The sequence below is a fragment of the Hibiscus syriacus genome, unplaced genomic scaffold (assembly GCF_006381635.1).
Source record: "Hibiscus syriacus cultivar Baekdansim isolate YM2019G1 unplaced genomic scaffold, ASM638163v2 tig00111129_pilon, whole genome shotgun sequence".
Lineage (NCBI taxonomy): Eukaryota > Viridiplantae > Streptophyta > Magnoliopsida > Malvales > Malvaceae > Hibiscus > Hibiscus syriacus.
The window spans coordinates 612,555-756,733 of NW_024062990.1; the positions used below are offsets into that span (position 1 = coordinate 612,555).

Sequence of the window (144,179 nt, forward strand, 5' to 3'; positions counted from 1 at the left end):
TGAGAGGGATATCAACATAACGTGGCCAAAGTAGCAGTCACAAACAAGGTAGATCGAAGTCGAGGAGCAAGAAGAATTTAAAGTGTTTCAACTGTGGAAAGAAGGGTCAATTGAAGAAGGATTATTGGAGTCTAAATAAAAACTCCAATCCACAAGGCAATACCGCAAACACTTCAGATAATGGAGATGCTCTATGTTGTGAAGCGTCAACCACCGTGGAAGACAGAAAGAGATATGCAGATATATGGCTCATTGATTCGGGAGCAACATATCACATGACCTCAAGAAGAGAATGGTTCCATCATTATGAACCTGTCTCAGGAGGATCTGTGTATAGTTGCAATGATCATGCCTTAGAGATCGCTGGTGTTGGAACCATCAAATTGAAGATGTATGATGGAATAATTAAAGTTGTTCGAGATGTGCGGCACGTGAAAGACCAGAAGAAAAATTTATTATCCTACGGATTGTTGGATAATAATGCAAGCAAGATTGAAACACAGAATGGAATCATGAAGGTGTTTCGTGGAGCGCTTGTGGTGCTGAAAGGCGAAAAGATAGCAATAAACTTGTATATGCTGAAGGGAGAGACTTTGCTAGAAGCAGAAGCCTCTGTTGCCTCATGTAGTTCAGATTCTGCAATTCTATGGATCAGAAACTTGGACACATGTCTGAACAAGGAATGAAAGTCCTTGTGGAGCAAAACCTACTTCCAAGCTTAATAAAGGTAACACTTCCTTTGTGTGACCATTGAATAATAAGTAAGCAGCACCGGTTGAAATTCAACAAATCAAATTCTAGAGGCAAAAGTGTTCTAGAATTGGTTCACTCTGACGTATGGCAAGCACCAGTTACATCCCTAGGTGGAGAAAAATACTTTGTCTCATTTATTGATGACTACTCCAGGAGATGTTGGGTGTACCCTATTAAGAAGAAGTCAGACGTGTTTTCAAGTTTCAAAAACTTCAAGGGGCGGGTGGAACTTGATTCTGGAAATAAGATCAAGTGTTTCAAAACAGATAATGGAGGAGAAAACACAAGCGAAAAATTTGATGACTTTTGTAGGAAAGAAGGCATCAAAAGATAGTTCACAGTGGCGAACACTCCTCAACAAAATAGAGTGGAAGAGCGGATGAACAGAACCTTGTTAGAAAAAAACAAGAGCAATGTTAAGGGATGCAGGCCTAGAAAAATCATTATGGGCAAAAGCAGTCAATACCGCCTGTTATTTGGTGAATCGAACTCCATCAACTGCAATAGAGCTGAAGACACCAATTGAGATGTGGACTGGTAAACCAGCTTATTATTCAAACATCCATATATTTGGAAGTATTGTGTACGTGATGTACAACTCCCAAGAAATCTCAAAGCTGTATCCAAAATCCAGGAAATGTAAATTCTTGGGGTATGCTGATGGAGTCAAGGGGTATCGCTTGTGGGATCCCACTGCCACAAAGTAGTTATCAGTAGGGATGTTATCTTTGTAGAAGATAAGCTACAAAGAAAAGAAGATGATGATAGCGTTGAAAAGTCAGAGACTATACAAATACATGTGGAAAAAGAGGTTGAACAAGGAGATTCTTCTGAAGAAGAACCAACACATGATGAACAAGAACCAGAGAGTTCTGAAGCTCCAACAACTCGTCAATCAGATCATGTAAGAAGACGTCTCAATTGGCACTCAGATTATGTTATAAAAGGAAATGTTGCATACTGCATTTTAACAGAGGACGGTGAGCCATCAACATACCAGGAGGCAATAAACAACTCAGATGCTTCACTGTGGATGATGACGATGCAAGAAGAAATCGAAGCCCTTCATAAAAATAATACATGGGACCTTGTGCCACTGCCACAAGGAAGGAAGCCAATTGGTAACAAATGGGTCTTCAAAATCAAGCGAAATGGTGACGATCAAGTGGAGATGTATCGTGCAAGACTGGTGGTCAAAGGATATGCTCAAAAAGAAGGTATTGATTTCAATGAAATTTTTGGTTCGACTAACAACAGTTCGAGTAGTCTTGGCAATATGTGCTATATTAAACTTACACCTAGAGTAGCTAGATGTTAAAACAGCTTTTCTTCATGGAAATCTTGAAGAAGAGATTTACATGCTCCAACCTGAAGGTTTGAAGAAAAAGAAAAGAAGAACTTGGTTTGCAGGTTGAACAAATCTCTGTACGGTCTAAAGCAGGCACCGAGGTATTGGTATAAGAGATTTGATTCCTTCATTATGTGCCTTGGATACAACAGACTTAATGAAGACCCTTGTGCTTATTTCAAGAGGTCTGGTGATAACGATTTTGTTATATTGGTGTTGTATGTGGATGACATGTTGGTTGCAGGACCCAACAAAGATCATGTTGAAAAATTGAAGGCACAACTGGCTAGGGAATTTGAAATGAAGGACTTGGGATCAGAAAACAAGATTCTAGGGATGCAAATTCATCGAGACAGAAGTAATAGGAAGATTTGGCTTTCACAAAAGAATTACTTGAAGAAGATCTTGTCAAGATTCAACATGCAAGATTGTAAGCCAATTTCTACCCCTCTTCCTATTAACTTTAAATTATCCTCCAGTATGAGTCATAGCAATGAAGAAGAGAGGATGGAGATGTCTCGAGTATGTATGCATCAGCAGTGGAAAGTTTAATGTTCGCTATGATATGCACAAGACCAGACATTGCACAAGCAGTGGGAGTGGTTAGTCGGTACATGGCGAATACATGCAAAGAGAATTGAAATACAGTGAAGAGGATCCTGAGATACATCAAAGGGACCTCAAATATTGCATTATGTTACGGAGGATCAAACTTACTTATCAATGGGTATGTCGATTCTGACTATACAGAGGATTTGGATCAAAGCAATTCTACAACAGGATATGTGTTCAAAGTTGCTGGTGGAGCTATAAGCTGGGTTTCAAAATTGCAGTCAGTTGTGGCTACATCCACAACAGAAGCAGAATATGTAGCAGCTACACAAGCCAGTAAAGAAGCAATTTGGTTGAAGATGCTATTGGAGGAGCTTGGGCACAATCAAGAGTATGTATCTCTGTTTTATGACAGTCAAAGCGCCTTGCATCTAGCAAGGTATCCAGCATTTCATTTAAGGACAAAGCACATACGAGTTCAATACCATTTCATTCGTGAAAAGGTGGAAGAAGGAACTGTAGATATGCAGAAGATCCATACCAAAGACAACATAGCAGATTTCATGACGAAGGCAATCAATTCTAATAAATTTACTTGGTGTCGATCCTCTTGTGGCCTGTCAGAAACATAAGCAACATGATGGTACAAGGTAGAAAGAATGGTGTGAAGATATGATTGTTCCAATCAAATCTTCAAGTGGGAGATTGTTGAAAATCAGCAGCACATGCATCGAAAGTGCATGAAATGAAGCAAAAAAAGGAGCATTAAATACACCGAAAGGTGCACAACATTTTTGACATATATGAATGGTAAAATCTCACATTTAGCCATTGTAATTTAGGGTATTTACAAATTAGTCCTTAAAGCTTCAACTATAAATACCCTAGCTCATCTAGCTTCAAAACCATCCCAAAGCATTCTAGCTTTCTTCCAATACTAGAGAATTTAGAGAGTTTCTTGAGAGTTGTTTTATCTTTTTATCAAGAGAGAATTATCATTGTTTTCTCCTTGGTAGATCGAGAGAGGTTGTAATTCCTATTTTCTCATAGTGAAATTCTTCTACCGTTGCCCGTGGTTTTTACCCTATATTATTTAGGAGTTTTCCACGTAAATTTTGTGTCTTCTTTATCTTCATTTTTATTTTCTCAAATTATCAGTTGTTATTTTGCTCTATCCGATAGACGTCTTCCGCAACAGAATTCGTAGTCATCTCAGTGTACTTAATAGTAAAGTGATTATGATGATTCATCATTTCTAATTCAGACGATAAGTCAAGAAAATTAATACAATTCTTTTATCCCATGGTTAGGGTTCTTATCACTTTCTAGTTGAGACATCTCATATAGAGGCATCCAAAAAAAATTTAGCACCAATCTAGTGGTGAGAGATATGTGGACCTCTCAATGACTTAAACGAAGATCTTTAAACGAATGGATTTATAAAACTATGATCAATAATTCTTCTTCGAAGAGATCACATAGTTTACTCTTTCAGATTTAGACGAAGAGCTATCAATTTTAAAGTGATTTATAATGTTGTCTCCAATAATTTATCTTATTAATGTTGTTCATTTTTTTTATTCGAGCGGAGAGTGAAAATTAATAAATATATTTTCTAAATAACAAAGTTTTATGGATGAGTTTTCCTTGTATATTAATCTGGTTAAGTCACACATATAAGATTTTAATATCAGAGCATTATTTGCGTTGTATGTTCGAAAAGTTTATCGCATCCGCAGAAACATACATGCATGAGTGTGTCTCTGGTTAATCTATAAAATTTATTTAAAAGAAATGGATTCTAACAGTTTAGAATTTAATAGCTTAATTATAAGTTCTCACATTATATTTTAATTATAGTATTGAATCTTATTTAATATATTTAGTTTATTTTAAATACATTATAAAAAAATTATATTTAATGTAAATTATGTTCGTAGTTCAATTTTAGTAATTTTTACATATATGATAAATATACTACCTATTACACCTATAGGTCAAATGTTATCTAGCGAAGAAGAAATCTCCATTTACTAGGTTTCTCCTCCTTTTTAATGTTTCAACTGGGTTCAATCAATTTCACATTATCTACAAAGGAGACCCCCAGGGGGGGGGGGAAGCAGCCACAGAATAATGGTATCGAGAGATTGACCTACGGTTTACCATTTAATCGCTTTGTTAACCTGTTTTGATAGGCTAATAGGTCAAAAGGGAATGTGGAGTTTGTGATTTAAAGCTTCTTCTACTGGGTGAGAGACCTAGGATTCCATTCCACCACGCTTAGTGCTGTAGTTTTGTTGGACCAATGAATTTGAAACTTGAAAAGTTGGACCAATGTAATAATGTTCGATTTTATCACATAAATACTTGATAATGAAAGAGACTCGCAACTCGAAAATATGCACTGGTTTTTCTAGGTGTCATCTTCTCAAAGAAACGATTGTGAGTACTTAGTTTGTGGATTTGACCCATTATCGGGGAGCTTTCGCTTTTCCATAACATAATCCGCAGTGAAGTGAATACAACTATAAAAATGGAGACATCAAAGTGTCATGTCATTAACCTACTAATTTTTATGCTTATAGTTTCAATTTCAATCTCCCAGAGGTGAAAAAAGGTACTTGCCTGGTCACTGATCAGCTTCTCCGGGGTCCTGCATCTAAAAGATGAAATGGTTATGATCGTAAAGTTGTAGGCAAACAAAGCCGGTCTATTTTTGTCATCATTTGATCAGACAGTAGTGTATAACCATGAAGTCTCTTGAGCTTAAGTACACATTTTACTCCAGTTCCACAGAGAGAGAGAGAGAGAGAGAGAGCCTTGTTGGTTTAAACCAGGCTGTGTTTCTTCAGAAAAAGACTGAAGGGACGGGGTGGGGTTTTTCACCAGTAACGAGGGAAGAGAAGAAGAGAAAGAAAAACCATGATGACCATCCTTCTAAATATGCTTCTGTCTCTCATCCTGAACCATCCAATCTCATTACTGTTACTTTTCTTTTTATCTTTTTTCTGTCTCAAAACCTCCCCACTCTCCTCTTTAAATAGAACCTATCAACCCTAAACCAACTCTCCTGCTTCCATTTTCCTCCTAGAGGTTTAATTCCTTTGCTTTCATGGGGGGTTTGGCAAAGGGCTTCTTACAGAGTTCATTGGCATTCTGTCCACCTCGCATCATAGAATAAGCCCTTTCTTTTTCCTTCTATGATCGTTCATGGAGGTGGGCATGCTGCCAACTGGGCTCTGTTGGCTTCTCTTGTAAAAGCCTTGTGATGCATTTCTTCCCTTGGAAAAGGATCCAGTTTAACTTGCCATGCATGAACTTTGATTGCATACCTTCATCCATATATAGTTTTTAAGTCTTGTACTCTTTTTGTACGCTATTTTTCCAGTATTGAATGATCCGTGCTGTGCTTACAAAAAAGATTGTAGAGAAAATAATAATAATGTTTGTTTGGTACTTTGATCATTCTTCTGGCGTTTGCAGGGTTTGATTGCAGCAGTTGTGTTATGTACCCACTCCTGAGGTCTAAGGGGGTGAGCAACATGCACAAACCTTGTATCTCTGTCTTTTTTAGATCCCCTTTGAGGCCTTGACTATTATTTCAGTTCTGTTTAACAGATTAATTTTATCCTCTTTCTCTTATGCTTTACCAGCCATAGAATAAATTTTGAAACGCTTTCTTTAGTTCTTGCTTTGCGGTTAAGCTATCTAGGGTTTTATCATCCTCTTCTGTTTGTATGTATCCGAGACGGTAAGATCCATGATTAGAATACAGAACCATGACTTGATATAAAAAAGTTCCAGTAAACCTAGAGTAATTATCGTCAAAATCCGAAGGACAGAAATAAGAAGATTTTGTCAGAGTTTCATCAGGGGCATATTAGGCCTAGGCCAACCTAGGCCATGTCCACCCTATGCGTAAATTACTCATTAAGTCTTCCATTTATTATTTAATTTCTGTTTTAGTTATTCGATTATTATTTATTTTAAATCACACTTAATGATATATTTTTATTTTGTTTTGGTCTCTCTTCTTTAAGAAATTAGCGGTGATAAGTGATCAAAATAGAATCAAATCAAAAGGTTAGCTACGATTTTGAAAAAAAAAATTGGTGACCAAAACATAAATTAAGTAATAGGTGGATGCTCATATAGTTAGTTTACCCTCAATAAAAAATATATATGAATTATGTTAAGAAAATTATATTGGTTCAATTAATATATTTTTTTCTAGATTTAATTTTTTTTCTATATTGGTTCATATATTAATTTTTTTAATAAATTTTTTATTATATTTATATTGACTTAGCTTATAAAATTTTTCTTGATTCGTATTGAGTTTCATGATGCTTTTGAACTTTAACTTTCTCCGTTTTATAAAATAGCTGTCTGATACTGTTCATATCAAATGTTTAATTTTCAGATTAAGAAAATAAGATTATTTATGTCCATAACCTAATTCATGATTGCCAGTTTGCCACCGATTAAAACAATGTATTTACTTCACATATATATATATACATACATACGATTCGCTGTTGAGTATCAGTAGCCCTGGTGCTGGATATGCTTTCTACGTACTGTCATCGAGCCTTTTAGATAGCCTCATTGTTGAAACATTGGCAGTCATATTTTTTAAAACGTGAACACAATTAAAAATGATCCCACGCACAGGCCTTTGCAGTGCGTATAGGAAAACATCCACTCACCCAATTCAAACATTGGTCAATGGATGTCCATACTTTCCGTCCTCTTAATCATCAGTGTTCTTTTTGGATCTGTGGAGGGAAGAATGCATAAATAAGAAAGCATTATGGGCGATGCATCTTAAGTGACGGAACGGGATTTTGACAATAAGAAAAGCAAATACGAAATGTGCTTTACCACTGTCTCGTGTGTGGTGGTCTTGGCCTTTTTTTTATTTAAATATTTATATTTAATTTATTGATTAATTAATTTGGATGAAATACTACATTAACTCATATTATTTTGTCTAAACAATATAAAGAACCAGAAAAGAAAGGCAAGTCTGACTAATATATTGTTGTTCTCTTTTATTATGTTATTTATTTATTTTTTGGTTTCAGAGTTTTGTATTGATTAATTTAAATAAATTCAAGTAGTGAATTTGATTTTGATTGATGAGTTTTCTAGCGAGGATTTCTTATATACACAAAACCTCAAACTCGAGATTAGTTTAATCGTTATCAAGTTAATTACACTTGAACCAAATACTTTTATTTTCTTTTATTTTTAATGAATAAAAATAAAGATAATAGTTTGAAGATTAAATTAAAATAATAATAATTTAAAATGTAAAATGAGAAAAAGAACATACTCTTAGAGAGGGTAACATGAATTACATCTATAAATGCGTAATGATAATTACAAAAGGGTAACTTACAAATTTTAGTATTTAACTTTATCCTTTATCCTATTTTTTCACTGAATTTTAAAAGTTTTCAATTTCCTCATTGAATTTGATACATTTAATTTTTTGTTATTGAATTTTATTTTCTCTCATATTTTTGTCACTTTTCCGATAAATAATTAATAGCGTTAAAAACGATGTTTAAAAAGAATAAAATTTTTACCAAAACAATATCGTTTTACATCCATATAACAGTCAATTTTAACGTCGTTAACTACTTAACGATGGAGTGACAAAAATACCGAATGTATTAAGTTTAGTGAGAAATTTAAAAAAAAGTACAATGAATGAAATAGAAGAGAGTAAAATTCATCTAAAAGAATGACAAAGTCAAATAAACATTACAACTAATAATCATATAACTTTACAAAAAAACTAACTGACAAAGATAACACACCACCAAGCATAGCTCAAACTAAAGACCCCGTTTAGCAGCCAAAACCGAATTACAATTGGAAACACTTTTTATTACCCATTAACCTCCAGCGAGTATCCTCTTTAATCTGGAAAAAATAACAGTAGTCTGGCGTACTCCTTTTCCTTGTTGTCTATATATTATTCCTTTCTTGCCAACTATAGTAATTAAAAGAGCACCAAGCTTTTCAAATAATAAGAGCTTTCAAAGACTTTCCCTTACCAAATTTTGCAACCAATTCATCAAATCTATCCCGTCACTAGGAAAATCAACATGCCTGCAAGATCAACTGCCATAATGGACCAACATAATCATATTCAATAAATAAGTGATCGCGTGTCTCTAATGCATCACCACATAACAAACATCGAGGATGCACTTGGCAGCCTCACTTTAGCATCCTACTCTTTGTTGGTAGCCTATCCAAAACCACCAACCAAGAAATGAACGAGTGACACGGAATGGGCAACTCTCCCCAAATAATTCTAGACCAGGGCATTATATTCTGTTTGTGCCTAAACAATTCCCAAACATGCCTCACATTATACTTCTCCTGCAAATTACCAACAATAACCAAATCATTCCTAAGCTTCATTACCTTTTCCAAGCCCGATTATGATTTGTTTTAACCTGAAACTACCAAATAGAGCAACCTTTAACATATATTTATCCACCCAAGCTACCCAAAGCGGTCTAAATTGAGCTAAGATTAGTTACAAACATTTCATCATACAAGCTTTATTCCAAACTAAAATGTTTTTTAGTCCCAACCCTTATTCACACTTCGGATAACAAATCGTCTTCCAACTTACTCTATTCCCACGAGCAGAAACGTCATTCCCTTTCCAAAGAAATGCAAAGCAAACTTTAATAACATGTTTTACAACCTTAGAAGGCAACAAAAACATCATGCTCTAAAAATTTTTATGCTAAAAAACACAGTCTGGATAAGTTGTAACCTACCAGAAAATGATAGGCATTTGGAATACTAATTTTAAATTCATTTCACAATTTTTCCTACCAAACTCTCACAATCAGCATAGGAAAAATTCTTAGTTACAAGGTGCACACCCAAATATCTCAAAGGCAATGAACTAATTCAAAACTCTGAAACCCTTATTATCCCAGAATAGAATAACTCACTCTTTGAAGTGTTCATTTGCAACCCAGACATTCTAGCGAAAAATTCTCAACACTCACTGAATAGCCAAAACAGAAGAGAGATTACCTTCGGTAAACACCAAAAGGTTATCAATAAAACAAATGTGGGTTAAACCAATTCTTCTACATTTATGGTGGAAATAAAAAACATCATGTTTCCCTACCAAATTCAACAAGAAAGAGAGAACATTCATAACCATAATAAACATATAAGAAGAAAATGGATCTCCTTGCTTGACTCCCTTTGTACCGGAAAAATAACCAACCAATCCTCTATTTAAACATACTCTTAGAGAGGGTAACATGAATTAAATCTATAAATGCGTAATGACAATAACAAAAGGGTAAATTACAAATTTTAGTATTTACCTTTACTGTCTCTCTGAATTTTCTCACTGAACTTTAAAGGTCCTCAATTTCCTCATTAAATTTGATGTATTTGATTTTTTATTATTGAATTTTACTCTCTTCTATTTTGGCCACTTCACCGTTAAATAGTTAACGACGTTAATAATAATGTTGTTTAAAAAAATAAAATTTTCACCAAAACGATATCATTTTACATTCGTATAACAATCAATTTTAATGTCGTTAACTACTTGAAGATGGAGTAACAAAAAATACCCAATGCATTAAGTTTAATGAGAAAGTTAAAAAAATAAAGTACAATGAATGAAATAGAAGAGAGAGTAAAATTCATTCAAAAGAACCACAAAGTCAAATAAACATTACAACTAACAATACGCTAACCTTACAAACAAACAAAAAACTAACAACTGACAAAGATAACTACACCACCAAGTACAACTCAAACTAAAGACCCTATTCAGCAGCCAAAACTGAATTACAATTGAAAACCTTTTTATTACCTATTAACCTCTAGCGAGTATCCTCCTTAATCTTGAAAAAAATAATAGCAGTCTAGTGCACCCCTTTTCCATGTTGTCTATCATTCCTTTTTGGCCAAATGTAGTAATTAAAGGCACACCAAGCTATTCGAGTAATAACAACTTTCAACGACTTCCCCTTGCCAAATTTTGCAACCAATTCATCAAATCCATCCCGTCACTAAGAAGACCACATGCCTACTAGCATGCAAATCAACTGCCACACTTGACCAGAATAATCACATTCAACAAATAAGTGATCGTGCGTCTCTAACACATCACCATATAACAAACATCGAGGATCCACTTTGTAACCCCATTTTTTTTGTCTTATTCTTTGTTGGTAGCCTATCAAAAACCACCAACCAAGAAATGAACAAGTGACACAAAATGGTCATGCCTCCCCAAACAATTCTAGACCAAGGCATTATATTCTATTTGTGCCTAAACAACTCCCAAACATGCCTCACATTATACTTCTGCAAATTACCAACAAGATCCAAATCATTCCTAAGCTTCATTAGCTTTTCTAAGCCCAACTATGATTGGATTTAACCTGAAATTGCCAAATAGAGAAACCCTTTAACATATTTTTTCCACCCAAGCTACCCAAAGCAATCTAGATTGAGCTAAGATTAGCCACAAACATTTCATCATACAAGCTTTATTCCAAACTAAAATGTTCTTTAGTCCCAACCCCTATTCACACTTCAAATAACAAATCATCTCCCAACTTACTCTTGTCCCACGAGCAGAAACATCATTCCCTTTCTAAAGAAATACAAAGCAAACTTTTATAACATGTTTTACAACATGCCTTTCTTGTTGTCTATTATTCCTTTCTTTCCAAATGTAGTAATTAAAAGTACACCAAGCTATTCGAGCAATAACAACTTTCAACGACTTTCCCTTACCAAATTTTGCAACCAATTCATCAAATCAATCCCGTCACTAAGAAGACCATCATGCTTGCAAGCCTGCAAGATCAACTGCCACACTTGAACAACACAATCACATTCAACAAATAAGTGATTGTGCGTCTCTAACACATCACCACATAACAAACATTGAGGATCCATTAGCAGCCCGAGTTTATTATCCTTCTCTTTGTTGATAGCCTATCCAAAACCACCAACCAAGAAATGAACGAGTGACATGGAACGGCCAGTCCTCCCCTACAAATTACCAACAAGAACCAAATCATTCATAAGCTTCATTAGTTTTTCCAAGCCCAACTATGATTGGCTTTAACTTGAAATTGTCAAATAGAGGAACCCTTTAACATATATTTCTCCACCCAAGCTACCCAAAACAATCCAGATTAAGCTAAGATTAGACACAAACATTTCATCATACAAGTTTTATTCCAAACTAAAATGTTCTTTAGTCCCCCTTATTCACAGTTCGGATGACAAATCATCTCCCAACTTACTCTAGTCCCACGAGCAAAAATGTTATTCCTTTTCAAAAGAAACGCAAAGAAAACTTTTATAACAAGTTTTACAACCTTAGAAGGCAACAAAAATATACTGCTCCAAGAATTTTGTATGCTAAAAACCACAGTCTGGATAAGTTGTAACCTACTAGCAAATAATAGGCATTTGGAAGACTAATTTTTATTTTTATTTTCACAATTTTCCCTACCAAACTATCACAATCAGCATATAATAGATTCTTGGTTACAAGGGAACATCCAAATAGCTCACATGCAATGAACCAATTTGAAACCCTGACACCCGTATTATCCTCTGAACATCAGACTCCATCATATCAGAAAAAAATAACTCACTCTTTGAAGTGTTCATTTGCAACCTAGACATCCTGCGAAAACTCTCAACACTCTCTGAATAGCCAAAACAGAAAAGATATTACCTTTGGTAAACACCAAAAGGTCATCAGCAAAATAAATATGGATTAAACCAATTCTACATTTAGGGTGGAAATAAAAAACATCATGTTTCCCTACGAAATTCAACGAGAAAGAGAGAACATTCATAACCATGATAAAAAAAATAAGAAGAAAGTAGATATCCTTTCCTGACTCCCTTTGTACCGAAAAAATAACCAACCAATCCTCCATGTAAACTCACCGAGAACTTAGGTCTAGTTATACAAGAACTAACCCACCCTATAAACTGTTTTGGGATACCCAACACCCTAATAATCTGTATAATAAAACCTCAACTAATAGAATCAAAGGACTTCCTTAAATCAATTTTTAACACACACCAAGGTGACAAACATTTCCTTCCATAGCCATACACAATTTCTTGAGCCAACAGAACATTGTCCACAATATCTATTCGAGTAATAAAAAACACTCTGATTTGAAAGAATAATAAATGGCAACCACTTCTTCAATCTATTTGCCATAATCTTAGTAATGCATTTATACAGTGTTACAACATGAAATAGGCCTAAAATTAGTAGCTCGAACTAGAGCAGAAACTTTAGGAACAAAAGTAATAATAGTCGAATTAAACGAGTCAGGAAGATAACTATTCATGAAGAAATATTGCACTGCTCTCAGGAAATTCTCACCAACAATTCTCCACGCTACTTGGAAGAACTTAGTGGGGGTATCCATCCAGTCGAGAGGCCTTATTCTCATTCATAGCGAACAAAACATCCTTGATTTCCTTTAAGTAAAATTCAATTACCATATTTGTAATCTAAATAATAAAAAAGATAAAATTAATAAATATTATATTTTTATTGTACTCGTGATATAATTGAAAATATTTTATATAAAAATATATTAATAAAAAAATATTCAGTGGGTGATAACGACTGATAAAAGAATTTGTATATAAATCTATTAGTCTTGGTTTATCATTAAATGATTTCGAATTGTTTTTATTGAAAGATGAGATTCATCTGTAAATTGAGAGTGAAAAAAGTCATAATAGTAAAAATCCTTCAACGATTGTTGTTTTAATTGTGTCCTTGATGTTGTCATATCAAGTTAATAAAAAAGTTGATTTTTAGTTGATGGTTTTAAAAAAAGATTTATTTTAAAAAAAATAAAACATCATTTAGAGGCTCTAAAGAAAAACTTTAAAAATACAATTGAAAAAAATGATTTGTCATTATAACGAAAGTTTGAATGATCAAATTATTAAATGTACTTAATAATTCATTTTCTAGATGACCAAAATGTTAGCGCTCTAAAATTGAGTGAGTAAATTAAAAAGAATTTTTAGGTAATCAAAACATTAGCACCCAAAATTAAGTGATCATTTAGACCATTTACTCTAATAATAATAATAATAATAAATCAAATAGCATGTGTGATTACACTGATTCTCGCTCCATCCTTCCATAAGAATTATATAACAAATATACTAAATTTCATAGGACCTACAAATAACAATGGTCGACAAACACATATAATTAAATACAATTATATTTAAATCTACTTATCAAGTACATTTTGAAACATAACCTAATTATGTGGTACATATATCATTTGTTCCATCTCAATCTATTTCTTGATCTCTTAATGCAACATAACATTTTATGGTTTATGTTTTTATTAAACTTCATCCAAATCCATCTTATTTGGTAATATTTTAAAGCAAAGTTTGAGAGTTGCTTAGTTGAGTGAGTATACATGGGCCAATGACCTCCTTTGCCCAAAACCTGTTTATGAAGATTTCGTCAATAAAAAAGAACAATTCTTTTATTTGAAGTTAATATAATAAATATATATTTTTTAAGTTAATAAAAAATAAAGTATATTTTATATCTTAACTTTTAAAAATATATTTTATTTTTATTTAACTTATTAAATATATTTTACTTTTATACTCTATTAATTTAATCCTAATTAAATTTAATTTCATTGCAACTGGTTTTATTAGCCCATGTAATAATAGAAAAGTTAAAGAACAGTCCATAGAAACTATTCCAAGGAGCCTGGTCATTCGTCCCGCTGAGAACTGGCCTTCAAGAACTTGTATAGAGAAATCTATACCTTTGAAGGATGCATCCACTTCAGTGCTTAAGAATAGTAAGATACTTTTAAGTTCATCCGTTCTCCTTTTGTGGACCAAGTGAATCACAAACTAGATCTAAAGCTTATATGGATGGACAAAATTTGATTGCCTTCAAGTTTTTAACTTATTGCAGGCTTTGAATAGCCTTGAAGTATTTAATTTATTGCAGGTTGTTTATTCTTTCCGTGTGCATTTGAAAGTATAAAGTTCTCGTCTATTGACTCAAAATACCATTGATACTCAAGTCCTTGATAAAGGCATTGAATCTTCAAACTAACAATCTAACGAAGTAAAAATCAATTAGCAAAAATATGGTAATGCCATCTGTTGCGAGAAGTCTCTTTTCTGGTGCCACTACAATATTCTTATCGACTCCAATTCTTCATTTTCCTTGAAGTACCTGTATCCATCACCTATTTCTAACACATTGGAGACAAATATTGTGATCTTATCCTACGATGGATCTTTCAAATACATAGAGAAACATGGGGAAAAATATGCATACTCTCATCGGTTAGATACTATCATCCAATACTAACCCATATTCGAGTAACATAGCTTATTGTATTCAATAAATGCTCTGATTAGGTCTTCAAGTGTGTGGATTTGCGTTTATATGATTACATTTATTTTTTTTATTGTTCATGACTGACTCTTTAGATCATCCTCTTCATTTAGGTAAAATTTCGGATGATAGCTCCAATGCTAATGATAAAGATAGTAAGCAACATTTTTTTTACATGTAGTTTACCTTCAATTCACTAGTGTCATTTTATTAATTTATGTCATCGAGGATATTTCTTTGATGTTGAATGATGTGAAAAATGCATGATCTAGGATCTGTGGCTCCTTAGAATAGTTTTCATGAACCGTACTTTAACGGTTAAAAAATCAGTTATAATGAAATTGAATGGGTTAATTTATAAAATTAAGGCTAAATTAATAGAATATATAAGTATCCAATATCAAACATGTAATTATATAATTTTTTGTTTTCACATCACCCCCTTCGTTAGATTTTAACGGCAGGTGACTTAAATGATACCACTTAAATAGTTATGTGATCATATTGATACAATTTTAAAAATGATAATCATATCGACAACAATCTTATCTAGGTGGTCATTGAAGTAGTTTAGCCTTTATTATTTAATCCAAATTACTCTCTCAACAAACCAGCTTGCTTTCCAGATTCAAACTCTAGAATATATACATCAGATTCATTTGACCCCTTTAATTGCATTGACCCTGCACCATCATCACCTTAGCCCCTTGCAACCCAATCCGTTAGCTATCAAATAATCATCTTTGAGAAGCTCCCATGGCGCATAATTCTGCTTGCAATCCGGATCTCGTTCTTGCTCATAAGTTCAGCGAGGTATCTCTCTTTCTTCAATGGAATCACTACTTCTAGATTTATTTCTGTTGTCTGACCTTTACCTAATTTTATTTGCAGGGAACATTTACTTATACTGAGAGGTACCGCGTTCCCTCCCCCAAAACTTAATATATGGTAGCTTCTTTTTTATCTGATATGTATCATTTTACACAGAGATGTAGCTGTTTATGCTTTGGGTGTTGGAGCATGTGGTCGCGACGCGGTTGATACCGATGAACTTAAATATGTTTACCATGAAAACGGACAGCAGTTTATCAAGGTTATCTATCATGTTAAGATTGATGAAAACTAAAGAATAAAGATTATTGTCCCGCCATGATTCTTGATTTGCAAATATGTGCTTTGTTTCTTGTTGTGATCTAGCTTAACTTGTTATATTAAGGATGAATTGGAATTGCATATTTGGATTACTTAAAACTAATTTGAACTGGAAATGGGGTGCCCAATCTGCCCAGAATTGGGTAAAAAAAGAAACCCTTTTTTGATCATCGCTTGGGAGGCAGTGGAATTGTCTTAGTCTGCTTGTAACAAGTCATTGGCGCTTTTCTCTTGCAAGTTTACTTATAATATAATACCTTTCCTAGTTTCTGCTTCTCAGGTTTTGCCAACATTTTCTACTTTATTTTTTATTGGAGTTCTGCCACAAATTACTTCTATTCCTGGCTTACAGTAAGTTTTAGCACATATCATAAACCTGCTCTTTTCTTTCTCAAAATTAATCTCGTCTCTCATTCTCTCTTCTATTGATAAAAAGACTTTAACAGTCTGTTAAGGCTTCAAAATATAAACTACTGGACTTTTCTACTTTTTCTTCTTAACAGATTCAATGTACGTCTTCTGTTGCATGGACAACAATACATAGAGATAAACAAGCCACTTCCTGCAAATGCCTCTGTAAGTCTATAATACTGCCAACTGTTATATTGTCTATAATATGCCTGAGGTTAACTCAATTTTATATATCTGGTTCAATGTCAAAATTAAGTTTCTGAGTGCACGTATATCCAACTATCCTAGGTTGAGAACTTCATCTCGGTTCGTTTAAAAGCAGTGCACATAAACTTCATGCTGCATACCGTTTTAGACATTTGGTGTGAAGTAGTCTTCTTGTGAAAATTGTTTTGAAATTGCTGTATACTACCAGAGTTCCATGGTTAACTATTGTTATTATTAATTTTTTTGCAGATACACAACAAAGTAACTGTAGCAGGATTGCATGATAAAGGTTTGTACTCATTACCACAACTGAGCTAATGTAAAGATCAAGTTGTTTTATGGAAGTATAAATCTGTTCCTCTCTCAATCTTTTGCTTTTATCGATGTTTCCGTATTAAAAAATTAATTGCAAGGATAATAAGCACAGAGAAATCACATGTTGCTTTCTTCCTAATTTTGATGGCTTTTTCCCTTCCCTTGAAACATCAGGTAAAGCCTCTGTGCTTGAGATTGAAACCAGAAGTTATGAGAAAGAGTCCGGTGAACTATTAAGCTTGAACCGGTAAGTTCACTTTCTCCACTGTCTGATTTAACAATTTCATGCTGCAGTTTGTTAATATATAAATGATTCCTCAGGACAAGTGTTTTCCTACGTGGTGCTGGCGGCTTCTCAGATCCATCTAAGCCCTTTACATACTCGAACTATCCGGTCAATCAGACTTCTATGAAAATCCCAAAAACTCAACCTTTTGCGGTATTTGAGGATTGTACTCAACCATCTCAGGCATGTAGCAACAATATTATAATTTAATCCCTAAGATTTTTTATATTGCTTTCAAAATAACATGACATGTTCTCCAATTATAATCACTTTTTTTATATATGATTTATAGTTTGTGGACTTGTTTGATCTTACATCAACTTCTGCTTCAAGGCTTTTACTGTGAGATGCATTTTTATGACGCTAGCTTCTCCAGAAGTTTTGAACTTCTCTTCTGCTTTGGCAGGCATTATTGTACAGGTTATCTGGTGACTACAATCCTCTGCATTCAGACCCTAAGATTGGGAAGGCTGCAGGGTTAGTTATGCTTATTCTTATATTGAAGCTAAGTCTGCATTTAATGCAAAAAAATTTGTATTCCTTCACTTGTGTCAAGCTCATTTACATCCTAAGCTTCAATGTTGATTTATGCTTAGTTATCCCATGTTCATAGATTCTCGAGGCCGATTTTGCATGGATTGTGCACCCTTGGGTTTGCCGTACGGGCTATCATCAAATGTATTTGCAGGGGAGACCCAGACATGATCAAAAGCATCTTCGCACGGTTCCTTTTACACGTTTATCCTGGTGAAGCATTGATAACTGAGATGTGGATCGAAGACTTGAGGTAAACATTTTAAGTTTGTTATCTTTTTCTGTTATATATTCAAATGAATGGAGATCTGATGCTGGTTTATTTGCAGGGTCATATATCAGGTCAAGGTGAAAGAAAGGAATCGAGCGGTGCTGTCAGGATATGTTCAACTCCATCGATTAGCAGCTTCACTATAAATGAACTTTACGCATTACTTGAATAAACATAGTTGAAACCTTCCACGCTTTGGACGCCATAAGTTTGTTATTATAATTGGAGGGTGAAATGTTGTGTACAACTTAGTGTTATTACTGCTGCTTCAAAGTGCAAACCTCAAACAGGTGAGTTGCCGCCTGGGAAATAAAAGGAGCTTATGGAACTATTGCTAAACTGAGAAAGCAAATGCAACTTCTCTGTGTTTGTTTTACTACTCACTTATAGTTGGCATGATATTATTACCATCTTTTCCACATAAATGAAAAATACACAAAGGAGACTGAACCAGCTTCAGTTTTTAAGGAAATAAAAGAGTGACCATTACTTCGTTTTTTCAGACAACCGAGTCAAGCCATGCAAAACTCAATTCTGTAATTCAGCCATACAAACGATTTCCAAGATAGTTACCAACTACGTATGAAAAACAAGGTGCCCTCCGAAATTGACATTGGAATCAAAGATTGTCATCCTCACATTCTGTCCTCTCTCTTCCTTGGAGCACATGTAATGATTTCGTCCACTCTAAGAATCATCTCAGCAGCCTCAGTTGCAGACAGCAACACGGCTTGCTTGACTTTAAAGGATTCAGAGATTGCTAGCTCAGCCATATCTCCTACCTGTTTATATACATCGATGGTCAAAACATGCAATCGGTCACAGCAACAAGAGAAATTATACGGATCCGATGTCATCAATGGAATACAGTAATAACCCATAAAGCACATCAGTATCTGAATCTATACCATTAAGACAGATATTCCCGAGTACTTTCACTCTTTATACAACGAGGTTCACGTACAGACAGTAAATATGTGATTATGTGGACACCAGCCAAAGACAAACTAGCCATGTTCAAACAAACTATAGGCAATAAAATTCATTAGATTCAATTTTGATTTTTAAAATAATTAAATTCCAGCACTTACGGATCCAGTTATGACATCAATCCCTGCATTGCATTCCTTCTTATGGTGCTCTGCACGAAGCTGAGCTACCAAATCTGCACTGTCCAGACCAGCATTGTCAGCAATAATTGTTGGGATGGCTATGAGAGCCCGCGAGAAAGCTTCAATTGCATGAGACTTCTTCCCGGGAGTCTGGCGTGCTAGCTCATCCACTGCCTTTGTCATTACCATTTCAGGCCACCCAGCTCCAAGAACTACCCTAGTGTCATTGACTGTCTGAGACAGCACACAGAGGGCATCATGCAAAGACCTTTCAGCTTCATCCAGCACATGATGGCTGCCATAAACAGTAGCATGTCACAGACAAAGCAAACATATCAAGCAAGGATAACAACTACGGGAGACAATTCAACACTATACCTTGCACCTCTCAACACAATAGTACAAGCCTGACCAATTTCAACACCGGAAAAGTGAATTAACTTGTCCTCCCCAATCATAATTTCTTCAATAAGCTTGCAATGTCCAAGCTTAACTGACTCTGGGTTGTCAAAGGTTGAAGCAATTTCACCACCTGTTACCAAAGCCAGACGCTCTATCCCATCAAAATCCGCATGCTCAATTGCAAGTATGCCTGCATCTGCAAAGAGTTCTTCAGGGAAATTGTAAATCAACTGCCTATTAACAAAGCAGTTGATCCCATGTGCTATGATCTTTTGTACTTTTTCTCTCATCTTTTCCTTTTCAGCCTCTTCAATCTCAGCAACCTTTGACATTGAATCGACACGAACACGTGCACCATATATCTTCACTTTATCAGTATCCATTGCGGTATTTGCAACCAAAATTTTCGCATTTTCTATCCGTTTTGGCTGTCCAAGCCCAATTTTCTTGTCAAGAATGAATCTGGAATCATAAAATTTAAGTTTAAATCAATAAATCAGATAAGGGAAAGGTTGACATACTGGAGCACCCGACAGTCCCAATAGAATACTATAACAGTAAATGAAGGCAATAAGAAGCTCATAATAATTCACCCTTCATCTAAGAAAGAATCGCTCAAAGATCCCCCAGGCTTTTTGATAATTTGGATGGCCTCTAAATTTGTGCTCCCCTGCAGTTGCAAGTCAAATTCATACAAACATGATAAGGAAAAAAGAAAAAGAAAAAGAAATTCAATAAAAGTAAAAGATCAGGTGAAGGGGCATTCTAAACACAGTTCTGAATCAAGCAGCATTAAAACACTTATATTTTAATCTTAAAATGTTAGATACTGAAGAAGTATCACCTTTAACCTCATAACAGCATCCACAGCTAGTTGTGCAAAATACACCTTATCCTGAGAAAGAATTTTGGAACTCAAAGTGGTCATTGCAATTTTCATCAAGTCCATCTTGAATTTCACTGCAAATTTCAGAATCGCCATGAGAGATAAGAAGCAAATACAATAAAGACAAATTCTAATGGCAAGAATCAGTCAATTACAGATTTTATCAAGTCAAACACATTAATAGCATATAGTTCAAACAGGAATCAACAAAGCCTAAAATGTTGGGCAAAAAAATACAAAGTACAGACATATCATGCAATACATGCACACAAAAAATTGAGTGTATTAATATCCAACAATCTTCACCTGCATTGTCTTTGTTATCCACAACCCTCTGCAACAAAGCATTACAAGCACATTCGGCTGCCATTCGGTAACCTATAAAACCAGTAAACATTCTTATAAACTCTGAAACTTAATTTATTTGACAATTGTCACATTAACAAAATAAAAGATAAGGCTTAAGGGAGATAACCAAATATCTGTCCTAATTAAATTATCACGGTGGAATTTTTGGGCCAATCTTTTTAAATTTTATACTATAGAAGCATATTAGAAAAAAAAGAATCACACTGCTAACATCCCTGATTCTTTGTCAAAGCTATATAGATTTGAAAACTAGATAACAAGTAAAAACTCACAGCAATTAATGCCTTTTCTACAATACCACATACAAGCCACAAAATGCACATGCAACATTTAGCAGAAAGAAAAATTATATAGGAGTGAACCATGATGCAAGGTGTTGTACAGAAGCAGAAGAATAGGAAGCCAAGTACTAAACAAGGCCAAAGAAACCTGATATTATAGTCATGGGATGGATCTTGGCAGCCACTAGCTTTTCTGCCTCCCTTAAAAGTTCTCCAGCCAAAACAACAACAGATGTTGTCCCATCACCAACCTCATCATCTTGAACTTTGGAGATATCTGAATTTCAAATTAAGGTTGTAACCTAGTAAAAAAAATCTCTTTCCAAATAAAACCAATGATCTGTTAGCATGGTTTATTGGACCGTTTACAGTTCTTCATGAAATCTTGTGTACCAAAATAAATTCATCAAACTCCTGCTAGTTTTAAAATGTTGGGGAAAAAAACAACAACGACCAATTTACTCATAAAGAGTAGTCAAGACAATGAAAATGAGCAAGGATACCAATTAAAACTTTTGCAGCAGGGTTGTCGATATGCAGGGACTTTAAGATGGTAGCTCCATCATTAGTAACAGTGACTTCTTGTCCTCTGCCTGTTGACTGTAAAATCTTATCCTGCCAGAAAGTTTTACCAACAAAAGAAATCAAGGATTTAAAGTAGAAAACAAAATTTGTTACTCACTTATTAATTCACATACACAATGTGGAAAACTTACCATTCCTTTTGGCCCTAGGGTTGTCTTAACCAAGTCAGTAATTGCAATTGCCCCAACAAACGATGCCTGAATGTAATAAAGCTCATGAATATCACAAGTTTCTGAAAATAAGATGCCCAAAATAACAACAATGGAGAACCAATACAATTCCAAACAATCAGTACAAATTTGTTTTTATTTGAACCATTTTATCAGCGTTCAATAACATAAAAAGAATATATAAAAAGTACAATAACTCACCATTCTGGCACGCTCCCCCTTCTCTTCATTAGCGTCATCTTTAAGAATTCTTTCAATCTATCACATTCACCAAATAACAAGAAAAATCTAAACGAAAACCATATAAAATAATCTACCCAACTTAAAATGAGTGTAACCAGGCAAATAACGCACCGCCATGGGATATAATGCGGTCGAGAGTAGCTCAAGTTCTGGTGCTCGAATAAAACCCTGAATCAGAGGGAGGAACAAAAACAAAGCAGCATCTTTAATCTAACAATGAACAAAACAAAGCACATCCAAATGCTGCTTAACAAACCAAAATTTTGTATAGCGAGCCGGTAAAAGTGTTATGTTCACCACTTCCCGTATACATTCATTTCATCATTTAACAACTAACGAAACCAAAGTAAAACCATAATCCGGATAAAAGAAGTGAAAAAAAGAAACAAATGCTTAAGTTTGAGAGACCCCAGAAATGTTTGAAATGAGTATAGCTTTTACCAGATCTTAAAGCGCGATAATGGAAAATTTGAGATCGAAATACGACAAAGAGAGAATAGAAAGCAAGGTATGGGTTTTGCTTGCCTCTGTACTTTCGTTGTTCCACTACAAAAAGAGTGGGTTATTCAATTTGCATCTGAACTTTGAAAGAACTCAGGAATTGTTGAGAGGCCAGCTATCTACTCTTAATTAATGGGTTTTAGATCCCAACTTTAGTCCTATAAGGCCCATGAAGTTTATGCATTGATTTTTTACTTAAATGCATCATTATATTTTAAAAATAAAATAAATTATATTTTAATTATTAAAAAAAGTATTCGATCAATGCTGGCAAACCCAGTAAGAAATCGAAGACGACATTAGCCGAAACCGTCGCTTCAATTCCGCCTCCTAGATCACCTTCACCATCGAAACTTCAGCTGTCGCACCACCACAACCAGTAGAAACCTACAAAATCTTTGGCTCCCCTTCCTCTCCTTCGAAGCAAAAAAAAAAAAAAATTCAAGTACTCCAAACTCTCAAACCATCCAGCGTTGGAGATTTATTGTTCTTTAACAGAGTTCATTAGCAAGAATGCTTCGGAGGTTTGCATGTTGAAATCTATGACAGCAACAATTGTTCCAGATTTAGATTTTTTTGTGTGTGTACAAAATACCTCTTTAGAAGTACATACATCTAATCCAACCCAAATCTTCAAAATTTCCAATGGGTAGTCAATAATTATAGATTTCTATGCTTGAAGAGCAGTGTTAACATCGCTTCTTCTGCTTAGGTGTAACCCATTCTTCTATCAAGTCAAACACCAATAACAATGCTACTGCCCATTGTCGATACAAATACCAAAACCACCACCCAAAATAATGGTTGGTTCATTTGGAACTATCTGCTAAAGGATTAAAAAAAACCCAGTAGCAAGAGCCAACTTTTTCCCATGCTTCAATGTTGAAGACACACATATATATGGTTTATTGTGATGCAATTAGTTTTACTCGTAGGGTTGTTAAATGAACAAATAATATATGTGTCTCGTTTGGTGTGACTCTCTAAACACACTTTTAATTAAAAAAAAGTCTATTTTGATCGTAAAATTAATAATAAACGGGTAAAATATAAAAAAAAAATTACGGTGAAAACGGTGGTTTCAAACCAACTACAAAAACTAAGATTTGTAATTTTTTCATTTTCAACTTTACATTTAGAATCAAATGATAATTTTACTCTTGCTAATGTATGAGCTCCACTTAATTATGTATTTACATTTTATTTTAATAATTTAATATTAACATCCTTAAAAATAATTTATTACTTAATAATTTATTTTAATTACTTAAAATAAAATAAAATATATGGTTTATATATTAAAAATCACTTTAATTGATAAGCACTAATGTATTATTTTGTAATATTCTTTTTGTCAAAACAAGTATTCAATTTATTATTTCGTAATAATTTTATATCTACCTATTAAAAAGTGTTGGATAATATATTTTTTCTTAATAAAATATTTCATGACTAAAAATATTATTAATGAGTTATCTTAAAATATTTTTATACTTTTATTATAGATTAAATTGATATATTTTATATATCATAGTATTAATAAGTGTAAATATAATTTAAATTCTATATTATTAATTTATAACATAATGCTTATAATGAATATTTTATCTTTTCAAACTCACTTTTTAATAATAATTTTAAACAATTAAATTTTAATATGTAATTTTAAATAACACTTTTAAAAATTGTTTTAAAAGTCACTTTCAAAAGTATTGCGAAATTTACCTGTAATACTTTGGAATCGGCAACAAGCCCCGAATGAAGAGTAGAATATAACGCCAGATAAAGATGGGCGGCGACGGAGGAGACCAAGAGGCGTAGGCAATGGGTAAGGGAGAGGTGAGGGAATTAACTTTTGATATTGTATTAAATGATTAAAATATTTTTTATTTTATTTTTAATTTATTTAAATTTAAAAAAATAAAATTAAATGATGACGCAACCCATTTTAATTATTTATTTTAACATAGTTAAAAAATAAGAAAAATAAAATAATGATTTAAATTTTTATTAAATAACTCGATAAAAATGATATACTTTAAGGATTAAAAAAATTCACAACTTATACCAAAATCCGATTGGTTCAAGCTTAATTAAGGTTAGGGTCAGTTGTAACATCCTCAATACCGGGTTAGTGACCAAATTGAAATATTTTGGAATTTGGTGATTAAAGTAGAATAATTGAATAGTTTAATGATTTATCTGGAAATATTTCCTGGAAGTTGTTAGTAATTATTAAAGGAATTAAAGGGTAAAATGGTCATTTGACAAGGAAAATTTTATATTCCTTTTATAAGATAAGGGAACCACGTGGGAAATGAGAGAATTCTCCAGAGATTCCTTTCTTCTTCTTCCTCCTCCCGTATCTCCAAGCTCAAAGGTGAGTTTCTTTGTTTGTTGATTAATTGTTGATTTTAAGGTTAGGTTATGATCATTAGATGATAATTAAGCTTAAGGAAATCTTAATTTGTTCTAAAATAATAAGATGAAAGATATAGAAGAGATTAAGGAAAATGAGTTTTTAGATGAATTTCTGGGAAAGAGTTAATAAGTGAAATTTGAGAAGGAATTTGACTTGTCATCACTAAGAATAAGAGATTTATGAAGTTAGAAAGGATTAATAACAAAGTTGAAAGTTTAGTAAGATTCTTAATTTTAAGAATCAGGATGAGATATAGAAGATAGAGATGGTTTATATGAATACAAGTTGGTTTAAGTAATGGTAGTTGAGTTTAATGACATGATAGGGGCTTAAAATAGAAGAATTGAATGAAGAGTTGATGATTTTCGGGCGTAAAGTACAAATTATGGGCAAAGTGTATCGATGCACATTCAATGTGTATCGATGCACTTTTTAAAGAAGAAACATCGAATGCCTTGAGTGTACCGATGCACAGTTAGTGCATCGATGCACCCCCTTAAAATGAAAACATCGAAGGTGATTTGTGTATCGATGCATGGGTAGTGCATCGATGCACATGTTAAAGAATGCATCGATACACTGTAGAATGTATCGATGCACTTCAAGGGAAAATAGAATTATACCTTTTTTTTGGTCTAAGAAATGATATATTAGGATATATCAACTGGATACTGATATGTATCATGTATGATTATATAGATATCGAGCACGAACAAGTTCCAGAACGATTATCAAGTTAAGTTTCGATCAAAAAAGAGGAAAGTATAAAAGTGGATTGGAACTTAGTGAGGCCAAGGTGAGTGCATATTAGATAGTGTATTATATTTAATGGAAATAAGACTTGTGACAAGTCTATTTCTTATAGTAAAATACATAAATTCATTAATATGAGCATATGGTTGATATGTTACATGTGTGTTATTGATTGTTGCATGTGTTAATGATAGGTATGAATACATGTTTATATGATACATGTCAAGTATCCATGATATATGTACACATGATAATACGATATAAGTTAAATTATGTAATATGATACATAACTATAAGATAAGTGAAGAAATGTATATATGATAGAGATTATGTATGAGATATATGAGAAGAGGTAGATGTGATTAGGTGAAAAAGAATACAAACATATATTAAGCCATGCTATATGTGTAAATGAATGATATGAAAAATGACATGAACTACGTGAAAAGAAGCTACATGATTATATGTAAATGTGAAAGAAGTTAAGAGCTTATATGAACATGTGATATGAATGTGTATATGTGATACAAGTTATGCGACATAAGCTACGTGATATGTGACAGTGAATTAAATGTTGATATGACATAGGTACATGAACAAATAAGAAATAATATAGAGTTTTACACATACATGTGGTATGTGACAGAAGAGAAAGAACAAGTGATATGAAATGTTATAAATGATAATGCCCATGTTATGTGATATGAGAGCTAGGGGTATAGTTGGCATGCCAAGAGTCAAGGGTTTACCTATGTTCTACGGAACATATGGAAAGTTTTACCTATGTCTTTCGAGACATATGAACAGTATACCTATGTTCTAAGGAACATATGAACAGTTTACCTAGGTTCTTCGGGACCTAACAATTGTCGAGGTTCTTTATGACCTCTGGATAAGTCCTTCGGGACATTTATACGAGCTGTGCTGACAGCATAGTGGTGCACAACCTCAATGTACTCACATACCTTAAGTTTTCAAAAGTATACATGGGCTAATACATAGACTTTAAAGAGAGTAAATAAATCAATTGATATGATATGATGTGTGTTCGATTGTGAAGTGATATATGTGTACCATGATGTGTATAAAAATGTTTAGTATATGTTTATACGATAAAAAGAATTAGTGACAGGTGTACACGTGATAATAAGAGATAACATTGAATACAATGTATGTGATATATATATGTGTTTTGATATGAATTATATGATATGATATATGTGTGTTAGTGATCATTGTATATGTTATAAGATATATGATATGAACATAATGGATCATATAAACAAGAGAATAGAAATATGAATGGTAATAATATGATAAGGATAGGAAATAAGATAAGTATATGCATGTGCGAATTTGATATATGAATGGATATTTGTTTGGGTATGATGTGATAACAATAATTGTTCATGCATGATTACAAGTTATAGTTTACAGTATATGTTTATTGCCTCACTAAGTCATAGACTTAGCGTGTGATTGTTTCACTCGTAGGTTACAGAAATGAGAAGAGTAAAGAGCAATGTGGAGCAAGACATGTCAATTCTCCTTACCAAAGGTCAAATCAAAAGAGAGGTGAATAATATGTATTTTAATATATAAAGTTCTAGTTGGCATGTACTCAAAAGAATATAGTGTATAAGCTCTAAATAGTTTTGTAAACGTTTTGAATAAGTTATATGTTATAAAAATGTTAAATTACTCACTATTTTATTCTAGTAAATGTTTTGAAAAGTCAATGTGACACATCGGATTCGGATCCGGGTTGGATACGGGTTGGGGGGTGTTACATTTAATAGTATCAGAGCTATGGTTTAGCCAATTCTAGGCTTAAACCGAAGTCAAATGAGGTTTAAAAATGTGTACATGCCAACTCAAAGTGAAAATTTATGATCTGATAGTGTAAGGAGTATGATGTCTTGCTAATAGAATAAGATTTGTATGATATAGTAGAAATTGATTATAGAAATTATGGAAGTGAATCGATAGGGGACAAATCTGATGGTGATAGCAATTCACCTGCCCTGGCCAGGCAGGGAGAAGAGCGAAAACCTCAGGGAATGCATGTAAAAGATTAGAGAATGTTTCATGATGTTGAATGAATGTATAGAAATAGTTAAAAGAGTTAAGAGCACCCGAGTTCAAGGGTGAATTTGAGAAAGGTTCTATTGTTACAGACATTTGAATAAATGATATGAAGATGATGTTAGATGGTTTTTATTCCTCCAAAGTGGAGAAGTTAAATTGAGAAGTTTCGTTATTATGAGAGAAAACTAGAGTTTGGTGGATAAATGTCACAATAAGAACGTTAAAAGATCAAATGATGTGATTAGAATTGTAAAAGAGTTCAACAATAAGTGCATCATGATATGTTTATAAAATGAATGAAATCAGAGTTAAGGATTTGAAACAAAGAAATAGTATGGTGTATAAGCAAGAGTGTGGATATGATAAGGGTTTGTACTATAGAAGGAAAGAGTTAGCGTGGGCTAACAAGATTTCGTGATGAAATTATATTGGATACAATTGTATATTTTGATCATAGTAATATGATATCGTGAAGAAAGTGAGGATTTATATAGTTGAGGAAAGCCGGGGATTGATAAGTAGAGTTTAAGAATGAGTATATTGGTGAACAATTTATAAGATAAAGAAAGCTACAAGGTTTGGCTCTCAAACAGAGGAATAGTACAGTGTACGAGTAAAAGTATGAGTTTGAAAAGTTGAGTACGATACCGTGGAGGGAAATTTTGATGGAAAAGAAGATATATGATTGGATGATTAGGGCTTGTTCCATAGATTGAACAGTTGATGTTTATTAACTGTAATAGTAACGATGACGGAGTTGTAAGATTTGGAAAAGATATAAGGCTAAGTTAATTAAGTATGATGAATCTAGATTTGGTTGTGTATTCTGATCATATAGATATGATGTAGACAAAGAAAAAAGTAGTTGTATAAGATTAATGAAGAAATTATCAGTACAAGAGATGGTCAAGGAAGAGGATATATATAAATGAAAGGAATTATCAAAGTTACAAAGATGTGATAAATATCAGTATTCAGAGATAAGTCTAAGTGATATGAAAAGCGTATGAGAGACTGAAGAAAAGATATGATCTATGTTACAAGGATATTTTGAATTGTGAAGGAGTAAAAGGATAAAGAAATTAAAGGGTTAAGTATGATAAAGGTTATATGAAAGTGTGGATGATAAATTTGATATAGAAATATGAAAAGTGTGCAAAGTAATGTGGAAATATGGTTTGATTCTGTAAAGTATGTGTTTAATCGCAATTAAAGAAGATTTAAAGTAGTGTTTTGGTCAAATGATGATGGAATAAAAGTTTGGTATTGTGATAAGATAATTAGAGATTAATGAAGAAATAGATGGATTTATGATGTTGAGTGATGAAAATGGATGTTACTGTTTATGTAATGAGTAACATTATATGGATTTTAGAAATATCAAAGGAAATACAGAATTAAAGGAGAAAAAAAGACATGAATGGATTGAGGTTACTGGTTACTGTGTATATGATAAGTGACAGTAGATGAATGTATAAAGGAAAAAGGAATTTGAAGAACTAAAGGAAATAAATGTTAAGTAAAGAAAACAACATGAGAATATTAGAAGATATGTTCTTATCAAGATGTGTAGTGAAAATTCGAGGACGAATTTTCTTTAAAGGATGGGAGATTTGTAACATCCTCAATACCGGGTTAGTGACCAAATTGAAATATTTCGGAATTTGGTGATTAAAGTAGAATAATTGAATAGTTTAATGATTTATCTGGAAATATTTCCTAGAAGTTGTTAGTAATTATTAAAGGAATTAAAGGGCAAAATGGTCATTTGACAAGGAAAATTTTATATTTATTTTATAAGATAAGGGAACCACGTGGGAAAGTAAAGAATTCTCCAGAGTTTTATTTCTTTCTTCTTCTTCATCCTCCCGTATCTTCAAGCTTAAAGGTGAGTTTCTTTGTTTGTTGCTTAATTGTTGATTTTTTAAGGTAGTGTTATGATCATTAGATGATAATTAAGCTTAAGGAAAGCTTAATTTGTTCTAAAACAACAAGATGAAAGATATAGAAGAGATTAAAGAAAATGAGTTTTTAGATGAATTTCTGGGAAAAAGTTAATAAGTGAAATTTGAGGAGGAATTTGACTTGTCATCACTAAGAATAAGATATTTATGAAGTTAGAAAGGATTAATAACAAAGTTGAAAGTTTAGTAAGATTTTTAATTTTAAGAATCATGATGATATATATGGAAGATAGAGATGATTTATATGAATAAAAGTTGGTTAAAGTAATGGTAGTTGAGTTTAATGACATGATAGGGGCTTAAAATAGAAGAATTGAATGAAGAGTTGATAATTTTCGGGCGTAAAGTACAAATTCTGGGCAAAGTGTATCGATGCACATTCAATGTGTACCGATGCACTCTTTAAAGAAGAAACATCGAATGCCTTGAGTGTACCGATGCACAGTTAGTGCATTGACGCACCCCCTGTAACATCCTCAATACCGGGTTAGTGATCAAATTGTAAAGTTTCAGAATTTGATAAATAAAGAAGAACAATGGATTAGTTCAATGATTTATTTGGAAATAAATCCTAAAAGTTGTTAGTAATTATTATATGAATTAGAGGGCAAAGTAGTCATTTGAATTGGAAATGATAAGATAATGATTTATATGGGATAAGCTTGAGAGATTTCTCCAGAAACTCTCTTTTCTTCTTCTTCTTTCTTTCCTCCCGTGTCTCCATAGCAAAGGTAAGTTTTACGATTAGTTGATTATTTGTTGATTTTAAGTATGGGTTGTGATCATTAGAGGATAACTAAGTTTAAGGAAAGCTTAAGTTATCTTAAAATCAAAAGATAAAGGAGTTAGAGAATATTAAAGATTTGGAGTTCTTGAGTGAAATCTTGAAATAGAGTTTATAATAAGAATTAAAAGTTAAATTTGACTTGTCATCAATCTAGTTAAGACATACGAAGTGTTAGAAGTGGAATTAACACATGTTGTGAAATTAAGGTAATTCTTGAATTTCATATGAAGGATAGGATTTTGAGGTTTAAGATGAAATAAATGAGTACAGATTGGTTTAAGTGTGTGTACCAGAGTTAAGAATGAAAAAGGGGATGAAACATGAAGGATTTAAGCAAAAATGGATGAATTTTCGGGTTTAAAAAGAGGATTCTGGGTAGAGTGCATCGATGCTCATTCAATGTGTATCGATGCATCAAGGTTAAATCCCAGAATTTGTTGAAGGTGCATCGATGCATAAGGAGTGCATCGATGCACTCATTTAAATTAAATGAACATCGAATGCCATGGATGCATCGATGCATAAGGAATGCATCGATGCACCTGCTTAAAATACAAACATCGAATAGGATTTATGCACCAATGCATGGGTAGTGCATCGATGCACCCGTAAAGGGATGTATCGATACATGGTGTAGTGTATCGATGCATACCTTCAATAAGAGATGGAAATAGCTTTCTTTTAGCCTAAGGATTTATAGTTTGAAATATATCAATTCGTATGCTGATAAGTATCAATGTATTACTATGTAGATTTAGAGCGTAATCTCATTCCAGAACAATAGAAGGATTATAATCGAATCAAAGCAAGGATAAGGTAAGTGCAATTTAAATTATACTTATGTATCAAATAGACATTGGCTTGCGATGAGCCAGTGATGAAGTTACTATAGTAAGAAGGGACTTCTAAAATGTTATTTGAATTGTGATTCTTATGTTTACATGAGTACATGAAAATGGGTACATATGTTATATGTATTGCATCTGTTACATGAATTGAGTGAATAAATGTTAGTGTGATGAGTTATGTGAACTGATTTAAGTAGTGGATGTAATTATATACGTTATGTAAAATAAATATGTGATTTAAGACATAAGTTAAAGAACTATATGATATGAGATAAGATAGACACATGCTATTATAAATAACTATAGGATCACGAACTATGTAAAATAGCAATGATTTATATGATAACAAGAGAAAGGATATAAATTACATGAGTTAGATATATATATATATATATATATATATATATATATATATATATATATATATATAGGAATTTGTATAACCAACTTATGAGATTGGATGAAAAGTGAGATAAGTTAAATAACATTGATTTATAGGACAATATAAGAATAATATATAAATGAGGAGACATTGACAGAAGTGATTATATGACATGTAAAATAAGTTATATGGAGAGGATTTATGAGCTGAAATGAACATATAATACATGAGTCATATGGTAAAGATTTATGAAGCTATAGGAAAATGTTATGGGAACTATGTAATGATAAGTTATGATAAAATATTTATATAGGTAACAAGCTATGTGAAATTGAATTAAGTAATATATGAAACTAGAATATAATTAATGTGAAATAAGTGATTAGGTAAAACTGTGAGAAGTTATAGGGAATTGTTATTCGAAGTATATGAAAGTATGTATATGGATACCTGTATAAGTTTATATGTTATACTATGTGCTATGTGATGTATATATGAACATATGTGAACAAGATATGACATGCGAGTTTACATGAACAAATGAGGAATGATATAAGCCATATGAAATGATCTACGTGAATATATGCACTTGTGATACATGTGATATGATATGAAATATATAGTTACACATACATGTGGTATGTGACAGAAGAGAAAGAACAAGTGATATGAAAGGTATAAATGATAATGCCCATGTTATATGATATGAGAACTAGTGGTATAGTTGGCATGCCAAGAGTCGAGGGTATATTAGTCCTTCGAGACGTATCCAGTGGTCCTTCGGGACGTATCCAGTGGTCCTTCGGGACGTATCCAGTGGTCTTTTGGGACGTATCCAATGGTCATTCGGGACGTATCTAGTGGTCCTTCGAGACATAATAGTCCTTTGGGACAAATACTGAACAAATGTTCGGTGCCCCATGAGGGAATTTATACGAGCTGTGGTGACAGCATTAGTGCACAACCTCAATGTACTCACATACCTTAAGTTCTCACAGGTGTATATGGGCTAATAAAAAAATAATAACAAATTTAATACATATGATGCATATGCTTTTGGTGATATGGAATATGTTCCATGAATTATATGATATTATGTATGTTTAGTTGTGAAATGATAAATGTGTTATATGATATAAAGAAATGATAAATACAAGATCATATGATAAATAGAGATTTTGATAATGATGGTATATGTACATGTATGTATTTTGATATATGAAATGTACTATGATTTCTATTATATGTTTTATATGCCTCACTAAGTCAACGACTTAGCGTGTGATTGTTTCACATGTAGGTACCAAGAAGAGGAAGAATGAGAAAAGTTAAGCAAGACAGGTCAGTTCCCCGTTTCCAAAGATCAGATCAGAAAAGCATTATATAATATGTATTTTATAATACGGATGGTAGTTGGCATATAAATAAAGATTTGAATTTGATATACTCTAATTAGTTTTTCTAAAATCATATGAATATCTTTTATGTAATCTAGTCAGTTGTTTTAATAAAAGTTTTAAAATTATTCACTAGTTTGTACAAGTACCAGTTTTGAAAAGTCAATGTGACACCTCAGATTCGTATCCGGGTCGGGTACGGGTTGGGGGTGTTACACCGCCTTAAAATGAAAACATCGAAGGTGATTTGTGTATCGATGCATGGGTAGTGCATCGATGCACATGTTAAAGAACACATCGATACACTGTAGAATGTGTCGATGCACTTTAAGGGAAAATAAAATTATACCTTTCTTTTGGTCTAAGAAATGATAGATTAGAATATATCAATTGGATATTGATATGTATCAATGTATGATTATATAGATATCGAGCACGAACAAGTTCCAGAACGATTATCAAGTTAAGATTCGATCGAAAGAGAGGAAAGCATAAAAGTGGATTGGAACTTAGTGAGGCCAAGGTGAGTGCATATTAGATAGTGTATTATGTTTAATGGAAATAAGACTTGTGACAAGTCTATTTCATATAGTAAAATACATGAATTCATTAATATGAGCATATGGTTGATATGTTACATGTGTGTTATTGATTTTTGCATGTGTAATGATAGGTGTGAATATATGTTTATATGATACATGTTAAGATTCCATGATATATGTACACATGATAATACGATATAAGTTAAATTATGTAATATGATACATAACTATAAGATAAGTGAAGGAATGCATATATGATAGAGATTATGTATGAGATATATGAGAAGAGGTAGATGTGATTAGGTGAAAAGAATACAAACATATATTAAGCCATGTTATATGTGTAAATGAATGATATGAAAAGTGACATGAACTATGTGAAAAAAGCTACATGATTATATGTAAATGTGAAAGAAGTTAGGAGCTTATATGAACATGTGATATGAATGTGTATATGTGATACAAGTTATGCTACATAAGCTACGTGATATCTGACAGTAAATTACGTGTTGATATGACATAAGTACATGAACAAATGAGAAATGATATAGAGTTTTACACATACATGTGGTATGTGACAGAAGAGAAATAACAAGTGATATGAAATGTTATAAATGATAATGCCCATGTTATGTGATATGAGAGCTAGGGGTATAGTTGGCATGCCAAGAGTCGAGGGTTTACCTATGTTCTACGGAACATATGGAAAGTTTTACCTATGTCTTTCGAGACATATGGACATTATATCTATGTTATAAGGAACATATAGACAGTTTACCTAGGTTCTTTGAGACCTATGGACAGTTGTCGAGGTTCTTTATGACCTTTGGATAGGTCATTCGGGACATTTATACGAGTTGTGGTGACAGCATAGTGGTGTAATACCTCAATGTACTCACATACCTTAAGTTCTCAAAAGTATACATGGGCTAATACATAGACTTTAAAGAGAGTAAATAAATCAATTGATATGATACGATGTGTGTTCGGTTGTGAACTGAAATATGTGTACCATGATGTGTATAGAAATGTTTAGTATATGTTTATACGATAAAAAGAATTAGTGACAGGTGTACATGGGATAATAAAAGATAACATTGAATACAATGTATGTGATATATATATGTGTTTTGATATGAATTATATGATATGATATATGTGTGTTAGTGATCATTGTATATGTTATAAGATATATGATATGAACATAATGGATCATATAAACAAGAGAATAGAAATATGAATGATAATAATATGATAAGGATAGGAAAGAAAATAAGTATATGCATGTGCAGATTTATATATGAATGGATATATGTTTGGGTATGATGTGATAGCAATAATTGTTCATGCATGATTACAAGTTATAGTTTACAGTATATGTTTATTGCCTCATTGAGTCATAGTCTTAATGTGTGATTGTTTCACACGTAGGTTACAGAAACGAGAAGAAGAGTAAAGAGCAAAGTGGAGCAAGACAGGTCAGTTCTCCTTACCGAAGGTCATATCAGAAGAGAGGTGAATAATATGTATTTTAATATATAAAGTTCTAGTTGGTATGTACTGAAAAGAATATAGTGTATAAGCTCTGAATAGTTTTGTAAACATTTTGAATAAGTTATATGTTATAAAAATGTTAAATTACTCACTATTTTATACAGGTAAATGTTTTGAAAAGTTAATGTGACACCTCGTACTCGGATCCAGGTCGAATACAGGTTGGGGATGTTACATCTGTAATCATTCATCCATGTCTTTAGGTCATTAATAAATAATAATTTGGAGTGTAGATTAATTAAAAAATTGGTGTATAAACGAAATCATTAAGTAATTTCAGTTATTAAAATGAGTGATATTTTTTAAGGTATTTGGTTCGAGTAATTATATATGTAGTGTGTATATATTGTAAATGATTAAGAAATTTTTGAACATATACTACCCTGATAATCATAATTTTTTACCAATTAATTTGTATATATTGTAAATGTAATTTACGTACTCTACTTACATTATTTTTAGTCTTTTACATTTTAATTTAATAAGTTGGAGTGTAGATTAATTAACATGATTGATGTATAGGTGAATTCATCGAGTGATTTCAGTGGTTAAAATGAGTGATATTTTTTTCTTGAAGTATTTGATTCGAGCAATTGTGTTTGTAGGGTGTATACATTATAAATGGTTAAGAAAGATTTTGAACATATACTACATTTATAATCATTTTAAACTATTAAAAAGAATTAGTATAATACTTTAATGATTAGTGTATTAAATGTTAATTTATTGATTAATTTTTTATCAATTAATTTGTATAAATTTTGAATCTAATTTATGTACTCTAATTAGATTAATTTTAGTCTTTTACATTTAATTTTTAAAATCTTCAAACTTAATTATCCAGGGAAACAGGGAGGAAGACTAGAATAATCATTCTCTAAAAATTTTAAATTATTATATATTTTCTATTAATAATTTATTTTCGACCATATAATTTTATAAGTTAGTACACCTTTAAAATTTTAAAAGTTCATCTCTTTACATAAAATCATGGGTTCATCTATACAAATAATAATCATTAAATATGTCTTTTTCTTTTGGTTCATGTATTTTGCATAAATTGTAAATTTGATTTTTATTATTCTCATTTTTTAATTCATTGTAATTTAAGGTTTCACTCTGACTAATTTAAATTGATCCATGTTGCATATGTGACTTTGATGGAGGAGTCTCACAACAAGTATTTTTTCGCATATACAAGGACTTGAACCTGAGACATTGCTTAAGCGATATCAAGCTACTTTGACAAGAGTCTTAATTGTCAAATAAAATTTCTTTTTCTAAAAAATAAATAAACAAAAAATGAAATAAACGTAGTAAAGAGAATAAGGGTCGATCCGCAGGGACTTTGGAGCTTTTGATATTGATTTGCTTTGATCTTGAAAAGAAAATGGAGTTTAAAACTGAAAAGGAAAAATTCAAGAATTGAAAGAATGTAAAATAAGTAAATTTAAAGAAAATAAAATGGATAAAAACATCCTCAGACTTCGCTCTTCCTCAATTCCCACTGATCATCGAAACATAGTTTACTTTGGATACATGTTGGTTACAGTCTACACGGCTCAACCCTTGTAACTTACTTTCCTCGCTGGTAAACTAATATTTCCAAGTCAATCTCTAGAATTTAGTGCTTACTTAAACTAACCACGGCTATTGATGTTAGTAACAATGTAGCTTTAAGTGTTGGAAAAGCTCGTGCTTGGATTATGGTGTCTCAATTCGAATCCAATCTCGATTAACCTTAGTGGATCACTCTTAAGTTTGTTCCTAGAAAGTTGAATTACAACCAACTGATTCTTCCTCACAATTGTAAATCCAAACAACAATCAAACCAACGTCAACTTTTTGAAGTGAAGGTGTAAAGATTTAAAGAAAATGTCGATTGGATTGTAATGAATCGAGAATGTAATCTAAAGATATTACATGTTTTTCAATTCTCACAATAGGAATTGAGTCATTGCTTAGGCCTTTGACTAATAAAAAGTTAGTTAAGCATGATCGAAATCATACTGTCGTAACCGTCTTTCGGTTGGGCCCCGGAATTGGGTTTCGACTTGAAAAATATGGATTGAGAGTCGCCACCGATCATTTATTTAAAACAAATAGGTTGATCGGATACCCTATTTCTTACCTGATCTACGTCTTTCCAAAGATGTGTCGGGTTCGGGAGTCGGTTATGGTCAAGGAAGGATTAACACCCTTGAACCGCCCTTTCGGTACTACGTAATTTCCAGTTGTCTTTGATTAAGAAAATTGCAAGTTAAATTAAAAGGTAAAATTTGATCTGAATTACTTACCCTTAATGAGTTTAGGGAAATACCCTTAAAAAATTAAAATAAGATGTTAAAAGAAAATAATAATAATAAAAGAAAGTAACAAAACTAAAGAGTAAATCAAGGAAATAAATGAAACCAATAATAATAAACATAAAATAATTGGACGAAACAAATATAAAAGAAAATGAAATTGAATAAAATAAAATAAATGAAGAAAAAAATATATATACAAAAAAGAATAAAAAATGTAAAGTGTTTTTTTTAAAAAAAAGAAAATAATAATAAGAGAAAAGAAACTAAAAACATAATGAAAATAAATAAATAGTATAAATAAAATAATAAAATAAAAATATATATAAAAATATAAAAATGTATGTATAATATAATAAAATACTAAATAGTAAAAATAATAATAAATAAATGAAAAATAAATATACATATATTTAACTAAAAAAATAGTAATCATAGAAATATAAAATAAAATGAAGTAAAAATATATATAACGTTAGGAAAATATAGTAAAAAAATATAGTAAATAAGTAAACATAGATAAAAAATAATAATATAATATATATAAATATATAATAATAGGAAAATAATATAATATAATATAACGTAAAGAAAAATGAAAAAAATTATAATAAATAAATAAATAAAATATAATTATATATATATATACATATAAATAATAAGAGTTAAATTAAAATAAAAAAATGAATTAGTGGTCAAAATTAAAAGCCAATCGAAGAAAAAAAAGGACAAAACACGCGGATCCACACGCCCATTTATAAAAATCCGAATTGTTTTTCAAAAATACAAGCCTCGGGGACTAGATCTACGAAAATAGATCTCGAAAACGCCCCCGTTCATCGGCCAAAAACACTTCTCTCAGTTTTCTTTCGAATCAAAACACAACAAGGGTAAGGAAAAATAACATGCGAAGGTATGAACTTTACCTTTCAAAATATAAATGCTTCGAAAAATGGCTACGAGTTGCTTGTAATTTTTGCTTGGTATTTCGTATATCCTCTTCCGAATCTCTTACAATAGTGAGTTACAATGACTATTTATAATGCTTGTGGATCCTATCTTTAGGAGTTTAAATAATAGTAGAACTCTATCATATTTTTAGGAGTTTGAATCCTAGCAAAATTCTATCATATTTTTAGGAGTTTGAATCCTAGTAGGACGAAAAGGTGTGTTGACAGCTGCCCCTCTTTGCCCATAGTCGTATAACGGGGATAGGGAAAAGATTAAAAGACACACTTTTCGTTCAGTGGAGTTGAAAATTGACTCTGATGTTTTAATAACTCCCTACCGAATTGAGTTACGGATGACTCCTCCATCGTGAAGTCGAGTTCATCTTGAAATGATATAAAATTGAAGCCGTAGTTCGGAATTTGAATCAACACATGGCTTCCCGTTGCCCTTCGGTCTTCTTCTCGGTTTAAAGACCTTGGATCGGAATCGAACTCAAAAATCTTCATTGACAGATAGCTTTTTCTTGACTTAAGCTATGCTGCTTGAAAATGGTTGCTTGTCACTCAGGCACGGCTAACCCAGGTCCCCTTCTCGACTTGAAAACCCCGACTGCAACCAGAAAGTAGTGTGATTGATGTGTCATCGAGCTAAATGGAATAGAACTCGACAATTTTGATGGCAGATAACCCTTTTAGCCTTGAGTTATGCTGTAAATGATGTGCCTTGGAGCTGAGCGTAGTCGAACTCGAAGGTCTTTGTTGACAGATAATCCTTCTTTGAGTTGGATATCCCTCGTCGTGAAGTTGAAATCCAATCTAAAGATGGATGATGCTTGTGTGCACGATTCCCTTCGTCGTGAAGTTAAAACCGCGGGTGGCCCCTTCGTCGTGAAGTTGAGCCTGGAATTGGATATCCTTCATAGTGAAGTTGAAATCCAAGTAAGTAGCATTGTTCCGAGTCCAATATCCTCCGTCGTGAAGTTGAAATTGGCTCTGGAATCGAGAAATTGTTTGGTGACAACCAGCAGTCCCTTCGTCGTGAAGTTGAACTTGCGTTGTCTCGAGTCCAATATCCTTCGTTGTGAAGTTGAAATTGGCTCTGAAATTGGGAAGTTATTTGTTGACAACCAGCGGTTCCTTCTTCGTGAAGTTGAACTTGCGTTGTCTGGAGTCCAATATCCTTCGTTGTGAAGTTGAAATTGGCTCTGAAATTGAGAAGTTGTTTGTTGACAACCAGCGGTCCCTTCGTCGTGAAGTTGAACTTGCGTTGTCTGGAGTCCAATATCATTCGCTGTGAAGTTGAAATTGGCACCGAAATTGGGAAATTATTTATTGACAACCAACAGTCCCTTCATCGTGAAGTTGAACTTGCATTGTCTGGAGTCCAATATCATTCGTTATGAAGTTGAAATTGGCTCCGAAATTGGGAAATTGTTTATTGACAACCAGCGGTCCCCTCGTCGTGAAGTTGAACTTGCGTTGTCTCGAGTCCAATATTTTTCGCTGTGAAATTGAAATTCGCTCTGAAATTGGGAAGTTGTTTGTTGACAACCAGCGGTCCCTTCGTCGTGAAGTTGAACTTGCGTTATCTGGAGTCCAATATCCTTCGTTGTGAAGTTGAAATTGGCTCTGAAATTGAGAAGTTGTTTGTTGACAACCAGCGGTCCCTTCGTCGTGAAGTTGAACTTGCTTTGTCTGGAGTCCAATATCCTTCGCTGTGAAGTTGAAATTGGCTCTGAAATTGGGAAGTTGTTTATTGACAACCAGCGGTCCCTTCGTCATGAAGTTGAATTTGCGTTGTCTTGAGTCCAATATCCTTCGCTGTGAAGTTGAAATTGGCTCTGAAATTGGGAAATTATTTATTGACAACAAGCGGTCCCTTCGTCGTGAAGTTGAACTTGCGTTGTCTGGAGTCCAATATCCTTCGTTGTGAAGTTAAATTGGCTATGAAATTGAGAAGTTGTTTGTTGACAACTAGCAGTCCCTTCGTCGTGAAGTTGAACTTGTGTTGTCTGGAGTCCAATATCCTTCGCTGTGAAGTTGAAATTGGCTCTGAATTTGGGAAGTTGTTTGTTGACAACCAGCCATCCCTTCGTTGTGAAGTTGAACTTGTGTTGTCTCGAGTGACACGATATCCTCCGTCGTGGAGTTGAAATCGCGGATAGCCACTTCGTTGTGAAGTTGAGCCTTGACTTGAATATCCTTCGTCGTGAAGTTGAAATCCAAGTGTATGTTGCGGGTGGACACAATTCCCTTCGCCGTGAAGTTGAAATCGTGGAGACACCTTTATTGTGAAGTTTGGCTTCGAGCTAGATATCATTCGTCCTGAAGTTGAAATTCACTCTCGAGAAAATTGTGTTGTTTCGAGAGAAACTTTCAATCTGTCGAGTTGGTCGAAGTGTAGCTTCTTACTGCTGAGTTAAGCAACCAACATGAATCTTTAAAGGTGCTTTTGAATCGAGTATCCTTCGTCTTGAAGTTGAAACTTGACTATAAAAGCTGCAAAAAATTATGTATGTGGAAAATGATAAATATGATGCTCTAAAATGTATGCATAAGATGCATGTAACATGAATTGATTATATTTATCTACTGAAAAAGGTCTGATAATTTGCATTAGGATGTTAAATCCCCAAATGATGCCTCAATATCCAAAAATGCCCCAATATTTGATGTTGAATCTCCAAAGATGCCCTAAATGTTCCTCATTTCTTGCTTCAACATTGATTTTGTGCATGAGTTTTGTGTCTAAGAGTTACATCTCATTTACCAATATCCACTCTAGAGAGACTGTCTTGTTTGAAAAAAAATATTTTTCTTTCTCTTTTATTTTCAAAGTTCTAAAAATATCAATAAAGAGTTTCAAAAAATGTTTAATCAAAAGTTTTGAAATATTGTCTCTTTCACGGTTTTACAATTGAGACGAATCATAAAACTAGATTTCATTGGATATCAAATGTTTAATTACAATGTTAATCCTTCAATAAATTATAGTTATTTGATATGTGCCAAGATCAAAGCTATCTTTGGGAAATGGTTAAGTAAGGAAAGGATAAAAAGGTCTCAGGTTATTGTGTTTAGTCAAAGGTTTGGCATTTGATGCTCAAAGGTTTGACATTTGATGCTCAAAGGTTTGATGGGGTAGCTTGCATGCTCCTCTACTGGAAGTGTTCTCCAACTCCCAACTTTCATAGTCACATTTGGATTGTGCAATGCCTTATCAAGGAATTTGTGTGATCGCCTCAGTTGCACAATTTTAATATTCGAGCCGCCTTTTCAGGTTTTCAACTCGAATCCTCCTTTGGTTTCAAGACGTTCTTCAGGATTTACGTCTTGAACCCCCCTTTGTTATTTTTCTCTACCATGCATTAATTACATTATTTTTTGCAAACAAAGATTAATCCTGATGGGCGGGATGAAATCTGAAGATATTCTCTTTAGTTTAGAAATCCATGTATGATTAGAAGGGACTTTTAAGGCACGTAATGTAGGCCAAGGTTCATGGTTATGAAAGAAAAGGATAAATAGGCCCAAACAAGTGTTTCAGGGTGTTGAACCAAGGATCAATTCATTCTGATGCCTTCAATCTTGCTCAAAATGTTTCTCTCTCTTGATGCTCTATGATCTTCGAGTGAAGTGATTCAGTGATTCGGGAATGATTGTGCTTGATCAATCTCATAGTTTGAAGCTTGATGTACTATTTGTCTTTAGGGAATCTTTGCATGTACTTTTTTGTCCCTTTTCCTTTTTGATTTTTGTTCTTTTTTTTTTTCTTTTTTGCTTCTTTTCTTTTTTGTTTTTGCCCTTTTTGTTCTGATTGAATCTTCACACTTGGCATTTGGTTCACCTTTTGGTATCTCATCTGAATCAACGCCTTCGCTCATGTGAGCATATTTCTTCCACCTTGCCCCCCCAGTGTGGAGGGTGATCCTTGGTTAGGGTTGAATCAGAAGAAAAATACTACAGGCTCAAAAGGGGACACAAGGGATATATTTTTTCTCCTGTTGTGAAGGGATAAAGAAAGAAAGCCGTTCATCATTTCATACATGTAAATCTTCACAGAAGAGGTATCCCCAGGGGGATAGATTTTCATTATTAATTCTATTCACATGAAAACAGTGTAATTAATGTATGATAGAATTATTTCGAATGAGTTCTTCTTCTTTTTTCCCATATGTCTCAATGTTCAGGCTCCCCGCGAGATGCCCCAAGTTGGTTCTTTAGAAGAATGCTCATGTTAAAATGAACAACTCAATGCCTTGGGTTTTAATGGTAAGAAAGGTTATTTTTAGTCTAAAAAAGACAGAGGTGTGATCTTATTGACTCAAAGAAAGGTATGAGTGTATCAAAAAGATAAAGACAATGTTTAAGAATTTTAAAAGGAGGTAATGTCAAAATTTTGTCTTTTGGTAATGACCACGAGTTGTTTTGGGCAAAGAATCAAGGTATTTTATTCAGGGGGTTTGAGACATGGTAAGAAAGGTCTAATCTTTCCATATGTCAAAAATCTATAATTCTTGAAGAATTAAAAGAATCATTAATTCATTTAATATTCGAAGAACTAAAGATTAAAATTTGTTCAATTGCTCCACCTTAGAAAGCAGCATAAATTCAATCATTTAAAAGATTAAGCAAACATGAAAGATCAAAGACGTGTTCAAACAAAACAATCCTCTAAGTGCAAATGGTATATGCCATGCCCCCTTCTTCGGCAAGCACCATACAGTTTTCAGAGGAATGTTTGGGGCTTCTTATGTTAACAGCTAACAGCTTCAACATCGTAGCTCTTAGGATATGGGAATTCTTTTCTTAGATCATCATGGCAGGCTTTGTCCTACAATCAGCTGATCAGGCTCCCACTGTATTATTTTCAATTTTTTCTTTTGATGTTACAATCTTGCTTCCATTTGGTGTCATGTGGTTAAAACCACTTCATCAAATCCTCCATGAAGAAATTTCATGTTTATGAAAAAAATGAAATGTAGATGCACAACGCAAAATGAAAAAAAAATGCATGAAATGTTCGAGGCATTGATTCAGAAAAATGTCCATTATTATAAATAATCCTTATTTTGACAAAAATGTTTTATCTTGTAGGAGACATAAAAACAATCAAAGGTACATTCGGACTAAATCCTCTAGACCCCGAACAACTTCCAGCAGGTTGACAAGTCTTCTATTTTTATCTGTCACTAGTTGTATGCCTTGTCGAACCACTCCAGTTTCCCTTGTCAGGCCATGTAGATGGCGAGCTGCCTTCTGTACTTGATCCAGGAAGTCTCGGATGACTGCGTCTCTGGCCTTCACCCTTTGTTGTGCTTGCTCCCAACGGAAACGCCACTGTAAACCCCCGTCGAAGGGTATTATCTGAAGCTCGCTCGCTTGCTTTTTAAATCCATCTACAATAGCTTCTAACTCAGCTATTGTTTTATCATCTCTCTCATGTTGTTTCTCCAGATCAGCCATTTGGATTCTCAGGCGTAGGTTTTGATGCTGACTGTCTGCTAAGCGCCTCTGGGGAGTCTTCATATGTTCCTTCCAAGTTCTCTCATCAGGCCCCTCGAATTTTCTTTTCAGGTTATAGGCTTCATCTTTCCAGTACTAAGAGGACATTTTCAACTTGGAGTTATCCTTGACAGCATCTTGATACCCCTTTTTCAAATCTTCGAGCTCAAAACGGTCTCTTTTATGCTCTCTTTCCAGTTTATCTGCTCGATCTTTTTGAGAGTCGGCATCTAGCTTCCACTGATAGCGCTGGGCTTCAAGTTCTCTGACCTTATGCTTTAACTCATTTTTCACAGCTTCAAACTCCGCCTTAGCTATCTCAAGTTCAGAAGGGACATGCCTGAGATGCTCCTTCATGGTTCGTGTGTCCTTACAGTCTGGCACCGGGATATTATCATTCTTTCTCAATCTTCGTCATTCCACATAATCCGGAGTGAGTATATCTCTAGCAGCCACAACATCTATCCAGAATATTTTCTTCCATGACTCGGCTATCTCTTTGATCTTCTTCTTATAACTGTCACCGTGATACACAAACTCTGATGTAGATAATCTGTATATTGCTGGGACAAACTGACGTGCCCCATACTGTCTAAGTGTCAACAACGGAGCATACCCAACTGCACCCCAAAGTCCAAGTAAGTCATAGTGTCAAAAGCCCCAAATCGGAAAAAAACGTCACTAAAGAACAACCAGGGGGCTCTCCAAGTAATATCCCGGTCCTGAAGATGTGTGAAGACTTTCATCCATTTTTCCTTCGAAGCACATTCAAGCCATTTCATGGTCATGAACTCTCTCAAAGGTGAATACGTAGTGCTAAATCGGCGGTAGGCAACCCCATTAGTTTTCCAGAAGTGGCTGTGAATCCAGACTTGAAGGAGCTGAACACATCCAATGAATCTACCTCCGCCAGCTCTTCGGCAATGGTTGAGAGACCGAAAGGTCTTGACTAAGATGGTTGGTGCTGGGTTGACTCGTTTCGGAAGTTGCTCAATCAGTTCCACCACGACTGCGTCAATGCATCCCAAAATCTTTGGAAAGATGATCAAGCCATACAGACCTAGTGCAAAAAAGGTCTATAGTCTTCCATTCATCAGGGTGGTCATTCATTAGTTTCCTTATGTGGATCCACTCAATTCCTTGATCGTTACCTTTGTTTCGGAGTCGGTCAGTCACCCACTTTTCATCAACCCCTACAATCTTGGCCAGTCAGTTCTTGAAATGCTGACTCTTGGTGTGTTTGATGTAGGCTCGCTCCAGTTTAATGCTTTCACAGTGCAATAGTGTAGTATACTCCTCGATGGTAGGTACCATGTAATCTTGGTTAAAAGTGAAGCAAATGTATCCCAGGTTCCAAAATTGAACCAAGGCTCTGATTAAGGGCTCACCGGTCTTAACATGAAGCAAAAGTGCAATGTCACCATACCGCTGACTGAACTCCTATTTTTTATCATTCTTTCAACTATCCCAGATGTCTCGAAGTTCTTGCACATTGTTCTATTTTAGGCTGATAGAGGCATAGCTAACAAGCTCTGACACATAACTTCCTTGAAGACTGTCTCCCTTTTCTTTCTAAGTCTTCTCGGACCATAGTCGTACCTCGGGGTTTTTAATCTCATGTATTACAACACCTTTGTCCATTAATGCAAATTATTTATGGTTAACGAACACGTTTTTTGGTGGATCAACACCTCTTTTGAATGATGCAGATGATGTAAATAAAATAAAAGAGAGGAAAAAATGAAAAGAGTTAGTAAGGTAAAGATAATAATCAAAGCAATCATGAAAATAAAAGTCCTACCCCATATGATATCTACCCCACATGCTTATTATTCCTACCCGGACATGATCTCTATCTCGCAAGTTGATTTTGAACAAGTCCTAACCGCATAAATTTCTAGTTCACATGTTTTGAACAGAAAGTAAAGCAGAAAATAGTTTTGGCATCCTAGGGTTTAAAACGAGGTTTTGGGGTGGGCCCTAACTCCTTGTAGTCTCCGGGTTTAGGTTCTAAAAAAGGTACTCGAGTTCTTCTTGCCGGTGCCCCCTTGGGCTTGCCAGACCCTTAGTCCTAAACCCATCACAGGCTTGTGTGGACTAAGTTAAACTCGAGAGGACACATTCCCTTATGCCCGCACGGTGAATAAATTCACACGAAGACATAAGGTATATGAATCCCGAAGGCTACTTGCTAGGCCCGCACGGTGAATAAATTCACACGAAGGCGTCACTTTTACCCCCACTTAAAATAGGGTTTAGAGCTCAGGTATAGAGCCTTAGATGAAAAAAAACCTTTGAAGGCTGAAATCATGAGAAAACGATTAGTCCAACTATTTACTCGAAAAATATAATCAAAAGTAAGTAAAAAGGATCGAAATATTACCTTAAAATTTAAACTTACCCTTTTCTTTAAAAAGACGACTGGGAAATTACCTTAGCCTGACTCACTTACCTGTATCCCCAGCGGAGTCGCCAAGCTGTCGTAACCGTCTTTCGGTTGGGCCCCGGAATTGGGTTTCGACTTGAAAAATATGGATTGGGATTCGCCACCGATCATTTATTTAAAACAAATGGGTTGATCGGATACCCTATTTCTTACATGATCTGCGTCTTTCCAAAGATGTGTCGGGTTCAGGAGTCGGTTACGGTCAAGGAAGGATTAGCACCCTTGAACCGCCCTTTCGGTACTACGTAATTTCCAGTTGTCTTTGATTAAGAAAATTGCAAGTTAAATTAAAAGGTAAAATTTGATCTGAATTACTTACCCTTAATGAGTTTACGGAAATACCCTTAAAAAATTAAAATAAGATGTTAAAAGAAAATAATAATAATAAAAGAAAGTAACAAAACTAAAGAGTAAACCAAGGAAATAAATGAAAGCAATAATAATAAACATAAAATAATTGGACGAAACAAATATAAAAGAAAATGAAATTGAATAAAATAAAATAAATGAAGAAAAATATATATATACAAAAAAGAATAAAAAATGTAAAGTGTTTAAAAAAAAAGAAAAATAATAATAAGAGCAAAGAAACTAAAAACATAATGAAAATAAATAAATAGTATAAATAAAATAATAAAATAAAATATATATATATATATATATATATATATATATATATAAAAATGTATGTATAATATAATAAAATACTAAATAGTAACAATAATAATAAATAAATGAAAAATAAATATACATATAATATTAACTAAAAAAATAGTAATCATAGAAATATAAAATAAAATGAAGTAAGAATATATATAACGTTAGGAAAATATAGTAAAAAAATATAGTAAATAAGTAAACATAGATAAAAAATAATAATATAATATATATATATATATATAATAGGAAAATATATAATATAATATAACGTAAAGAAAAAAAAAAATATTAAAAAAAATAAATATAATATATATATATATATATATATATATAGAGTTAAATTAAAATAAAAAAAGGAATTAGTGGTCAAAATTAAAAGCCAATCGAAGAAAAAAAGGACAAAACACGCGGATCCACACGCCCGTTTATAAAAATCCGAATAGTTTTTCAAAAATTCAAGCCTCGGGGACTAGATCTACGAAAATAGATCTCGAAAATGCCCCCGTTCATCGGCCAAAAACACTTCTCTCAGTTTTCTTTCGAATTAAAACACAACAAGGGTAAGGAAAAATAACATGCGAAGGTATGAACTTTACCTTTCAAAATATAAATGCTTCGAAAAATGGCTACGAGTTGCTTGTAATTTTTGCTTGGTATTTCGTATATCCTCTTCCGAATCTCTTACAATAGTGAGTTACAATGACTATTTATAATGCTTGTGGATCCTATCTTTAGGAGTTTAAATAATAGTAGAACTCTATCATATTTTTAGGAGTTTGAATCCTAGCAAAATTCTATCATATTTTTAGGAGTTTGAATTCTAGTAGGACGAAAAGGTGTGTTGACACATACTTAGTATTTTTTTAAAAAGAAAGCAAAAAAAGAAAAAGAAAATAACTTGGATAAAACACAAGAATTTTTTAAAAACCAAAGAAAAAAAATACATCCTCTAGCTTCATGCTAAGGGGCATTTATATCCTAGAGAATTACAAAGGATAATCTTCTACAAAATAAAACAAAATTTAAAATGAAATAAACTATCCTAAAGATAATGCTGATTGAATCTTTTAGAAATTGCTTTTGCTACTGACTGGACCTTCTAGAAACTGTCACGTCAGACTGCGTCATGCCCATGTGTTCAACCATGATTCCAGAAAATAAAAACTACATAATCGACCCTTTTAGTAATGTTTTCTAGAAAATAAGCTATTGCACAAAAATGAATCGAAATAGCCAAAATCAGTAGCATAAAATAGACAAAGAGAAATAATTATTAACAAAACATATGCAAAATAATCCAGTCTCAGATTTTGCCCATAATTAAAATTTAGATGATCTCTCTACCCTAAATTATAGGTATTAACATGAGGATTACAGGGTCTTTGAGGAGGTCCCAAAAAATGTCCTACTGTATTCACGTGAGTTGTGGTATCTTCTTGAAGCATCGGACAATAATCCATGAGATGATCCAACATCATACAAATTCCACATAGCCTTGTTGGTCCTATTTTATCTACAATGAGAGATTGAACCACATTAGCTAACTTATTAATTTTACCCTCTAGAGAAGGAGTATTAATCTCGTGGACCCATTTTGAGGGTTCACTAGATGGGTGAAACTGTCGAGAGTTGGTGACCATAGTAGAAATCAAATTTCTAGCCATAGTGGGAGTCATGTTAACAAGAGCTCCTCTACTCATTGCGTCAATCATCTTCATCTCTATAGGAAGCATGCCTTCATAGAAGTACTAGAGAAAAGTTTGTTCAGTTAATCCGTGTTGCGGGCAGTTAGCGCGGAGCTTTTTAAATTGTTCTCAATAGTCATAAAGTGACTCATTATCTTTCTGGTAAGATGTTTCTCCTTAATTGTCTTGCCTTCATCGCAAGAAAGAACCTGTCAAGAAAAAGTCGAGTCATATCAGTCCACGTAGTAACATAATTTGGTGACAAATAAAATAATCAATCCTTAGCCAAATCGGCAAAGGAAAAAGGGAAAAGACGAAGTTTAATCTAATCCTAAGATCCTCCATGTGGTTTCATACTTAAGCCAACCATGTGAAATTCAGTGAGATGTTTGTACGGATTTTCACTTGGTAATCCGTAGAGAGTAGGGAAAAGATGAATTAACCCCATCTTTAGTTCTAATAGAGTTTCGCCTTGAGGAAAAGTGATGCATAATAGTTGTTGTACAGTGGGAGCTATGACTAATTCTAGGATTGTTTGATCATCTATCGAAATTGGTTCTTAGTATGCAAAGTTTGTTTCGATGTTTGAAGTGAAGTCTGAAACTAGATCCGATTGATATTGGCATTGTTCTTGTTGTTGCTTTAGATGTTGTCATTTTTGCCGAAGTGTTTGTGTATCCTCCGAGCAAGTGCTTCGATCTCTGGTTCGCAATATACTAGTTCTCCCGTATTTTTCTGGTCATAAATCAAAACAAATTATATTAGTAATTTTGCCGAAGTCTCCAGCAACAGTGCCAATTTGACAAGTGTTGTAATTGTCAAATAAAATTCCCTTACTCTCAAAAGAAATAAACAAAATGAAATAAATGTAGTAAAGAGAAAAATGATTGATCTGCATGGACTTTGGAGCTTCTGATGTTGATTTGCTTTGATCCTAAAAAGAAAAAGGGGTTTAAAACTGAAAAGGAAAAATTCAAGAATTGAAAAAAGTAAAATAAGTAAATTTAAAGAAAATCAAATGGATAAAAACAACCTCAGGCTTCACTCTTCCTCAATTCCCACTGATCAAAGCAATATTCAGTTCTTACTTGAACTAACAACTACTATCGCCGTTAGTAGCAATGTAGTTTTAAGTGTTGAAAAAGCCTGTGCTCGGATTATGATGTCTCAACGAGAGTTGAATCTGATCTCGATTCACCTTAGCAGATCGTCGCTAACTTTATTTCTGAGAAGTTGAATTACGATCAGCCGATTCTTCTCCCAATTGTAAATCCAAACAATAGTCAAACCAACGTTGAATTTTTGAAGTGAAGGTGTAATGATTTAAAGAAAAGGTTGATTACCAAATCAAGATTGTAGTGAATCGAGAATGTTATTTAAAGATATATTGCGTGTTTTTTAGTTATCATAATAGGAATTGAATCATCGCTTAGGCCTTTGGCTAATAAAAAATTTTGCTAAGCATGATCGAAAATCATAATTAACATTTGTTTAAAAAGAAAGTAAAAGAAAGCATAATAAATATAAAAGAAAATAACTTAATTTCTCTTGCTTCACCCTTATTAGAGGTATTTATAGCCTAGAGAATTACAAAATATAATCTTCCTAAATATAAAACGAAATTTAAAATGAAACAAATTATCCTAAAGAAAATCCTAAAATTAATCAAAAGACAAATGCCAAGATAAATCTCAAATATTTGTTTTAAATTCAAACTTAATTCCTAAATGATTTTCGCCCGTCCTTCTACTATATAACATTGATTGGATCTTTTAGAAACTACTCTTGCTAACAACTGGAACTTCTAGAAACTACTACGTCAAACCGCGTCATACCTTAAGTCATGCCCGTGTGTTTAGCCATGAATATAGAAAATAAAAATTGCATAATCGACCCTTTTAGTAATGTTTTCTGGAAAATAAACTCATGCACAAAAATGATCGAAACGGTCGAAATCAGTAGCATAAACATGTGTAAAATAAAACACTCATCATACTTATCATTTGAATCAATCCCGTTGATTTTGAGTCCAAAATTTTTAAGTTTGTAAAAATAGAGAACAAGTTTTGAGTCCTAAATTTTTTAGTTAGTAAAATAGAGATTATGACAAACTATGGTATAGTGATTAAATTAATTTATGAATAATAGAGAGATAAAAATAGAATTAATTTAGTTTGTTTTTCAATAATGACAATTTATTTTTATAATAAAATATTTTTGTTAAAATTTATTTAATAAATAATTATAAGTGAAGCAGAAAAGTATACACAAGTCGCATGTCAAAGCAGTAATTTAAAAACAATACAAGTTTTATGATTATAATATTAATAAGATAGCAACAATCATTCATAGTTGGAAACGTGAACAATACAATGAGAATATAGATCTGACCTAAAGAAAGAAAGAATGCGACCTCGAGCTGAGATCCACTAGTTATAAAGTTATGATAAAGCATACTAAACACAACACAATCAGCTATATATTATATAGTAAATATATACCAAGATCAGAGGCAAAACTCTAGTCTCCTCGACCATCTTCATCCATGTACCACCCAACATTGTTTATTGTATGGTGGTTTACAGGGGTCGGGTGTTTCGGCCGACTGCCCTACCGCAGAGGAGAGCATTCTTAGGTATGGGGAATTCATCCCTAAGAGATGTTGAGTCCGTGTACACACGCAAGTAAAGCTGTTGCCCAAGGTACTGTCTTGCCCAATATTCGGTCCTCAAGTTCCACATTCCTACGTTGTCAAGTGCCATATATATGGCTGTCCATGATTTAGGATACACCTGCATGCATATTCATATGTATCAAGTATTTGGTATGAAAAGTGGGTTATATATTATAAAAATGGGTGGCTGGTTTTGTTACCTGAGTGGTACAACGAGAAACGGCGTCCCGGAGGTTGTATCCGTTCCGATTAGCTGAAGTCCATTGTCCTCCGTCCATACTGCATTTCAATATGGTATATATTAGCACAATTGCAGGCATGCATATATGTTTGTGTGAAATATAATGTGCCGCTTACCCAACAACAAAGAAAGAGTAGCCATTGAGATGCCAGCTCTGTACGATGTTTTCATTGTTCTCGAACACGATCTCAACAAAAGCCCTATAATCGCATTCAGAACCGAAGTGTCAAGGTATATCCCTCCGCCATAAGGATTATCTGATATGCTTCCAGGGCGGAAAACTCCTCCGATTTGAAATAGTCGGCTAGTTTCAGAGGTGTGTCCGGTTGAACAAAGGAAACACTGTTAACCGCATATCTTTGCTTCCCATTAACTTGTCCCGCAGAGTTTGCAAGCCTGATGGTTCTGGTCGTGTTAATGACCATAGTGGTACGAGCCCTGAGGGTTAGGCCTTGGCCCGCTTGCTGTAAGGTTAGTCCTGATCGAACGTGCTTGGCTCAAAGACCAGTCAATTTGGATGGTGGGTCCACCGGGAGGAGGACCGGAGACTGGGCCGGCTGAATTGCTGTAACGAAGAGTTCCAGTCGTGGTGAGAACCGGGTTGGTGAATCGAGTATTGACGACAATGTAATAGTCTTGGGCAGGCTGATCAGCCGTGAATAAAACGGAGCACGATTGGCCAAGGTGAAGATCGATGGAAGAGTAGGTAGTTTGCAAAGTGTGCGTTCCCTCCACTTCTACCAACGTCAACCTGTGGTTTTGGATACGAAAATTCAGAGAATTTTGCAGTCCAACATTTGATATCCTCAGCCTGTAGGTTTTGCCTGCAACGCAACAGATGATCCACAATATGCTGAATTAGTGAATTATATATGCTTCATTCTCTTTAAGCAATGGCAGAACAAGAAGAAAGGTTCATTTATTTACCTTGCTCAACATTCAAAGAGGCACCACCAGGTCCACGACCATTGATGAGGATTCCATCAGGGAATGGTAGCTTCTTACCACGATCCAGATGAGCTTGCAAAACCTGCATTTTCCATCAGGGAACATTTTACTACCGGAGTAACAAACAATTACCGTGTAAAAAGGGTAGAAAAGCCGTAGGCCCCATATAGCCCACAGCATTGAATAATCAAATGAAGCCCATTTGCTTTGCTTCGTTTAACTAACTAACCCCGTTATGCTTCCGACAAATTTACATATCCCCACACACGGGGTGATCCCACCATGTTACATTTCTTCTAAACCTAATATATCAATTAATTCGGATAATGTAGATGATAATTGATTACCGTGTGATTGGACTTGTACCAATCTCCGATGAGGACGGTGTAATCCCCGGCAGGGCCAGGGAAGGGGACTGGGATTCGTGGTCTGCTAAGGATCCTGATCCCTCCAAAACCACCAGCTGCCTTGTGGAACCCCAGAGATGGGTAGTAATAGAAACTCCCTATCTGATCCTTCACCTGCAGAATATACGTGAAGTTCTTCCCCGGTGGAATTGGGCACGTCGTTCCGTACACACCATCTTCATACGAATTCCTCCTTTGTTGGATGCCATTCCTACATTTGTATATTTTTTTATAGCAAGCAATTCACTTGTAGTAACTAGGTGAACTAACGACCATTAATTCAGCTTTAAAAGTTAAATGCTGTATTTGTCAATCAAGGACAAGTCGCTTTCTAAATACAGCACTGCAGAGAAGCACTTATTCAGCTACATGTTTAGAGTAAAAAAGCTAATAACGAATCGCTTCCATTATTAAAGCAAGATCTGGGTGCATTTAGATCAAGCACATGGATGTTTTCCTTGAACTTCACGTTTAGCAATGAAGAAAACAAACCAAGAATGGACGGCTGAGCACAAATATACGTAAAAGAATCACCAGGAAAGAAGAAAAGACTCGTTCAAGTTGTTGAAGACGTTGATGATGAGATTATCATTGGTGACCGAGTGGATATCAGGGCCTGGAAATTGTCCATTAATAAGAAGACCCTGAAAAAAAAAGTATTATGAACGAGTAACATTTATCGGTAAAGAGAAGTGAGGATACGAAAGGGCTCACCGTTTGGCGAACGCCGAGTGGATAAATATCACCGTAAGTAACATTCCAGCTGTAGAACCGGTAGGGATCTTCTGCCCCGGCGATGGAGAAAAGCGAAGCGGTGGCACAAAACAGTGCAACCGCCAAGCGAAGGGGCATTTTTGGAAGTATAAGAAAGCAGACGTCCTTGTTTGAGGAAAGGATGTGAAAGAGGAGAGATTTAAGAAAGAAAAGGAGGGCGAAACGTTGGTTTGAGTCGAGTTAACTTAAAAATTTTGAATTATTCGAATTGATGAGTTGTATTTTATAATTTGAATTTAACTTGAAATTTTTTCGAGTCGAGTTAAGTTTAAGAAATTTGAGTCGAGTTATTCGAGTTTCTATATTAATTTTATTATAATTATTTATAGTATTATGTCAAAGATTTGTTTGTCTTTCGACTTTTTCTAACTATATATATTCTTTTCACATTATAATATTATTTAATATATAAACACAATTTAAAATTATAAAATATATTCATAATATTATATTTAAAAAAAATATTTTGAGGGTAAAGTATTGATGAGAGTATAAAGGAATTGTAGTCAAAAGATAATATTGAGTAAAATGCGAAGTTAAGGGACTAAATAAAAAGAAAGAGTTGATTTTTAGTAAAAATAGAAATTGAAATTACATAATATTCTATTGTGGTATATGAGCACGTGATTCCAATTTGGTAAAAAAAATACATAAAATAAAGGATAAATTGAAGAAATTAAAAAAATTATGAAAATTTGAGAGACTAAATTGAAGTTACATAGGTATTCTATAGTTGTATATGAGCATGTAGTTTAAATTTGATAAAAACAAACTTAAAATAAAAGATGAATTGAAGAAATAAGAAAATTATACTAAATTGAAAAATAAAAAAAATATTATCAAAAAGAGGAATTGAAGTTACATATTTATTCTATTGTGTTATATTAGCATGAGGATCAAATTTAATAAAAACGAACTTAAAATAAATGATGAATTGAATAAATAGAGAAATTATAAAAAATTAAAGACTAAATAAAAAAAATTTATTATCAAAAAGATAAATTGAAAGTACATTTGTATAATATGATGATTTATGAACATGTGACTAAAATTTAGTAAAAAATTGATTTAAAACGAAGGAGAATAATAAAATAAGAGATTAAATGTAAAACTGTCAAAATATTTATTCAAATTTCTGATTTTAGAGTAAATCAAAATTTCAACTCAAATTGAAATTCGAAAATTGAATTTATAATTTAAGTTGACTCGAATAATTTAAAATTAATTTTTTATTTTTTTTTGATTCGAGTTGAATTTAATTACCCAATTAGGATGGCACGATGTTTAAGGAAGGTCAACTGATGTGTTGGAACAGCTGGAAGATAAAAGGGGAGGGAAATTTGAAGGAAGAGTGGTAGAAATCCAAAGGACAGTGGGGTCGGATCAGTATTTGAACTGTGGGTTTCTGTTTCTCTCCCACATGACTTGGACCTCTTTGTCTTCTTCTTCTTCTTTTGGACTGGAAAGTGGAAAAACGTGAAACAATAGGAAGAGATGAAAGGATATCAATTCTGAGCGTATAAAGAAAATATATTTTTATTTTAATGTATATATATATATATATTTAATTGAGACATGAATCGTGTGAGAAAATCATGTATAATAAACCTGTATATATTGTTGTAAATATATTTGTTATGTTTATATAAAAAAAATTGTGATTCCTTCAAAATAAAAATAAAAATGTAAGCTTTTTCTAATCTATATTTGAATATTTTATTCTATTATTAGAGTAACTTTAATAAAGAGAATTAATATTAAAATGTTTGGGGTGAAGTATATAAATGGTATTGATTTGTTGAGTATTTTAATTATTAAAAGTTATAAAATGATTTTCTGACTACAATATATTATTTTGTTGAGTTACTCGACTATTAAAAATCACAAAATGATTATCGACTATTCATATATTCTAAACTCGTTATTTTTTAAAGAAATTAATCCATTGATTGAGATATAATAGTAGTTTAAGGTTATGAAATTGAATTTTATCATATTATAGGCAATATGTTAATGTCCAGCTCAGACTTCCGTCAATCTTTCAATGGAAAAGAATTTAGTTTGAAACATATAAATAATTAGGTGATCATTTTTTAATTTTCAATAGTCGGGGACTCAACAAATCAATATCCTACAATCAATGAATCATTTCATAATTTTTAATAGTCGAATAACTCAACAAAATAACATCTTATAATCAATGTACCATTTATATATTTTATCCAAAATCTTTTTAGGTGAGATTGCATTGTAATAATCTTTATAAATGTAGATTAAATTTAAACTTTTATATTTTATCCGAGAATGATAACAATGAGAGAAATAGATTAAGTAATTTACACGTGTTTAATAAAATTACGAAACAGTTCATTCATTATATCAAAAGTCTAAAGAAATTAAACTAGATAATTTTGAGTGAAGAAAGAAAATTAAAAAAATAATATTTATTTTAATGTATGAAAGATTATTTTTTAATTTGAGATATAAACCGAATAATATATATATATATATATAAGTGAACATAAATATGATTAAAATAATTATATATGCATTTGTTATTTTATATGATATTTTATGATATTGAATGTTTTTATTTTATTATCATCTTAAGTGAGAGAATAATTTTAATCAAAGAGGATTTATATATTGAAGTGCATTAAGTGAGTTTGCATATAATTATCTTCATAAATATAGATTAAACCCACATTGTATACATTATCCATTAAGGATGGCATCAACAAGACAGAAGTAGGCTGAGTAACAGTGTCTGACCAAATAATGAAAGTAGTCATTCATTATACCTGAAGTCTATACAAGTTAGCAGGTAAAATTTGAGTAAAAAATATACTTAAAAAAAATCTTTTTAATTTGAGATATGACCGAGAGAGAATTATGTATATATAAGTATATGATTAGAATTAGTTTGTTTTGTTTAATATGACAGCTTTTGTAAGCGTTTTCTTAATCTATATGTTTAATCAAAGAGAATTCACATTAAAATGTATTTAGGTGACTGTATTGTAATTATGTTTATAAATGGATTAAATCCTAATTTATATTACCTATTGAGGAAGGTAAAATAAAATAATTGACGAGTGTTTGATCAGATAACGAAACTTATTCACTGTAGCAGAAGTCTTGTATCAACAAATTACTAAGCGTTAGCGCTTTAATTGGAAATTGTTAATGATGGAGGATGGACCAAGCCGATTCTTTTCAAAGAAAAGATACTCATTATCACCTAACTTTTCTCATTTGCTGAACTGGTACCAACATACAAGACAAGTGCATCATTTTCCTTTAACCTTACTACCCTCCGATTTTGTTCTTCTCCATTTTTAATATCTATTTGTAATTAAGTAATTTTGACTCCAAAGTATAAGGTGACAACACAAAAAAATCAATCTTAATCGTTCCAAGTTTATTCAATAAGAAAATTATTAACTTTAATTTTAAAATTACTCAAAATAATATGAAATTCAAATAAACCAGATTGAAAAAAAGAACTTTGAACTCAATGTACCTAAACGTACACAATTACCACTCCATTAGCACTAGCTTTGTCGGTAAAATAGTGTTGATGAGGCCAAAAATGATGGTCATGAAATGTGGCAAAGCAATGTCCCCACGTCCTAGAGCAGAGCTCAGTCGCAGTAGCTTGTGCCATCATTGCAATTTGAGAAGGCGCTAAGAGCCTAATACCAGATGAGAACCACTCACATCACGCTTAACCCAACAACATTCACTTGACTAAACCCACAGTTTTAAGCGCCTTAAAATTGGATTTCAGAGCAACTTAGATATGATAACAAATACTATTGATTATTTACACTTATTTGCTCATATAAAGGTTAGGAAATGCTGCAGGCTCGTAGGTCCAACCAACCCGAAATTTGTGGGCATGTCATGTTCTTACCATACAGCCGGGATAGCATTAGTTGTGCAATTTGTATACAATAAATCGCGACAGAGTCCAACAATACACATGCAACTTTGACAATTCAGTTAGTGCTAATCGACTGCAGCAGAAATGGTCAGTGCATGATACCCCTATTTCGTGTCTCTTTACTTTATTGGTTTTTTTATAAAAAGTTTATTTAGTTGCATATAGTTATATCACGGACCACGGGTACACAACTGAGGTCACCAATGCACAAGCAGACCAGGACTACTGAGTGGCGTGTTGGGCTTGTCCCAGTCATCTAGACTGGCCCATTCCATGGAGATAAAGAGCCTTGCACGATTATGTCAAGTAGATCACTAGGTTAATGCAAGATAATTTTGATTATTTCCAAAATCCTTGTAATCACCTTTCTAAGGCACGTTATCAATGACTTTGTATCGTTTCCTTAGATAGAGATATATTGTAATTATAATTCCTTAGATTAGATGATTGTATTTGATATGATCCTCGATGTACTTAGATCTTAGCCATTCATTGAGGAGAGCCTCCACTATAATTGAGGCATCTCATCCTCATTTGTACTCACTTCTTCATTTTGATAAATCACAAAACATTCTCTCAAATTCTCTTGTCTTTGTTCTTGTTGCTTGCTTTCTCTTTCGAGTTGTTAGCTTTTGTTAGGAATCTAAGCATCTTTGCTTGGATTGTTTTCAGGCTGACTTAGCCGAATTCTTTGAAAAAGCGACTAAGGTCGTATGCTTGAGGCTTTCGAAGTTCCAATGGCGTGACAAATGACATCAGAGCTAGTTTTCGATGAGATGGCACCACAAAACCAAGATAAGGTTCCTGTTGTTACTGAAGGAGTTGACATTCGTACTGGGGTTGAAAAGAAACGAGGAAGTTCAAAGGATGTTGTGGCATCTTTTGAGCGAAGGTTCGGCATGCTTGAATATATGTACAACGAGATCAAAGGGACTCAGGATTCAACCGAATCCCGCCTGACTATGTTGGAACTCGATGAGAGAGCCAAGGGTATCTAAGAGCAAATCAATGATTTGTCCATGGAGTTGGACGAGCAGACCAGTGGACTAGAAAACATGTATCATCTGATGAGGGCAGAGCTAATGAAGGAGTTGAAGGAGGTCAAGAGTGAGTTTTTGGTCTACAAGGCCGCCATATAGAATGAGGCGCTAGGGGAAGCATCTAGGCCCAAGATCGATGCCCTTATGCCGAAGTTGTTCAAAAGGAGTTGTGTGGCACAAGATTTGGATAATTTTGTCTGGGGCATGAAGCAATTCTTCCGAGGCAATGACATCGAGGATAATGCTACCAAGGTAAATACTGCTTTGAATTACTTGACTGATGCCACTAATTTGTGGTGGCGACGTAGGTGTTCCAAGATGAAAAATAAGTCACTTTCGGTCGAGACATGGGAAGAGTTCAAGGAAGAACTCAAGGAGCAATTCTATCCAAATAATGCCCACATTGTGGCACGAGCAAAGTTGAAGCAATTGAAGGGCTTTTTTTTCCTTCATCGATGGGTTACAACAATGAATTAATTTTAAGATCTAGCAGAGGGGAATAAAGGAATTATCTAAGGCTTCAGAGGTGGCCGAGAACATGGTCCCATTTAAAATGTAAAATACTGACTCTTACAAACCAAAGCCAAAATCTAAGGGAAATGGTGGGGGAGAGAAGGCCAAGGGAGGACCCAACAAGTCGTTAGGAGGCAATGAGAAACCGAACAACCAAGCCAAGTAGGGCAACAAGGCAGGTGACTTCTCATGCTTCAATTGTGGAGGAAATCGCATGAAGAGGGAGTGTCTCTACTTGCAAAGGTTGCTTCCATCAAGGAGGGTGATGGGGAAAAAAGGAGACCTTGAAACTTGGCTTTATTTTAAGTTCCATTGTAACACCTAAAACCCGCATAATTATACACTTACAGATTCTAGATGTCTCATGAATTTCTTAAAATATTTTCCCATTCAAAACTGATTTAAAATTTATTTTCTTAAATGATAACTTATAATATAAAAATATTAAATCACATAAAACGTTCGCATAATATTTAAAACATATATTAATATGGATTTATGATATCCATATTGAAATTAAGTAAAACCGTTCAGTTTAGTCATTACAAACCAATTCAAAAATAATTCAATATAACAACTAGGACATTGATAACTACATGCCACTAAACAAGTCAAAATCATATCATAGGATGTCTTACTGATATTGTAGTATATTCCTTGATGTTTGGAGTGCTCTGTACTCTTTACTCTACTCTTGAATTTTTACCTACACGTGAAAATCATCACACACTAAGTATATACTTAGTGAGGCAATTAAAAATAATAACTATTTGAATATAAATTATGCATGAAATTAATATCATTTTCAAATGTCAAAAATCAAAACAACATAATATAAATAAATCATTTTTATCACACTATTGCCACAATTCTCAATCCATGAGGAACCAGGTATAGGAGTCAAATATTGAACAAAGCTGAGGTCGAGCATTGCTCACCTAATAATGCATTGTAGTGTTGAATTCGGGTTTTACCCGCCTTGTACACCATAGTGTTTGTATCGTGTCTTCGCTAGACACTTTTAGGCATGCACTATGTGTCTTCTCTAGATACTCTAGTGCTACCTAATATGCAGCTGCTAGACTCTATGGCATGCCATTAATACCACTGAACCACAATAACAAGTCTTCCTTATGATGTATAAAACATCTATGTACATGATGTCATGCATGTATTGCACTCACCTGGGCCTCACTAGTCGAAACAATACTTATAACACTTATCTCTCATTTGATCAATCTTATCTCGTTGACCCGTCCAATTATTGCTTTCGATCAATATTTCAGTTTCCGTTCCATATCGATCGACTAATTAATCACCATTCGATCACTCTCAAACTTGAAACCAACTTCTAATAATTCCTCAGATACATAATAACATGAAATTTATCAGAAACAGAGCCTAATTGTGAAAAATTGATCAAATCGGGTGATAAATCAATGAAAAACAACTTACCAGTTTCGAATTTAGCAAAACAGACCCCAAAAACAGATCCAGGACGTCAAAAAACGTCAGGATAGGTGTACCCAAAGAAAGTCAATGGGCGGTCAACGGTTAACTGCGGTTAACGGTCAACAGTCAACGGCTCGTTTCGGCTCATTCCGTTTCGGCTTAGTCAGACCGGTTTAACCTATTTTCCTGTTGGCATACGACGTCCACTATTAGAGGACGACATGTGCGACGCGTGCGGCGTCTTACACTGTCCGGAAAATTCCACAAAAATTCTAAAATTATTTTAAGGGATTTTAAACACTTACCAAGCTCGATTCACAATTTTGAACGGCGAAGAGCTCGATTTTAAAACGTCGAAAACTTTAACTTCTTCACCCCCTCACGCGCCGGCGACGAAAGAGACAAGAAGGACACCGGTGGACTCGGAACGATACAAGGAACACGATGGTGCGGAAGGTGTCAAAAACGGGTGGCCGGATCGACCTTAATCTACGTAAAACCAACATCGATCGAGTTAAAACTGACGAAACTTCTGGTTGAGTTTTAAGTCGAACGGTTCCGATTCACAACGGAATAAAGGTCGAGTTTTTTTCACCGTTCTATAGTGAGTCAATTGGTGGTGTCGGATCGATGAACGGTGGTCGGACGGTGGAGAATCGAGGCTATAAAAGTGGGTCGATGGAAAGGAAAATTGGGGAACATTTTTTGGAGAATACCATATTACACGGGGAGGGGTTTTTATTTTTCAACATCTAAGACAAATGGGTAAATTCATAACTGGGTCCTTGAATTTCCTTCACTTTCTAAATATGTCTATAAGTTTCGGAAACTTAAAATTTGACCCCTACATTGAAGTTTTTAATTCATTTATTGTCAAATGATCATCATACCCTTTCATCCTTACTATTCAATCCTACACAAAATATTCCAATTAAGTCCTTGAACTTTTAAATTTTTCAATTGACCACAAAGTTTCAAAACTTACATTTTAGTCATTAACCCACTTTTGGGATGTTACAAATCTCCCCCTTAACTTTAACAACTTGATCAATAGAATATAATCATTGAAATATATCTCCAGCTTCCTTTCTACATATCAATAATTTCTTATCTCTTTGACTACATTTACATGGCTAAGAAACACAACCTTAAATAAATACATGCACTCTTGGTTAACTTATCCTGACATTTTCTTCCGATCTTTTAACTCTCTTACACTCCCCTTGCATAACTCTTTTTAAAGCCTGAATAATATGTTAAACTCACTATCTTTCTATGCATAATTATTAATGCTATAATTAATTTAAATTCAGCCTTGTTCAAAGATTTCCACAACTTGAGGTACCCTTAATCTTTATCATATAATTGAGACATATTCACAAATCAAACAATCTTTCATACATTACATACTTATCCAAGAAATATTTACCTCTTTAAACTAAAGGGTGCTAATTTAATCAATTTCTTCGTAAAAGTCCAAATTTAATCTCCACAGAAATTCTGATACAAAATTCATAACAACCCTTTATCATTTTCACTTAGAATTGAAAATTTATTACTTCTATACCAAACTTATAATCTATACCTCATCATAACACTTGTCATACTTGAGCCTTTAAACTCCATTACTCTTCTCATATCGGTATGCGAAACATCATCATAACAATTATACTCATATCTGATTACTAATTTTTATCACATCTTCATAACCTTAATATTCAACACTACTTGCACAGAACTTTATTCTTTATCATTCTTATACTTGTATTTTCTCCACTTGATTCATCACTTACCAAATTCCAATATTCACATAATTCATTTATGATACTTTTTCTACTTCAATTTACATAATTTCTAACATAACTTTTAATCAAATTCACAAAAATTGTCTTTAAACCTGACTTATTATCAATTAAACATTTTTAACTCCTTATTTAATCTTCCATCACCAGACCCTACTAATTGATTTTGTCTGACTATCATCGAATTTGATCCTCTAATAGAGGGTACAGCTAATTCAGACCGAGTCTGAAGTTGAAAACCAGAATCTCTACTTCTCTTTGATGGTGCTGAACTCTATGAAACACTAATCCTCTTAATCATCTGAGATATTTTTCTCCAAACCTTTAATTTTGAGCTCTCTTTAGAGTTTTAGCGCGATTAACTACTTCTTGAAACGGGAACAAATTCAAAACTAGTAACACTCTTTTAATTTAAGGAGCAAGCCCTAAACAACCAATCACATGCAACCTTTTTAGTAAGAATTAACTCAGCAACAATTATTCTTAGTTTATTAAACTTACATTTATACCCATACACGATGTAATTCCCTTTCTTCAAGCTCATATATTCTAGCTTCATTTGTCTTATAAATTGGTCATCGATGTACTTATTCTTGAACTCTTCTACAAACAATAACCACGTCACTTGATCTTTTAACATTCTCATGGTGACATTTGTTCACCATACTCTAGCTTGCCCACGTAGTAACGAAACTACTCCATCTAACTTCTCTACTTCAGAGCAGTGAAAACCTTCTAACATTATCTTTATATCATTTAACCAAATGTCCACAACAATAGAATCTCCCTCAACTTCACCCTAGAACTCGGGTGCTCCTAATCTCTTCAACTCTTTCGCATATTTTTCTTTGAGTTGAGGGAACAGATTGGAAACACATCAGAATATCATTCAACATCATGAAAAACATCCTCTAATTTTATACAAGCACCTCTGAGAGTTCGCTATTCACCTGCCTGGCCAGGGCAGAATTGCTATTACCTTCAGGTATATCACCTCCCGCTTCACTTCAGAGCTCTCATAGTCAGACATTTAACATAATAATTTAACTCTATTAACAAGACAACACACTCCTTACACTATTAGATCAGAAAATTTTCACTTTGTGTTAACATATCCTTAAGTATATCAAGCATAGTACAAAGATAAACATCGTGCTCTTTCTTTATCTTCGTGTACACCAGAATGTCATCAATAAAGACCACCACAAAATGATCCAAGTAAGATTGAAATACTTGGTTCATCATATCCTCAATCTAGCGGCTCTTGCTATTGACATTCATTCTCTTAACTCAATTTCATTCATTTGATATCAAACCATATATACAGAATCAAAGCCTTGAAAATCATAAAATCTTGAATTTCACCTCTCGATCTGGAGATAACCCAAATAATAAATCTAAAAAGACATATGGAAATTCCTGAGTTATGGAAATATCATATGATCTTACTTCAGATACTTGAGTATCTATCACCTTAGCTTGAAAAGTTATGCATCCTTTTTACATCATCTTAATCATAACCATTGTTGATATCACGTTAGTGATGATTTCACTTTTTCATCAATCATTAAAAATTTTAATTTCTCTGCATTTTTTTCTAAATTAATATTTTCTTGCGACCATTAACCCAACCTTAATGCAGAGACAACCAACTCATGATCAAAATGATCTAAAACTCGTTAATGATAATCCCATAAGATTCACCGGTAATATAAGCTCATGAATCTTTATCGAACATTTATTATTTGTCTGTCTAACACTTGTTTCATGACCCACAGGTCTTCCGCAATAATAACACTTTTTATCAAGTTGAATTGAATATCTCTACTTTAGAATTCCTTATTTCATTCTTAAGGAAATCTATATAACTTATCCAGATCCATAGAAATTATTCTCGAGCAATTATAACATTTTCCATCTCAAATGAAAGTCTAAATGTCCACATCGTTCAGTAAGAAAACTTGATAAATTTGTAGCAATAACTTCATAGCAGTTAATGATAAAATCACACTATCAAACAAATTTACTATTTTTCCTCTCACTATGAACTTGAAACTTTTCAAGTTCTTGAGAATCAATCTTAATTTAAATAATAATTCATTGTAACATGGAATGGTTAGACAATTCATTTCACAAATTTACCTTCGCAAGGTAACTCTATCAAGTTTTATGGACTTGATATCTATTCTCAATCAAACTCATAATCATTTGATTCACTAATAACTCAACTTTCTATAAACTTTTAGCGAAAATCATATTTACCACTTACTCAATTCCTCTTACTCAAATAAACAATGCTTTAAACAATTTAATGATTAACTTAAATATTTCTCACTTATTTAAGCTTACCTGGAGGAACCTCAAAATCATCAATAGATTCAGAAATCTCTTCTGGATCCTCATCCGATTCGACTTCTCTTGTAAGACATTTAAACTTTTTAATGGATTCTTCCAATTCAGAAACTTCGTTAAATGTTAGGGCATTTCTTCCACAGAATGGAGGAAAATCCCTAATAACATCCACCCTTCTAAGGCGTTTTACAATAGTCATGTCGGGTCCCTTTGATTCGATTTCAATCTTGACCTTTTTTCAACATTTTCGACTTTCTTACTTTTGTCTTTAGTTTCTGACATTTGAACATAGTCAAAATCATCTTACATTAGTAAAGAGTAACTTTACTCCCAATAAACATTATCACATATTATAGTGACATGTATACATTCTTGACTTAAAATAAACTCTTTCCATGTCCAGAAACGGCTAAACCTATAGCTCTGATACCAATAAATATAACACCTAAAACCCGTATAATTATACCCATACAAATTCTAGATGTCACATGAATTTCTTAAAATATTTTCCCATTCAAAACTGATTTAAAATTTATTTTCATAAAATGATAAGTTATAATATAAAAATATTAAATCACATAAAACTTTCGCATAATATTTAAAACATATATATTAATATGGATTTATGATATCCATATTGAAATAAAGTAAAACCGTTCAGTTTAGTCATTACAAAACAATTCAAAAATAATTCAATATAATAACTAGGACATTGATAAGTACATGCCACTAAACAAGTCAAAATCATATCATAGGATATCTTAATGATATTGTAGTATATTCCTTGATGCTTGGAGTGTTATGTACTCTTTACTCTACTATTGAATTTTTACCTACGCGTGAAAATCATCACACGCTAAGTATATACTTAGTGAGGCAATTAAAAACAATAAACAGTGTAATATAAATCATGCATAAAATTTAATATCATTTTCAAATGTCAAAAATCAAAACAACATAATATAAATAAATCATTTTTATCAACAACTATTGCCCACAATTCTCAATCCATGAGAAACCTGGTATAGGAGTCAAATATTGCACAAAAGTGCTGAGGTCGAGCATTGATCACCTAATAATGCACCGTAGTGCTGAGGTCGGGTTTTACCCACCTTGTACACCGTAGTGTTTTGTACCGTGTCTTCTCTAGACACTTTGAGGCATGCACTATATGCCTTCTATAGACACTCTAGTGCTACCTAATATGCAGCTGCTAGACTCTATGACATGCCATTAATACCACTGAACCTTAATAACATACTTGGGCATCTAGTCATTGATTATCCATGGCAACATATAACCATGAAACAAACATTAGGGCAATTCATACCCAAAATAACATCCATGTCAAAATTTAATGCTGATAAAACAAGGTAGACTTATCACAAGTCTTCCTTATGATGTATAAAACATCCATGTACATGATGTCATGCATGTATTGCACTCACCTGACACTCACTAGTCAAAACAATACTTATAACTCTTATATCTCATTTTATCAATCTTATCTCGTTGACCCGTTCGATTATTGCTTTCGATTGATATATCAGTTTTCGTGCAATATAGATAGACTAATTAATCACCATTCGATCACTCTCAAACTTGAAACCAACTTCTAGTAATTCCTCAGATACATAACAATAGAAATTTCATCATAAATAGAGCTTAATTGTGAAAAATTGATCGAATCAGGTGATAAATCAGTGAAAAATAGCTTACAAGGTTCAAATTTGGTAAAACGGACCCTAAAAACATATTCAAGACGTCAAAAAATGTTAGGATAGATGTACCAAGAAAAAGTCAACGAGCAGTCAACGGTCGGTCAACGGTCAACATCGGTCAACAGTCAACGTCAGTCAACAATTAACGGCTCGGTTCGGCTTAGTCCGGCTCGATCTGGTTTGGTTTAGTTAGACCAGTCCAGGCGGTCCAACCAATTCAACCTATTTTCCTGCTGGGAGACGACGCCCACTCTCAAGGGACAGCGCGTGTGGCGCGTGCGGCGTCTTACAGTGTCCGAAAAATTCCACAATAATTTCTAAAATTATTTTAAAGGATTTTGAAACACATACCAAGCTTGTTTCACAATTTTGAACGGTGGAGAGCTCGATTTTAAAACGTCAGAAACTTTAACTTCTTCACCCCCTCACGCGCCGGTGACGATGGAGACAAGAAGGACATCGGTGGACTCGAAACGATGCAAGGAACACGATGGTGTGGAAGGTATCGAAAACAGGTGGCCGGATTGACCTGAATATACGAAAAACCAATGTCGATCGAGTTAAAACCAACGAAACTTTCGGTTGAGTTTTATGTTGAACGGTGCCGATTCACAACGGAATAAAAGTCATGTTTTGTTCACCGTTCAATGGTGAGTCCATTGTTGGTGTTGGATTGACGAATGGTGGCCGGACGGTGGAGAATCGAGGCTATAAAAGTGGGTCGATGGAAAGGAAAATTAGGGAAAACTTTATAGAGAATACCATATTACACGGGGAGGGGTTTTTATTTTTCAACATCTAAGACAAATGGGTAAATTTATGACTGGGTCCTTGAATTTCCTTCACTTTCTAAATATGTCTATAATTTCAAAAACTTAAAATCTGACCCCTAAATTAAAGTGTTTAATTCATTTTTTGTCAAATGATCATTATACCCTTCCATCCTTACTTCTTTTCTATTCAATCCTACACAAAATATTCCAATTAAGTCCCTAAACTTTTAAATTTTTTTCAAAATTGACCACAAAGTTTCAAAACTTATATTTTAGTCATTAGCCCACTTTTTGGAATATTACATCCATGGAAGTCAAGAAGGGGCGTGGAAAGAAGGGGATGATATTTGTGGACATCATTGTTGCCGGCTATAAAATGAGTGCATTAGTTGATACGGGTGCCTTAGAGTTGTTCATGTCTGAATAGGTTACTAAAAAACTTTAGCTTCCAGTGAAAAAGGCAAGTAGGTTTATCAAGACCGTCAATTTCGAGAAAGCTTTGATTGTTAGTGTAGTAAAATGAGCCATTTGCTAATTGTTTATTCATACTTGATCCGAAGCACTAGCGCATTATTTCGGTGAACTGAGAGGCTAGAGTTGGGGCCAATATATTGTTTGTGATTTAATTCTCAAAGGGAGTGCGCAAGGAGGAACCCATCTACTTGGAAATGTTGGTGAAAGATAAGTCCACAATGATCAAAGAGGTCCCGACTGAAGTAGAACAAGTGTTTGTTGGGTTTAGGGATATTATACCAACAGAGTTACTAAAGCATTTACCACATAAGAGGAAGGTGGATCACAAGATTGAGGTTGTGCTGAATGCAGAACCACCCACTAAGGCACCTTACCGCATGGCTCCTCCTGAGTTAAAGGAGCTTCACAAATAGTTGATAGAAATCTTGGATGTGGGGTATATCCGATTGTCTAAGGCACCCTTTATTGCACCAATATTATGATAAAAGAAGCATGGTTGCTCTCTCTGGATGTGCATCGACTATCGGGTTTTGAATAAGTTCACTGTAAAGAACAAGTACACGATCCCATTGATTGCAGACTTGTTCGGTCAACTTGGTGGTGCAAGATGGTTCACCAAATTGGATTTGTGGTTAAGATATTACCAAGTCAAAATAGCCAAGGGTGATGAACTGAAGATAACTTGTGTGACGTGCTACGGTTCATGCGAGTTCCTTGTGATGCTCTTTGGCATCACAAATGCCCCTACTACATTTTGCACGTTGATGAACAAGGTACTACAACCCTTTCTTAATCAATTCATTATAGTTTACCTTGATGACATCGTGGTGTATAGTAAGATTCTTAAGGAACATGTTGAGCATTTGATGAAGGTGTTCCAAGTCTTACGTGAGAACTAGCTCTATGTGAAATAAGAGAAGTACTCGTTTTCCCAAAAGGAGGTCGTTTTCTTCCGGTATGTCGTTGAAGGAGGCGGTATGTCGTTGAAGGAGGCAAGCTCCGCATGGATTGGGACAAGGTTCAAGCAATTTATGAGTGCAATTCACCCACTAAAGTGTTCCAGTTGAGAGCAATTCTAGGATTAGCCAACTATTACTGAAGGTTCACGAAGGGCTATTCCAAAATGGCCACACCTTTGACTTAGTTTCTTAAGAGGAAAAAAGTGTGAGAATGGTGTTCGAAGTGTCAAGAGGCTTTCAAGAAGATCAAGGAAGACATGGTGAGTGAGCTGGTGTTACCTGATTACACCAAACTTTTTGTTATTTTTACCGATTGATCTGATGTTTCCATTGGTGGGGTCATTATGCAATAAGAACATCCGGTTGCATATGAAATCTGGAAGCTCAATGGGACAAAGAGGAGGTACTCAGTTCATGAGAAGGAGATCACTGTGGTAGTGCATTATTTGCGCACTTGGTGATATTATTTACTTGGTTTTAGGTTTGTGATTTTTATCGAAAACATTACAAATAGTTACTTTCTCACCTAAAAGAAGCTTTCTCCTAAGCAGGCTTATTGCAAAGTGTTTCTTGCTAAGTTCGAATTTCTTATGGAGGACAAGCTCGAAAAGGTGAACTGTGTTACAAATGGCTTAAGCCATAGGTATGTCATCAAGTTTTTGAAGGGTTCTTTATTTAAAATGATCAAGGAGGGTTTGCCCCACAAGTCTATGCCCAAGACATTGATTGATGACACCAAGGAAGGGAGAACCATTAAGTTTTGGATCGAGGGAGAGTTACTCTATACTCAAGGGGATCATCTTTACGTGTTGCAGTATGGGAAGTTGCGCAAGGAGCTTATGAAGGAATGCCATGATTTTATATGGTGGACATCTGGGAGTTGATGGACTTTGGCACTACTTGCGGATCAATACTATTGGTCGCACATGACTAAAGATGTGTGTTAACTTCCTAAAAAGGATACTTTTAAGGCCTTTTTCACTTAATTTATTGTATGTTTAAAAGCTCATTTTAGGCATTTTAGGATCATGTAGTTGCATATAGTTGCATTTGTGGTGGTTGTGCTATTTTATTTCTTAATGATGCTGCTTGAAGGAAATGTGCAGTTTGTATGTGGTGTGCAGGGAATAGCAAGCAAAATGGACTAGATGGGAAGTAACGCCATGGAATCACACGTTGCTGAAGCAGATTGAAATGCCTTGGCATTTCTTGCACAGAAAACGATAAAAAGATACAGTTGTACGAGGATAGCTGGATCTGCACGTGAAATGATTGTTGTAACCACCTGCCTGAGCTGCTATGGGACCACTGCCACCTGGAGGATAAGGTTCACTCACTACATGTGATTCTAGGGGTATGAGGGGTATTTTTCACCCAACAACCTCATCATTGCCCCTATATATTTTTATTATATATTACACCTCAAGGGAGACAATACACAACACGTGAAGAGGCACACGCATAGAGCTGGAAAAAATCAAATTTTTATTTCCTTTTCCTTTTCTTCTTCCTTGTGTTTTCCTCAATTGATAAAACTCCAAGGAGTAGCGAGCTAGGTGCCGAGAGGAGCTAGCGAACTAAGGTGATTCGTGGTGGCTGAGGAGACCTCCGGTGGCTCGTCGAATGCTACTTCTCACTTCCCTTTTTGCTACTATTTTTTTATTTATTTGTGGTTTGTTGGAACGAATATTTGCATGACTTTGTGTTTGGATATTTCGAACCCCACCATGAACTAACTTATTTGGTGGTTGTTGGTTTAATGGATATTTAGACTTTATTTTAATGGTATATTTAAGTTTATTTTGGTTCTTTATTTGCTTTGCTTATGAATGCTTTACCATCTAGGCTTGTAAGAGGCATGTAAATGTCCATTTCTTAGATAAAGTTTAGGTATTCAGGAGAAACCTAAGCTAAAAATACTTGTAAGTATTCGAGAGAACCGCAAGACAAGATAATATTTTTAAAGGGCTTTGAACCGGCCTAGGGATATTATAACCTAATCCCTTAGATCTCGGGAGAGACTAGGATAGGATTTCAACGAGTAAAAAGGGTGTCTTTATCAATAGGGTAGGCTGGCCAACATCGTTGAGTGACAGCATATGCCTTGGCATCCTATTCTGTTAGGTTCCTTTGAGAACATTTTAGGAAAGCCCTGTCGAGCAAGTAAGGATTAGATAACTTAAATATGCCTGAGAAATAAGTTTAGCATCCTTAAATTAATCTCTATCATTCATTCCGTTGGAAGCTTGTCACGTGAGGATTATCTTCTTTTCATTTTATTTTATGTTTATTTACTGTTTAGGCTTTGAACCGGCCTAGGGATATTACCTAATCCCTTAGATCTCGGGAGAGACTAGGATTCCTTTGAGAACATTTTAGGAAAGCCCTGTCGAGCAAGTAAGGATTAGATAACTTAAATATGCCTGAGAAATAAGTTTAGCATCCTAAATTAATCTCTATCATTCATTCCGTTGGAAGCTGTCACGTGAGGATTATCTCTTTTCATTTATTTTATGTTTATTTACTGTTTATTTACCATCTTCCATTGCCTCGACATTACACCATTTTCAACACTAAACATCTTATCTTGCCACTACATTTCCATCTGCTACACCATCAGACCATTCATCTACATCCATCAGCATACAATTTCATTTACCGTGACATTTGTATATATAAAGACTAACTATACTTAGATAGATTACTGCTTAGCTTTGGGTTAGACTTTTATAATTTCACCCCCTGTGGAGACGATACTCACTCATTGTATTACTGAGCGATTGTATACTTGCACATTATTTGCATATATTTTATAGTACTCATACACGCGGACAAGTTTTTGACGCCGTTGCCGGGGATTGACAGCCTGAAGTTATTTAGTTTACCAGAGCATTTTATTTGTTTTGCATTTTATTTGTGTATAGTTACTTATATTTTTTTTATCATTTTTCAGGTTTATTTAGTGTATGCCTAGAAGAAATTATGAAGAGCCTTTAGAACCGATAGAACCTGAGATTGAAAGATTCTTTAGACAAAGGAGACGTGCTCAACGCGCGAGGAAATATATCAGATTGGAAACCAAGGCATTGGTCAAGTTGATGGAAATCAGAATACCGCGCATTAGACAATGTTGATCCTGCTGTTAGGTCGCGTGTTATTCGTGATCACTTAAATCTGATACTGGATGAACTGAATCCTGGGATTGTGGCACCCAAAATTCAAGCTGCTCATTTCGAGCTGAAACCAGTCATGTTCAACATGTGAATTCTATTGGGCAGTTTGGGGGTATACCAAATGAAGATGTCAGGCACATTCGTAATTTTCTGGAAGTTTGTGATTCTTTTTGCCAAGAGGGAGTGCATGAGGATTTTCTGAAGTTAAAGTTGTTCCCATATTCATGCGTGACCGAGCAAGATTGGTTGAGTGGTATACAGTCGGTTCGATGAAATCATGGCTGATCTTTGCATGAGTTCTTATTGAGGTACAATCCACCAACATGAATACTCAGCTAAGGATTGACATATCATCTTTTCGCCAGGGCGACGACGATCCATGTATGAGTGTTGGGATCGTTACAAGAGTTTCTTAGAAAGTGTTCAATCATGGTTTTCATGATTGGACTCAAGTAGATGTTCTACAATGGAGTCAATGCACCCACGAGGATGTTACTGGATGCCTCGGCAAATGGGACATTGCTAGATAAATCACCTACTGAGGCGTTTGCTATCTTGGACAGAATTGCTAACAATGATTATCAGTTTCCTTCCTCAATACTTAGAAGTGGGAGGAGAACACCTGGAGCATTTGAGCTAGATACCAAAGATTCGGTATCCGTTCAACTCTCGACTATCACCAATATGCTGAAAAACTTACAACGTTCTACTGAATTGAGAAAGTGAAGACTAGCCTGGCATGTTTGTTATGCAAAGGCAATCATCACAAGAGCGAATGCCCGAGCAACCATGAGTCCATCAACTTTGTGAGTAATTATAATCGAGGCAACAACAATCCTTACTCTAACATTTATAATGCTGGATGGCGTCAGTACCCCAATTTCTCATGGGGAATTCAAGGAGCCCATAATGCTAATCAACCTACTCGGCAACAGAATCACATTGAGCCTCAAGGTTACCAGAATGTTATGCCATGGCATAATACTAACAAAGGAGCTTCAACTTCAGCAAGCATGAGTTCCTTAGAAGTTACGATTCAAGAGTTCATAACTACTACGAAGACAATGCTGCAAGACCATTCTACTTCAATTAAGAATCAAGGAGCTTTACTTTATAGTCAAGGCGCCTTACTTCAAAGCCATAGCTCGTCTCTGAGAGCTTTGGAAGGTCAAGTTGGTCAGATTGCTACGGCATTGCAAGAGCGTCAGCAAGGACGATTTCCAAGTGATACTGAAGTCACTAAAGGGCATGGAAAGGAGCATTGCAATGTGTTAACTCTTAGGAGTGGAACACAAATCAATCAACAAGTCAAAGCAAGTAGGGCACAACAGATGACTCTATTCCCACTAATGACAAAGGTGAAGCTGAATTGCATGATGATAGCAGTATTGATAAGGACAAGGAGGAGGATTCTATTAAGGCACCAAATTCTGATACCAATGCAAAAGCAATTCCTACTACTGTACTTAAGGAAGATAGACCTCCACCACCCTTCCCGTAAAGATTGAAGAAGCACAATGATGAAGTTCAGTTCAAGAAGTTCGTGGACATTCTTGATCAGCTCCATATCAATATACCTCTCTTGGAAGCTATTGAACAGATGTCGATGTATGCGAAATTTCTGAAGGAAATCTGTACCAAGAAGAGGAAAGTAGAGACTGTTGCCACGGCAACAGAATTTTATTCTTTATTGCGTAAGTTGCCGCCAAAGCGATATGATCCGGGCAACTTCATAATTCATTGTTCGATTGGAGCTAATTTCGTTGGAAATACACTATGTGATCTTGGTTCAAGTGTCAACTTAATGCCAAAGTCAATATTCTTGAAGCTTGGCATAGGAGGTGCAAGACCCACCTCGGTTATTTTACAACTTGCTGACAGATCCCATGTGAAACCTGTAGGGAGAGTCGAGGATGTTATAGTACGGGTGGACAAGTTTGTGTTTCCAGTCGACTTCTTAATTCTGGACTGCGAAGTTGATGCCAAGGCACCAATTATTCTGGGAAAACCTTTCCTAGCCACTGGACGTATATTGATCGACTGTGAAAAAGGTGAACTCACCATGAGAGTGGTTGATCAGTGTGTGACTGTCAATGTGTTTCGAACGCTCAATATGTTGATGACACTGAGAATGCCAAGCATTTCTAAATTGAACTCAGTGATCGAAGAAGAAACTGAATTTTGCCAAAATAATTTCATTCAGCTAGAAGAAAATGATTATTGGGTGGATGATGAAAGCTTAGTGGAGTCCGACAACTTTTCAATTTTGGAGGAGCAATCTAGCTTACTACAAGTTAGATCAGGTATGAATTTTGAACCTCTAAATTTTGATGAATTTATTCCTCATATGCCTTCATTATTGTATGCATCTACTTTAGAACTTAAAACCTTTCCAGGGCATCTTAAATATGTTTACTTAGGTAGCTATGAGACTTTACCGATGATTATTTCCGCTAACCTTACTACTAATCAAGAGCAAAGTTTGTTAAGTGTTTTGATACAGCATAAGAAAGTAATTGGTTGGACTATGGCCGACTTGAAAGGCATTAGTCCCACAATCTGCATGCACAAGATTCTGCTTGAAGATTACCACGACAATTCAATCGAACCACAATGAAGACTCAACCCTGTTATGAAGAAAGTGGTAATGAAAAAAATTCTGAAATGGCTTGATTTACCCTATCTCCAATAGCTCATGGGTAGGCCCTGTCCAGTGTGTTTCGAACAAAGGAGGCACGACTGTGGTTACTAATGAGGATAATGAGCTATTACCCACTTGCACTATTACCGGATGGAGGATATGTATGGACTATAGAAAGCTCAACAAAGCTACAAAGAAGGACCATTTTCCTCTACCTTTCATCGACCAAATGTTGGATCGATTAGCCGGTAAAGCATTATATTGCTTTTTGGATGGGTATTCGGGGTATCATCAAATTGCCATCACACCAGAGGACCAAGCAGAGGACCAAGAAAAGACTACATTCACTTGTCCCTATGGAACTTTTGCCTTTAGGAGGATGCCTTTTGGACTCTACAATGCCCCGACAACGTTTCAGCGTTGTATGCAAGCTATATTTTCAGACATGGTTGAGGATTTTCTGGAGATCTTCATGGACAATTTTTTTGTTTGTGGGGGTGATTTTGAACGATGCCTCGACAATTTAGCAAAAGTTCTAAAAAGATGCGAGGAGGCTGAGTTGGTCTTAAATTGGGAAAAATGTCACTTCAGGGTGACTGAAGGCATTGTATTAGGCCATAAAATTTCACACAAGGGTATTGAGGTGGACAAGGCGAAGATTGAAGTAATTGAAAAGTTGTAACCACCAACTTCGGTCAAGGGTATAATAAGTTTTCTTGGACATGCCGGATTTTATAGAAGGTTTATCAAAGACTTCTCCAAGATTTCTAAGCCCTTGTGCACATTGCTTCAACAAAACCAACCCTTTGTGTTTGACGAGTTATGCCTCGGCGCATTCACTGAGCTGAAACGACAATTGATCTCAGCACCCATTGTAGTTCCTCCCGATTGGACATCACCATTTGAGCTGATGTGTGATGCAAGCAATTATGCCGTAGGAGCTATTTTGGGGAAACGTCGAGGTAAAATTTTTCATGTTATTTATTACTCTAGCCGTACTTTAAATAAAGCACAATTGAACTACACCACCACTAAGAAAGAATTACTTGCCGTGGTATTTGCTTTTGATAAATTTAGACCTTACCTAATATACACTAAAGTCATTGTTCACACTGATCATTCGGCTATAAAATACTTAGTGAACAAAAAGAATGCCAAGCCTAGACTTATTAGGTGGATCTTACTTTTGTAGGAATTCGACTTAGAAGTGGTAGATAGAAAAGGAACTGAAAATCAAGTTGCTGATCACTTATCTAGGCTAGAGAAAAATTCTGAATGCCATGACGCTGTAGATATCCAAGAGGAATTTCCTGATGAGAAACTTTTATATGCCGCGGCAATTCCGTGGTACGCTGACCTTGTAAATTTTCTTGTTAGTGAAATTCTGCCTTTTGATTTAGATAATCAGGCCACAAAGAAGTTCAAGCACGATACAAAGCACTATTTTTGGGATGAGCCATATTTGTTCAAGCATTGTGTCGATCAGCTCATTAGACGATGTGTACCTGAAGAGGAACAACGTGATATTTTGTACCATTGTCATTCGGCCCCATGTGGAGGCCATTTTTATGGAGAAAAGACTGCTGCTAAGGTCCTGCAATTAGGCTTTTACAGGCCAACTCTGTTTAGAGATGCCCAAGCATTTTACAAAGCTTGTGATCGATGCCAACGGACTGAAAACATCTCTAGACGACATGAAATGCCACTGCAAAATATCTTGGAGATAGATCTGTTTGATGTATGGGGCATCGATTTCATGGGACCATTCTCATCTTCTGAAGGAAAATTATATATCTTGCTTACTGTGGATTATGTGTCAAAGTGGGTGGAAGCAATAGCAACATCAAGGAATGACTCCAAGACTATACTCAAGTTTTTGCACAAGTATATTTTCACTCGGTGTGGAGTACCTCGTGCTATTATTAGTGATGAAGGAGCCCACTTTGATAACAAGTTGATTGCCAAGGCATTGAAGAGATATGGAGTTCGACACAATATTGCCACAGCATATCATCCGCAGACGAATGGCCAAGCAGAGATATCCAATCGAGAGATCAAGCAGATTTTAGAGAAAGTGGTGAACCCAAGGCAAAAGGATTGGTCGCTAAAGTTGGATGAAGCACTTTGGGCGTACATAACAACATTCAAAACTCCCTTGGGAATGTCACCATTCAAGCTAGTGTATGGTAAAGCTTGTCATCTCACGATTGAACTTGAACATAAGGTGTATTGGGCCATCAAGCGATTGAATTTTGATGCTCAACTAGCTGGGGAGCAAAGATTACTGGAGCTTAATGAAATGGAAGAGTTTATAGAACAAACACATGAGAATGCTTAGATTTACAAGGAGAAAACCAAGAAGTGGCATGACCAGAAACTGATGCCACGACATTTTCATGAGGGGCAACAAGTTTTGCTTTACAACTCCAAACTTAAACTCTTTTATGGGAAGCTCAAATCTCGATGGTCAGGGCCATTTGAGGTGCATTATGTCTACCCCCATGGAGCTGTTGATATTAAGCGAATATTCAATGGGACGATCTTCAAGGTCAATGGCCAGCGTCTGAAAGCCTACAATAGAGTTCCACCACCGCACAACAAAGATGTGTTACGTCTGCATGATGCTGAAGCGTGCCCAGAGGAAAACCAAAATTCAATGCCACGACATTGAATTTATGCATGTGCATAAATAAAATTTAAATTTTAAGCTTTTATTTTATTTTATTTTGTAATTAATTTTTGATATGATTTGTTGGGACCACATTGATGTAAACCGTGCAGGGAGCAATTACCCAAATGGAGGAAATGACAGCGCATTAATGGGAGATATATTCTTTGATTTTATTTCTTTTTAATTTATTTTATTTTTGACATTTCTTTTCTCTCTCCAAAGTTTTATCCCATCATCATCATTTCTTTTGGCAGTTTTCCTTCCCCATACACGCATAACCCCCCACCCACTAATTTCTATCTTAACCGTCATATCATCCCTTTTCCCTATTAAACTTTTAACTTTTTCTTTTCTCTTTCATCCTTAACTTTTCTATTTCATTTTTAACTTTTACTTTTTATCTCTCATATTATTTATCTTCTTCACTCTTCTCTCCATAGCTGAAACTTCACAAAGCTTTTGAAAGCTACTCCATTTTCCATTTTTCTTACTTCACAACTGTTGAAAATGGTGTGCACAAGACCGGCTGCACTCGAAGGTTCCAAGTTCCAACAGTTTGAGAACGAGGAGGCCAAGGCTCAGTTCTAAAACTTTAAGAACCGAAAACTCTTCTTTGAGTTAGGTTTTATTTTTACCGAGGAGACTGATGGTGGATTGGGACCTGACGTAATGAACATTGTTATGCCGCTCAAGTGGAAGAAGTTCGCACGCCATTCGGGTTCAGTGAATGCCTCGTTGGTTAGAGAATTTTACGCAAATATTTCCAAGCCAAACCAACATGCCATTTTTGTGCGAGGCAAACAAATTCGTTTTACACCCACTGCGATTAATCAATATTATCATTTACAGGATGTGGTGGACCGACATGCCCAGTTCGAGGATGAAGCCGATAGCACCACCTACGATGAAATCCTTGAGGACTTATGCTTCAAAAACATTGAGTGGAATGGGTGCCAAACAAGTATATACTCGGTCAACAGAGAGCGTCTTCAGCCACACGCTAAGTTATGGAATCACTTCCTTAAGCACAAACTCATGCATACTTCTCACAATACGACAATATCACTTTCACCCTTACTGCTCTTACAATCGATAATTGTATCCCGTAATATTGATGTTGGTCGCATTATTGTTCAGCAAGTTAATGACTGTTTAAGTAAAAAGGCAAGTGCTTTGGTGTTTCCTAACTTAATTACTGCTTTGTGTCGTAAGAAAAAATTCGAGGAAAATGCTTTTGATGAAATTTTACCTGGATTATTGAGCATAACTAGGGCCAGACTACCACTACTGTTGGGAATTGAAAATATCAAATCTAAAGACCCTGTTCATGAGCAATCTGCAGGAACTAATGTCGAGGCAAAGTTACTTGCTATCGAGGAAGCTGTGATACAAACTCAGACTCATCTGCATGCTTTACATGTTAACATCCGCAATTTATTTGGATATGTGAAGCATAGAGATGTTGTGGTGGAATCGATGTTTCAAGAAATTATTCCCCACGGTCAACGGAATTTCCCTGGCTTCTCAGACAAAATTCTACCGGCATTCAATGTCGAGGCATCTTCAGAGCCCGAACAAGATGAAGAAGATCCTTCAGTTGATGACCCGACTCCTGATCAGCACCGTTCTGACACCCCTGAATATTCACCCACTGTCCCTATCGAAGAAACACCCAGTCCCGTTCCTGCACCACGTAGTGGTCGACGTACCAAGACCATGGCTGGAAGTAAGAATATTGCGCATTATTACTCTACTTCTTCAGAGTCCAGCCTAGCACCCCTTCGCAAGCGCACTAGACGAGGAGCTGCTAGCACCTCCAAGGCAACACCACCACACAAACATTGAGGTACCTCACTTGCATTCATTTTCATTTAGTTTGCATTTCATTGCATGGCATTTAGTTTATATTTAGTTTAGTTCTCTTTAAGCATTGAGGACAATGCTTCCCTTAAGTTTGGGGGAGGTAGTGTTCTTAGTAGGACATATACATGATAGCATTAGCGTAGTATTATGACATGGCATCAGTAAATGGTAGGATAGTTTGATAGAATGTTTTGAGGATACCCGATGATGATGATCTTGTTAGGCTAGAATCTGAATGTAAATGACTATTAAGAATGATAGAACTCACTCTAGGGCTTGGTGCTTTGTGAAAAAAGTTTTACACGATTTGTATGTTCTCTATACTTAGAAAATTTGGAAAATTTTTATGAAGGAACTCTAGTTAGTTTTGGCATTAAAATATGGTATTGTGCTTAAAAGAAAAATCAAAACCAACTCCCTTATATATGAAACTATGAATAAATGCTTAGGCATAGCTGTAGAGGGACACTCTTCTTTGCCGTGGCATTGCCTGGAACTCTCTTTAATAAATGGCAACCATGTGCATATGAGTGAATGAAAGAAGTCACGGGATGACTCTACTTAACTAACTCGGGGGTGGAAGGTATGCTCCCTTTCACCTAGAGTGTGAGAAAGTAGGTGTGATGAGCTGATTCCCTTCGTAACAGCAGTAAAAAAAAGGGAGTAAAGAAAATGTGCTTAATGAATAAGTAAATGCCTTGACAAAAACTAGGGGACTTGAGTAGAAATTGTCTAAGTTTGCTAACTATAGATTGGATACAATCACACACACACATTACCACAAAGGATCTTGACCTAGGGAAAAATACTTGAATTCTTAATAAGTCTAGCATGTTGAAGTCTATTTTGCTGAGGGTTGAAATCCAATTTTGTCCTACTGTCTTATTGTCGAACATTGCCATGACATTTTGCTTTTATAACTGCTATCCATAGCTTGAGGACAAGCAATAACTTAAGTTTGGGGGTGTGTTAACTTCCTAAAAAGGCTACTTTTAAGATATTTTTCACTTAAGTTATTGTATGTTTAAAAGCACATTTTAGGTATTTTAGGATCATGTAGTTGCATATAGTTGCATTTGTGGTGGTAGTGCTATTTTATTTCTTAATGATGCTGCTTGAAGGAAAGGTGCAGTTTGTCGGTGGTGTGTAGGGAATAGCAAGCAAAAAGGACTAGATGGGAAGTAATGCCACGAAATCACACGTTGCTGAAGCAGATTGAAATGCCTTGGCATTTCTGGCGCAAAAAATGACAAAAAGATGCAGCTGTATAAGGACAGCTGGCTCTACACGTGAAATGATTGTTGTAACTGCCTGCCAGAGCTACTATGGGACCACTGCCACCTGGAGGATAATGTTCACGCACTACATGTGATTCTAGGGGTATGAGAGGTATTTTGTACCCAACAACCTCATCATTACCCCTAGATATTTTTATTATATATTATACCTCAAGGGAGACAATACACAACACGTGAAGAGGCACATGCATAGAGCAGGAAAAAATCATATTTTTATTTCCTTTTCCTTTTCTTCTTCCTTGGGTTTTCCTCCATTGATAAAGCTCCAAGGAGTGGCAAGCTAGGTACCGAGAGGAGCTAGTGAGCTAAGGTGATTCGTGGTGGTCGAGGAGACCTCCGGTGGCGCGTCGAAGGCTACTTCTCACTTCCCTTTTTGCTACTATTTTTCTATTTATTTGTGGGTTTATTGAAACAAATATTTGCATGACTTTGTGTTTGGATATTACGAACTCTACCATGAACTAACTTATTTGATGGTCGTTGGTTTAATGGATATTTAGACTTTATTTTAATGGTATATTTAAGTTTATTTTGGTTCTTTTTTTTTTCTTTGCCTATGGATGCTTCACCATTTAGGCTTGTAAGAGGCATGAAAATGTCCATTTCTTAGATGAAGTTTAGGTATTCGGGAGAAACCTAAGCTAAAAATACTTGTAAGTATTCGAGAGAACCGCAAGATAAGATCATCATAAGCAATGGGTTATAATATTTTCAAGGGGCTTTGAATCGGCCTAGGGATATTATAACCTAATCCCTTAGATCTCAGGAGAGACTAGGATAGGATTTCAATGACTAAAAAGGGTGTCTTTATCAATAGGGTAGGCTGGTCAACATCGTTGAGTGAGAGCAGATGCCTTGGCATCCTATTCTGTTAGGTTCCTTTGAGAACATTTTAGGAAAGCCCTGTCGAGCAAGTAAGGATTAGATAGCTTAAATATGTCTGAGAAATAAGTTTAACATCCTTAAATCAATCCTTATCATTCATTCCGTTGGAAGCTTGTCACGTGAGGATTATCTTCTTCTTATTTTATTTTTTGTTTATTTACTGTTTATTTACCATCTTCCATTACCTCGACATTACACCATTTTCAACACTAAACATCTTATCTTGCCACTATATTTCCATCTGCTACACCATCAGACCATTTATCTACATCCATCAGCATACACATTTTCAATTGCCGTGACATTTGTATATATAAAGACTAACTATACTTAGATAGATTACTGCTTAGCTTTAGTTAGACTTTTATAATTTCACCCAATTCCTGTGGAGACGATACTCACTCATCATTGTATTACTTGAGCAATTGTGTATACTTGCACATTATTTGTGTATATTTTATAGTACTCACACACGCGGACAAGGTGAAAGCATATGTGAGGACTTGTCTTGTGTACCAACAAGATAAGATCGAGATGAAGAAACCAGTAGGATTGTTCTAACATTTGTCCATTCCCGAGTTACCATGAGAGAGTGTCTCTATGGACTTTATAGTTGGTTTGTCCGCACCAATGGATTTTCAAGGATCTTGGTTGTGGTTGACAGGTTTTCGAAGTTTGCAATATTTATTCTGGCGTCCAAGATGTGTCCAATCAACAAGGCTCTCAACTTTTCCTCAAGCACATGGTTAAGTATTTGGGTGTGTCGAAAACTATCATCAGTAACCAGGACATACGGTTCACTAGGAGGTTCTGGGTCAAGTTGTTTAAGTTGATAGGATCAAGCTTGAACTTTTCTACCTCCGTACATCCACAAACCGATGGGAAAACTGAGAGAGTGAATGCTTTGTTGGAAATTTATGTAAGTGCCACCCAACATGTTTAAAACATTTTGATGTTTCGATATAACAAATTAAGTTAAATGAATTTTAAGATTTTACAAAATATTTTCTAAGTATATTCGATATAATTATTTGAACATCAAAATATTACTCCAAGTCTTTCAAAGTTCATTTTAATCCTTACCAAAGTGTAAAATTAAGTTTCAATATTAAAATAATCTCAAAACAATTTTACAAAGTATTTCGAACCTTTTCAAAGCCAAAAATTAAAGTTTGTCCAGAGGGAACCGATTCCCCCCAAGGAGGTACCGATTCCCCCTGAATGGTTTGGCTCCGAGAAATAACAGAATGCTCGGAGGGAACCGATTCCCCTCCAAGGGGTACTGATTCCCCCTGAATGGTTTGGCTCCAAGAAATAACTGAATGCTCGGAGGGAACTGATTCCCCCCAAGGGGGTACCGATTCCCCCTGTTCAATGGTCGAAATATTTAAATTTTACACTAAGGGAATCGATTCCCTATGAAGGGGTATTGCTTCCCCCCACGCTCCAAGTAGTTTTATTAATTGTTTTCACACTTAAACGGCTTAATTGACTCAACTAATCATCCCCAATATTCAGAATCAATTGAAGGAGTATTTAAACAAGCTTAGAAGACATTGATCAAGAACAAGAAACAACAATCAACAAGAATCATGAGAGAATCAAAGAGAAAGCATCAAACCTCAAGTTTGAGCATTTTCAAGCCTATTTTATTCAATATTCATTTTTGCTTTCAATAATACTTATTGAGCTAAATTTTATTATTCTTGAGTGTTCTTTCTTTGTTCTAGAATTGTGCAAACATCTTGCCTTGTGAGGATTTTCTTGTAAGTTTGCAAAATTTGTATTGTTCTCTTTAGGAGAGAGTGCTCTCAAGAATTTGAGGTATAATTCTTGAGGGATTTGTAAGGTTACTCTTTTTCCTCAAAAGAAAGACAAATTAGTGAATTTGTGGAAAATCCTTAGTGTGGATAGCTAAGGTAGTGGACGTAGACTTTGACAAATATTTTCAATTTTCTGCAAAAGCTTCTACCAAAATTTTAATTGCCAATTCACCCCCTCTTGGCCATATTCGTTGATCGATTAACTCAACAATTGGCATCAGAGTTGGACTCATTTGAAGGTTTAATCACCTCTTGAGTAGATCCGGGAAGAGTTACATCGATAATCAAGTCATTAATGGCCTCCACTTCAAACTCTGACTTCGGTCTTGATTCATTGCCCATCTACAAGCCTCATTTGTTCAATTGAGCTAATTATGCTTATTGGAAGAATAGGATGATGTATTTCATTCAAGAAAGTGACATGGGAGCATGAAATATTATAGAAGACGGATACATCAAACCTTCCACTCATCCAAGATTATAGAGTGAAGGAGATACAAGAATGTTCCAGCTCAACTCCAAAGTCATCCATATTATCTTTTGTGCTCTTGGACCAGATGAATATGAGAGAGTTTCATCTTGTACAACTACCAAGAAGATATGGGATAAACTACAAGTCACTCATGAAGGCACCGACGAGGTAAAAAAAATCTAAAATTAGTCTTCTAACTCATAGCTATGAAAATTTCAGGATGAAACCGGATAAAGATATCAAAGTTATGACGAATAGATTTTCAACAATTGTCAATGGTCTCAAATCATATGGAGAGATTGTTCCAAATGAAAAGCTTGTGAGGAAGTTGGTTTACTCACTTCCAAAATCATGGCAATCAAAGAAGATGACAATTATCGAGGCTAAGAACTTAAAGTCCTTAACCCTTGAAGAACTAATCGACTCACTCCTCACTCATGAAATGATGCTTCAAGATGAGGTAGACCTCGATAAGATTGATGAGACACCAAAGGAGAAGAAGAAGAACGTTGGAGTTTCTCTCAAATCCATACAAGATGAGAGTGACTCAGATGAAGATGACGAGGAAATGACATTATTTGCCAAACGGTTCAGAAAATTAATGAGGCCCAACCGAGGAAGAAAATTCAAACGAAATAAAGGCTTCAAAACTGAACCAAATGAGAAGGACCTGATCATTTGCTACGAATGCAAAAAGCCTGGGCATGTCAAATACGATTACCCTCAATTAAAGAAAAATGGTCAATCCAAGAAGAAGCACAAGGCTTATGTGGCTATATGGAGCGATGAAGAAGGTTCCGATGAAGAGGAACAAGAAGTAGCAAACTTTTGCTTGATGGCATTGGGGGAAGATTCTCAGGCAACCTCTAGCTCATTTAATTTTGAAGATTATTCGTTTGATGAGCTGTTAGAATAATATAATGGGTTGGCTTCGGATTATGAGAAATTATTTTTAAAGTATAAAAATGATATTTTGTAATTGAAAAATGAAAATAATCTCATATCCAAGACCAACAATGATCTTAAAAGTAAAATAAAAAATTTGCAAATCAAACTAGAAGAGTTTGAAAAGAAAAATTTTGATTTACAAAATTTACTTTCAAAGGTCAATGACGATCATCAAAAGAAAATTGATGATCTTAAAGCTTCTTTTGATAAAGTTGGAACAAAACGTTTTGAAAATGGAGAAAATTCAAAATCCAACTTTGTTAGAAAAAGTTTTAAAAACTACAATCATAGAGGTCCCCGAAGAATCTCTAATAGAAAAATCGTTAGAAGTATATGGGTTCCTAAAGAACTCATTACTACTAAAGATAAGGATATCCTACACAAATAGTTACCTAAGGGACTAGGATTTTGGAAACTAATTAATATGGACCCAAAAGAATTTGGGTACCAAAAATAAAAAATTAATCTATGTTTGTAGGAAAATGGGCATTGCTACAAGGCACGGGAAATAAATTCAAACTCATGGTACCTTGATAGTGGATGCTCAAGACACATGACCGGAGACAAAAGCAGGTTCATAGAGCTCAATGCCAAAAATGGAGGAGAGGTGACCTTTGGTGATAATTCAAAAGGTCACATTAAAGGTATAGGCATTATAGGTAATACCTCTTCCATACAAATTAAGAATATCTTATATGTGAATGGATTAAAGCATAATCTATTGAGTATTAGTCAATTGTGCGATAAGGGATTCAATGTCATGTTTGATATTAATGGTTCTAAAGTCATTGACATTGCATCTAATCGGATTATGCTTGTTGGTCATAGAATAGGAAACATTTACATGGTGCATTTAGATTCTATAGATATAACTAATTTATGCCTAGTTGGTAAGGATGAGCATGATAGCTGGTTATGGCATAAGAGACTAGGACATGCTAGTATGAGTGTTTTACAACGGCTAATTCAAGGAGATTTAGTTCGAGGGTTGCCTAAACTAAAATTTGATAATGATAAAATCTGTGATGTTTGTGCTAAAGAAAAACAAAACAGAGTTTCTTTTAAATCCATTAACGTCGTATCCACTAGTAGAGTATTACAATTGATCCATTTAGATCTTTTTGGGCCATCTAGAACTACTAGCTTGGGTGGAAAACAATATGTATTTGTATTGGTAGATGATTATTCTAGATATGTTTGGGTTCTATTCTTAAGTACTAAAGATGAAGCATTAGAAAAATTCATCACGTTTTCAAAAGTAATCCAAAATGAAAAAGGTTACTCTATAGGTGATCCATCCAAAGGGGTAACAACTCGATCTTCTCTTAGAAATATTGTAATTATATGACATTTATCCCATACATAGAACCTAAGAATATTAAAGAAGCATTAAATGATGAACATTGGATTATGTCTATGCAAGAAGAGTTAAATCAATTTGAGAGAAGTAAAGTATGGACATTAGTTGAAAGGCTTAGTAATAAGTCTACTGTAGGTACTAGATGGGTATTTAGAAATAAGCTTAATGAAAGTGGTAATATAGTGAGAAACAAAGCTAGACTTGTTGCTCAAGGGTATACTCAAGAAAAAGGCATAGACTATGATGAAACATACGCTCCCGTAGCTAGGATGTAAGCAATTAGAATGTTATTAGCATTTGCATGTTTCAATGAATTTAAATTATATCAAATGGATGTTAAAAGTGCATTTTTAAATGGTTTTATAAAAGAAGAAGTGTATGTTGAACAACCTCCTGGTTTTGAAGATTCGAAATTTCCAGATCATGTTTTTAAATTGACAAAAGAACTTTATGGTTTAAAACAAGCTCCTAGAGCTTGGTATGAAAGATTGTCAAATTTTTTAATTGAAAAAGGTTTTTCAAAAGGGAAGGTTGACACTACATTGTTTTTAAAGCATAAAGGTAAAGATTTATTAGTAGTTCAAATTTATGTTGATGATATAATATTTGGTTCTACTAATGATGTTCTTTGCCAAGAATTTTCTAAGCAAATGCAAAGTGAATTCAAGATGAGCATGATGTGGGAGCTCTCATTTTTCTTGGGACTCCAAATCAAGCAAAGAAAATATGTCATCTTCATCAATCAAGCTAAATACGTCAAGGATATGCTCAAGAAGTTTGGACTGGAAAATGGGAAACCTCATGACACTCCAATGAGCTCATCTATAAAGCTTGACAAAGATGAAGGAGGTAAATGTGTGATGTTAAATTATATAGGTCAATAATTGGCTCTTTGCTTTATTTAACCGCAAGTAGACTGGACATTATGTTTAGTGTTTGCTTATGTGCTAGATTTTAATCATGTCCTAAGGAATCACATTTACTAGCTGTTAAGAGAATCTTTAGATACCTTACGGACACTCCTTGTTTAGGACTTTGGTATCCTAGAGACTCTAGCTTTAGCTTGCATGCCTTCTCTGATGCGGATTATAGAGGATGCAAATTAGATAGGAAAAGCACCTCTGGTATTTGCCAATTCCTTGGAAATATGTTGATTTCTTGGTTTTCAAAGAAACAAAATTGTGTTGCATTATCTACCATTGAAGTGGAATACATTTCAGCCTGTAGTTGTTGTGCATAAGTTTTATGGATGAAACAACAACTTTTTTATTATAGAATTGTAAGTACCATTTCTATCAAGTGTGACAATACTAGTGCTATTTGTCTCACTAAAAATCCCATCCAACACTCTAATAACTAAGCATATTGAAATTAGACATCACTTCATTAGAGACCATGTCTCTAAGGAAGATGTAGTTCTAGAATTTGTTGATACTTTGCACCAATTAGCATATATATTTACAAAACCTTTAGAAAAAGAAAGATTTTGGACACTTAGGAGAGAATTAGGTTTAACTGACCTATATTCACTTAGTGTTTAAATTTATTTTAGCACTTTCAAGAATAAATGAAAAAATGCTTATAATAATAATAATTTTTGATTGCATTATTTGCTATTAGTTAGGGGGAGTTTATGATTCTTAGTAAAAATTAATTTTATGTTCAAATGTAGTTTAAGGATAGATTTGATTGATTGAACATAGTTAATTTTTCAATATATGAGTTGTCAATACCACTAGAGCTAAATTATTTAGCATTTTAAGTGTTTAAAATCAGATTTTTAGCATTTTGGTGCAGAGGGAATCGATCCCCTTAAAGAGAAACCGATTCCCCCTTTGAAGGGGAATCGACTCCCCCTTAGGGGAATCGATACCCCCCACGGGGTCTAGAATTTAAGTGCCCCAAATACCCTCATTTTCTCAAAACTCTTTCTCTCTTCCTCACACCGTTTTCTCCTCTTCATCTCCCTAAATCTCTACTTTGCTTCAAAACAACCTTTTCAAGTCGGAATTTCATCATATTTCATCTCCTAAACTTGCTAGAATCATTAAAATCATGCAAACTTCATCCAATCTCACTCAAATCCGAAAATCTTCAAGGTATTTTTCTAAAACTTCTATTTTATCAAATTTTGATTTTAGGACTAGTTTTAATTAGTTATAGGTTGAACTATATATTGAGCATTGATTATTTGATGTTTCTAAACTAAAGTTTACAATTAATTTCATCAAAATCTCACAATTTTTCAATTGATTTTTGAATTTTCAAAATTAAAAAAAACAAAAATCTTTAATTATTTCAAAATTTGTGTTTTGATTTAATTATGTTGTTCCTATGAAAACTATACGCATATTAATTTTCAAAACTTGTTTTTCAAACATAATTTTTCAAAACTTTGCCCATTAGGATTCGGTTTAGAGAACCTTGAAATATTGTGGACTCAATTGAGTTTTAGGATTGATATTTGTTACATACATGTGTTTTTAAAATTGCAGGTTACTCTTTCCATTCATGTCTCACAAACGTTCTAGACCTTCCTTTAGTCGATCTATCCAACCACTAAACCAACCTCAAAATCCACCTCCTATCCAACAAATTCATAATCCCAATATCGATGATCCTTCTATTAATTTGTGCTTCAATGAACCAGGTCGTAGACAAAATCTACTTTTTAGGTATTCTCAATACTTTGAGTCTTACAAAATCCGGGAAGAACGAATCCCATCTATTCAAGCCATGTTAGACATTAATTTTAGATATCTTTCTACCCTTAGAGAGTGGAAATTTGATAAACTTTGTGAACTTGAACCAATAGTTTATCACCAACTTGTTTGTATTTTCTACTCTAATGTCGTTTGCGTCCAAAACCGGGATAGAACCGAAACCATAGGAATTTGATCCTATCTTCTAGGACGATTCTTTTATATTGACCCGGAATACATAGCCACCGCATTAGGATTAGATAACGACGGCTTAGAAAATGAAAAACAAACGGTAGGTTCTCAGTATAAACGAAGGGATAGTGCGAGTGTCTTAGATCTCCATGATCGTTTCATTCATCTTATGATCTCTTGGTGGTTTCGATCATCCGGAGGTCGATACTTCACTCTTCGAGCATTGAATCTCTTTTGGCTACATTGTGTCCAAAATAATCTTAAAATCAACCTACCTCAGATTATTTTTGTTGAAATTGTTGAAACCGTAAATCTTGTTCCTAATAAGAAACTCTGTTCATCTCTAGTTTACGGTTGTATTCTGAGTAATCTGTTTTCTAAAGCCGATCTTAAGGTTGGTCTTGATGCCACTTTTCCACTCAAAAACCAAATCAATCTCTTTTCTTTAACTAAATCGGGATGGAAGATCAATGAAGAAACCGGTCTATGGGTCCGTACTAATGAGCAACCTCTGAAGCTGAAGAAGCTGAGGATGAGCCAGAGTAGCATGAGGATCAAGCACAACAAGAAGATCAAGTGCCTCCATACTTCTGATCATTTATGGAGAATCTTGATATGAGGTTTGCATCCATCGAATCACATCTGACTACTACCAACGAAACGATGAATCATCGTTTCGACACTTTGGACGAGAGGGTCGATACACTTTCACGTGATATGGCCAACATTTGGACACACTTATCTTCTCCTGATCCACCGATGGACGATTAGGCCCTGTTTTCGTGCTTAGCTTCGACCTTATTGTTTTCAACATTTTGAATGTTTTTGGATTGTTTTACTTTGGTTGTTGGATGTTTGAATTTGTTTGATATTGTTTTTGGATGATTTGAACTTATCTATATATGTGGATTTGCTTAATTTTGTGCATCATTTACATCATGTTAGAAATATGACTAATTTCACCATTTCACATTCGTTATGAATATTGATTATGAAACTAATAGCTAACATCTTCTCTTGATTATGTTCTTAGCAGCTTAAGCTTTAAATTTCTAAATATCAATTGGCTAATATTTCAAAACCTTGTTTAAAAACGTTTCAGAATCTTTTTGATTTAACAAAAAGGGAGAGAAGTGTAATAGTAAGGGGGAGTAATTTCAAAACCGATTTCAAAATTTATTTTCAATTAGAAAATCTTAAAATTACTAAAATATTTTGTTATATCAAAAAGGGAGAGATTGTTGAAAACATTTTGATGTTTCGATATAACAAATTAAGTTAAATGAATTTTAAGATTTTACAAAATATTTTCTAAGTATATTCGATATAATTATTTGAATATTAAAATATTACTCCATGTCTTTCAAAGTTCATTTTAATCCTTACCAAAGTGTAAAATTAAGTTTCAATCTTAAAATAATCTCAAAAAAAATTTACAAAGTATTTCGAACCTTTTCAAAGCCAAAAATTACAGTTTGTCCAGAGGGAACCGATTCCCCCCAAGGGGGTACCGATTCTCCCTTAATGGTTTGGCTCCGAGAAATAACAAAATGCTCGGAGGGAATCGATTCCCCCCCCAAGGGGGTACCGATTCCCTCTGTTCAACGGTCGATATATTTGAATTTTACACTAAGGGAATCGATTCCCTATGAGGGGGTACTGATTCCCCCACGCTCCAAGTAGTTTTATTAATTGTTTTCACACTTAAACAGCTCCATTGACTCCACTAATCATCCCCAACGTTCAGAATCAATTGAAGGAGTATTTAAACAAGCTTAGAAGCCATTGATCAAGAACAAGAAGCAACAATCAACAAGAATCAAGAGAGAATCAAAGAGAAAACATCAAACCTCAAGTTTGAGCATTTTCAAGCCTGTTTTATTCAATATTCATTTTTGCTTTCAAGAACACTTATTGAACTAAATTGTATTATTCTTGAGTGTTCTTTCTTTGTTCTAGAATTGTGCAAACATCTTGCCTTATGAGGATTTTCGTATAAGTTTGCAAAAATTGTATTGTTCTCTTTGGGGGAGAGTGTTCTCAAGAATTTGGGGTATAATTCTTGAGGTATTTGTAAGGTTACTCTTTATCCTAAAAAGAAAGACAAATTAGTGAATTTTTGGAAAATCCTTAGTGTGGATAGCTAAGGTAGTGGACGTAGACTTTGGTTGAGAAAGTCGAACCACTCTAAATCGATGTGCAAATATTTTCAATTTTATGCAAAAGCTTCTACCAAAATTTTAATTGTCAATTCACCCCCTCTTGGCCATATTTGTCGATCGATTAACTCAACACAACGTGATTGGAAAAATTTGTTGTATGTGGCTCAATTTTCCTACAACTTGCAATGAAGCGAGGCGACAAACAAATGTTTGTTCGAGATTATGACTAGGTAACAACCGTTAACACCCAACGTGGTTTCTACCAAGTATGTGGGGTCAAGTCCAGCAATACATGGGTTTGCCAAGGAGTGGCAAGAGTATCACGACTTTGCCCGGGCTTGTTTACACAAGGATGGGAAGTGGACCAAGAAGTGGGCAAATTGAAAGATGAAGGACTTGAATTTCCAAGTTGGTGTTTGGTCCTTACCAAATTGACTAGAATCTTGTGTAACCCGACAATGCACAAAGGGCTTATGCGAAGATACGAGGGTTTGTTCAAACTTATGAAGAATGTAGTCACCATTGCCTACAGATTGGAGTTGCCTTCGACCACCCGAGCTCATTCAGTGTTCCACGTTAGTTTGTTCAAACCATCCACCATGATGAGGAGGATCCAGATCGAGGCAAGTCACACCAAGCACCATTCAGAGTGAAAGTCTCATATGATAAGGAGATTGGAGACATTCATGTTGAGAGAGTCATTCGGTGACCAAGATACTACTTGAGGTATGCGTACTTTGTTTTGTGGAATGATTTCCCGATAGTGAAGGGTGTTGGAAGAATACCGAGGGATTTTGACAATTCAGATTCGAGATAGACTAGTTCTATTCCAAACGAGTGACGAGGACGTCACTAAATCTGTAAGGGAGAATGTCATGGACCGCGAGTCCACGACCGAGGTCACCATGCAACAAGCAGCCCAAGACTACTTGAGTGGCGTGTTAGGCTTGTCCCATTTCATCCAGACTGGCCCATTTTATGAAGATGAAGAGCCTTGCACGATTATGGAAAGTAGACTACTTGGTTAATACAAGATCATTTTTATTCTTTCCATAATCATTGTAATCTTCTTTTTAAGGCAAGTTATCAATGACTTTGTATAGTTTCCTTAGGTTGAGAGATCTTGTAATTATGATTCCTTAGATTAGGGGATTATATTCAATATGGTTCGTCGATGTACTTAGATCTTAACCGTTCATTAATGAGAGCCTTCATTATAAATTGAGGCATCTCCTCCTCATTTGTACTCACTTCTTTATTTTGAGAAATCACAGAGCATTCTCTCAATTTCTCGTCTTTGTTCTTGTTCTTGCTTTCTCTTTTGGAGTTTTTGCTTCTATTAGGAATCTAAGCATATTTCTTGGATTATTTTTAGGCTGATTTAGCCGTATTCTTTAAAGTAGGGACTAAAGTCATGCGTTCGAGGCTTTTGAAGCTCCAAGGGCGCGACAAGTTGTATTTAAACCATGTAGTTGCATATGGTGGTATTTTTTTACTATAGCAATTTATTCACGAAATTGGTGTTACTTAAAGGAAAATTTGGTGTTCTGGTGATGATGTGTGGAGGTAAATATAGCTGAAGGAGAATTAGAAAAATGTTGTAGCATTCTAGACAACATTCTTGGGCGCAGAAAAGGACAAAAGAAGATATTTTAATGATGTCACCAGATGTCCCCCTCACGTGTGAAATCCCTCTGCTAGTCATGCCTACCCCTCACGTAAAGTGAATAATCCTTTAGGGGTACAAAAAGAATTAGGGCACAAAACCCTAAGCTCCCAATATAAATAGATAAGGACACCTCATTTAAAAAAGTTTTAGAAAGTATGAGATAAGAGAGAGAGAGAGAGAGAGAGAGAGAAAGGAAAATATGACTACACAAAATCCATCTTTATTTTCTTCTCATTTTTGTGGTGCCCTCTACTTTCAAGCTTCAAGGGGATATCAAGCAAGACCTTTAAGAAAAGCTAGCGAGCTAGAGGTGGTTCACAACAGCTCACGCTTAGGAGTTTTTTCTTCTCATTTAGTTGTTTTTCACTCTTATTTATTTTGTGGGTTTGTAATGAAACGAATGATGATGATGGATGATGTTTGCCCCTCCATGAATTAACTCTATTTGACGTGGGTTTATTATGGATGATTATGCTTTTGTTTGAATGAATGGCTTAGTATTTTCCATGTGAAATATTTACTTTGTTCATTGTTTTAATGTGTATATTTGTAAAAGCTTTCGAGAGTTAGCTTTTATCTATGTTTGATGCTTGATATCGAGAGAGTTAATCTTAGAGACTTGAACAATGAGGTTGAGTTGGGAAGCAAATCCCTAAATCGCCTTAGAGATAAGAATAATGTTTCAACAACTTAAAGAAGTAGAGTTTAATCGATAGTAATTTGTTACTGTTTACTCTAAAAGGTATTGTCGTAACATTTCTACTATCAGGTTCCTTACTAGAGATAGATTAGGAGCACTTCAACAAACTCCTTCGAGTTGTATACTAGTGAAAAATGTTAACCATTCTAAAAGATAAGACATAAGATTCCATAGTAGACTCAGTCGTTTATCCTTCATGAATCCAATTCTTATTCAGTTGCTTTAACATTTTTTACTTTGCATTTTGTTACTCCATCCCATATTTGTTACTTTGACACATCATTCACATTAATTGTTGATACCATTTCACTTTATTGTTTATAATTTAAATGCACATTTTACTTAATTTCTCTTTAATCTTTGTGGAGACGATAATTATTCATCACTTTATTACTTGTTTTGTTCATAATGTATAATTGTACAGTTTCCATATCAATATATAACATACTCACACACAGGCAACAGTGCGTCAGTCTCACACTAGGTCAAGAACTATATTCTCTTATTGTTTCTCAAGTGTCCAAAAAAAAGGATGGTTTAAGATATCATTTCAGCTAATATACAGCATGTTTCACCATGTCGCCGTTTTAAATACCCTTTAGATTACCAATAAATTCCTATATAATTTATAATGTAACTTAACATACGGAATTCATCACCCTGCTCATTCTACAATCATACGGAACGTGCTTGGACCACTAAAACAACGTCCACAAAGTACCCACTCCAGATTTTGATTCGAATGGCAACAAAGAAACTGTATAAAAAACCTCTCATGAAAATCGAAACGAGAGCTGAATCAAAAGCAGCCATGTAGCAGCTCAAATTATTCAATCACTCATCCGGTCACCCAACAAGCTTAAATGAACAGAAGCTTGGGTATAAATAGAGCATTTGATCTCAAGTTAATCGAGAATGGTTAATTAGAAAAAAGTGATAATAGATGGTATTTTCATATCTAAGAAACCAGCCTAAAGAGAAACGCTAAAGGCCTGAAAACAAAATACATAATTATAATGATAATTTCAATTTGATCAACAATAAAACAAAGAGTACAACAAATAAATATAGATCAAAGGGTGTATCAATCATCCCATAAACCTGAGTTTACAAATTGAGTCTGGGTAAGAAATGACACCAGCACAGAGTGACGTGATTAGCCGCACATCTTTCAGAGCAGAGCACCGCAATTTAAACTTTCAGAATCAAGAGCTAGACTTGTCCTTCTCATCAGATTTGTCCTGAAATCTTTGACGTAGGTCCTGCTGTAGCATCTCAGTGTATTCCTGAAAATGTTAGAAAACATTACGAGTTTTTGTACAAATAAACCAGAAAAATTAGGCAGTTAAAAAGATAATGTTGCTCGAGTCAATTTATTTCTCAACATAACGGAAGCACTTAAATCTCTAGCTGCTTTGAGTGGTAAGAAACCCAATAAATCCAAGGCAAATATCTCATAGCCAGACAACTCACCTTGGCAAGACCTTCATCACCACACAACTCATTCAGAAGTTCTTCAGCATTCCTCCCATCACCATATACCTGAACTGCATTTTCGGCAACGGCATGGAAGACATTACCTGGTAGACTAGATTGCTCCATCCTCCGAACCATTTGTTGAATGTCATCCTGGAAGAAATAGCAGATAGCACAACAGTCCTCCATGTCAGTGTATATACACAAACACATAAGCACACAAACCACCTTAAAAATCTAAAATATATGTATTAAAAAAACAGAAAATCATAATCACATGATTTATCAGCAGCAGTAGACCTCCCCCATCACATTATACCTGAAATTTAGGTTCTGCAGCAGGAAATGGTGGAGGTGCACCTGACCCACAACCAAGCGCCTGAGTAACAATAGGCATCATTTGTTGGACCATCCGTGACAAATCAATACCGCCACTTTGGCTTCCTCCAATACCTGAAAACATGTTTCCAATATCCTGGCTATCAACCTGCTGGGCTAGTTGACTAACAGTGTTCATGATTTGTGGACTTTGAGTAAGTTGCTGAAACATGTTCCTAAAATCATCCGGTGAACCAACACCAGTTTGCTCTGAGAACCCAGCCAATAGGCCATTTAGTGCAGGACTTTGAAGAACTTGTGAGACAGCGATAGCGGCCCCTGATTGATCAACAGAACCCTGCACTCCTGAAAACCTACTACTCTCAACACCTGGATTACCTGAGGAAGGATCTACCCTATTCACAGACGAGCTCCGAGATACAAGTGACTGCAAAATCTGTTGACCAGTTGTTCTAGCACTCAGGTTTTTGATCAATAGAAGAACTAGTTGTTCCACTATCACCAGCAGTGGAAGATGATTTGGTCGGTTTCGCTCGTCTCTGGCCAGAATGATATTATATGATCATTTTCAATAAAAGTAACATAATTAGATGAAGAATAAAGAAATTTATCACACCTTACGTTCCAAACCCCCCAACCCCAATCCATGTGGTACAGGCTTGGCATTTTCCTCGCTGGATTTGATAGCACTTCCTTCTCCACTTGAGCTAGGAGAACATCCAACCGTGCCAATTGATGCATCCTTTGAATTCTCACCGCTCTCCGTATTACTGTTACTTTCTTCAGCATGTTGACGTTGTGACTGAATATTAACATCAACAGAGTAGAAGTCAGAGACACTAAACGGATAGTTCCTAATTGAGATCATTTTATTGTAAATAATGGACACCTTTGGTTCTTCAGTTTCAAGGTTTGTAGGTAAAGCAACAGTAGAATCCACAGCTCCACTAGAAGCAATATTTTTGGGCTGCTGACTACCTGATGCAGATACAAACATGAATTTCACAATTCTGCTTTAACCATTAAATACCAGACATAGTATGAACAACAGTTTACTTACTAGAATCTAAAAAACTAATTGCCATCTACCTGATGCAGCCTGATTATGTCCCTGTGTACCAACAAAGTTTCTAATTCTTGAATTGAGTTCATCAACAACAGAGGATAGTGATGACTCAGTGGATGCAGACTGTGCTGCACTGGACATTGCACCAGTAGCATGTGCTTGGTCAGCTGCAACAATATTGTTTTGCACAGGAAGAACCCGCACCAAACCAGAACCAGCATTGTTACCACGCTGCCCTTGCATCCCTTCCCCAATGCTTGTTCGATTACCAACTGCTGAAACCACAGGTGCCAGTGTGGTGCCTGATAATGACAGTAATTAAATTAAAATGTCACTTCAGTTTAAGAAAGGGAAATAATGGCCTGGCCGTAGACTTTACCCACCAGGATGTATGTGTATATTTATGTGCCGTGCATGATTTCCAACACCAACAGGACCTGCAGCCAGAGGATTTGATGGAGAATGGGAACCACTAAAGAGGGATCTGGTTTGAAGGGGGAAAGGCTGCAAATAAACAACCAATGCATGCATTATGAATAGGATCCTAAAGAAAATTTTAACACTTGAATTAAGAAAGCAAGTTCATCCATTGTTGTTTCAGCATGTCTCAAGCCAACTGGTGAAGTACAATCTGTACTAAAAATACAATGATGTATACAATAAAAAATAACATGTTAAAATTGTAAACTAAAAGATTTACATCTCAGAACTCCCTGTTTTCTTCCAAAACCAAACACAAGATCTCCCCCTTTCATTCCCTAGCTTCTCTTTCTGTTAATTCTCAGTCATTAAAAGAAAATTGTCTTTTATGTCTCAAGAGCATAACATATTTTTAACAACTTACATCCAAACTGCTAAAATGTCTGCTCCAAGGAACATCTCTATATTTAGTTATATGATCCTAGAGAGACCAGATGAATATCAATATGTTCAATTTAGCCATTGGTGAATAATAATCAATAGAAGAACACATTACACAGCAAGAAAACATCTGCAATGCTTGAAAGAACCACTCAGATTTGTTCTGGAAACCAGGATATAAAAATACTACCGTACTTGAATTGGATATATTAGCAGGAGTTTGCAATAATTACATACTTGATACAAACATATATCATACTCTTCAATTTAGCTACTGGTGAATAAAAATCAACAGAAAACATGTATCACACAGAACGTGCTCGTTATGACAATCAATATATCTACATATTACCAATATATAAATAGACTATATTAGCAGGGTTTTACAGTCATTTTACAACTTGACATAATGTAATCAAATTTTTAGCATACCTGAACCATAATAGGATTCGGCCCAGAAGGAGATATATAAACTGCAGGTCCAGCATTAACTGAAGATTCAGCCTGTGAATTGCATGAAATATTTAGTGATGTGTTATTATTCAAGGAGAACAGGGAATATGGATGCAAGAGAATGCAGGTCATACAGGAGAATGTCCCATTCGCAGTGTCAATATGGTTCGACCAAGCTCTAAAAGAAGAGAACCTAAATGCTGCATTGTAAGACCTGCTTGTACTGATTCTGTTTGAATTTGCCCCCGCACTGTAGGATCAGAAGAATCCCTCTCTTGCTCTAAACGTCCAGCAATATGCTACAAAAGAAGCAGTGTATAAAAGAGATAGATGAAAATTTCTCAACTTGAAAGAGAGAAAAAGAAAATGGAATCAGATGAAAATTATGACTGACAATCATATAACAGAAAGAATTCTCATTTAGCTTCCTCAATATGCATGTACTTATGAATTTCATAATGCACAAAATTTCACCAGAGAGTAATTTTACATGTGAAAGAGAATTCACAGAGATTGTAGCACAAATCTGAAAAACAGTTTTAAAATTATAGAAGGAAACTAGTATTCAACATATCATATCGACCTTAACATGAATATGGTTAAACATTTAATAACAAAAAAAGGCTTAAAAAATTCAAAAAGACGGTAAATACATAAAACAGAAAAGACACAGCACTTACAGACAATGCACCAATAGCATGACTGTTGAGAAGCTGTACTGCATGTCGAATTACGATGCTCAATGCTTCAGGTGTCGGCAGACCTCGTGCATCAGATGGTAATGCAACCCTTGGTTGCTCCCTTATGTTTGTTGTAGATGTGTGTGGCTGATAACCTACATAATGCCATAGCAGTTAGTCTTTGCAACTATTTCGAAACAAATACTTGAGTTAATGTTTTTAGTAGTCTCACCATTTGGAGAATGTGCCTCCATGTAGCTCATAAACTCGGAGAGAGTATTTAAAGAATCGGGAACTGGCTGGAGAAAAAAGAAAAGAGAGGAATTAGACAACAATCAAATTATAATTTGCTAAAAGATAAACAGCGGGGGTCCACATCTTCCCGAGGGTGGGCAGAAATCCAATTTTTCATTGGTTATTTATCTATTTTATTGGTGGTGCCCACCCTGAAATTTTATTTGTACCCTGCTCACCCCATTCAAAAATTTTATGTTCTTATAATACGTGTGCTCACCCTAAAAAATATTTATGGGTCCGCCACTAAAGATAAATAAGTTCAATTGTACTACCGTATTAAGTGAAGGAATAGATACTTGTGCTGCACTCAAAGGAATTGGGATAACTTGATGGGCAACTTGAAATGATTGACCAGACTGTGCCTGATTTCCTACTTGGTTCTCACCAGCAGCACGTCCTCCATTTGTTTCAATTCCTTGAGAAGCCCGAATGCATTGTTTTGATTATTCAATAACTTTGGGCATTCTATATTTCTAGAGCCTTGAGAAGCCAAAAGCAATACTGATGATTACTAAACCCTTAAGCCATCACATTCTTTTCTAGTTTTTCCATTTTCTCTAAATTTGAATCATTAGCATATTCATTAGGTTTAACAGTATACATAAGAATATCCGAGTAGAATTAATAATTTTAAGCTGAAGCATTTGCCAACACATAGCTTAGAGGGAAATATAAGCATTTGCAACCCAAAGTCATATTTAACTTTAAGTTTAAGAAAAGAAAAATTTGTAATCAAGCATTACTCACAGAGGTTGAAGACTGCGTAATGGTACCATTAGTAGTAGACTGGACTCCAGCTCCAAAAGAATTTAAAACTTCCCCAATAACCTAAAAGCCAAGTGACAAATAATGAATTAATAATCAGCATCCCTTCACCAACATTATTAAAGGTGAATTGAAACACTTCAAAATTAAAAATAATAAAGAAGAGAGAAAGAACCCACCCGACTAAGGTCTGGAGCACTGCCATCACCTTGATCTCCAACATTAAAGGTCCCAAGAACCACACCGTGTGAAATCTGTCCAACTCGGTTACGAGGGACACCTGCAGAAGCATCATTTCCTGCCATTCATAGTTCAATTCACTCTTGATAACTACAGCTATGAGTAAAACACCCTGAATTCAAGCCCAGACAAGCACCGCTGGATATATTAATACCTCTATGACTGTTATTTCCATCTGCTTCTCCTGAACTTGCATCAGATAAAGGCTGTGACTGGGCAGGCTGCCTTTCAACTAAGTGCAATGTATGCCCATTCTCAACGTCTAAAAAACTAGTGAAGGATATATGGTATAAAGTGAACCACAACAAATGAAACTTATAACAAGACAGCAAACTTGATTAAGTAGATACAACAACATCTTGATTTCCTTCTTTTTGGTAGTTACAACAAGGCTTAAAGCAAAAATAAGCACCCAAATTATACTCAAAATTGACTTTTGGTGCCTAAAGAATTTTTCGTTAGAAATAGGTGCCTAACATTTTCTCTATTACACTTTTTGGTGCTTAACGGTAAAACAAAATCATTAAGTGACATGTGTCACGTTTATATTTTTTTATTTTTTTAAAATAAAATATTTTTTTTAATTTTTTTTAAACAAATCTAAATGTGTCACTTAACATTTTTTTAACGGTAGGCACCTAAAAATGTAATGGAGAAAACGTTAGGCACCTATTTTTAACGAAAAATTCTTTAGGAACCAAAAGTCAATTTTGAGTGAATACAAAACAATATAGTTGTAACTGTACGCTAAGCACTCAATCCATTTAATTAATGCTCATTTTAGACAATGACGTGAATTGGTAAAAGTTAACACCGCGAGCAATCTACTAATTTTCCAGGAAAAAAAACCAATCTAAACTCGCATGCACAGCTCATGCTTTAAATTATATAATTGTGATAATTCTGCAAATGAACATGCCACCTAAGAAACTAATAATTAGTCCTGTAGCACAGTAAATCTTTTATGTAGAACATATGTAGTTTAATTAAGGCCATGATGTTTTCTAGCAACATAAATGACAGGATACGATATTCAGAAAGGAGATGATCATCCTTTAAGACCTTTCCCCTGAAAATCAGCCGTTGCTGACCAATTGGGACACCAAGTTCCTTAGCTATTCTCTCCTTGAACAGTGAAACTGGTGTCTGAAATCATCCATGTAATGTTATAGGTATCAGCTAAAGGCTTGACAAGGAACAATTTTCATAAAAAATAAAGATGCACTGAATGGCAGCAACTTTATGAGATTGCTCATGCTTAGAAGCAAGTGCTTACATTTTTTTCAACAGGAAAAGTAAATATTCGTGAATCCAGAGTCTTGATCCTTAGCTCTACAATAGAATTAGAAGATTCCCCAGAAGTTCTGCTCATACTCGAACCTTCGTTAGAGTACTGATATTCCATGGAAATTCAACAGGTACCAGTGTCTATAATAGCAAAACAATATCATTTCCAATCAGAATTTTCCACTAGTTCAAATTCCTCAAGTAAACTATCATTGGCTAAGGTAATTTACTCTTAAAGCGGTTGAAGTCACAACAGATCAGCACTCAATGTCACAAAACAATTGTCTAAGTTAATTTCTATAATTATAATGACAATTAGCTGTCTAGAACATGAACTATTGGGAAGATATGCTAAAAAGAATATTGAAGTCTCTCTTCAAAAATGAAGGGAAAAGAAAAGATGACTCATCACAACTTTAGAATCTTATCTAGTTGAGCATTAAGATAGATTTTCATTTCTTATATATCAATGACATACGACAAGAAAACACATAACGAGCAATTCCTTTAGCCATGGTCAACAAAAGTCAAATGTTCCAACATTTTAGGTGCATGTTTGCAGAACCAAATACAATGTCAATATACTTTCAATTTTCCTCCTTTTAAAAATTAGAAATAAAAACTAAGGAAAACGCAAAATGGATAATAAACAAGATGTTATGCAAGAAAGAACATATCAGAAACGATGATAACATAAATCAATCAAAGCAATTACATAGCAATCGTCGGATCGGAGAGCATAGGGGAAATCAAATAAGATCAAAATAATTTAAGACTAAAGAAATCATCCAATCAAACCCTAGAAAACGGTGATTCACATCGAAGAACGTAGATAATAATAACAACAACAACAACAACAACAATTGAACCAACGGCACGAAGCCACGAACCTAAATAGTATGCACAAGTATGAACCGAATAGTGAAAAATCCGAAGGAGCCTGCGAATTCCGATGTGGTCTATGAAAAAGGCAATCGAATGTGTCCGGAATTGGAGAGGGTTGCTTTTAGGGTTCACCAAATCGCGACGTTTTCGGGTAAGCTGCGTTCAGCTATGTACGATGCCTATGTGGATTTGCCTGGGAGAGATATTTGTTTCGAGAAGAATCTAGACCAAGCAGCGCCCCATGTAGCGGATGGAAATTTCCATCGACGTCGTTTTGATCGGTCAAGAGTCACTCGTGACTCGTGTCGCGTCTCGTCTCTTCTTTTTGTCATCTTCTCGCGTCTTCCAGTTTTACTTCGTTTTCTTGGGCTTAATAAAATACATCCAGTTGCATGCAACCACTACTTCTCCAGGCGGACACTAATTATTATTTGGTAACAAATAACTAGCAGGCCCAGTGCAACAAAAAAGTTCAAAGCCCAGCCCAAGAGAACAATAATTGGATTTGATCTATTCTTGCTTTTGGATGCAAATTGTTGTTTCAGTGCGTCTAGTTTGGAGTACCTTTTAGGTGAAACGTGCGTCTCGTTTGGAGAACTTACAATCTCTTTGGTTTGCATGTTTTCAGTTTTCACCACAATCAAAGCTTATTTCAACGCACTGGCCTTATTACTTTTCACTGGAACATTGTTGTCTAGCTAACAATTCTTACCTCCGGTACTAATTCTTTTTTCGTTTGTACCCTTTCTTTTGATACATAAATACTTATTTAATATAATATCTTATCCAACCTCATTTACGCACGTTGGATGAAATAATCCGAGTGCGATGAGGTTGGCTGGTCGATAAGTAAGATTTTAGGTGTTAATCGAAATGCGAAGTGGAAACCTCCTCCCAGTGGTTGTATAAGTTGAATATAGACTGTGCACAAATAACGGATTCCAATTTGACTACATGTGGGTTTCATACATTAGGTTGGAACTTACCTTTTGGGTTTCATACATTTCAAACCCTTTATCTCAACAAGTCCTTTAATCACTAAGATCGTTTAGATCGTATATTATAGTTTTATTTTATTACCATCGCTTAATGTAAACACAAATTCTATTGCTTGTTTTAATTTTATCATTGTAATATCCAGTTTTATTATTGTAATGATTGATCTTATTATTGCTGTTATTTTTAATTTAACGAAAGTTAATCTCATCAAATCGGTTAATGCAAACTCGATTTTTATTAAATCTGTTTGAAAATTTATCAGTTAATTTAATTTTGATATAATTATACGAGTAACACATGTTTAGATAACTACTATAATTATTTGGATGCTAGTTAAATATTATAAACACTTATCCTATATAAATATAATTATAGAGATAAATTTTATCCTATATACATATAATTATATCTAATGTAACATAACCTAAATCCGACCTAGATGTTAAATCTAAAATGTTTAAACCTTAATATTGTTGTGGAATTCGGGTTAATTTCCACCAATAATAACAAATTCACCTTTCAAACTGTTATCTAGGTGACTAGTGTGAAAACGATTGTACTAAAAATCACAATAAGGTAGATTCCCATGAAAGAGGAGGGGTCACAATGGTCCCTCTTAAAACCCACTTTCCTTAGACAGAACTACCAAGACAAGTAATTTTAATAGGACAATAATTAACAACAATTATACCCGACAATAGCTATTAAATTGACATAAAGAGAACACCAAAATTTAACGAGGTTAGGCCAAAATTATGCCTACCTCCTCGAACACTACTAAAATAATATTTCACTAATAGAGAAAATATTATTACAAAGAGAAAGAAAGAATACAAATAACCTTTAATATAGAAGAAGATTTATATTTGTGGGATGCTTAACTAAGGAGGAGGATGGCTTTATTTATAACAAAAGAATTTCCCCTCCTTATACACAACCAATGTGGGACTTTGTCAAAAAACATACAAATCTCCACCTTGGCAAATTCCACACACATCTCTCAAAAATCCAATCTTCAATAGTGTCTGCAAATTCATCTTTCAATTTGTAACAATATTGACCAAGTCTAAACAATGTTTAAACTTGACCGTAGTTACCACTTTTGTCAACATATCAACAGGATTCTCAGTGGTCTAAATCTTCTGGATTATGACTCCACCTTCTTCTAGAATCTCTCGTACAAAGTGATATCGAACATCGATGCGCTTCGTCCTTGCATGGTAAACCTGGTTCTTTGCTAAATGAATAGCACTCTGACTGTCACAATGCACTTTGATGTGCTTCTATTCCATTCCCAATTCACCAAGAAACCCTTGAAGCCAAATTGCCTCCTTCACAGCCTCTGTAACTGCCATATACTCTGCCTCTGTAGTAGACAAAGCCACTGTTGACTGTAAGGTGGACTTCCAACTGACTGGTGCCTTTGTAAATGTAAACACATAACCAGTAGTTGATCGACGCTTGTCCAAATCACCTGCATAGTCTGAATCACAATACCCAACTACACCCTGACCATCTTGTTTGTCCTACTGAAAGACCAAACCAACATCTACGATGTTCAGAATATACCGCAGAATCCATTTCACAGCTTGTCAATGCTCCTTTCTAGGATCATGCATATACCTGCTCACAACCCCAACTGCCTGTGAAATATCGGGTCTCGTACACACCATTGCATACATCAAGCTACCAACAACACTTGCATACGGAACCTTTGACATGTATTCCCGTTCTGCATCATCCTTAGGTAACATGGATGCACCGAGCTTGAAATGAGGAGCAAGAGGTGTACTAACTAGTTTTGACTTCTCATTCATGCCAAAACGTTTTAGTACCTTCCTCAGATATTCTTTCTGAGACAAACAAAGCCTCCCCAATTTCTTATCTCTTGATATCTCCATGCCTAGAATCTTCTTTTCTTCACCAAGATCCTTCATCTCAAACTCTCTGTTCAATTGAGTCTTTAGTTTCGCAATTTCTGTCTGACTCCTGGAAGCTATCAGCATATCATCAACATAAAGAAGAAGATATATATAGGATCCGTCTTGTAGCTTGCGTAAATACACACAATGATCATATTTGCTTCCTGTGTACTTCTGCCCTATCATAAACTTGTCAAATCGCTTGTACTACTGCCTTGGAGATTGCTTCAATCCGTATAGCGATTTTTCTAATTTGCACACCATTTCTTCTTTTTAAGCAATTTTGAATCCATCTGGCTGAGTCATGTAGATTTCCTCATCCAAGTCTCCATGTAAAAATGCAGTTTTTACATCCATCTGAACTAGTTCCAAATCCAACTGTGCTACTAAAGCCAACAAAATTCTGATGGAGAAATATTTTACAACTGGAGAAAATACTTCATTATAATCAACTCCCTCCGTTTGAGCGTAGCCTTTAGCCACCAATCTTGCTTTGTAGCATATGTTATTCTTGTCAGGAAATCCATCTTTCTTTGCATATACCCACTTGTACCCAATTGCCTTCTTTCCCTTCGGAAGACTAGCTAGTTTCCACATCTGATTCTTTTGAAGGGATTGCATTTCTTCATTCATGGCGATCCTCCACTTTTTATGTTCTAAACTTTGGACTGCTTCATTAAAAGTGGCAGGAACGTCATCAATTGCAATTGGTGATGCAAAAGAGACCATATCAGCATAACGAGCATGTTGTCTAATGATCCTCTTTCACTTTCTGAGTGCAATTTATTCATGTTGTTGTGGAGGTTCTTGGGTCTGAACCTCTTCTTCATCTGACTCTTCTTCTATCATAGGAGAGTCATCATCAGTTTCTTTACTGGTTGGGTCAATTTTGCTTCCTTCAAACTCCACCTGTTTGGGAGTTCCATCTGTCTGCTCTAATTTTTCTGAAGTCACCTTTCTCAACATGGTAGATTCATCAAAGGTAACATCCCTGCTGAAGATTATTTTCTTTGTTTCTGCACACCAAAGACGATAGCCTTTCACACCAGAGGTAATCCCCATAAAGATCGCATTCTTTGCTCTTGGATCCAACTTTGACTCTTTAACATGGTAGTATGCAGTGGAACCAAACATGTGTAAGGAATCATAATCTGTAGCAGGTACTCCAAACCATTTCTCTAATGGTATTTTACCACCAATAGCAGTCGATGGTAAGCGGTTGACAAGGTGACAAGCATAGACCAAAGCCTCAGCCCAAAATTATTTGCCTAACCCAGCATTAGACAACATACACCGAACCTTCTCCACTAATATCCGATTCATTCGCTCTGCCACCCCATTTTGTTGTGGTGTAGATTTGACAGTGAAGTGCCTAACAATACCTTATTCTTCACATACTTTTATAAATGGATCATTTTTGTACTCTCCACCATTGTTTGTACGGAGACGTTTGATTTTTCTGCCTGTTTGAGTCTTCACCATCTTTTTCCATTTAAGGAAAAATCCTAGCACCTCATCCTTTGTCTTCATTGTATACACCCAAACTCTCCAGGAAAAAACATCAACAAATGTGACATATTAGTGTGTTCCTCCCAATGAAGTTGTCTTGGAAGGCCCCCATACATCTGAATGAACATAATCCAAAATACCTTTAGTATCATGGATTGTTGTTCCAAATTTCACCCTCGTCTTCTTCTCTTTGATGCAATGCTCACAAAAAGCTAATTTGTAAGCCTGAGTACCCTTCAATAATCCTTGATCTATCAGCAATTTCAAGGATTTTTCACCAATATTCCCCAAGCGCATATGCCATAACCTGGTTGCTTCTGACTCATGTTCATCAGTAGAAGCTGCCACTGTTGCTGTCCCAACAATTGTATTACCCAAAAAGTAATACACATTGTTTCTTTTCCGGATTCCCTTCATTATCACCAGTGCACCAGAGATAATCCTCATAATCCCATCTTTTGCCCTCACTTCTAAACCTTTTGACTCTAAGGTTCCCACAGTGATGAGATTTCTCATTAAATATGGTACATAATGGACACCTGTTAAGGTTCTGATTGATCCATCCTGATTCCTCAAGCGAGTTGAACCAATCCCAAGTGTGTCAAGAGGGGAATTATTTGTTGTGTAGACAATTCCACCTTTTATTTCTTTAAAATCAAAGAACCATTCTCTATTGGCGGTCATATGGTGGCTACAAGCTGAATCTAACAGCCATGAACTGGAACAGCTGGTTGATGGCGTAGCAGCGAATGCAAAATCTGAATCTGCATCATCATACTCGACCACATTTGATTCTGAGACAGCCTTTCCCCTTTCAGGTTTGCGTTTGTTCTTTAGCCTGAGACATTCTTTCTTCCAGTGCCCTTTTTCTCGACAAAAGGTACATTCATCTTTGCTTAATATGGACTTTGACTTTGATCTCCCTCTCCTTCCTTTATTCTGAATCTTCGAACGGCCTCTAACAACAAGAGCTTCTGCTTCGACACTTGTGTTTTCTTGTTTGTCTTTCTTTCTTAATTCATAACTATACAAGGAAGCAGTTAATTCACTGAGAGACACATCAACTTTCCCATAAAGTAGAGTAGTTTCAAGATACTCAAACTCATTAGGAAGTGATCCTATCAACATTAGAGCCAAATCTTCGTCTTCAAAAGTCACGTCCATATTCATCAGATCAGTCACCAGCTGATTAAAGCTAGTAATGCGATCATTCATAGTGGTACCTGATACGTAGTTGAAGCGGAACAATCTCTTTTTCATGTAGAGCTTGTTCTGACCGCTTTTCTTTAAAAATTTCTCCTCCAGTGCCTTCCACAATTTACTTGCAGAAGTTTCCTTAGAAAATGCATACTTCTGCTCTCTAGAAAGACACGATCGAATAGTACCACATGTGAATCTATTGATCCTCTTCCATTCTTTCTCCTCAACATCATCTGGTTTCTCTCCTTCAATAGCAATGTCTAGACCCTGCTGAAATAGAGCATCTAGAACCTCACTTTGCCACATGTCGAAATGACCGGTGCCATCAAAAATCTCCACTGCAAATCTAACATTTGTCACAGTTGTTGACGACGATGTGGATGTTTTTGTTGCGTTTGCCATTTCTGCTACAAATTCTATTTAATAGCTGTCAATGCGGAATGTCAATTATCCAAAAAAAAAAAATTTCTGATGTGGAAGATCAACCTAAGCCGCAACCACAGAGCATACTAAAATAAACCAAGAGCTCTGATACCAATTGTTGTGGAATTCGGGTTAATTTCTACCAATAATAACAAATTCACCTTTCAAACTATTATCTAGATGACTAGTGTGAAAACGATTAGTGTGAAAACGATTAGTGTGAAAACGATTGTACTAAAAATCACACTAAGGTAGATTCTCAGGAAAGGGGAGGGGTCACAATGGTCCCTTTTAAAACCCACTTTCCTTAGACAGAACTACCAAGACAAGTAATTTTAATAGGACAATAATTAACAACAACTATACTCGACAATAGCTATTAAATTGACATAAAGAGAACACCAAAATTTAACGAGGTTAGGCCAAAATTATGCCTACCTCCTCGAACACTACTAAAATAATATTTCACTAATAGAGAAAATATTACAAAGAGAAAGAAAGAATACAAATAGCCTTTTAATATAGAACAAGACTTATATTTGTGGGATGTTTAACTAAAGAGGAGGATGACTCTATTTATAACAAAAGAATTTCCCATCCTCCTTATACACAACCAATGTGGGACTTTGCCAAAAAACCAACAAAAATGTCCTGATTCAAAAATATCTAATAAAAAAGAGTCTAATCTAAATACCCATTGTTTTGCTACAGTTGAATTAGCTGCTGCAACAGCATTATCCTGTCGAAAAGTTTTACTGCTTAAAGATAGAGACTGGTTTGATAGTTTTCTTTGTCGTTGAAGGTGAATCTTATGTGGCTGCAATAGGGCAGATCCCTGAGCTATATGGACAGTTAAATTCACCGCAGTTGGAAAGAATTGCCTCCCTTGATGCACATGTTGGCAAGATTAATTGGTGAGTTACTGATTCATAATTCCCCCCCCCCCCCAAGTTATTAAAGCTGTATATTCTTTGCATTTTGTACTGGACATTTTTTGTGAAATTTAATTTGGCTTTTACTTATTAACAGTGTTCTCTGGTGGCCGTCTGGAAGACATGATAAGTTGATCAGCATTGATGATGAAAATATTTTCTTATGGACGTTAGATTGTTCAAAAAAGGCTGCCCAGATTAGATTCTGCAAGGATTGTCTTCTTATCATCAATGATTATTGTACTAGCATGTGAATATTCAACCTCTAGGTTTTATTTTATTTTTGTGGAAGTAGTGCTCAATACTGGAATACTTTCTTCAAAGACACAACTGATATATTTGTAATCACTTGCATTGTTAGTTCACCCTCCTTTTCTTTTTCTTTTCCCCCATTTTCTTCCTTCCCCATATCTCAATATACTCTATGGCTTCAGTGTCTGAATCTGATATTAAATTTTGTGGCAATTGAAAACTTTGCATTTATCTAACCTGACAGAGACATTGACTACATATCAGTGGCAGTTATCGTAAAAAAAAAATTAAACGTAAATCTATGTTACATGGACTCAGCACTTTATGGAACCATACCCATTGTTAACACGGCATGATATGTGGCAGACTAGTTGCTGTGTAGTTCAACACAGCAGCTAACATTGCAGAGGTGGTTCTTGGTGGCAAGGGATGTTTTGAGGTTTCAAAGCTGTGTGATGGAGGATCAAGTGGAAAAACGGAAATAGGAAACGAAGGAGATTTTATGAGTGAAATTTGGTGAAAATATGACATCAGTTAAAGCGGCAGATGATTTTTTTAGCAAATGACGTATGTGGCCCTTACATTTACCCATGTCGGATATCTGAACCCTAGCCCATAAACCATTGATTGCTTATTTAGTATTTGATGCTTATTCAGATCTTATTGTGGAAATCTAGGTACAATCTAAGCAGTCATCTGGTTTGCTTCATTACTTATCTGGTGGTGCATGGGATCCGCATGACATAAATGCTGTTGCGACAACTTGTGAATCATCAGTTCAGTTTTGGGATCTACGTACAATGAAGTATGTTGTCTCTGCATATCTTAGTTTCTAGATTAGTTCTAAACTGTTTAATCATTATGCTGGTGGTCATTTAATTTGGTGTTCCATTTCCCTTGTGATTTGACTCATTTTTCTAAATTCATGGGCCAAAATTCAAAAAGTTTCTATTTGACCACCTGCCTTCCTCTAGCTGAAGAAAAGAGGACAAGGAAGGCATGATGTTGTAGCTTGTACCTTCTAATTATTCCGTTTCTCTACAGATCATTTTTCGTAAATGTTTACCTAGATATAGTTTATTGATTGCACTTCGAGTTATGCTGTTGCTGACAACAATTTTAATATCCGCAATGCTAACTATGATATGAAGAAAAATCATATACTTGTAAGGATATAGCTTGAATATTTTACTATTTAAAATCATCTTTAACTCTTTTTCTATCAAACGAAACTTTCTTATTTCTATAACTATGTGAATCCTAGATAATATAGTATAGACCGATATTATAAATTACAATTGTCCATGTGACATGGTAAGGATGAGAAATTGGGAAGATTTTTTTTTTTGGAAAATGAAATTGGGAGGATTTACTTGTCAATTAAACTATACTTTCATTTTAGTCAAAGCTGTGGCCAAGCACATAACGCACTGTTGGAAATCTGCTATGCAGACATGTACACTTACAAACCTTGTTTAATCATACACAACTGCAAGATTTCAAATTTGTATATCAATTATATATAGATAAAACAACATATTGATCATTCGGATGTTCATCACATTTTCTAAAAGGAAATTTCTCTATTTTTGACCACTATTTATAATCTTTTTACTGGTATGTGGGGTTTGATGGAATGAAGTTGATCCTTTGCATTTTGTCAATCATAAGAGACATTGTTTATAGTAGTTGCTGAAAGAAAAAAAAGAATGGTAAACAACATGGAAGCGGTGATTGTGAAGTGGTTTGTGAATGAACCTATTCAAGTGAGATGGTATTTCTGCTGGTTACTGATACCAAGTTATTATTGTCACTTTCATCACAGGTCACTGCAGAAGATGAATCTGGGATACACATATGGGATCTTAGAAAGCCCAAAAGTCCTGTCAAAGAGCTTCCTGGGCACACACACTGGTAATTGACTTGCACTCTTATGGGCCTTTTTTTTATTTTTGAGGAACTTTACTCTTCCTATTTTCTCAATTGATTGATTTATAATTAATCTCCAAAATTTATGTTCTAAGATGGTGCCACTAGAAAGAAAAGGGAGTATTTAAGTTCATTGATTGTGACATGTTTATGTTTGCAGGACATGGGCTGTAACTTGTAACCCTGAGTATGATGGGCTAATTCTGGTTCTCTCTCTCTACGAGCATTCATCTTAATATTGTTATTTAGGAATAGGCATTAGGGTCTTGGATTAAACTGGTTACTATTCTTACGAATATTCGTCTGAATCCACTAGGCATAGCAATATCCATAGATTTTTAAGTCACTATAACATAAACTGCAACTTGTTGTTTATTGGTATATTTTGAAAATTCTTGATAAGAATTTGCCCTTCTGTAGAGTGCTGGCACCGACTCAACTGTAAACTTGTGGACGGCTCCTACATCCGCTGAAGATGAGGCAACCTCTGAAAGGTTGCTCTATCTGGAGCATTGCACAACTTTGTGTTTTATTGGTTGATCTTCACTGGTATTTTATTGTTTTAATTTTGTTTTGTTAACAGCATAGCTGAATCGCCAGCTCAACTGGCTGACCCATTGCTTAATTCGTACCGTGATTATGAAGATGGTGTGTATGGTAATCAGTCCTAACCTCTACATGTGTTTTATACTATGGTTTTAAGAAATAAATGTAACCACAATCTGTTGCCAGGCCTTGCTTGGAGTAATCGCGAGCCTTGGATATTCGCTTCTCTATCATATGATGGCAGGGAAAGAACTACCTGCAACTCAGGAAGATAGATGAAACATATAATCATCGACTAACGTCTGGGTTGTAGTTTAAATTTGATTTATGTTGGATTTTCAATTTCATTTAATCCAGGTGGTGGTAGAGTCGGTTAAGCCATTCCTTTCAAGAAAATGAAGGTGTTATTATGGCTGTTGTCGCGGAAAGTGACGAAATATTTAGGCAAACTTGGCATGAAGAGGAGCCGGCTCGTAAATTAAGTGTTTCATGACTTGTTGCTGGCCCCCAGTGTATTCTTTTTTTGGTTTGTTGAGTATAGGTGCTTCTTATTATCATAACCATCTGACATCGGTTATTTTCCATGAATATTGAATCATGCTTACCTGATTAATAACAGCAGTCATTCACCGATCGATAATTAAATATTCGTCTCAGTAAAATGAAGTGACAAAAATCGTGCCATTTTTTATATGACGAGAAGTATGGTAAAATTTAAGCATCTATATGTCGGAACCGTCTTTCAGTTGGGGCCCAGAATTGGGCTTTAACTTGAATGGAATGGTTAGAGTCGTTATCGATAATTTATTTTAAAGATAAATAGTTTGATCGGACACATTTTTTTCTTACCTGATCTGCATCTTACCAGAGATATGTCGGATTCGGGAGTCGGTTACAGTCAAGGAAGGGTTAGCACCCTTGAACTGCCCTTTCGGTACTACGTAATTTTCAGTTGTCTTTAATTAAGAAAATTGAAAATTTAAATTAAAAGGTAAAAATAATGATTCAAATTGCTTACCTTTAACGAATTTACGAAAGTACCTTTAAATGATAAAATGTCAGATAAAAAGACTGAACCAGAAAATATAAAAAGGGTTAAATTACAATGTTTTAAAAAATGTATATACTGAAGAATTAACTGAAATAAAGATAAAATGTGCATATTAAAATTCATGAAAAAATAATAATAAAAAAATAAAAATAAAATAATGTAAGAGAAACAAGTTTATTAACGAAAAAAAAAATAATCATGCTAAATACAAGATTAAACAACAAAAGAAAAATAAATAATGAAACAAATAAAAACCCTAAGAAAATAACTAAAGAATAAAATAAAAGAAAATAATAAAAGAAAATAAAGTAAAATAGAAAATAAAACAAAATAATAAAATAAAATAAATAAAAATAAAATAAAACAAAATGAAGGGAAGAAAGAAAAATAAATAAAATAATATATATATATAACATAGTGTATAATAAATAAGATAAAAAAAATAACAAAATAAAAAGAATAATGTTAAAATAAAATATCAATATATACATAAAACGTGAGGAAAAAATAAACAAAAACAAAAAAATAAAATAAGAAGAAAAATAAAATAAGAGGGGCCTACTACCATCAATGCACCGAAAAAAAAATATTTGGTCAAAAAGAGGGGACAAGAAGAAAGGGAACTAGGAGATGATAAAAACAAATGTAGGTATAGTATAGTATTAAATAAGTAAAAAATAAAATAAAATAAGATAAAACAATGAATAAATAAATAATAAATAAATAAATAAAAATCCAAACAAATATAAAAAAGCATTTAAATAAAATAAGGAAAAGAAGGGAAAAAATAATAAAAATATATGTACATAATATTAACAAAAGAAATAAAAAAATAAGTAAAATAAAGTAAATAAATTAAATAAAACAAGAAAAAAACATATGCATATATATATAATAATAATAAAATATAATATTTAAATAAATAAAAATGAGAAATAAAACAAATATTAAAATGTGAAGGGACTGAATTGAAAGAAAAACAAACTGGGGGTCAATTTTAAAAGAAATTTGGGGCTAAAAGTCAAATTTGTGGTTCAAAGTGAACGACTGAAAAAATGGAGGATCAAAAGGGAAATTATCCCTTTTATTCGATAAAACAAATTTCAAAAATCTCCTCTTCTGGTCATCGGCCGAAAACATATTTTCTTGTTTTTTTGAATCAAAATGAAGAGAAAACGAACCAAAACTCACATGCAGGCGAAGAAAATAAATAAAGGTAAGGACTTTCACCTTTTTTATTGCTTTTCGAAATGTTTACAATGCTTAACTTCTCGTATTTTCGGTATTTCTTGTGTCTAAATTGTGTTACATGCGTACATATATATAGTTAAAAAAATCTATTTTTAGAGACCCTACTCGAATTAAAATTCTTGTTTTTCGGTTGTTTGGAGTCCCACAATACTGATCTGTTATTTGACTTGGTGTTCCGAGAAAACTGACCGTGGGATGAGGAGTCTTCGACAGTGGGTTGAGGCAAACCCTAGCTACATCGGTTCGGGTCGGGTTCCACTGAAATCGGGTCAAGGTTGGGTTGCTCCAAGTGGATCACGTGTTCTGAGCGTGTAACTTGGGTCCACTGTGGACTGCTTGTAACGGGTTTATTGGGATGTACAAAACAAAGACATTGTTTTTATTAGTAAAATAATAATATAATATATGTGTATATACACTATACAATATACGCATAATATTATATAGTATGAATATGCAATACATATATATTGTATAATGGACGAAATCGTGTGTCTAAACTATCAAGAGCAGTTTAAGCTAAAACAATTTTGATGTGCAATTTACATGTTAAGTTTATGTCTAACATAGAGTGAGAATGTGAGATACATTACGTCAAATGAAACATGGAACGATTTGAAGTTAGGAATTGGACATCTCAATTTTTTCATGCATTATATATGCTCATATTTCTGAACAAAAAGAAAGAAAGAAAACTCGACATCAAATGATAAAAAAGCAATTCATTTTACCCTTTTGAGGCTAAAGTTGGAATTGCATGATAGAAACTAGAAGGAACAAAAATTGAAAGCACATGATAAAATATAGCCGTTGAACTTCAAATTTATCTAGAACTCAAACGGCTAGTATTTGCTAGCAGTTGGTTTTGAAAATAAAATAATGCCGACAATGCATAGATTCCATATGCTCATTGCATTCTCACTTTTTTCCTCTTTCAAAAGATCTGCGTCAATCAAGAAAACGAAGATCTACATCTATTGATCTTCGGTCTTCACCCTCAAAGCTCAGTTCTCTTTCAAAAGAAACAGGGAAGCTATTCTCGCAGAGGTGGTTGAATTTTTTTACTTTTGTTTCAATCTTCTTACTTTGATGAGTCTTTACTGATTTCTTTAAAAAATATTAAATATTTAAAGAAAAAGAAGAAGAATAAAGAGGAAGTGATTAATTTAATTTTGGATTGAAAGTGTGTGTCTTGATGATCTTTGATGATAGTTTGGGATGTTTATCTTTAAGGGGGTTCTTATCCTTTTGGTCGTCTTCTTTGTAAACAGTGGAAAAAATGGGAGGATCCGACGAAAACAATCCTGGAGTCATCGGTCCCTCACGTCTTCAAGGTGACTTACTTCGACCCCATTTTCTGTAATATTTCTTTTGATGCTTAAATAGTACTTTTTTTTCATTTGAAGTACTAAAGATTTTTTTTTTGTTGGAAAAAGGGGGTTTACGTGCCGCCGGAGGAGGCAAGTTTGCTGCGGCGATTGGGCAGAATCGAAGAGCATTGAGCACTATTAACCCGAACCTAGTTGAAGGCCGACCTCACCGTTGTGCAGTCAGCAAGAGACCTCTATCTGAGTGAGTACTTTATCATTAATTTTTCTCTGTTTTGTTTCTGAGAACTGAAAGGAAATTAGATCTCTGAATTAGCTATTGATTTTGAGGAGTGGGTGTTTCTCTTGGTAGTTCAATGGTCCAAGAACACGACTTTTTCTTCATCTTTTTGGGAAAAAATAGTTTTCTATTGCTATGTTTCTCAACAGCGTTTTTTTAATATTTTCAGAAGAAATGAAGTTTGTGGTAAAATCCCACCACCCATACCTCAACATAGACCAGTTACTAGGTTAGTAACTTGTTTTAGTTTAATGATGTTTTTATTGGCAAAATATATGTTCTTCTCGATCCTTTTTGTTTACGATTCGGTTTCTATTCAGGAATTTCGCTGCCCAGATGGCTAACAAGCAACAACTGAAACCTGAGGTACCATTTTTTACAACTGAAAATTTTGGTATTATCCGCAATTATTCAATCGCATTATTTAAGTGGTTAATCACATGGACAGGAAACTAAGAAACCAATCCAGTCCGTGTCAGTTCCAAATGAACCCGAAGACTGCAGCATCATCGATGTGAATGAGCAGGATGTGCCAATGTTTGTGCAACACACAGAAGCCATGATGGATGAGATTGAAAGGATGGTACCGAACAGGACCCTACTGAGTTTTTACTTTTTTTCCCTTTCTTGAGAATAACAATGATTCTTTGTCTCCCCTGCAGCAGGAGGTCGAAATGGAAGACGTCGATGAAGATCGTCTTCTGGACATTGACAATTGTGATAAATCGAATCCACTTGCAGTTGTTGAGTACATTGGTGATTTATATAAATTCTACAAGAAAGCAGAGGTGATTAACGCCCAATTGAGGCTTAAAAAGATGACTTTTTCCTTTTCTATTTTTTGGTTAGTTCTCTCAACTTGATGATTTAATGTATGCAGTGTACTGGTTGTGTTCCACCAAATTACATGGAACTCCAATATGACATTAACCAAAGGATGAGAGCTATCCTCATTGATTGGCTGATAGAGGTATGCATGCATGCATGCAGATATTGTATTGGTTGTTCTTACATCCTTGTTATAGAGATTAACGAGGATTATTATGGAATGCAAGGTTCACTACAAGTTTGAGTTGATGGAAGAAACCTTGTTTCTGACTGTCAATCTAATCGATCGATTTCTAGCTATAAAGCAAATAGCGAGGAAGAAACTCCAGCTGGTTGGAGTAACAGCCATGCTTTTAGCCTGCAAATATGAAGAAGTTTCTGTTCCTGTTATTGAGGATCTGATTCTCATTTCAGACAAGGCGTACACCAGGAAAGAAGTGCTCGATATGGTTCGCAATCATCGTCTTTTTATTCTTTGATGACCGTTGGAAATAGTGTTGATGATGGATACATACACCATGATTTGCAGGAGAAATTGATGACCAATGTATTACAATTCAATCTATCAGTTCCTACGCCTTACGTGTTCATGAGGAGATTTCTGAAAGCTGCTCAATCAAACAAGAAGGTTGGTGACAAGGAATAAATTCTTTGTTTACAATGTGTGTGATGAAATGAATGTGAGATGAGTTTTGTTGAACCTGCAGCTTGAGCTTCTGTCATACTTCTTGATTGAGCTTTGCCTGGTCGAATACGAAATGCTTAAGTTCCCACCATCTTTGTTAGCTGCTGCAGCTATCTTCACTGCCCAATGCAGGATTAGTGGGTGTAAGCATTGGAGCAAGACCAGCGAGTGGTATACTTCCTACTCGGAAGAGCAGCTTATGTAAGTCTATTTGCTGCTATGAAAAGATGCAACTTTTGCTGTGTTGAAACTAAGTGCTAGTATTTATTGTCATGTTAGGGAATGCTCGAGAATGATGATTGGGTTCCATCAGAAAGCGGGGACAGGAAAACTTACAGGCGTTCAAAGGAAGTACAGTACATCTAAGTACGGCTATGCTGCAAAGAGTGAACCTCCAACTTTTCTTTTGGAGGCTTAAAATTCGAGCACAGTTTGTTGCGTTGCCATTGATTGATCAAAACTCTATCCTATCTAAGATCTGTGATGGGTCCCAGCAACACTAGTTGCTGCCTTTGTTGGTTCCATTATTTGTAAGAGTGCTTCGGTATTTCATTCTCCGGTGATTCTCATCAATCAAAATCACCCCACTTTCCCATATATTTTTAACGGTAAATTATATATTTAGTCATCTAACTATCACTTAAGTTTTGTTTTGGCCACTCAACTATCTTTTCCCAAAGTTTACACTCAACTATATTTCATTTCGATCACATACTGTTAAAAAATTAACATAACTATAGTTGGGCTCGATCGATCAATCGAAAATCGCCAAGAGGGGATGAATTAGCTTTGATAGAGATTGGTGGAATCTTGAATGAAAAATAACACTTTTTGGCACAAATCGATTTATAGTAGTTTGATTTTCTCAATCAAATTCTACATCCACTATCTTAGCTTTTCAAGACCAAGGATTTCAACAAATTTACTAATTTGTTCTTACATTTAAGGATAAGGTGTAACGTTACAACTCTATCTTTTCAATGACTAAGATAGAACTACTATTGTTTTTCTAAGGCTAAACTAGAATCACTCCCATTTTACACAAGGTTTGATTTGTATAAACAAGAAGACATCTCAAGGTGGGTGTTTACAAAGATTTAAGCTCACAAGAATAAAACAAAAGATATGAAATTAAGCTATATACACTTATGTATAAGAGAAAATGTATAAAATAGGAATGAAAACTCTTTTCTCTTGATTTTTAAGCTTGGAATAATATAGTGACCTTCTTTGGATTGTTTTTATATGATTGAATGAGCTTGTGACCATTTTCAACCGTTAGGGATTTTTTAGAGCTGTTGGAAGCCTTTAATCCCCTCAATTTTAACATTTCTGCATAGTGGTTTCGAAACTACTAGAGGGGTTTCGAAACTCTCATGAGGTTTTGAAACCAGGGGTTTACAAACCAGTCAGGGGGATTTTGAAACCAGGTACAAGGGGGTTTTGAAACCTTACACTAAAAATTGAATATTTTGAGTTTCTAAACTTACTCTAAGGTGTAGATCAAGTTAAAAATTACTTGGAAAACATTTTTTAAATTTTGTGGACTTTGAATTAATTTTGAATCATTTGAACAAATTCAATTAAGTCCAAAAATATTTTACTCTTATTTGTTATATCAAAGTATAAGTTCAACAACTACCAATGTGGTATGTTTTTATTTTACAATGATGACATGACATAATTTTATAATGACATGCTAACATCATTGTTAAGCTTTTAACAACGTTTGATCAAAATGAAATTAATACAAAATAACACGAATAGTTAAGTGACAAAATATGTAATTATCTATTTTTTAATAATATTAAGAATATTCTAAAATAATATAAAAATAATAAAAGTTTATATATAATAATAATAATAATAATAATAATAATAATAATAATAATAATAATCTAGATGTTTGTAATAATTAATATTATATCTAGATATTTATAAAATTAATGATTAAGATGTTGACACTTGTTCATAATTCAATTGAGTGGAAAGAGAGTTTAGAGATAAAGGGAGAAAAAGACATTGTGTCGTATTGCAGTTGTGTTAACGAAAGTGTTATCGTCTCTTATAATTATAAGTTTTTCGATGAAATCTTAATTATATTATCTGTATGATATATAATTGATTATATTATTTGATATATAGTTAATATTGTCATCGACATATCATTATGCATTAAGAATTCATAAAATGAAAAGCTTATTAGCATCAAATAATTGGTGTAGTATTAGTGGAAGATTTTAAATCTATTAAATGTATTAGACTCGTCGAATCTCTAACAAATAATGGCAGAAAAAATTGTTAAAAATCAAACTTGATTTCTTGACTTTTGGATGTCGGCATAGAACTTTCATGAATTTGGGTCGGCAGCAAGTCGGCAACAAGGACTAAAACGTGGCAGCAAACACACTTGGATAATTGAAGGAGCAAGTATTGAGGACATGTGTTAAAGCTCCACGTTGTTGATAGATAACCTTAAGAATTAAGGTTGATTAAGGCGGTAATAAAAGGATGAAGTGGCATCAATATGGAGAGTTGGCAATTACAAATGAATTGATTTGGCAACAGCTGATGGATTGCAAACATTAAAGATAATCATGACAGTGAAGGGTGACAAAAATAGGCAGTTTATTACGCTTTTATATGTGTTTAGTGTTTGGTTCTTTGTATATATGAGTGAAGAAAAAAAATAAGAGAGAGATAAGGTGAAGCTTAGAAAAGTTTGAGTTTGAATTTGAGTTAGTAAATTAGCCGAAACTCATATTAATAATATTATATGAGTTATTAAGTTTATCGAGTACCTACAAATGCTTTCAATAAGTGGTATCAGAGTTTGATTCGAGCTTGGTTTGAATTTATGTAGTAGTGAAGATTACCAACATGATTCAACTATAAATCCCGATGTTGACAAATACGAATTATAGTAATTGGAGCATTCAAATGAAGGTGCTAATTGGTTCCTAAGATTGTTGAGATACTGTCGAAGAAGTTTATGTCGAGCCTGAGAATGCAGAAGCAGAAGCGACCTTAACAAATAAAGAGAAACGAGTTTTGAAGGAATCATGTAAGAAAGATAAGAGGGCGCTGTACTTTTTTTTCAATGAGTTGAAGAATCAACCTTTGAAAAAATCTCTGATGTGAAGACTGCAAAACAAGCATGAGAGATTTTACAAAAATATCTTCAAGGTGTAGGTTTAGAGGTGAACGAGAAACTTGTGGATATGGTGGTTGTTCGTATGGAACCACTCACTCAAATGAAAATTACAAAACATCAAGCCGTGGAAAAGGATTTAAAGGCCGAGAAAGATATCAACAAGGAAATAAATCTCAGATACGATGTTATAAATGCAAAAAGTTTGGTCATTTTAGTTATGAGTATCGATCAACTCCTAAAGAAATAGAAAGAAATCATATAGCAACAAAAGAAGAAAACGTTAAAAAATCTCATGTTTTCCTAACTTATAAAGGAGATGGAGATTTTAAGAAAAATATTTAGTACATTGACAATTGTGCAAGCTACCACATGTGTGGTTGAAAGGAGTTGTTTGTCAAATTAGATGAAACAATCAATGATCAAGTAACTTTTGGTGACGACTCCCACACAGAAGTCAAAGGCAAAGACGAAATTATTGATAACACAAAAGAATGATGAAAATAAATACATCTCAGATGTGTATTATATACCAACTTTGAAAAGTAATATCATCAACATTGTCAGGTTTTGGAAAAATGATATGAAGTTCAGATGAGGAATCACTCCCTCGCCATCAAAAATAAAGAAAAAAATTAATTGCCAAAGTCGATATGACTCAGAATCGTCTTTTTACCATCGATATCGAGTCAAGAGAAGTCAAGTGCATAAAGACAACAATCAAAGATAATTCGTGGTTATGGCATCTAAGATATGGACATGTAGGTTTTTCAGGTTTGAAGTTGTTATCGAAAGCAAATATGGTGAAAGAACTACTAAATATCAACCCTCTGAATTAACTATGCGAAGCCTGCATAAAAGGAAAATAACATAGATAAAGTTTTGAAGTTGGCAGATCCTTGCGAGCCCAAAGGCCGTTGGAGATTGTGCACACAGATATATCTGATCCTTATGACATACCATATCTTTGAGGTAACATGTACTACTTAATTTTTGTTGATTATTTTAGTCGAAAAAGTTGGATATATATCCTGAAAGAAAAGTTTGAACTACTGAAGAAATTGAAAGAATTTAAAACAATGGTAAAAAAGTAAAGTGTCCAATAGATTTGTAGAGAAGACGAGCTCTGCAAAGAGCATGAAATTATCCATTAGCTGACCGTTAAATATAAATCTCAACAAAGTGGAGTAAACGAGAGAAAGAGTAGCGCAATCTTTGACATGACAACGAATTCTCTTTCACTTTCTTTTAACTTTTTTAGTATGTTCTCCATTTCAAACAAATGTTTGAGATCATACCTTCTGGGATCATAGATTTACTTAATCAAATATAATTATTTTCAATTCAAGGTTTAGATTTTTTTAATATTTCAGATATATATTTAAAAACATCATAGGACTATTTATTTTCAATTTTATTTTTTAGATAACATGACAAGATTACAATTTTACTTCTGAATTGTTTTGTTAACACTTTTAATATATAAAATATTTATCTAATTGAAAATAAAAAATTAACAATCGACGGTATTTTACCATTGGCTGTGTGTGTGAAACAGTAACAAACAAACTTATACCATTCATTTAACATTGTTTGTGTCAACAAGCTAGCAAGGGGTGGTCCCTTATAAATATAAATTGTAATTTTGATCTCCATTATTATAGATAATACTCCAAAAAGCCAATTTATACAATATATAAAAAGTTATGTGAAAAAAGTAGTGTTTAAAATGAAACTTCACATTTACGAGCAACACATAATAGATAAGTTTTATAACTTTCGAAAGGAACCTTATAATTCTTTCTACTAATTAGAAATGTGTCGCAATATTTTTTCAAAACGAAAATTATTTTTATTTTTAAAAGGCAAAAATTCATGTGTTTGGAAATTGAATAAATTTTAAAATTGGAGTCACCGTCTATCTTTGAGTTAGGTAGGTCGAATACCTAAAAACGTCTTAAAAATAATTTAAATAAATAAAAAATTCATTTTTTTAAAAAAAAATTTATCTACGTTTACCATAAATTTATTTTTTAGGGATCGATAGTCGGTTACGCGCGGAGAAGAGTAAACACTCCCACAATACCCAAAATTGATACCTAATTGCTTTTACATCATGGTGATCATGGAATTAAATAATGCTAGAAATCAAGAATTATCTAACGATTTATTTTATCTCTCATTAATTAATTCGTTTCGAACTACAATAAATATTCCCTATACGAAAATATTCCCCTATTATTTTATTACTTATCTAGGATCGCATATTAAGCATGAATAAAATATGGATTAAAGAAACATATCAAACATAAAAAATAAGATAATTATTTCACCCACATTTTATTTTATTTAAGACATTTGATTGTTTCCAAGTTCATTTTCGTTTGAAAGTCGTATTGGATCGTTTATCTCGATTGGTTGCACTTTTCATGCCCGCTCTACGAGGTTCGCTCTTGAAAATAGACACAAATGAATGTGAAAAATATTATTGAACATGGTTATTATTTAATACAAATTATTTTAATAATTATTTAGAGAGCCTAGGTCATTTGACCCGAATAAAAAATAACTTTATTTTCAAACTCTTCCTCCTTATTCGGGCAATCAAAACCTAACCACATAATTTTCTATTTCTCATGTTTTTTTCAAAAAGTAAATTTATCCTATAACTTTAAATTAAAGAGCACAAAGGTTAGAGTACACTCTTCCTTCGTGTATATATATTTCGGTACCTATTGACGGACGGAGGTTTGACATGACTCTACCTAATGTGATCGGTCTACGGTTCACTATATGCATGTTTCGGCTCTATAAGAAAGGGTACTCGAATTGTCCTTGATGTTAGTGCCCCTTGAGCTGCCAAACCCTCGATGCTCACCCATTACAGGCTTTAAACAGAATGAGTTCAATTCGAGAAGATCCACCACCCTCTACCCATACGAGAAATTAAATTCCCACAGAGGCACAAGGTGTGTATCTCATAGGCTAGTAGCTATAGTTCATACGGGGAATAAATTCACCACGAAAGCATAGCATTCACACCCCTACTTAATCGGGATGGAGCTTGGGTATAGAGCTTATGTCATGCAATGCAGGTGAAGTGTGTAAGGAGAAACATACCAACCTTTGACCAAACAAGACACCCAACAAAAAGAAGAACCATTGAAAATACTCGACAAATATGAAAACAAAGAAATTCAAAAATTAGTGCAACTATCAATAAACAGTTCGAAAAGAATTAATCATCATTCGATAAAATCAACCATAAGATAACTATTGATTTAAGCTCTCTAATATCCATTACCATGATGATATATAACCAATTATCGACCTGACTCTCGTTTCCCCAGCGGAGTGGCCAAGCTATCGTAACATTTCTTTTAAAACGAAAATGTTTTTTTTTATTTTTAAAAGGTAAAAATTCGTGTGTTTGGAAAATCGAATAAATTTTAAAATTGGACTCACCGTCGACCTTAGGGTTAGGTAGGTCGAATACTTAAAAATAATTTAAATAAAAAAATCATTTAAAAACAAAATTAATATGTGTTTACCATAAATTCATTTTTTAGGTATCAGAAGTCAATTGCGCACAGGGAAGGGTAAGTACTCCACAGTGCCCAAAATTGGTACCTAATCGCTTTTAATCATCGTGGTAGTGGAATTAAATAATGCTAGAAATCGAGAATTATTTAACAATTTATTTTATCCCTCATTAAATAATTCATTTTAAACTAAAATAAATATTCCCTATTTTGAGAATAGGTCATAGGATTTTCACGTCCTCCAATGAGAAGTCTTTCCATCTACCTCTCCCCTATACGAGAATATTCCCCTATTATTTTATTACTTATCTAGGATATCATGTTAAGCATGAATAAAATAAGAATTAAAGCAACATATAAAAAAAATAATAAGATAATTATTTCTCCAACATCTTATTTTATTTAAGGCATTCGATTGTTTCCAAGTTCATTTTCATTCGAACGTCGTATTGGATTGTACTACCTCGATAGGTTGAGCTTTCCACGTGCACTCTACGAAGTTCGCTCTTGAAAATAGACACGAATGCATGTGAAAAATATTATTGAACATGGTTATTATTTAATAAAAAATATTTTGATAAATTATTTAGAGAGCCTAGGTCATATTAATACCTAATAGATTAAAATAGGCATGCATGTTGAATAAATAAATATGATGGACTAAATCAGAATAAAGTTAAATCTATGGGGACCTAATGGTAATAAATTATTTTATTTTATGTCAATTATGTTAATTAGTGGCCTAAATAAATACAGCAAACCAGTAGGGGTCTAAAGCATGAATATTGCATTTCTCAAAACATGGCAAATTAAGGACTGAAGTGTATTGAACCTAAAATTTAAGGGTCAAATCCAATATTATGCTAAAATGCAAAAAAAAAAAAAACATGGATAATACTGGAATGTAAATGGAATAAAATTTATAGCTCAAAACAAAAAGATTAAAACATTGTATTTGATGACTCAATTGCACAGCTGCAAAACCTGAAAAAACCACGCGCTAAAACTCGCACTCCTCTACTCCTAAGCGACTTCGTTTGATGCTAGGTTTATAAGCAAAAAATATGGCCGAAAATGGCCTTGTTTTACAATTGTCTCATTTTACTCCTCTTTTCAAAAAAGAGAAATGAGAATCCTATCCTCTCCTCCCCACCATGGGAGGCCAAAAATGCTCCGGTCGCCGTAGCTGACAATCAAAAAACCTAAAAGCCCCCTAAAATGATCTCTTGCCCCCTCAAAACCCCAAAACTACCCTTATTCCTAACAAACAACACCAAAACCACTCGAAATCTCACTAAACAAAGCCCGAAAAATATTTTTTGACCTAAAACCCTAACCCGATTAGATCTACCACATGCAAGGTTTTTTTACCTTCAATGACGGTGGGTTTTCTTACTTTAGTGAGGAAGGCCGAGAGCTCCGAATGGTAAGAGTATCCTCTCCTTTTGGGTTTCATTCTCCTCTTCTTTTTTTCCCTCGAAAAAAATATCATCTTCTTTTTATTTTGTCCGAAGTCTTCTTTTACTGAAAAAGGCTTTCTCATTTTGGTTGCATGTTAAAATTTCTCTTTTGTTTGTCTTTTGTTGCTTTTTTCGTCTTTGGTGCTCTAACTGAGGAGTGAACATCTCCGGGAATGACCCTTTATAGGTGACGGTGACCTCACTACAAGGACGGGGTAAATATTTTTACCTTGTGACTTTTCTCTTTACTTTCTTGGTGAACAGCGACAAATCCGGAGGCGAAAGTAGTCCTCTGGAGTGGAGAAGTCACGGGCGAGCATAGACCGAGCGCGTGGAGACTATTCGACACGTGGAGGCAACGGCGAGCTTAGTAGATGAGTTTAGGGTGAAATCCTAATTATTATGAATTTGGGACTGTCAGATTATCTCCAGAACTGACGGAAGAGAGTAAGGCAGAGCGGGTGGCTTAGATTAGGATTTAAAAACCCTAATCTAGTGTAGATCTGGACCATCAGATTTGGTTGGATCTAACAATCGAGGATTGATAAAGTGGGTGGCTCATATTTTGAGACATTAGGGTTTTTTGTTGTTAGGATTTGTATTTTTTGGCTTCACCAATTTGTAATGGCCTTAATTAATAATACTAATTTTTGGGCTCTGTTTGTTAATAATAATAATAATAATAATAATAATAATAATAATAATAATAATAATAATAATAATAATAATAATAATAATAATAACAACAACAACAACAAAAAATGATGATTACAAAGTGTAACAAAAATGATGATTACAAAGTGTACTTATAAGCCTTCTTAGATAAGTACTCTGTGTTGGAAATAGAAACTACAAAACAGAGTCGTTAGCATTGACTGAAAGTATAAATAAATCGAACGATAAAATCGTGCCATGGAGATGCACTTCTTAAGAAGTTAATTCAGTCCGATGAGTGTAATCGCAATAATTGTCGAATGCTCCCTGAGATTAACACGGTTCTCCAAAAACTCTTACACCCAAGAGATTGGAGTGGACAAAGGTGGTATTTCTCTTCACCACTCATAATTTTAGAACATAGAAAACTTGGAAGAAATGTTTGTAGAAAGAGAGAAAAGCTTAGAGAGAAAAGCTTAGAGAGAAAAGAAGAAATGATTGTTGGATTATTTGAAAATGCAACAAAGGTTTTGTATCTATAGGTGCATTCTCTAGACAAACGGAGACAGAGACATGAGTTACATAATTGATTTATTGGTTGTAATATTACAACAATAAATATGTGCATAATTACCTGTAACGACTGGAAAATAAAAGGTTGTCACCTATGAACTTAAACGAAAAATAGTCTAGGTTCATAGTTAAAATACACAGAAGAAACCAGTTATAATATCTGTTAAATTACAACAATAAAATTCTGGAAAATTTATCATGCCAATTCAGAGAAATTATTCGTTTAACACTTTGAAAAATATTCATTTTCACACTTGAGAAAATGTGTCTATAAATACAGTATCAAATATTCATTTCAATTTTCTTAAAAATATTTTCCTTAAAGAAATTCTTACGAATTTTCTCCAAAAAGAGAAATATACGCATGATACATATCAAAGACAAGTAATTACCACGACCACTACCACGACGAACCGAACTGAGCTGAAAAGGTTGGAATGACGGCAGCGGCGGTGACACGCATGTACGAGAAAATTATCTAGCCACATTTAATATGAAGGGGAAATTGTGTCCCTTTAAATATATTTCCAAAGGTATATTCTAATCCAATATGGGATAAAAGCCTTTTTTTTTTGTTTTTATAGCATTATTAATATTCTCCACTAATGCGTAAGAAGTATAATTTTTGAAAAATAATTTTAAAACACGTGAAGAGCAATAGCGAGACTAGTTGCTTAAGCACTAGTGGACGTACCTTGAACTAGTGTAAAGTGAAAATGAGTAATTCTTTTCTTAACTAAGTGAACAAGTCTTAAACTTGTTAAGATAAGGGTGAACTCATGACACACGATTAACCTCATTCATCCATCAAAGTCCATAATAATTCAATAATATTATATATATATATATATATAGCCTAAACATCCTTAGGATTCTAGTAAGTGTGTTGAAAACATTTTGATGTTTCGATATAACAAATTAAGTTAAATGAATTTTAAGATTTTACAAATTATTTTCTAAGTATATTCGATTTAATTACTCGAATATCAAATTATTACTCCAAGTCTTTCAAGATCAATTTAAAAAGTACTAAATGTGTAAAATTGTGTTTTATACTTAATATATTTTTGAAACAATTTTCACAAAGTATTTTGAACCAAAATCAAGCCTAAAATCAATTTTTCAAAGGAATGCACCGATGCACCAATTCATGCATCGAGTGCATCGGTGCACCAATGAATAAATTGAACATTGAATGCATTTTATGCATCGATGCACATACCATGCATCGATTCACTCAGGGTTTTATGAAAACATCGAATGCATTTGATGCATCGATGCACAAGTCCTGCATCGATGCACTCAGGTTATTTTGAAACATCAAATGCACTTCATGCATCGATGAAATCTTAGTGCACCAATGCACTAAGGGTCTAACTGTCAAAATATTTGAATTTTACACTTGATGCACCGATGCACCTTGTGTATGCATCGATGCACTGACGCTCCCAGCTGATTTTATTAATTGTTTTCACACAATAACGGCTCTATTGACTCCACTAATAATCCCCAACGTTCAGAAGTGATCCAAGGAGTATTTAAACAAGATTAGAAGCCATTGATCAACAACAAGGAAGAAGAGAAGCTAGAGAATCAAAGAGAAAGCATCAAACCTCAAGTTTAAGCATTTCAAGCCTATTTTCATTTAATATGCATTTTGCTTTCAAGAACACCATTTGTGCTCTATTGTATTTATCTTTGAGTGTTCTTTCTTTATTCTAGAATTGTGCAAACAATCTACCTTGTGAGGTTTTCTTGTAAGTTTGCGAAATTTGTGTATTTCTCTTTGAAAAAGAGTGTGCTCAAGAATTTAGGGTATAATTCTTGAGGGAGTTGTAAGGTTACTCTTTATCCTGAAAGGAAAGAAAAAATTAGTGAATTTGTTGGAAAATCCTTAGTGTGGATAGCTAAGGTAGTGGACGTAGACTTTGGTTGAGAAAGTCGAACCACTCTAAATCGCTGTACAAATCTTTTCAATTTTCTGCAAAAGCTTCCACCAAAATTTTTATTGCCAATTCACCCCCTCTTAGCTAATTCCATCGATCGATTAACCCAAAAATTGGTATCAGAGCCTCACTCATTTGAAGGTTTAACCACCTCTTGATTCGATTCGGGAAGAGTTAAATCGATAAATATGGCGCCCAATTTCGGTTCATTCTCCATGGAAGAATCCAGACTAATTGACGTGCCTCCACACTTCAACGGAACAAATTATCGTCGTTGGAAGAGGTTTATGATGATATTTATCCAAGCATTTGATATGGAAGCTTGGATGATAATCAAGAAAGGATATTCCTCTCCTACGAAGAAGACAAAGAAGTGGAGTGATCAAGAACGGAAGAAAGCTCAACAAAACACAAAGGCTATGCACATGTTATGTTGTGCAATTGATCATAATGTATATAAAGGAGTTTCTTCTGGTTCAAGTGTCAAGGAGATGTGGGATAAGCTTGAGGAGATCTATGGAGACAAGGAAGAACAAGAACGAATAAAGGTGATGTCTCTATTAGCTCTCACAGAGCCAAATGTATCTTCTAGCTCAAATAGATTAAATTCAAAATCTTTTAATGAGTTAGAAGATGCTTATGATGAATTATTTTCGGAGTTTGAGGCCATGAACTCCAAATACAATAAATTGATTTCTAAATTTATAGCTAAAAATGATCTTTTTTTGAAAGCCAAACTAGATTTAGAAAATCAAAAAGAAATTTTGAGAAAGGAGTTAGAGCTTTCAAAAATAAAATCTGAAAACTTTGAAAAAGAAATTTCAAATTAAACAAACTTCTTCTAGAAACGAAAATGGATTTTGAAAATAAAAATGAAATCTTGAAGAATGATTTAGAGCTTTCAAAAATGAAATTTGAAAGTATTGAAAAAGAAAATTTCGATTTGAAAGTTAAGCTAGAATGTTTAACAAAAGAAAAAGATATTATTTTAAATAATTCATCTAGTTCAATAATGACAATATGTTCACATTGCCATTATCATGGTCATAAGGAACATACTTGTCCTTTAAAGAAAGAAAAACGATTTAAAATTTGACAACTATGGGTTCCAAAAGGAGCAAGGGCATTGAAACTAACATTCACATATCCAAAGCAATTTGGATACCAAAATCTACTTAAATGTCTCTTGTAGGTGTGTGGGATAAATAGTGATGAAGATGATGATATTCAAGATGCTCTAGCCACACATGAAAAAGGAATGGGTAACCTCTAAACTTAATGCTTTTATTTTATTTGGTTGCACATTTAGTTTATGCATGCATGAGGTTTTAAATGTTGAATAATTGTAAATGATTATGTTTTATCTCATGTATGTTGAAAAATATCGTATGATGAACATAGTAATTTTTGGTAATGTTTTATAAACTCTAGTTCATCATATTAATTTTTTGTCAAAATTGTTTTTAAAATGTAATTTATATATCTTTGACAATTGATATCGATTTTTCAAGAACTTTGGTTTTGCAAAATTTTGACCTTAAATTTTTCTTAATGTTTATGCATAGATTTTTTTTAAATATTATAAAGTTTTAATGCATAACATTTTCAAAAACTTTATGCATGTACTTTTAATCTCGATAATCAACATTGCATAATGTTTTGTATGTGAATGGATTAAAGCATAATCCGATTAGATGAATTTGACAAAAGATACAATGTCTTATTTTTAAATTAAGTGTTTGCAAAATTGATTGACATAGCATCTATTTTGATTATGCTTGTATGCTTGTTGGTCATAGAATAGGAAACATTTACATGGTGCATTTAGATTCCATAGATATGACTAATTTATGCCTAGTTGCTAAGGATGAGCATGATAGTTAGTTATAGCATAGGAGACTAGCACATGCTAGTATGAGTGTTTTGCAATGGCTAATTCAAGGAGACTTAGTAAGAGGGTTGCCTAAACTAAAATTTGATAATGATAAAATCTGTGATGCTTGTGCTAAAGGAAAACAAAAGCGACTTTCTTTTAAATCCATTAATGATGTATCAACTAGTAGATTATTACAATTGATCCATATAAATCTTCTTAGGCCAACTAGGACTACTAGCTTGGGTGGAAAACAATATCCATTTGTCTTGGTAGATGACTATTCTAGATATACTTGGGTTCTATTTTTAAGTACTAAAGATGAAGCATTAGAACATTTCATCACATTTTTAAAAATAATTCAAAATGAAAAAGGTTACTCTATAACTAGTGTTAGGAGTGATCATGGCACTGAATTTGAAAATCTTGGATTTACTAAGTTTTGTAATTCTAATGGTATTAGCCATAAATTTTCAGCACCTAGAACCCCTCAACAAAATGGAGTTGTTGAGAGAAAAATCGAACTTTATAAGAAATGGCTAGAACCATGCTTTGTGAAAATATTTTGCCAAAATATTTTTGGGCGAAAGCCACAAATACCGCTTGTTATGTTGTAAATCGAGTAATGATTAGGCCAATTTTAAAGAAAACTCCATATGAAATTTTCAAAAATAAAAAGCCCAACATTAGCTATTTTCATCCTTTTGGATGAAAATGTTTTGTTTTAAACAACGGTAAGGACAATCTTGGCAAATTTGATGTTAAAAGTGATGAAGGAATTTTTCTGGGTTATTCCTTAAATTCTAAAGCTTTCGAGTATTTAATAAAAGAACTTTAGTTGTAGAAGAGTTTATACATGTTGTTTTCGATGATAATCCTCTTCCGAGGAAGGATTCTTGTGTGAATGATGATGTAGGCGTTATAAATATAAATGACGTTGGACATGACGTTGGAGAACCATCTTCAAAGGAAGAAATGAAAGATGAGGAAACTCAACATCCTCTCGAGAATCCAACCATTGAAGAAAGGGAAGTCTCTTACCCAAGGGAATACAACTATGTCAAGGATGGTGAAATAATAGGTGATCCATCCAAAGGGGTAACAACTCGATCTTCTCTTAGAAATATTTATAATTATGTTGCATTTATCTCATGCATAGAGCCTAAAAATATTAAAGAAGCATTAAGTGATGAACATTGAATTATGGCTATGCAAGAAGAGTTAAATCAATTCGAGAGAAGTAAAGTATGGACATTAGTTGAAAGGCCTAGTGATAAATCTACCGTAGGTACTAGATGTGTATTTAGGAATAAGCTTGATGAAAGTGGTAATATAGTGAGAAACAATGCTAGACTTGTTGCTCAAGGGTATACTCAAGAAGAGGGCATAGACTATGATGAAACATACGCTCCCGTAGCTAGGATGGAAGCAATTAGAATGTTATTAGTATTTGCATATTTCAATGAATTTAAATTATATCAAATGGATGTTAAAAGTGCATTTTTAAATGGTTTTATAAAAGAAGAAGTGTATGTGGAACAACCTCCTGGTTTTGAAGATTCAAAATTTCCAAATCATGTTCTTAAATTGACAAAAGCTCTTTATGGTTTAAAACAAGCTCCTATAGTTTGGTATGAAAGATTTTCAAATTGTTTAATCGAAAAAGGTTTTTCAAAAAGGAAAGGTTGACACTACATTGTTTTTAAAGCATAAAGGTAAAGATTTATTAGTAGTTCAGATTTATGTTGATGATATAATATTTGGTTCTACTAATGATGTTATTTGCCTAGAATTTTCTAAGCTAATGCAAAGTGAATTCGAGATGAGTATGATGGGGGAGCTCTCATTTTTCTTGGGACTCCAAATCAAGCAAAGAAAAGATGGAATCTTTATTAATCAAGCTAAGTACGTCAAAGATATGCTCAAGAAGTTTGGACTGGAAAATGGGAAACCTCATGACACTCCAATGAGATCATCAACAAAGTTTGACATAGATGAAGGAGGTAAATGTGTGGATGTTAAATTATATAGGTCAATGATTGACTCTTTGCTTTATTTAACAGCAAGTAGACCGGACATTATGTTTAGTGTTTGCTTATGTGCCAGACTTCAATCATGTCCTAAGGAATCACATTTACTAGTTGTTAAGAGAATCTTTAGATACCTTAAGGACACTCCTAGTTTAGGAATTTGGTATCCTAGAGACTCTAGCTTTAGCTTGCATGCCTTCTCTGATGCGGATTATGGAGGATGCAAATTAGATAGGAAAAGCACCTCCGGTACTTGCCAATTCCTTGGAAATATGCTAATTTCTTGGTTTTTAAAGAAACAAAATTGTATGACATTATCTACCACTGAAGCGGAATACATTTCAGCTGGTAGTTGTTGTGCACAACCTTTATGGATGAAACAACTTTTTGATTATGGAATTGAAGTAGGTACCATTCCTATCAAGTGTGACAATACTAGTGCTATTTGTCTCACTAAAAATCCCATCCAACACTCTAGAACTAAGCATATTGAAATAAGACATCACTTCATTAGAGACCATGTCGCAAAGGAATATGTAGTTCTAGAATTTGTTGATACTTTACACCAATTAGCGGACAATTTTACAAAAACCTTTAGATAAAGAAAGATTTTGGACACTTAGAAGAGAATTAGGTTTAACTGACCTATCTTCACTTAGTGTTTAAATTAATTTTAGCACTTTTAAGAATAAATGAAAAATGCTTATATTAATAATAATTTTTGATTGCATTCTTTGCTTTTAGTTAGGGGGAGTTTATGATTTTTAGTGAAAATTGATTATATGTTCAAATGAAGTTCAAGGATAAAATTAATTGATTAGACATAATTAATTTTCGTTATAGGAGTTGCCAATACCACTAGAGTAGTTTATTTTAGCATTTTCAGTGTTTAAATACAGATTTTTGTCATTTTTGTGCTTAATGCATTGATACACTGAACAGTGCATCGATGCATCCCTTTGAATGTGCATCGATACATCATGAAGATGCACCGATGCACTCCTTGAATGTTCATCGATGCATTCGTCGGGTTTTGGGTTTAAAAGGCTTATTTTCTTATTTGTTTCAAACCCTAAAACTAAACTCTCATCAACCGTGCACCTCTCTTCTTCTCTAAATTCTCCTTTTTCTCAAAATCAACAAGAAATTATCGGATTCTTCCAGCTTTTCATCTACATATCCTGCTACTATCATTAAATCGAGTAAAACAACTTCTCATTCTCATCAATCCAAATTTTCAAGGTATTTTTCTTTTAAAAAAACCTCTATTTTATCATATTTTGATTTTAGAACTAGTTTAGATTAGTTTTAGGATGAACATTATATCGGGCATTGATTGTTTGATGATTACAAACTAGATTTTACAACTAATTTCATCAAAAACTCACAAATTTTCAATGAATTTTTGAAATAAAAAAATCAAAAAAATCTAAATTTGATTTTTAAATTTGATGTTTTTGATTTAATTATGTTGTTTTCATGAAATACTATACATATTATATTTTTCAAACATTGTTTTCTAAATAGTTTTTCAAAACTATGCCCATTAGGATTTGGTTTAGAGAACCTTGAATTATTGCAGACTCAATTGAGTTTTGGGATTAATTAAATTGCATACTTTCGTTTTAAATTGCAGGTTACCTATCCTTTTTCGATTTCTTAAACCATGTCAAATCCTAAACAACCTAGGACATCGTCTAGTCGCTCGAGTCAAAACCGACCTCCTATTCCTCCACCAAATCCAAATCCAAATTCAAATGACCCATATATGACTATTCTGAACTCTTGTTTCAATGTACCTAGTCGGAGACAAGATCTCTACCATAGGTACCATACTTGTTTTGAGTCATACAAAATCCGGAAAGAGTGTATCCCTTTGATCCAAGCTATGGAAGATATGAATTTTTAATATCTTCTCACTCTTAAATCCTTGAAGTTTGATAACCTCTTTAAACTCAAACATATTGTTTATCAACAATTAGTTCAATTTTTTTATTCTAATACGGTATGTGTCCAAAACGAGTGCCGAACCGAAACCATAGGAATTCGATTCTTTTAGGTCAATTCATTTTTATTGACTACGACACATTCGTTACACATTTTGGACTAGATAACTTAGGTTTATATAATGAAAAGGAGACTGTGGTATCACCCTATAAGTCTAAGGATAGCGTTAGTACCTTACCATCTCATCACGATTGATTCCTTCATTTGTTGATCTCTTGATGGTTTCGACCATCCGGAGGTATGTTCTCATCCCTTAGAAAAATAGATATATGGTGGATACATTGTATCCAACATAATAAGAAGATTAATCTGCCACAGAAGTGAGTTAGTATATACCATAAACAATGTTCCTTCCAAGAATATAGAAATTTTGGTTTATGGTTGTCTCCTTAGTAACTTGTTTATCAAACTCGTTCTTAGGGTCAATATTGATATTCCAATTCCTCTCCAAAACTAAAATAATTTCACTTCCTTAATGAAAGCAAGATTGAAAAATTATAAGGAAACGAGCCAATGAGTTTATCGTCCCGAACTCAGAACTTTGAATTATGAAACATTTTGATGTTCATGGATTGTTTTATTTTAGATGTTTGAATTTGTTGGATGATTGGATTTTTGAACTTATATGCTTATATATTTGGTTTGGTTTTAACTTTCATTTTGAGCTTAATGTTTATTTTTGCATCATTTACATATTAGTTGCATTATGACCAATTTTTGCCATTTCACATTGTTTATGAATATTGATTATGAAACTAATGGCTAACCTTTCTCTTGATTTTTGATCTTAGAAGCTTAAGCTATATCTACTTATAATCAATTGGTTGTGTTTTTCAAAACCTTGTTTAAATCGGTTTTAGAGTCTTTTTGATTTAACAAAAAGGAGGAGAAAGTGTTAAAGTAAGGGGGAGTAATTTAAAAATTAATTTAAAAATTAATTTTTAAAGAAAATCTTAAAATTACACAAATGTTTTTTTATATTAACACGGGGGAGATTGTTGAAAACATTTTGATGTTTCGATATAAAAATTAAGTTAAATGAATTTTAAGATTTTATAAACGATTTTCTAAGTATATTCGATTTAATTACTCGAAGATCAAATTATTACTCCAAGTCTTTCAAGATCAATTTCAAACCTTACTAAATGTGTAAAATTGTATTTTATACTTAATATATTTTTGAAACAATTTTCACAAAGTATTTTGAACCAAAATCAAGCCTAAAATCAATTTTTCAAAGGAATGCACCGATGCACCGATCCATGCATCGATGCACCAATGAATAAATTGAACATCAAATGCATTTTATGCATCGATGCCTAAAATTAATTGTTTTCACACAATAACGGCTCTATTGACTCCACTAATAATCCCCAATATTCAGAAGTGATCCAAGGAGTATTTAAACAAGATTAGAAGCCATTGATCAACAACAAGGAAGAAGAGAAGCTAGAGAATCAAAGAGAAAGCATCAAACCTCAAGTTTGAGCATTTCAAGCCTATTTTCATTCAATATTCATTTTGCTTTCAAGAACACCATTTGTGCTCTATTGTATTTATCTTTGAGTGTTCTTTCTTTATTCTAGAATTGTGCAAACAATCTACCTTGTGAGGTTTTCTTGTAAGTTTGCGAAATTTGTGTATTTCTCTTTGAAAAAGAGTGTGCTCAAGAATTTGGGGTATAATTCTTGAGGGAGTTGTAAGGTTACTCTTTATCCTGAAAAGAAAGAACAAATTAGTGAATTTGTTGGAAAATCCTTACTGTGGCTAGCTAAGGTAGTGGACGTAGACTTTGGTTGAGAAAGTCGAACCACTCTAAATCGTTGTGCAAATCTTTTCAATTTTCTGCAAAAGTTTCCACCAAAATTTTTATTGCCAATTCACCCCCTCTTGGCCAATTCCATCGATCAATTAACTCAAGAAAGTGTATTGGAAAAATAGCCCAATGTTTTTCATAGAAGAAGGCATATCCTTCTCACTTATGTTGGTTACTTCATCAAGTTTATCTCAACATAAACCACCTAAGTACGAACTATGAAATAATTAAGAGCTTTTACAATAGCTCGTCCTTAAAATAAATAAGGTGAATTTCTTTAAGTTCATTTTAAATGAACCACCCAAACTATGAGAAAAGAAATCATTAAGAATAAATACTCAACCTATTTAAACGGTGAATTCAATAAGACTTTCTCAAATAGGATCACCCAAACTCTTGGGATTGAATTCATTGAGAGTTTCTTTAAAAACTTATACTTTCTAAAGGTAAGTTCATTTGATCCTTCGCGATAAAATTACCACTCGTCACTAGGTTATGAACTTATTAAGAGTAGATATTCAACCAAAGTCGGTAAATTCATCAAGTCTTTCTCACTAATACTACCCAAATCATGGGCTATGAATTTATTAAGAGCATAACAGCTCAACCTTGTGCATGTACATTATTCGTCATACGGATAGAAGATTATGTAAAATATGAGTCTTTCTATAGTTTCGTTTTCCACATTGAACTTAGATAATTAAGTTGGTTTTCCACCATTAATTCCTTAGCCAACGACCTTTAAGCCCATCCCCCTCGACTAGTCTTAAACCAATTTTTGACTTAATCCCTTGGTTAGCGGATCAACGAGGTTTCTTTCTAACTTCATATACTTTAAAGAGAGTAGTTTATTCCTTATAAGTTTTCTCATACGAATGTGTCTTTTCTTACCATTGTAAGCTTGTCTATTTTCCACACATATCATAGTTTGAGAATCACACAACAAATACATTAGAGGAGAAATGCATGTTTGCTTTGCATATTTCCACAGGATCGTTGCTCTGCCTAGTGTAAAGACTTACCCATTTGTTGAGCTTAGCATCATAGAAACCTTATAGGACTACAAGATATCTAACAAACTCGAGTTTCTAATCCATTATACCTCTAGGGTATTTTAGTAAGCGTTTAAGAGCAATCCAATGTTCATTACTAGGACTACGGGTATATCTACTTAATCTCCTAACATCATAGGCAATGTTTGGCCGAGTATAGTTCATTAAGAACATAAGGCTAACCAATTATTTTTGCATATTCCTTTTGGGGAACACTGCTTCCTTTAACAAAGATGTATACTAGAGTATTAACTTGTAGGGATAACGTCAAAATTGTCAAATATCTTCAATGCTTTCTCAAAATAATGATTTTGATTTAAAGAAAATCCCTTATCAGTTTTAATAAACTTTATTTCTAAGATAACACCTGCCTCTCCCAAATTAGTCATTTCAAATTTGGTAGACAAGAAATTTTTGGTATTGTTAATGGCCTCAATGTTGGTACTGAAAACTAGCATATCATCCACATATAGACTAATAATCACATAATCAAAACCAAATATTTTTTAGTAAACACATGCATCAGTTCCATTAACAATAAATCTAAAACTAAGAATAGTTTTATGAAATTTCTCATATCATTGCTTAGGAGCTTGCTTAAACTCATATAGTGATTTTTTGAGTCTACATACTTTGTCTTCCATGTCGATAACCTCAAAACCTTTTCTCATATAAAGTTCATAATCTCTCACATATCATTTTCCCACATAGTCTCTATTTCGAGAAAGTACTAGTTTATCTTCTTTGAATACTAGTTTAATGCAAGTTTTATTTAGTAATCCGCTACTTATTAAATTTCTACGTGATGCAAGTATATAAAGAATATTATTTAAAGAGGGTTTTATCGAAGATCGGTTTAAGTAAAACCTTTCTTTTACCTAGCACATTAGACTTTCTAGAGTTCCCTACGTAGACTTGTTCACCTTTAGTCATGCTTTCGAATTCGATGATTATTTTCTAAATGCCATAGAAATGCCATGATGCTTTGGTGTCCACAACCCATTCAACATTTTTCTCTACCAGGTTGACTTCAGAGATTATCCCAGCAATGATCTTATTTGTGTTCCCGAAAATATTGAGTTGTGCTTGATTTTCATTCTGGAGGTCAGAGCGTTGTTGAAAGTGGTAGACTTTGTGTGTAACACCCTAAACTAGTACAACACACAGTCGACCAAATAAGGTGTCACACAAAACCACCAAAGTGGCTAACCAATTATTTTCTCAACATTCTTAATTTTAAACAACTATTTTCTCAATATTCTTACTTTAAACAACCATAAACCTTGGCCATTTGCATGAGTAAATCATTGATAAAATATAATGAAAACTTTAACGTCGAGAACTCCCAAAATAAATCATTTACAAATCAAAATAATAAACAGACCACTTAAATTACAACATTTTTACCTCCCCTATTTAGAAACCATAAACCATGGCCATTTGCATGAGTAATCACCATTTTTACCTCCCCTATTTAGCAACCAACGATAGCAGCCCCTCCACGTGCATTTACAACAGCTTCCAGTGCCAGCATCCCCTCCACGTGCAAATTCCAATAGCTTCCAGCACTGCCAGCAGCCCTTCCACGTCCTCATTCAAGCAGCTTCCAGCAAGCATCAACATACACCTTATCTCCCCTAAGACGGCCACCGTCATAGGTGGGTGACTCACCAAGTTACCTTCCTTTAACCGGTCCAAAGGGAGTACGAAGGAGCCTATAAAAAGCCCCATCGACTGAAATTGAAAAAAATGAGAGATCACCAACAACACACAGCTACAAAATCTAAACAAAATAAAAGTGAAGATACCGAGCAGTTTACCCTCGTCGAAGCATCCAAACCACCGTGAACCACCGAAAAACCGAAGGTAAAAATTTAGATCTACAGAGTTTGGGGAATTTTTAGAAAAAAAGGAGTTCGGAATCGACTTTAGGATCTAAAGAGGATTTTTCGGGTGTATTTTAGTAAATTCCGGCCACCATAGACGGTGGCCGGCGCCGGCGATCAGTGCCGGAGTACGGCTGCCGGCAGTGGCCGGACTCTCGTCGTTGAAAGAGATCTAGAGAGAAGGGAGAGAGTTCTCTCTTTAGAGAGAGAACTCAAAATGAAAAAATGAGAGATAATGGCTCATTTGGGCCAATTAAAGGGTATTTAAATCCTCACTAAAACTACGTCGTTTTGGGTAAAAGGGTAAACCCTTTCCGCAGTCACTACAATTTGTAATCTAATCATTTTAGTCACTGAAATCAGTTTATGTGCCTTTTAGTTTCTACTTTCAATTATACTTTATTATATTTTAGTACTGCACCGTAGTTATATATATTTAGGTTAAATATTATGTTTAGTCCCTCATAATTTAGTTAATATTTATTTTAATCACCTATTAATAAATAAGGGCTAATTACATTACTAGTAGTTATATTTTTTATGATTCGAATTATGTCCCTAAATTTTGATATTTTGCATTTTGTTTCTATTATTTTTAATTTTATTTATTTTAGTCACTAATTTTTTGCAATTTATTTTTTATTATCTTTTTTATTTCAATAAGTTTAAATTATTACTTTAATTATTATGTTATTATTATTTAGTCATAAATATATAATAAATAATATTTATTTATTTATTTTATTTTTTTCTATTAAAATCCTATTTATGAGTTTAAATTTTATAAATTACTTTTAAGAAAAATGTTTATTTATTTTTCAATATTAAGAAGGGGAAGTCTTAAAGCAACTGGATGTCCGTTTTCTGGTATTTTTAAATAAATAAATATTTTAAATTATTATTTTTAGATAAATGTTTTATTAATATTTATTTATTTATTAATATCGAAGGAAAGAGCTGTCTTAAAGCACCTAGAAGCCCTTTTCTGATATTTCTAAGTAAATAAATATCTTATTTATAAAATAATATATATATATATTAATATATTTTTAAATTTGAAATAACAATATTATAAATTAAATATATCTTCAAATTTTTAAATTTCTAAAAATAGAGACAATTTATAATTAATAAGTACTAATTTTGGGCGTTGTGGGGGTGCTAATCATTCCCCAAACGTAATCGACCACAAATCCCTTTTTATTATTAAAAAGAACGAATCTTTGGTTAAAACGCAGATCATTTTATCTTTTAACTGATGTTTTCCTAGAAACTTTTTTAAAAGATAATTTTTAGGTATTCGACCTACCTGACTCAAAAGGCCGATGGCGACTCCCAAAAACATTTTAAAAACCATTTATTCACATCACTTTTCCCGCCGAGTAAAATTTTCGTGCCCGGGCGAAAACCGGTTACGACAGCTTGGCGACTCCGCTGGGGAACTGTTCAAACTTTAAAATCAATTACAAATTGTCTCTATTAATTAGAAATTAAAAATTCATATATTTAATTTATAATTCTTTTTTTTCAAAATTTTTATATATACTTATTATTTTTATAATATTTATATATATTATTTTCAAGTATTTTATTTCATTATTTATTGTCTATCAGAGGTTTGAAAATTTCTCCTCACACACAACACTTGCATTGCATAAACATAGGCTTTATAATCAAGCTTGTCCCTTTTAAGTAGGAGTGAAAGTGACGTCTTCGTGAGAATTTATTCTCCGTGTCAGACCTAGCAAGTAGCTTTCGGGGTTCATATACTCTATGTCTTCGTGAGAATTTATTCTTCGTGTCAGGCATAGAGAAATGTGTCCCCTCGAATTGAACTCGATCCACTTAAGTCTGTGATGGACTAAGATTGAGGGTTTGGCAGCCCAAGGGGGCACCAACAAGGTCAGTTCGAGTACCTTTACTCCTAGAACTGAAACCCTGTATATAATAAACCCTAGCACTTCACCTGATCTATGAAGTACTGAAACTCTGTCCATAGGTGTACACAAAGGAGAAATAAGCTCTAGCTTTTAATTTATTTAATTTATTATTTTTCTCTCTGAATAAATGCCTGCGAACTAGTAATCATGATGTTAGGTTAATTTTTTCAAACAAAGCATGGAACTAGAAAGCATGAGGTTAGGATATATTATATACCATGATAGGTAGAATATTTTCTTTTCATTAATTGGTACTTACCAATTTATTTATTTCCTTTCTCATTTTTATTTTTCATACATTTTGTTTTGTTTTAACTTGTTTATATTGATTTCTTTTGTTTTGTGCATGTATTACATGATCATGGCATAACCAAAAGGTGTTGACTTGAAAGACTGTTCATCAAATTGGAAAGCAATCGTAAATGGACAAAAAGTTTTATGATCAAACAAAATATAATGCGGCCAAGGAAAGACATCCTGAGGAAACTCCGAGGATAGAAGCAAGCAATGCACACAGAGATCCTGTTATATTAATACCAAAAGTACTCCACAAAGATCTTTCCAGATTGATACCAAAAGCAGTCTATGGTAAGAGTATCAGTCAGGGCATTCAGAGTAGAGGAGGTTTTTATGAAGCTCAAGCATGTTATTTGAAGGACTTGAATGACCAAAACAAGAAATTGAGCATAAAAGTGGAAACCATGAATGAAGATTTCCAAAAGATCAGTCAAGCTTTTCAAAATGCTGGCATAGGAGATACCCCAGAAGAGTGGATAACAGGGGTTACCAAACTGAAAAAGAATTGCAACATATATGAAGATCTAATCCAAGAACTTCTTGGACAAAAGCGTTCTCTTACAAGGGAAAATGAGCAACTCCGAGAAGTGACACAGAAGATGAAGAAACACCAGAATGTCATGGAAGAAGCTGCAGTCCAGACAAGCAATATGACCCATAAACTGATAAACCAAGATGACTTTACAAGGAATTGAAGCAGACTGATAATTCAATTGTTGAGCATGAATAGAAACTAACTTGGCTTTAGAGAAGTTAGGAGGGAAAGTTATCCCCTATATGTAAAGTTTTAGATAGGACTGAAAGTTGTCCCCTACATGTAAAAGTTTTGTTTGATGCACGAAAACTTTTGTGTTCAATGAAATCTGTTCTAAGATGATCACTCTTGAGTAACACCTTTTCATACCTGCATTTGCATTTTGCATCTTTGCATTTTCATTTATACTTTTATGTTTACTTTTGTATTACACAATTTGCATTTTTATTGTTACATTCACATATTTACATTTGCATTTTACATTTTGAATTTTTTTTCATTTTTACGTTTATATTTATATTTTCATTTTTACATTTGCATATTTGCATAATTACATTTTATTTCAAACTATTCTATATGCATTTAATCATGACAACGTGGAATAATTCGTGGAGAATTCCATGACAGAATCAAAGTGGAGTTAACTTGGTCTTCCTAAAGAGGGATAATAGCTATGAATGAGATTTTAGCAAGGGTTGGTAGAATCGAGAAACTACAAGAGAAATTTATCGAGACACAACAAAAGATGATTGATCAAGTAAAAATGTTCCAGGAGGATTCAAAGGAACAACTGACCAAATTGATGGACCTGGTGAATATTGTAATCCATGGAGAGAAAACCTTAGAGGATCCTGTAGTGAAAGATTTAAATGGGATTATGAATAATAGATGATACAATGGAAACAAATGACCATAACTTTTCCAGGGAATGTGGAAATTCGATAAATCTCCAAAAATCGGGTATGACCCCAGAACAGGTGACAGAGATCAAGCTGAAGCGAAGCATAGAAGAGGTTTCGGTGATGTGACAGTGATGTCAGGGGAAATTCTACCCAAGTTTCCTTCAGTTCCGTGCAGCAAGTTATATCTTGAGTTACTCAAAGCCCAGATTATTACTCCATGTCGAGCTAAGCCTTTGTTGCTTCCACACCCGAGTTGGTATAATGAGAAACTCTCTTGTGATTATAACGCTGGAACCCAAGGACACTCCATTGAGAATTGTGGTCGCTTCAAACAACGAGTTCAAGACCTTTTGGTTCAGGGAATCATAGAAGTGGATGAGCAGTTTGTTTTGGTCAAACAATCGAGAATTAAACATCAAAATGGAGTTGGTAGTATCAAAACAAGTAAAGTACATGTCGCAAAAAATGAAGAAAACAAAGTACTTGAGCCAAAGATAAAACGTTCAATTCTCAATACTTCTCTGATTATAAATGATAAAAAAGTAAAATGAGAGGTAATTCGAGACTGGCCCACATGTTTAAGAATGAATGGGAAAGATGAAACTCTAAAGAAACCTCAAATGCATGTATCAGATTTTCTAAAGACCAATGAAAAGAGTCTGGATACAAAGAGTCTGGTGAATATTGCTCCAATTACAGCCACAATATGTGTTCAGAATCAGGACAAGGCTATTATCCTTAGTAAAAGTTATCCTGAATCCAAAAATGAGCTCAATTACCAGCCAGAGAAGAAAAAGATGATGATGAAGACTGCTCAGAATAAAACAAAGGTTGTGTATCTGAAGGCTTACCCAAAGAAGTTGACACAAAATATGATCAAAAAATAAGGGGCAAATGAGGAAAATCTTGGGCCAATTACATACCCAACATTACTGGAATGATGGGGTATGCTAAATAAACAAGTGGAAGTTGTTATCTACCACTGTAGTACTTTTCTATTTTCAGCATCTTGTTTGCACTTGTTTTTGTTCCTTTCTTCGCCTTTTGTGTAATAAATAATTTTGTGTTGCTTTTAAGGTTATGAGCATTGAGTCAATTTTGCAATCTTGCAGTTCTTTGAATATCAACTGGATTAAAAATCTCTTCATGATTAGAGTTATAATCTTTGACAGAATATCAGGATTGAAAACCAGAAAAACAAGGACCATTGACCTTACCTCAGAAGAAATACACCCAAACAATATCCTATTAGAAATATGAGATAGCCTACTC

At 34.2% G+C, this 144,179-nt stretch overlaps 5 protein-coding genes and 2 pseudogenes across 6 annotated transcripts; 4 read left to right on the plus strand and 3 right to left on the minus strand.

Annotated features, from left to right (window-relative positions):
- Positions 1-15,780: 15,780 nt before the first annotated feature.
- LOC120154441 (enoyl-CoA hydratase 2, peroxisomal-like) lies at positions 15,781-18,451 on the plus strand. The gene is made up of 11 exons (XM_039166199.1): positions 15,781-15,923; positions 16,002-16,024; positions 16,098-16,203; positions 16,543-16,613; positions 16,766-16,838; positions 17,130-17,169; positions 17,370-17,442; positions 17,517-17,664; positions 17,888-17,958; positions 18,095-18,268; positions 18,345-18,451. The coding sequence occupies exons 1-11, from the start codon at positions 15,867-15,869 to the stop codon at positions 18,430-18,432; spliced, it is 924 nt and encodes a 307-aa protein (XP_039022130.1). The 5' UTR covers positions 15,781-15,866; the 3' UTR covers positions 18,433-18,451.
- Positions 18,452-18,760: 309 nt separating this feature from the next.
- Positions 18,761-22,876, minus strand: LOC120154440 (T-complex protein 1 subunit beta-like). Its single transcript, XM_039166198.1, has 12 exons — positions 22,776-22,876; positions 22,446-22,502; positions 22,293-22,349; positions 22,053-22,118; positions 21,840-21,951; positions 21,485-21,613; positions 20,993-21,064; positions 20,645-20,760; positions 20,394-20,470; positions 19,777-20,262; positions 19,378-19,693; positions 18,761-19,068 (listed from the first exon to the last, which is right to left on the minus strand). The coding sequence occupies exons 2-12, from the start codon at positions 22,449-22,451 to the stop codon at positions 18,922-18,924; spliced, it is 1,584 nt and encodes a 527-aa protein (XP_039022129.1). The 5' UTR covers positions 22,452-22,502; positions 22,776-22,876; the 3' UTR covers positions 18,761-18,921.
- Positions 22,877-51,417: 28,541 nt separating this feature from the next.
- On the minus strand, positions 51,418-54,283 carry LOC120154393 (annotated as a pseudogene).
- Positions 54,284-68,750: 14,467 nt separating this feature from the next.
- LOC120154409 lies at positions 68,751-70,084 on the plus strand. Its single transcript, XM_039166168.1, has 3 exons — positions 68,751-69,014; positions 69,584-69,634; positions 69,752-70,084. Exons 1-3 carry the CDS (start codon positions 68,751-68,753, stop codon positions 70,082-70,084), a joined length of 648 nt encoding a protein of 215 aa, XP_039022099.1.
- Positions 70,085-94,753: 24,669 nt separating this feature from the next.
- Positions 94,754-102,422, minus strand: LOC120154442 (annotated as a pseudogene).
- A 7,485-nt stretch (positions 102,423-109,907) lies between these two features.
- LOC120154410 (WD repeat-containing protein DWA2-like) lies at positions 109,908-112,095 on the plus strand. The gene is made up of 8 exons (XM_039166169.1): positions 109,908-109,937; positions 110,023-110,150; positions 110,442-110,511; positions 111,171-111,259; positions 111,435-111,480; positions 111,695-111,768; positions 111,858-111,922; positions 112,007-112,095. Exons 1-8 carry the CDS (start codon positions 109,908-109,910, stop codon positions 112,093-112,095), a joined length of 591 nt encoding a protein of 196 aa, XP_039022100.1.
- Positions 112,096-115,152: 3,057 nt separating this feature from the next.
- Positions 115,153-117,676, plus strand: LOC120154427 (cyclin-B2-4-like). Of its 2 annotated transcripts, none has more exons than XM_039166183.1 (12): positions 115,153-115,169; positions 115,394-115,456; positions 115,559-115,694; positions 115,900-115,959; positions 116,051-116,096; positions 116,179-116,313; positions 116,393-116,518; positions 116,611-116,700; positions 116,786-117,007; positions 117,088-117,186; positions 117,266-117,444; positions 117,523-117,676. In XM_039166183.1, the coding sequence occupies exons 2-12, from the start codon at positions 115,402-115,404 to the stop codon at positions 117,659-117,661; spliced, it is 1,287 nt and encodes a 428-aa protein (XP_039022114.1). In that variant the 5' UTR covers positions 115,153-115,169; positions 115,394-115,401; the 3' UTR covers positions 117,662-117,676. The 2 variants fall into 2 exon arrangements, with proteins under 2 accessions (XP_039022114.1, XP_039022115.1); XM_039166184.1 differs by having other exon boundaries at positions 116,396-116,518.
- The last annotated feature ends 26,503 nt before the right edge of the window (positions 117,677-144,179 follow it).

Coding starts and splice junctions, on each gene's coding strand:
- LOC120154409 (XM_039166168.1), top strand. CDS start 68,751: ATGTGCATCGACTATCGGGTTTTGAATAAGTTCACTGTAAAGAACAAG. Junction 69,015..69,583: donor TTTGCACGTTGATGAACAAG/GTACTACAACCC, acceptor GAAATCTGGAAG/CTCAATGGGACAAAGAGGAG. Junction 69,635..69,751: donor ATGAGAAGGAGATCACTGTG/GTAGTGCATTAT, acceptor TCTCCTAAGCAG/GCTTATTGCAAAGTGTTTCT.
- LOC120154440 (XM_039166198.1), bottom strand. Junction 21,952..22,052: donor CCCTAGGGCCAAAAGGAATG/GTAAGTTTTCCA, acceptor ACTTTCTGGCAG/GATAAGATTTTACAGTCAAC. Junction 20,761..20,992: donor GGATAACAAAGACAATGCAG/GTGAAGATTGTT, acceptor TGAAATTTGCAG/TGAAATTCAAGATGGACTTG.
- LOC120154410 (XM_039166169.1), top strand. CDS start 109,908: ATGACGTATGTGGCCCTTACATTTACCCAT. Junction 110,151..110,441: donor TGGGATCTACGTACAATGAA/GTATGTTGTCTC, acceptor TTGCACTTCGAG/TTATGCTGTTGCTGACAACA. Junction 110,512..111,170: donor TGAAGAAAAATCATATACTT/GTAAGGATATAG, acceptor CTTTCATCACAG/GTCACTGCAGAAGATGAATC.
- LOC120154427 (XM_039166183.1), top strand. CDS start 115,402: ATGGGAGGATCCGACGAAAACAATCCTGGAGTCATCGGTCCCTCACGT. Junction 115,960..116,050: donor CAACATAGACCAGTTACTAG/GTTAGTAACTTG, acceptor GTTTCTATTCAG/GAATTTCGCTGCCCAGATGG. Junction 116,701..116,785: donor TCATTGATTGGCTGATAGAG/GTATGCATGCAT, acceptor ATGGAATGCAAG/GTTCACTACAAGTTTGAGTT.
- LOC120154441 (XM_039166199.1), top strand. CDS start 15,867: ATGGCGCATAATTCTGCTTGCAATCCGGATCTCGTTCTTGCTCATAAG. Junction 16,204..16,542: donor ACGGACAGCAGTTTATCAAG/GTTATCTATCAT, acceptor TCTGCTTCTCAG/GTTTTGCCAACATTTTCTAC. Junction 16,614..16,765: donor ACTTCTATTCCTGGCTTACA/GTAAGTTTTAGC, acceptor TCTTCTTAACAG/ATTCAATGTACGTCTTCTGT.